Source organism: Schistocerca nitens, chromosome 1 (assembly GCF_023898315.1).
Source record: "Schistocerca nitens isolate TAMUIC-IGC-003100 chromosome 1, iqSchNite1.1, whole genome shotgun sequence".
Classification (NCBI taxonomy): domain Eukaryota; kingdom Metazoa; phylum Arthropoda; class Insecta; order Orthoptera; family Acrididae; genus Schistocerca; species Schistocerca nitens.
Window position 1 is genome coordinate 555380045 of NC_064614.1, and position 144179 is coordinate 555524223.

General features: G+C 44.5%; 1 non-coding gene across 1 annotated transcript; it reads right to left on the reverse strand.

Moving 5' to 3' along the window:
* Positions 1-124995: 124995 nt before the first annotated feature.
* Positions 124996-125070, reverse strand: Trnat-cgu (transfer RNA threonine (anticodon CGU)). The gene has a single exon. It is a non-coding gene; the product is annotated as a tRNA-Thr (tRNA).
* Between the last annotated feature and the right edge of the window lie 19109 nt (positions 125071-144179).

Sequence of the window (144179 nt, forward strand, 5' to 3'; positions counted from 1 at the left end):
ACTCATAAGTGCTGCGAGGCCACGTTCATTTATTTCATCACTTTTGACTGCTGTTAGTGCATACTTGTACCGGCAGTTTGACTCAAAACATCTCATCCAGGTTTTGTCTTCCCTTGGCTTTGCAGCATCTTATGCGGAAGCTGCCCTATTGGAAGTGTCTTCAATCCTTCAGCTTGACAACGGAAGACAACGAAGTGACGCATTTTGCCAATTTGTGTTTGATAATGCAGATTTCAATGTAAACCCCCTAGATGGAACTGGTACTTTTCATGCAATGGGAGGTATAATGTGTGTTACTCCTCATTATGCATTGCTTCCTCAGAAAAATATTAAAAAGTTGAGTCATCGTCCCTCAGCTCAACTTGTTAGTGAAGCCGGAAAAAATGACATACACACATTCCACAGAACACAAGTTGGAGGGCTGAAGGCTATAAAAATTGTAGATTTGGACATAATTGCTCCTGCAAAAGGTGAGATCGTCATCTCAACAGCGGAAATTACGTGGTTATATTGTAAATGGTCTCAGAATGCAGTTGTTTCAGGATGGAATGGTTACATGGAGACAATTTATTTTGTGTGCGTGTCTCTTAATGGTGTATTTTTATATTTATAGTTTTGCAAATACCAGGGCTGAGGTGGCCCATAGTGAACTTCAGGTAGTGATGTAAGAATCACAATAGTTGGGTGCCCAGCAATCCTCATGTTGCGTACAGAGAAATTGAATACCTGAAAGTGAGGTGGTAAGTTCCAACATATAACATAATGTATAATGTATTTATACTACACAAACAGAAACTGAAAAAATAGTGTACAAAAATAAGGTATCTTGCCACTATACTCAAAATTTGAAAAATTGGTATTTTTTGAGGCGCTGTAGCGCCTTAGATATTGGGAGTAGAAAAAATGGCAAGAATCAAATTTGTAGAGAATTTCGTGCTCTTTAAAATAGAAACTAGACGTTAAAGCGATAGGAGCAAAAAAACTGAGATATTTTGAAAAAACTGAAAAAAGGCCGAAATTTTCCAGGTTTTTTGACTGCAGAAAGTTTTCCCAAGCGAAATTTGGTTGGCAAAACTCGGTTTTCTAATCTTTCCAACCATATGAACGAGTTGAAAAAATACTCTCTTCTACCCCACTTTTTGCAAGGTATATCTGCTATTTGACTGGACTACTAAGCGCGGAAAGCGCGCACGATTCATGCAGAAGTTGATTTAGCTGGTCAGTCAGCAGTCCAGGTGTGCAGTGGTTAGTGCTATAATCGCGTCATCAAAGCTGGCTAGGGCGACAAATGTATCTACCCGAAGCATGCAGTTACCTGTATTTTTCCAACCACCTGCAACCTCTATTTTTATCGTCAATCTAAGACTTGTAATTATTTTGCCTTGGTAGTTTTATTAATATAAAATAAACGTTTTAGGTACCCTGTCTGACATGGCTACAAAGGAGAAGCAAAGAAAAAGGAAAGACAATAATCGCCATCTTAAAGCTAAAAGAACCAGACTTCCGCGTTTATTCGAAACTTAAATGGTCTTCTGATCTTTCTTATTCGCCAAGAAACATTGTCTCAAAGCAAGAAATCAGATTTGGAAAAACATTTGACATCTTAACAGGTGTAATTTAGTGCTAAAAATGCTGTTGGTGATGCAAGGAAGAAAGCAGTTGAGAAACTTCAAAAGAGTCAAGTAAAATCAAGTTCTACATTTAATGACTGAATGCAGTCTTCCAGCATGGTTAATACGGCAAATATTGTGCTTAACAGACTCCTATGACAGAAAAACCATATACAGATGGCGAATATATATTTTATAAATGCATCCGAACTGCTGTTTCGGAATTACCAGAACAAATCAGATATCCTAAAAAAAATTAAAGAGTTACCGTTGTCAACTAAAACAGTGAAAGAATAGACATTTTGAGTTTTCCAATACTCCCAACCAGCAAGTAGAAGATCTGAAATTGGATTCAGGTTTATTCAAAACAGTTGAAAAGTCTTGCGACATACATATACACACAGCAAATTTCGCTTTTTGTATAATTTATTTCCTCTTTTAGGTTTGTTAACGCTCAAAGATAAGCATGTGGAGAGGGTATAGCAAATGCTGAAATCTAGTACTTTAATAAACATAATTTTCAACTCAATAAAACTAGCTCAGCTTCAACGGACAGGGCGAAAAACATGACCAGCTTAAGAAACGGGTTTGTTGCTATTTAAAAACAAAAGATGAATCACGAGATACTTTCCATTGCATCATTCCTTACGAAGGGCTTTGTGAGCAGGCTTTACCAAAAGAAATTTGCGAAATTATGGAATTGGTGATCAAGATTGTCACCTCAGCTATAGCTAAATCTCTTAATTATCGCCAGTTTAAGGATTTTTTATTTGAAATAGAGAGTGAATACGGTACGCAGCGACGACGTACGTTGATTATCTAGAGAACACGTTATGTAATATTGCGCTTCGTTATTAACAGAAACACACATTTGTTCTTGAGAATGGTGTTGATTATTCAGAACTAACGTATTATCAGTAAAAGCAAAAAATTTATTACATTGTGGATGTTACGTTTAATCTACGGTAAATCAGCTTAATCGTAAACTACCGGGGAAAAGAAACATTTTTTCTTTGTTAGAAGTACATATCTCTTTGGTCATTTCATTCAAAAACAAAATATATCTTTCTTCTCGTGCTTTCGAAAGAAAAACTTTGATTAGATTTCTAAGTTCGTTGAATCATCGCCAAGAAAATAATTCTGATACTGACATTTGCTATTTCAAAACAGCACTTAAATGCGAGGGAAACTTTTCTCAACAGATTTCAGAATTTCAGAAACCGCAAAAGCGACGTTAACCTTTGTTAAAAAAACCTATTGGTCCTATTGTAACGGAACTAAATTTTTCTCCCTTTAATATCAACATTGGAAATATTGTAACGCACTTGCTGGATTTAAGAAAAATGTGGAGGTCGAAATCTGAACGTTTTTGTGCTGATATAAAAAAATCGGAGAAAAACTAATGTTAGCGTAGTTCTTAGCGCAAGAGGCCTCCCTTGAAAGATCTACAGAAGACAGAAGGAAGATACGTTGATATGGCACACATAGAACAATATTCCTGACTCGTGAAGAGACCATTGTTTGCTGTTGTTTTTTTATTCGCGTCTACGTGCGAACAATAATTTTCAAGCAAGAACCTCATCAAGTGAATTTAGAAATCGACTTACTGACGAGAACGTGGAGCCGTGCCTAAAATTAAAAACAACCACATACATACATGACTTACCAAATTTTCCATTGGACATGCAAGGTCATTGTTCACATTAGTGTTTGTCATTGTCATGATTCAGTTTCATGGATACGTTACAGTTATTAGGTATGATATCAAGTTGTATTCAACGTGTCTATAGTTTAACTAAGTCTGAAAACTGTAAGTGAAGTTTATTAAGTTTTATTTTAGGTAATGTTGTGGAAAGAGAGAAGGTGTAGTGTTGACTAGTGAGAAAGGTCTGTTGAGATGGTTTGAATACATGGAGATGATGAGATGATGAACGAAAGAAGGTAGACAAAACAAATATACAAGACGAGGATGGAAAAGTTGGATGGTGTCGGCCTCAGCGAACGAAACTCAGCCAGATTACGGACGTTTTTAGCAATGGTCAGCTTAGAAGTGTGCTAATTGATGTACCTACCTACACAGTTAATTTTTAAAAATTGAATCGTTGTACTTTCAAATATCTAATCAGTTTGCCGACCACTACCCCAAGCGGCTACCTAGCTCACAAAAATATAGTACTGTTAGCAGTACTGTTACTGTTTAATCACAGAGGATGTGAGAGTTCAAGTACTGCACGTTTCAAAAATCTATGGTCAATCTACATGAGTAAGGAAGTACATTAGTAGCCAATAGTCTCAATCGTAAACGGAGATTCGATTGAGAGAGACTGTAAGTCGCAAATGAATTTGATACCTGCTCTTGAAGATTTTCTGGAAGTATTAGCTGACCAAGGATAAACTGAAAACCAATAAACGCATCAGGTTCTGGGAAAGTACTTCCATAATCGGACTTTATTTTATAATATCTGTGGAACCATCGCTTGTCTAGGTCGCACAGAGAAATCTGCTGTATCAACTTAATTTTCTGGGAACAATAACTGAAATTTTAATAATGGAATATTTAATTCTGTGAATATTGTAAGGAATGCTATGGTTCCACGTGAAATGCCACAAAACGTGAGTAAATACAGTGCCTGAAAATTGCTGTTTTAAAGTAAATTGCATTCATGTAATATTATGATGCCAACGGAGCTTACAATGAGGCCACTGCCTTTGTCAATTAATCTCCGTGAGTTCTCTGTGTTCGTCTCTGTTCTTTGAAATTTAATGACAACAATTTTCAGTATGTTTCGTCCAGAGATGAAATGTCCAGTAATGTTGATCTTCTAGTGCAATGCAGCCGCATTACTGTAGAGCGGAATTCGGTACTCATGCAAATTGACCACAGATTTTTGAAACGTGCAGTATTTGAACTCTCACATTCACTGTGATGAAACAGTAACAGAAATTATTCATTTTTGTACGTCACGATTTAAGTTTTTAAGCACCTTTATTGTAACGTCAAAAACAAGCATATGAACAATAGACACCAACTGGAACTAAATATTACTCGAAATACAAGAATGTAAAAGAGTAGTCAAATATCTCTATGAACTTAATATACCTTACACAAGACAAAAAAAAAAAAAAGGCTGAGATATTGTAAATGCAACAAATTTACATTATAACACTTCCGATTGCTGCAAACGTCTTCCGAACGTTTTAATTTTGATATAACTTAAGGAATGCAACACGAATATTTAAAGGCTTCTTCTCAGGTTTTAAACCGCTACTAAATTCAATGCTTGAAATAATCGTGGTTAGGTCAACGGATAAGGTGGTGTCGGTAAAACTAGGCATTCCTGATTTCTGTCTTCTCTCTCTCTCTCTCTCTCTCTCTCTCTCTCTCTCTGTGTGTGTGTGTGTGTGTCAGATAGAAGCCTACTGTATTATTCTTCATAAGATTCTACGCCAAATGTAAAACTAAAAGGACGGAAAGAATAAGACAGAATAGGAAGAAAGAAAGTTAGCTTTTGGTTTAGATCTTAGAAAAAGAACGTATATAATCGTAAAAACTTCATATTTTCTGAACATTAACCGTAGAGTAAGTGGGCTGTTCCCGTGGCTGAGCGTAAATAGTCCACTGCTGTTGTACCGATTCTGTTCTCGGGATCTGTTAGACGGCTTGTGTAGTTTCCTGTTGCGTGGCTGGTCTCGAATTTTGTTTTATGGTCTCACAGCATTGGTGGCTTGTACCTCCGATGACGGCCTGTGGTGGTGATGGTGGTGGTGGCATATTGTCAATAGGGATGGGAAACAAGAGCCCATGTGTCGAGGCGCTCGAGAACTCTCATTTCTCTTAAAGCGTGCCTCATGAGACAATAACTTTGTGTGGAATGTCGAGTGGCATTCAGCATTTTTTTTTCTCTTGGAGGTCATTTCTTGCTCTCACTTACATCATGTCGAGCTGTCACTGTTGCAGTAACAAGGCTGCCAACATTTTCTGCCAACTAGCAGTAGTTAAATTTCAGCAGAGCCGTACATCTATTCCTGATTTCCGAGATGCAATCCCCACCACAACTCGAGACAGACTGTCTTCTAACCACTTTGAACGTTATTGGGATGGTTGCTTCCGTGACTTACGGAATCACAACAGCATTGTGTACCACCACGGCCTGGACTCTGTCGCAGCACATAAGTACAATGAGCTGGCTGTAAAGCATACATTGCGCCCTGCTAAGCAGAAATAGCTCGCTATGTTCGTTCATGAGATCCAAGTGCCGTAGGCAACGACCCTCAGGTTGGTGCTCTGTTTGTTGACTTTCGGAAGGATTTCGATATAAATCCACAAAGTACCAGCTTACTGAGTATCGGACCTGGTTAGTGGCTTATTCAGGACTTTCTAGCTGACAGCACTCAACATGATGTTCTCAACCGGGCGAAATCGTCAGATGTAATTTCTCCCCCCCCCCCCCCCCCCCCATGAACCATGGACCTTGCCGTTGGTGGGGAGGCTTGCGTGCCTCAGCGATACAGATGGCCGTACCGTAGGTACAACCACAACGGAGGGGTATCTGTTGAGAGGCCAGACAAACATATGGTTCCTGAAGAGGGGCAGCAGCCTTTTCAGTAGTTGCAGGGGCAACAGTCTGGATGATTGACTGATCTGGCCTTGTAACATTAACCAAAACGGCCTTGCTGTGCTGGTACTGCGAACGGATGAAAGCAAGGGGAAACTACAGCCGTAATTTTTCCCGAGGACATGCAGCTTTACTGTATGATTAAATGATGATGGCGACCTCTTGGGTAAAATATTCCGGAGGTAAAATAGTCCCCCATTCGGATCTCCGGGCGGGGACTACTCAGGAGAACGTCGTTATCAGGAGAAAGAAAACAGGCGTTCTACGGATCGGAGCGTGGAATGTCAGATCCCTTAATCGGGCAGGTAGGTTAGAAAATTTAAAAAGGGAAATGGATAGGTTAAAGTTATATATAATGGGAATTAGTGAAGTTCGGTGGCAGGAGGAACAAGACTTTTGGTCTGGTGATTACAGGGTTATAAATACAAAATCAAATAGGGGTAATGCAGGAGTAGGTTTTTCAGGGTTATAAATACAAAATCAAATAGGGGTAATGCAGGAGTAGGTTTAATAATGAATAAAAAAATAGGAGTGCGGGTTAGCTACTACAAACAGCATAGTGAACGCTTTATTGTGGCCAAGATAGACACAAAGCCCATGCCTACTACAGTAGTACAAGTTTATATGCCAACTAGCTCTGCAGATGATGAAGAAATAGATGAAATGTATGACAAGATAAAAGAAATTATTCAGGTAGTGAAGGGAGACAAAAATTTAATAGTCATGGGTGACTGGAATTCGTCAGTAGGAAAAGGGAGAGAAGGAAACATAGTAGGTGAATATGGATTTGGGGGAAGAAATGAATGAGGAAGCCGCCTTGTAGAATTTTGCACAGAGCATAACTTAATCATAGCTAACACTTGGTTCAAGAATCATAAAAGAAGGTTGTATACCTGGAAGAATCCTGGAGATACTAAAAGGTATCAGATAGATTATATAATGGTAAGACAGAGATTTAGGAACCAGGTTTTAAATTGTAAGACATTTCCATGGGCAGATGTGGATTCGGACCACAATCTATTGGTTATGAACTGTAGATTGAAACTAAAGAACCTGCAAAAAGGTGGGAATTTAAGGAGATGGGACCTGGATAAACTGAAAGAACCAGAGGTTGTAGAGAGTTTCAGGGCGAGCATAAGGGAACAATTGACAGGAATGGGGGAAAGAAATACAGTAGAAGAAGAATGGGTAGCTCTGAGGGATAAAGTAGTGAAGGCAGCAGAGGATCAAGTAGGTAAAAAGACGAGGAGAGCCAGTCAAAAAAAAAAAATGGTTCAAATGGCTCTGAGCACTATGGGACTCAACTGCTGAGGTCATTAGTCCCCTAGAACTTAGAACTAGTTAAACCTAACTAACCTAAGGACATCACAAACATCCATGCCCGAGGCAGGATTCGTACCTGCGACCGTAGCGGTCTTGCGGTTCCAGACTGCAGCGCCTTTAACCGCACGGCCACTTCGGCCGGCGAGAGCCAGTCATGACAAAACTCTACCATCGAGTGAGCAAGATGTATGAGACAGGAGAAATACCCTCAGACTTCAAGAAGAATATAATAATTCCAATCCCAAAGAAAGCAGGTGTTGACAGATGTGAAAATTACCGAACTATCAGTTTAATAAGTCACAGCTGCAAAATACTAACGCGAATTCTTTACAGACGAATGGAAAAACTGGTAGAAGCGGACCTCGGGGAAGATCAGTTTGGATTCCGTAGAAATGTTGGAACACGTGAGGCAATACTAACCTTACGACTTCTCTTAGAAGAAAGATTAAGAAAAGGCAAACCTACGTTTCTAGGATTTGTAGACTTAGAGAAAGCTTTTGACAACGATAACTGGAATACTCTCTTTCAAATTCTGAAGGTGGCAGGGGTAAAATACAGGGAGCGAAAGGCTATTTACAATTTGTACAGAAACCAGATGGCAGTTATAAGAGTCGAGGGACATGAAAGGGAAGCAGTGGTTGGGAAAGGAGTGAGACAGGGTTGTAGCCTCTCCCCGATGTTATTCAATCTGTATATTGAGCAAGCAGTAAATGAAACAAAAGAAAAATTCGGAGTAGGTATTAAAATTCATGGAGAAGAAATAAAAACTTTGAGGTTCGCCGATGACATTGTAATTCTGTCAGAGACAGCATTGGACTTGGAAGAGCAGTTGAACGGAATGGGCAGTGTCTTGAAAGGAGGATATAAGATGAACATCAACAAAAGCAAAACGAGGATAATGGAATGTAGTCAAATTAAATCGGGTGATGCTGAGGGGATTAGATTAGGAAATGAGACACTTAAAGTAGTAAAGGAGTTTTGCCATTTAGGGAGTAAAATAACTGATGATGGTCGAAGTAGAGAGGATATAAAATGTAGACTGGCAATGGCAAGGAAATCGTTTCTGAAGAAGAGAAATTTGTTAACATCGAGTATAGATTTAAGTGTCAGGAAGTCGTTTCTGGAAGTATTTGTATGGAGTGTAGCCATGTATGGAAGTGAAACATGGACGATAACCAGTTTGGACAAGAAGAGAATAGAAGCTTTCGAAATGTGGTGCTACAGAAGAATGCTGAAGATAAGGTGGGTAGATCACGTAACTAATGAGGAGGTATTGAATAGGATTGGGGAGAAGAGAAGTTTGTGGCACAACTTGACTAGAAGACGGGTTCGGTTGGTAGGACATGTTTTGAGGCATCAAGGGATCACAAATTTAGCATTGGAGGGCAGCGTGGAGGGTAAAAATCGTAGAGGGAGACCAAGAGATGAATACACTAAGCAGATTCAGAAGGATGTAGGTTGCAGTAGGTACTGGGAGATGATGGAGCTTGCACAGGATAGAGAAGCATGGAGAGCTGCATCAAACCAGTCTCAGGACTGAAGACCACAACAACAACAACAACAAGTAATTTCTGGAGTACCCCAAGGAAGTGTCGCAGGACCTTTACAGTTTGAAATATATAAGGTGAACGAGACACCAGCGACAAACTGTCGGAGGTGGTAGTTGGACCAATACAAGAAAGAAATGTCTAGTAAATATGGGATCTAAAATTCACGAGCTAAGTGCTATCTTCCATACTGTAAAACACATCTCTTCTACTGGAAGCTCCATGCTTTCCATATTTTAGGAGGAGATAGTACGGACCAAACCAAGAAGTAAAGTCCAGTAAACAGCGGCTCTAAAATGTGCACCTTAATAGGTATGAGCACATATTTAGTGGCAGAGATACGTTTAAGATCAGCGAAGATGAACACGTGCCCATAGCTCTTAAGATAAACATTTTCAAGGCCATGTTTACTGAACACATCTTTTTTTCTTGTTTTGGTCTATACTACCACCCCTGAAAGTTCCACAGAGGAATTTTGGTTCATTCTGTGTATAGACTAAATGATCTAGTGCAGTGGTCATCGAACTTCTTCGTTCAAGAGCCAATACTAATATTTAGGGGTGGCACCCCTGATCGCATATGTTCCGATCTTATTGTTAATTGATAACCTACATAAATTAGTACATTATGAGCTCCCAGCAGGCGAACCATAGTAAGACTGCGGAAAGTTAAAATACTGCGGCACTCGGAACACTTCGTGTCGAATGTTCTGCTTCAGATTGCTGCCACCCTCAGTCACACCAGAGATGAGACACAGTAATTGCCTGAGGAAGTGTTGTTAAGTTGTCGGTGTGAACGGGTGGCAAATTAATTAATAACAATAATTACACTTGTATTTAAATGCATTGTGAAATATGAGACACGATCACAAATATTTACTACATCTTTAGATGTAATTTCTCTTTTGCTCGTTGTGTTGTATTAGAACAGCCTTAATTTAATTTCATATTCCTTGCTACAAATATGTACTGCATTCGACTCCATGTTACTTCTGTTCGAAAATTGTACCACAACAGTTGATCGGTACGGCTCGTGTAAGCCCGTGAGTTGTCAGTACCGGTACTGGAAGGCTATGTAGGTAGTACAAAAAGAAAGGAGATGGCTCTATAGACTTACGCTCTTCGTTGTTTTGAAGCTTGAATGGGTGGGGTCTACCGCAATCTTAAGTACCCCGAAACATCACCAGATTACCGTTTACGATTGCTTCTTGTTCATTAATTCTATCCTGTGCCTGCAACAACTGTTTTAAATACTATGAATTATAGTGCTTGTGTGAATAACATAGTGTCAGGGTGGTAATTTCGAGCGTCTTTCTGCTCTTGAATTCGTATTAGCCGTAGTACTACGGCACATTTGGCATCATCAGTGTAACTTGTTTTTGTTGATGCATTTCGAATAGCCATCAAGAGAAGGATGTGATGTGAAAAGTTTGCTTTCGTAATGTATTTTATTCCACTTTTCCTATATTTGTATCGATAGCGAATGAAGCTGGAACTTCGAAACCAATGCTTGTTTGATTACTATTACTGCTTCTTGTTAGTCACATTTTTAGTTTTCAACTCTTATGCACAACATTTTTAATATTCACGTTTGCAAAGAACTTATCTACCTGTTTTCTGTTCGGCAATGAGTAAAGTAGCAAGGCATGCTGGCGTAACCTGTGCATGTCAACAAAGTAAACGATTATTGAAATGTCAAAGAAACAGAACTGAATAGAGGTATACTTTCATGTAGAGTAGTGTTATTATTTTATTAGATTGTCATTGCATTACTTTCACTGTAGTTTACACATCTTCTCACTCTGAAATCTTACCTATGACCAATAATAGCAATTTACGGGGTTAAAAAAGATACAATTTTTTAAATATCCTCCAGCACTGTGAAATGCTATAAACGTGATTAAACGTGATAAGTCTCAAACTCCGTAAAATGAATATTTTGCTTTAACATGTATGTAAGTAATTTTTTTAGTAATGGTTGCCTAATTTGTGTAAAATGTAGGCCTACCTTTCCAACAGTGGGCTGTTTGTTTCTTTTCCTGGAATATTTAACTCTGCTAGTTTTTCGGGAATAACGGAACATAGCACACGTGGAATGTACATCTAATTTGATCATCTGCTTGATTTTACTTTTGAATTACGTTCTGAGGTTTTCAAAGTATATAAGCCTGTACTATGCTTTGTGATATACCACTAGTCAGTTTCTTAGTTTCGCGTTCACTGTATCATTTGCACGATAAATCGTAATGCTGTGGAACGAGACATTATATATTACCATGTTTTTTTTAATTAAAGACAAACATGTGTTAGTAATTACTACCCACCACCATTTATACATTACTCTAGTAGATAATATTCTGGAGTTATCAAAGAGAAACATTTCAGTATATTTTCAAATTTTACTTTGCTGTCTGTCAGGCATGTTATATCAGTGGGTAAGTGATCAAAACTTTTGGTTACAGCATCGTGAACCCCTGTTTGTGCTGCAGACAACCATCTTAATACGACGTAATGTTTGTCATTTTTTCTTTTGGTATTGATATTATGTACAACATTTACCTGTTGAAATGTAGTGCATTATTTACAACAAACTTCATGAGGGAGTAACTACACTGTGAAACGGATAGATTGCTTCTCGCATGCTGATCAGCAGGCACGCGCGACGAAAAGAGTGCTCACATTAGTTTTCAGCCAAAGCCTTTTTCAGAAAGGAAGCAAAGCACTCATACACATTCACACAATCACACACATGACCGCTGACTCCGATTGTTGTAGCCAGATTTTTTTTAAGGGGGAGGAAATGTGAGCAATGACTAATTATCGGCGGGAGGAATTTGCGACATGAGATGCCGCCCAAGCAATCAGCGGGCTACGTAGCTGTGTGTTCTGCCATGACGAGATCGCTGATACCGTGTGGCTCGGATTTCGGAGCGTTTGCGATTTGGAAGGCAGCGAAAAACACAGGAAAGGAGAGAAAGAACGGACACTGACTACAGTACTGCAAATCTAAAGTCAAACGCCAGAGGCGGCCGCGGTGGCCAAGCGGTTCTAGGCCCTTCAGTCCGGAACTGCACGACTGCTACGGTCGCAGGTTCGAATCCTGCCTCGGGCGTGGATGTGTGTGATGTCCTTAGGTTAGTTAGGTTTAAGTAGTTCTAAGTTCTCGGGGACTGATGACCTCAGATGTTAAGTCCCATAGTGCTCAGAGCCATTTGAACCATTTTCAAACGCCAGATATAAAACTACTACTACGAAAGTAAACAGTACAACCATAATTGATGGATACAAAAGAAAATATTGCTTGAACGGGTCCACTTACGAATGAAATATGATTCTTTTAAACTTTAGACTACAACTGGTTTGATTAGTACAACCGTAAACAACGCAGACTGGCACTTTTGATGAAACAACTACGTCTCTACACAATGAAAACACCCAGCACGGCCGAAAATGGGCACGGGGACGTCAGAGTGACGTCACGGGGAAGTGTCAGCGCGGTGAACCACGGAAATATGAATGCTGTGAACCTAATGTCTTGGGGTACTTAAGATGGCAGACATCGGCTTCAATTTTGTGACAACTACCCTTTTTTTTTTTTTTTGTACTCCCATGTGCAATACAAACATGTGTTCACAGAATCGACAGCTCATTTGATTCACACAATGTAGAACAAATAAGTGACTGTTATATGAAGTGCCTTTTCAGTCTGTGAAATAGCACTGTCTGAAACAAATGGATCGGGTTACGGGCTCTTTTGTACTGGACTTATGCTTCCTAAAAATGGCGAGAGAGAGAAGATTAGAGAAGATTTGGGTTTAACGCCCTGGAGCCGAAGAGATCATTTGATATGAAGCACAAGCTCTCGTAAGACAGTGGTCGGAAAGGAAATAGGTAATATCCTTGTCAAAGTTGTCATTTCGGGTATGATTAATTTTGGGGAACCAAGGCACACATCAGTCTCAATAGCTCTAACCAAATGCTTCTTCGCTCGATTCTTGTGAAAGGCCATTGGCAACACGATTCTACAGTTTTGCATATACGAGGGCGGTTCAGAAAGTAACCTCCGATTGGTCACAGTGCAGGTTGTGGGGGGAGTAGCGACGCCATCTGTGCGTTCACGCACTCAACAGGTCAGTCGGCATCAAGCCGTGGTCGAGTGAACGTCGTACCTGCGCTAGTTTAGTTTTTGTGGCAGTTTGAAATGTGTGCTGCAATAGAAAACCCCGCCAAATGTGAAGTGCGTGCTGTCATAAGGTTTTTTACAGCCAAAGGATATTCTGCAGCAGCTATTCATCGTGAGCTTTGTGCCGTGTACGGACCAAGAGTTATGAGTGAAGGAGTTGTCCGTGAATGGGTACGTTTATTTAAAAGTGGACGAGAAAACGTTCATGATGAAGAGAGGAGTGGTAGACCATCGTTGGTGACTGACGAACTCGTTCAGACAGTTGATGCAAAAGTTCGTGAAAATCGACGTTTCTCAATGTCGGAGTTGTCTACTGGTTTTCCACAGATTTCTAAGACTCTCTTGTACGAGATAGTGACAGCAAGATTGGGTTACCGTAAGTTCTGTGCACGATGGGTGCCCAAAATTCTTACCGACCACCACAAAACTCAAAGAATGGCCTCTGCATTAGACTTTCTGTCACGTTATGAGGACGAAGGAGAACCATTGTTAAACAGAATCGTGACCGGTGACGAAACCTGGATTAAGTACGTGAACCCTGAGACAAAAGAACAATCAAAGATGTGGGCACATTCAAATTCGCCTACCAAACCAAGAAAAGCCTCGCAAGATTTTTCTGCCAGAAAACTGATGGCAACGGTGTTTTGGGATGCCAAAGGGGTGTTGTTGGTTGAATTCATGGAACGTGGTACGACCATTAATCAAGACGTGTACTGTGAAACAATAAAAAAGTTACGACGGGCTATACAGAACAAACGCCGTGGTATGCTGACTTCCGGTATCGTTTTTTTGCACGATAACGCCCGTCCTCACTCTGCTCGCAGAACAACGGCCCTTCTTGAGTCCTTCAAGTGGGACGTTATCAACCATCCACCTTACAGCCCAGACCTGGCGCCAAGTGATTATCACCTCTTCATGCATTTGAGGAAATGGCTCGGGTCACAGCGGTTTGATGACGACGAAGAGCCCAAAGATGCGGTCACAGGCTGGCTCCAGGCACAAGCGGGTGATTTTTATGCAGAAGGAATTTCAAAGCTTGTGAAGAGATACGATAAGTGTCTCAATCGCTATGGAGACTATGTAGAAAAATAGTGCAAAGATGTAGTTGTAAGATGTATATATTAAAATATTTTTATTTAACTTGGTGTATTTTTTTAAATCAACCGGAGGTTACTTTCTGAACGGCCCTCGTAAATACAGAAGTACGTGTATTAACAATGCATGAGTGACTTCCTCTGTGGGACTGACTGACATCCCAAAGAACTGGCCCAGGTTTTTACCCGCGCCCGATCTTGCGGACAACTCAGAACGCATTTGTTTTAGGATTCCTCCTGCGCCACCCGTGAAACAGCAGACATCTACTCGCATTCCAAAATGTTAACGAATGATTACAATAGGCACTTTCAATGACCGATTGTTGTTGACGAGCTTAGCGCTACTTCCCGGCCTGTCTGTATACACACCTGCAGCCTTCTACACGGCATACATGTGAAAGGCGTAAGTCATACAATGACAAGTACCACTTTGCCCACGAGTAGCCATGATGAACAAAGCATACATTATATTCGCCAATTTTGCATTCTGGTTGTTGCTTTGCTGGGTCCAGGAGACACTGAGATAAAATTTTGTATGGGTCAGGAAGAAAGAAAGTCCCTCTTATCTGTTTTGCCTCCCTTTTTAAGTAGTGGGCGTATCGATGCAGTTTTCTAATCATTCGGAATTTCATGGTTTGCCAAATGTTTTGCATGATCAGTGTAATTTCTTTTAAGGTTAATGACCCAGCTGATTTCAAGAGTTCTGCAACAATTCCGTCTTCAGCAATGCTTTATTATTTTTCAACTTATAATTTGTCTGGCGATTTCCCCTTCATTTGAAGCTTGTAAACCTGGATTAGTTTTAAGGGAATTTATGATGGAAAGCTTTCTTTAGACACTGGGCAATTTACAAGTTGTTCTTGGTATTTGCAAAGTTCTGCACTTTTACTGGTAGTTAAATGCGAGTTGTCTATTTTCCTTTTTGAAGCATCTCATTTGTTAATATTCCATGTTTTGAATGCCTTGTGTAGAGATTTGACTTCTTGTTCACTATCTACATTCCACCAACGGTGTTTTTTTCCGCATTTCTGGGTACTTTTGACAATCTTATGTGAATTTTTCCCAGTTTTGCACCTGTGTTTTGTCTAGTTCGTTTGGTAGTAGCAGTGATTGAATTTACTAGTATAAAGTTTAGGAATTACTGACATCCTTTTGCTGAATTTTTCAGGCTTGTTTCACTCCGGTTTAGGTGGTGGTTTGTGTCAGTCATCAACTTATGATGTGGATACGAGACTGCGATATGATTCATTTGGAATTCACAAATGTTCTTGTTGTATGATCGCCATGATTTTCGTTTTCAGGCTTTTTTCTTAAGACTGGTTGACATATTTTTGAGTCTGGAATTTCTACACTATTCTGCCGCTCTTTCAATTTTTATTAGTCGATTTATGCGCAGGAAAGTTGCCAGTCGGTATCTTGAACCTCCTTTCTTTCCCTAACTGTGCATTAAAACTGACCATTACAATCTTCAAGTTATTTTATGAAGTTTTAGAGATTGTATTTTCTGCCACCTCCAATGATTTATTTGTTGTTTCCGGGTTTGTTTTATTTTCTTGGTTTATCGGCACACGCACATTAATAGCTCTCTATATCTTATTTGCACATTTATAGGTAACTGTCGTTAATCTGTTGTCCACAGGCTATACTTTCATTACAGAATTAAAAATGTTTTTTGGAGTGCGAATGCAACCGCCAGATGGGGTGTATTTTTAAGCGTTAATTATTATTTTTAAGCATTAATTATTATTATTTCTAACATCCATTGTGTTCTCATCTAGCAGTCTTGTTTCTTGCATTGCTAAATTTTTAACTTTTAGTTCTTTAAGTGTTCATCGTAAATTGTAGGTCTTTCCTGGATGTAGGAGTAAGTTAATGTTGATTGTGGCAAAGATACTTTTAATTTTTGGATTAAGTTGGCCATATGACTCCCAGTTTTCTTATACAGAGAATTTGTTACCTTCTGAGGTCATTCTGTGATTACTAATACGTTCCATTGTTGCACTTGGAATTACAGGGCTGAGTTTGTAAGGAAACTCAGTGATTAAATTGGGAGGAGTGAGTTTAAGAATAAAACAATAATAATAATAATGATAATAATAACGTGAATGCATAAGAATTACATTTCAAATCAGTAATAATAAGCAGGGAATGAGGAAAGTGACATTTTTAGCCCATTGTTCGGGAGCATTGAAGCAATCGCCTAGAATGATTCGGAGAAGAAGGAGAATTCAGATTGTGATGGCTGCACTTCGCAGAAACCCAAAATCCTTTTGTCAACGTCAATAGCGCTACATTGCACTAATTTTAATAATAATTACTAGTAAATATGCTTAGGTGTTCCTGCAGACTACAGAACGAGTGGGGTCAAGAAAATAGCCTTGAGCTTGGTAAACAAATCTTCCTCCTTCTTGCTTTCGAACCAGGCTCAAAATATACGATTTGTTGCTAACTGTCAACATTTTTCACACAAAGAAAAAAGGTAGAGTCTGTGACGAGGTCCTTGACCGAGGTACTGCCCTGTCTGTTGGTAGAGCACAGGCTTTCTTCACCGCGGCGCAATGGAAGCGGGGGGGGGGGGGGGGGGGGGGATGGCGGGCCCATCGCTCCGGTAGCCTTTTACCTTTTACCCCCGGGGCTCTACTGATAGCTGGCTGACTGAACCTGGGGCCGTTCTGGAGGGACTAAAACGAGGAAGTTCTCACACAAGCCCGTGAAAAAAATCAGAATGACGCAATGAATGAATGCAGTTGCTTTCAAACGAATGCAAGTTCCCAACAACAAATTCCTGGAGAGAGTATATACACTCCGTGACGTCAGTGAAATTACCCACAAATTTTATCACTGGTATAACTGGGGCTCACAAACATCATGCGTACTCCGAAATGCACACTTTTAGACTAAAAGTATCATTGTAGCTGAATTCACAATCTCAAGGTCCAATCAACATGTTATTGCTGGAGTTTCCGACACATTTCCTAATTTTTACCTTGTTGAATATTTCAAGTCTGTGGAGACGCGATGTCTAGGGGGCCGCACAATCGCAACAACCTTCGGGTTAAATGATTTATATTTTTAACTGATTCGACTGTGGGTTCTTGGTGAAAGACTGTATATTGTATTAACTACGTGAAACTCTTTTTAGTGTTGTTTCACAAACTTCATTAATACTGTACGGCCTAGGTTTTGCGTTATAAGCCCGTTTTGTAGTACGTAACTGGTCCTAAAGATGAGAACCAAGCAAAGATAATCGTATAATTTTTTTAAACTATCGATTCTTGGCTTAATCTATAAAAATTATCTCTGTTAACAATTCTGACAAAATTAGATATATATATTTACAAAATTCATTAGGACAGCATTTACAATAAGTATGACCAAACATACAATACACAGGATTGGAATTTTGTTATGTGATTGAAGGAATCAAGGTTGTTATTCTATGTAGGAACTGGAATATTGTCTAAAAGGGGTGATTAGTTGAAATGAGTTCGTTCATTCAGTAATAAGTGTGGAGATACACACATCTGTTTATTTAATTTCAAATTTTCACTTACTTATATGTGGTAGTCATTCAAAACGAGACACATGTAAAAAAATCAAGCAAATTGTTTATTATTTCAAAAGTAATCGCTATAACTCTTAATACATCTGTCCCACTGAGAGTCAAGACAATCAATGCCTTCGTGGATAAATGTTTGCTGCTGCCGACAGACCCCATGATTGTGTGCGCAGGCGTGGACCTCTTCGACTGAAGCAACTAGAGGGTCACGAATGTCTTTCTTCAGGGCTTCATAAATATGGAAATCGCATACGAAGAGATCAGAAGTGTATGGAGGACGTATATGCGCTTCCCAGCGAAACTTCTGCAACTTAGGCGAAACAGCCTTGGCAACATGTATACTTTATTAACTGTAAATGCTATTGATGCACATGCCATCTGAATTTAAATCTGATTTTCATGATTTCAAGGACTAATATATTATTCCAGCGTTAGAGTTTAATGAGCTGTCGACGTCGAAGATATTAGAGACGCACTAACTCTGGCTGGGCCGGGATGGGGAAGAATGTCGACCGTATAGTTGCTGAAGGAAAGATTCAGGCATATCCTCCTTTGACTTTGGAAAACGATGAAAAATTTGAATCAGGATGACTTGACGGTAATTCGAAACTTGATGTTCCGTAATAAGACTCTAGTAAACTAACCACTGAGCCACCTCTCTCAGCTTATAACAACAGGGATAAATGCAATTAATGTCCGAGGACTTCACCTCACAGAACACAATTTTCAAAGCGATACTACAAAAGTCAACGACTAACATCGTTATGTTTGTAGTGGGTCGTTTCACGCCCAGGATGAAACATGTTTTCGGTTTCTCCATGTTCACAATTTATGACGGCGGCTGGTCTAGCAATGATCATCTCTCCGCTTCTTGCGCCGCTGTCACCCATCACGTTTACATGCAACGTAACTTGCGGAAGACCAGAATTGAATTTCTGAAACGTATTTTCCCTGTCCTGTGTATGTGTGAAGCCAGAACCTATTTGTTCAGCACGATCAAATATCTGTTTCGCGAGTGTTATGTTAGTTTATACGAATGATGCGTGGTAGTGAGGTGTTCTGATATCGTCAGCCCGATGAATTGAGGTTATCATTACTTTCGTAATATTTTTAATAAGACTGAATACGATTTCTTTGTGTCAGCGCACTATTATGGAGGCGAAAGGGGAGATTGTTTAAGAAAAGACGTTTAAAAATCTTATCTTCGCTAGTTAAAGCACAGAAAACTATTTTGTTTCAACCACCTAGCTGGCACATATTATGGGGGAAAAATGCATACCGGTAACTGGTCTTCGACTTTCCGGCGCTTGCTGATGGCTAGAGAACTTCCAAATGCATAAAGACACATTCTTTATGCTGTACATAGAATTAGCGAATATTTTGTCACCAGACATTGATTGTATAGAATGCCTTTGTTAGCCTGTTACGCATGGTACATGGATGTTGCTAAATAGTACGACTAATATTTTGCTAATTCAGTAAACGTATGAGCATTCGTGTATGTATCTATATCTCAAGAACAAAAAAAGTTCTCTCCTTCTCATTTGTCAACAAAATTACTTCGTCCATATTATAAAATATTTTAAAATTCTTTAGTTATCTGACAACGCAATCTCGACTGGAATGAAGTAGACCTTTCAAACGAATCCGAAAGCTATTGTGAAAGGTGAAATTCAGCTACCAGTACTGTATTTCCAGAATGATGTTGGAGTGTTTACATGTCTGTCCAGAAGTGGAAGTGCGAAATTACTTTACAGGTGTGAGAGCCACTTCTTAGGGCCCCGCCCTACACACACATCAGTTTATCTGCCAACCGACCGACCGATCAATTTCGTGGCAGCCTGCACACGTCCCGACCGACTGCACTCAGCGCCACACTGCTGTATTTTGTTTAAGTTCATTGAGTTTTTGTTCTACCACATCCCGCTTCGTTTTACGCAGAAACAAAATGCCTTCGCTGTTTTAGAGATAACAAGGCCAAAATTTTTAAAAAAGTGGGGAAACCTGTGGACAAAGAAGTGACTAATGCAAGGAAAGAAATTCTGTTACTTAAGCATCTGGGAACTGATGATTTTCGCACTTAACTAAGAGTGGATGAATCCTGCATTTAGGAGCTGCCGAATATCATCAAACCGTTCTTAAAGAGAGAGGCTGTAGGCTGCGAGGAGACGCTGTTGCTGCATTACGATTTCTAGCCAAAGGCGGAAGTTAAAGTGAACCTCAGATTCAGTGCTGTTGTATCCCCCCAATTATTAACTAAAATGATTGCTAAACGCTTCAGCGTGATTTATAGTTAACTGAGGAAATGCATCATGGTAAATCACAATAAATGAAACAAAAGATGTCATTAATTTATTTATGTATGTAGCATAAAAGATGACCTGTAAGTTTAAGAAACTCATTTCAGACTCGGGTAAGAAAGACTACACATTGTGGTGATTTACATCATGTAATAAATACAACGGATACATAATAAATGAAGCATTTACCAACTATAGAACTATAAAAAGCCCACACTTTCCTCTTTGTGGTAGAGGGCTTGGATATGGGCTGGACTTTTTTTTAAACGTGTAATAATGAAGCAAGTATATTTTACGGATTAACATTCATTGAACGTCGATATTTCGGTTTTTAGATTTCATTCCCTATAAGTATCGGAATGGGGGAAAGAACTACAGTAGAAGAAGAATGGGTAGCTTTGAGGGATGAAGTAGCGAAGGCAGCAGAGGATCAAGTAGGTAAAAAGACGAGGGCTAGTAGAAATCCTTGGGTAACAGAAGAAATATTGAATTTAATTGATGAAAGGAGAAAATATAAAAATGCAGAAAATGAAGCAGGCAAAAAGGAATACAAACGTCTCAAAAATGAGATCGACAGGAAGTGCAAAATGGCTAAGCAGGGATGGCTAGAGGACAAATGTAAGGATTTAGAGGCCTATCTCACTAGGGGTAAGATAGATACTGCCTACAGGAAAATTAAAGAGACCTTTGGAGAGAAGAGAACGACTTGTATGAATATCAAGAGCTCAGATGGAAACCCAGTTCTAAGCAAAGAAGGGAAAGCAGAAAGGTGGAAGGAGTATATAGAGGGTCTACACAAGGGCGATGTACTTGAGGACAATATTATGGAAATGGAAGAGGATGTAGATGAAGATGAAATGGGAGATATGATACTGCGTGAAGAGTTTGACAGAGCACTGAAAGACCTGAGTCGAAACAAGGCCCCCGGAGTAGACAACATTCCATTGGAACTACTGACGGCCTTGGGAGAGCCAGTCCTGACAAAACTCTACCATCTGGTGAGCAAGATGTATGAAACAGGCGAAATACCCTCAGACTTCAAGAAGAGTATAATAATTCCAATCCCAAAGAAAGCAGGTTGACAGATGTGAAAATTACCGAACTATCAGTTTAATAAGTCACAGCTGCAAAATACTAACACGAATTCTTTACAGACGAATGGAAAAACTAGTAGAAGCCAACCTCGGGGAAGATCAGTTTGGATTCCGTAGAAATATTGGAACACGTGAGGCAATACTGATCTTGCGACTTATCTTAGAGGAAACCTACGTTTCTAGCATTTGTAGACTTAGAGAAAGCTTTTGACAATGTTGACTGGAATACTCTCTTTCAAATTCTAAAGGTGGCAGGGGTAAGTTACAGGGAGCGGAAAGCTATTTACAATTTGTACAGAAACCAGATGGCAGTTATAAAAGTCGAGGGACATGAAAGGGAAGCAGTGGTTGGGAAGGGAGTAAGACAGGGTTGTAGCCTCTCCCCGATGTTGTTCAATCTGTATATTGAGCAAGCAGTAAAAGAAACAAAAGAAAAATTCGGAGTAGGTATTAAAATTCATGGAGAAGAAATAAAAACTTTGAGGTTCGCCGATGACATTGTAATTCTGTCAGAGACAGCAAAGGACTTGGAAGAGCAGTTGAATGGAATGGAGAGTGTCTTGAAAGGAGGATATAAGATGAACATCAACAAAAGCAAAACAAGGATAATGGAATGTAGTCGAATTAAGTCGGGTGATGCTGAGGGAATTAGATTAGGAAATGAGACACTTAAAGTAGTAAAGGAGTTTTGCTATTTGGGGAGTAAAATAACTGATGATGGTCGAAGTAGAGAGGATATAAAATGTAGACTGGCAATGGCAAGGAAAGCGTTTCTGAAGAAGAGAAATTTGTTAACATTGAGTGTAGATTTAAGTGTCAGGAAATCATTTCTGAAAGTATTTGTATGGAGTGTATCCATGTATGGAAGTGAAACATGGACGATAAATCGTTTGGACAAGAAGAGAATAGAAGCTTTCGAAATGTGGTGCTACAGAAGAATGCTGAAGATTAGATGGGTAGATCACATAACTAATGAGGAAGTATTGAATAGGATTGGGGAGAAGAGGAGTTTGTGGCACAACTTGACCAGAAGAAGGGATCGGTTGGTAGGACATGTTCTGAGGCATCAAGGGATCACAAATTTAGTATTGGAGGGCAGTGTGGAGGGTAAAAATCGTAGAGGGAGACCAAGAGATGAATACACTAAGCAGATTCAGAAGGATGTAGGTCGCAGTAGGTACTGGGAGATGAAAAAGCTTGCACAAGATAGAGTAGCAAGGAGAGCAGCATCAAACCAGTCTCAGGACTGAAGACCACAACAACAACAACAAGTATCGGAAATAAAACCTAAAAACAGAAATACCTAAGGCCGACGGACATTTATTCTCTCAATATTTCAAACCATTATGGATTCGTTAAAGAATGAAAAAAAGTGCTTTATTTCTTGCATTTGTATTGCTACACTCCTCGCAGGACCAGTCCGACAAATTTCTGCAGTCTTCAAATTGCTCTATACACTCTGTCCTTTACCCTTTATTTGGCAAATGGTGGAAATAAAAACTAAAAAAATTTTTCAGTGCTTATATGTATTTATTATGCTTAAAGAAATACAATTCAATAAGTTTTAGAAATTTTTTACAAAAATTAAGAAAATTGTGAAATGTTGCTTACAAGCAACATTGCCAGCAATAGACCACATTTATACATATTATAGAAAAAAAGTGTTTGCCAATAACCTCAAGCAAAAGGTTTCCTGTACGTGAATAATTTAATTTATAAACACATTTATGCATTCCTGCTGCGTAATATAACTGTTTCATTTTCCCTTCTAGTTCTTCTTGCAATGGAATTTTTAGAAACAGTTCCTCTTTGGAACGAAGCACAATACTAGATTTCATTTTGAACACATAACTGTAGAAAATCCAGATGGGCAATAACGACAACGACCTTTGGGACCGTATACAGGCCAATGCTCCATATTATCAAATCGGACATCTTGTGTAACAGGCGGAGCTGTTGGCTTCCTGCTCTTCTTTTGTGGTGGTGTTGTGTCTATTCAGGGCCTTCCTACTTTCCTTTTCCCTGAAAACATCAAAGCATTGGCAATATCTGCCCTGAATGACTTCAGTGAGGTCTTCTTGTCCAGAGATTCTCTTCGAAATATCAGCCAGGCATTTACAACACTCAGATCTAGCATAAATCCAAACAATCTCATGTACCAACACCTAGTTTTCATTGGTACTCTGTAGAGCTCCGTCAGCATACCAGCAAGATCAACTCCTCCCATATGTTTGTTGTACTGGCGTACAATACTGGGACAGGTCACATGAATTCTTCTTTTTTCATTGCTGTCCCATCATTTTACTGTTGAGAGTGGTTGGACACCACAAAATGAACTTGCAAGTGTCACGATTTTATTGTTTTGAATATCTGCCGTAAGCATATGTAATATACTAATAGCACATGTCCCAACTATGGGCAATGTTGCTCACAGGCAACATAAAAGTTTTATACTATTTATGTAATTCAAAACAATATTAGATTGAAATATTTCTGCTGTAAACTCACCTCTGAGTATTTCGTGAAGAAAATCTGCTAAGATTACTGCCAATTTATTGAAATCTTTCAGAACCAGAACAAGACACCCCTGTTGCTCACACGAGGAGATCTCTGTAACACCACTGCACAAACTGCCGTCTCTTGTGGAAAACATTGAACTATTACAACAACTAGCATTCGCAGTGTGTAAAGGAACGTTGCCTGGAGGCAACAATGCCAGTAAAAGGCACTGGGAAGTGTTTGTTGTCCCATAAGGCCAACGTAAATTTGATATTGCTTCAGAGCAACACTGCCAAATAAAGGGTTAAAATCTCGTCCGCCTCGCACCTCATCATGTGTATAGAACAGCATTTAACACTGTGGGCAGTGACAAAAGACTATCTTCTGTCGGGCAGTTGACACGACAAGGCACAATTTGTTGGAAGGTATGGTAATGGGGGGTGGGGGGGAGGGGAGGTGTGTCGGCTGTCTGGTGTCGGGTGGTCCTACCTGCCCGACATCCCTACAAGGTAAGTTCGTTGGTCGGCCTGTCGGTCGGTCAGAATGGCTATACGCGTCCAAATTGTCGGTCGGTTGGTGCGCGTGTAGGGCCTTTAAACGTTGCCAACATCAGTCCATTAGTCACAGTTGGCCGTCTTGGTACTGTTTGCTGTGTAGGGAGAGAGGCTCGAGATTGGTGAAGCAGGGAGCGCTGTGCCACGACCGCTGGCAGCCGATGGAAGGCGTCAGTCGACCGCGCGGCCGAAGAATAACTGTAAGAGATGTCTGCGGTCTCAGAGTTCGAAACGGACGAAGACGAGGAGTTTGAAAGCGAGGACGAGGCGTCGCCCTGCGAACGCTGCTGCCTGCCACCTAACTACTTCCACCACGGTGAGTCCCTTCACCAGTGTCTGCTAGCAGAAACTGTCAACTGAAACGAAATTTTAACTTACGGTGCCAGATGCAACGTCGTAGATTTTCGTTTATACCAGTGAAACAGAACACGAGCAAATGTACCAAGCACGCTATTATCCAGGCTAATAACGATTTGAGTCTGCGCGGATAAACGAAAATACACATGTTTTTACCGGAAACTGCAATTTACTATATTTTCGAAACATTGTGTGTCGCGTTTAAAACCTGACTCACTCCTTACGCATGACTCGCTGGAAACAGACAACTTGCTTACGTAATTACACTTAACACACGCTGCATTTCGTATCACTCGTCTTCAATTCACTGTCGCATATTTCTGGCGACGGTTCTCATTTTTCAGAGTGTCAAAGTCCATATAGTCAAACGCATTTTATCCTAAGCCTCGTCTTCGATTTGTTCCTTTACCGAACACAGTTTGTTCGATCCAATTATGACAATATATTTGGCTTCCTTTTTTTTTTATTACTTACTTTCAATGATTACCGAACAACGCACGTATAATCCGAAAATCGGGTAGTTCGCATCCCAGAAATAGAAATCTTGCTGTCCTTGACATACTCCCTTAAAGGTCTAGCTTGGAACACCATTAAAAAAAGTCGAATGTTGCTGGTAGTGGCAACACTGTCTTACCACATATTTGTCAAAGAATTAAGAGTGCGCAATTGGAAGTCTGCAAATCATTTTTATTACCGTATTTGTACCCACTCTTACACTGGATTTGCCTTTTACAAACCATGTACATTCCGTAACATATGAAACTTTTTTTTTTTTCTTACAACTTTGGTCGAATTTTCCGTTTCGGTAGTACAGGGGAGTGACAAATGCTACATGCGATCACATAAGTAGCATATATCTAAAATAATCACCACATTACATAATGGCGAAGCAAATATAGCAAATCTCGCCGGTACCTGGACAGTGGTGAAATATACGCTAGGAAACTAAAAAAGATGTTTATAGCAGACCCAACAATTAAAAATTTCTAATTTCATTCCTCTAGATCCACACTTTCTGGTGCTTTACATAACATTTTTCAGGATTTTCAAGCATTTTATCTTAGACACGTATTTTTTTTTTTTTTTTGGAACTGGTACTGAACTTGCATTAGTGAAGGTTCTGATAACAAGCCCGACATCGCGTTTATGAGGGTGTTCTGGAGCTTACTCTAATTGTAGGGCAATATGGAATTTATTTTCTTCACATAAATTACCACATAACATTGAGCCAGTTAGTTCATTAGCTCACGTGCCTGATGTCTAATACTGCACAGTCAATGTTTAGAAGCAAAAAAACAGCGCAGGGTTAGCACACTGGTATCGCATTCAGGAGGGCGGCGGTTCAAAACCGCGTCCGGCCATCCTGATGTAGGTTTTCCATGATTTTCCTAAATCGCTTGAAGCATATTCTGGGATGGTTCCTTCGAAAGGGCACGGCTGCCTTCCTTCTCCACCCTTCCCTAACCCAAGCTTGTGCTCCGTCTCTAATGACCTCGTTGTCGACGGGACGTAAAATGCTCTCTTCCTCCTCAACAGCATAAACGAACGTTCGGAAATAGTGTCGACGCGATCAGATATAATCCATTGCTTTGATTGCTTTGAGAGAGCGACGAACTGTACCAAATTTCAGATACAGAAAGCTATTTCCCTGCTATCTTTTGAGGCACTACTTACGTAAACACCTCTAAATAGGTAGAGGGGTTCGCTTGCTTATATGTTAATCTACTGAGACCCTAACCGGTTCGCGGTACAGAACTGAGGAATCCCATTAGCAACGTGAAAATAAAACAGTATGGATAGTTCGACTAACATTGAGAGCAACTTGACCAACCACATTACCGACTTTCGTCGTGTGTCATTTGCTTAGATTCCGCGTGTACTTTGGCGCAAAAACGGCAAAAACCTAACTGAATCCATTCGTACACAAACGTCTTTCTTTGCAAAAATAAGACATTGTCTTAAATACTGAATCGGGACAGTATATGTTTTGCATGTACAAATATATTAAAGACAAGTCTAATACTTTAAAAGATTAAAACATTTCAGCAAAAAGTATGTTTCTTCAGTCCTTGATTACATTTTGTTAACCAGCTGGCAAGTTGATAATCTGTTTTCATAATAGCATTGTAGCTACGGAGAAGCCGTGTCTACTAGAACGATACCCGTAGTCGTGTTAATTAAACGAAGCGCTGTCATGTCACTGAGATCTTCTGATATCTTGGGACTGAACCTTCAGTCAAAGTCGTAGTTTGTCCGTACTAAAAGTACTTTTCAACGCAAGTATTTGTAATTTACATGGGTTAAAATAGCCATGATTACATTTGCACTACTACTCGCTAATATTCTGACGATTACACACAGTGTGTTGTTAAGTAAAGACATGTGGTTTTGACGCTTATTTCACTGTCAAAAAATGGCTCTGAGCACTATGGTCATCAGTCCCCTAGAACTTTGAACTACTTAAACCTAACTAACCTAAGGACATCACACAACACCCAGTCATCACGAGGCAGAGAAAATCCCTATCCCCGCCGGGAATCGAACCCGGGAACCCTGGCGTGTGAAGCGAGAACGCTACCGCACGACCACGAGCTGCGGACTATTTCACTGTCCGCCTTTAAAAACGTTATCAGTGAAATAGATAATTCAGCACTACTGAAATCCCAAACGTTGAGTAAGTCAAACGCCGGCATTATGGAATGTGCAAAATTATGCACATAGAAAAGTCGGTAAAAGGTGTATGAAGGCTGACTGTAAAAGGTATTTACAATTCAAAGCTGTACCATCTGGGTCCATGCATGTATGCATTAGTTAGTTCCACCGCTCAAAACACTTCGGTATGTTATTTTTCGTGAGGCTGCTAATGAGTTCGGTAGCTTCTCTTCTTACGGAGTACAAGAACCCGTCTATAAGAAACGAATGGACCACTGCTACTGAATTGACCGATTTTGACTTTCAACATTTAATGTGAAAATTTGTAGGTAAAAATGAATATTCAATAAATGAATAACGTGTATTTCAGAGTTTCATTTCGGTATATTCACTGCAGCATACGGCACGCGCGGCTAACAATAATACGGCACTTCGGAGAGACTTTTTGAACACCCAGTAGTATCCAAATATTTCGTCAGTGCTTAGTTTACTTCTCGATAAACTCACTGTGGTCTGTTTACAATTCTTGCGTTTGAGGTAACACGTCAGAGGCACCATCGGAACAGTGTACGTCCAGTGTCGGCTCTAAATATCCATTCACTCATAGAAAAACATTTAAATTTTAGTAGCTAGGTTATACGAAAGAGACGATTACTTAACGAGCCGCACACTAATCTCATAATGCAGTATCAAGTAGAGTATATAGGAATACCATTTGTATGAAACGCGCAGTTGGCTGTAAGTACCGTTTTACACTCGGCATAGGCAAAATTCTATGTCACATCGGGGCAGTCGCAAACGGATGAATATCAAAAAGATTGGAAAGGTTGAAAATATTAAAGGGAAATTTATACATTCATTTCTTTGTCTTCCGTTATAAGAGGCGATAGAAAAGTTTCCGTCTGAGGGTATTGCTAACAGTGTACATGCAATGTAGTTTCTGTTTTAGGGCGCAAGAAACAACTGGGGTCCGACGCGCTCAAGTCGAAACCAGAGAACATGAACACAGAGAGGAGTTAAACGAATATACGTCAGTCCTAATGGACAGAATAGGAGACAGGTAAAAACAGGCACGTGGAAAAAGGGCTATAAAAATCATACAGAAATAGAGGTCCAAAACCAAAAATTTAATGGCCTTCGCCATATTGCGGGCCGACAGCCCGCGCGTTATGCGCTAAAACGGCTGATAAATCAGACGGCAAACACAAGCTGGAACGCAAATTGTTAAAAAAAGGGCATTCTAGCAGGAAGTGGCGGACAGTCAAATTTTGGCCGCAATGTGTACAAAGTGGTGGGGTAGTGCCACTTAGCAAATGACGATGGCCATGGAGAGCTGCATCAAACCAGTCTCAGGACTGAAGACCACAACAACAACAACAACAATACGCAGCCGAGTTAAAATAATCTCCCGGCGGGAGCATGGAGTAAATATCTCTGGAGTGAGCATTCACACGCGCAGAACAGATTTTGTGTTGACAACATACATTGCCGGCCTGGTCACGTGTTCTCGGGACGTCGTGTATTTGTCCTTATAGCGCCCTGTATATTTAGAATGTCACTACATCCCTAGTACAGACGGATTCTTTTCGTACGTGTCGTGGATTATTTATATATGTTGCGCAGACATTTTAACAGTATCCATTTGATACCGGGAATAAACCAGCTACGTAACTCTTAAGGGCAAGTGATACTACATCCTGCTTCTTTGCGATAGGTGTCACAGTTCAGATGCACTCGATTTTTGGCAGTTTTCGGTATGATACGGCACCTTATAGTATTACAGAGCCTGACGTACATTTTTGCAGTGATAGTCTTGCAAAACGACTTGACAGTACGCTAGTACTTTTGAAGTGTCCGAAAAACACCGAATTTGCCACACATTAGCGATTATATCCCTGCTAATTCGTCCTTTTTTCTGCTATTTCTGCGTATTTATTCTCTCGTTTTTGCGACCTAAAGCACAATTTTTCTTACTGGAGACACTTTGAAGTATTTATTTAACACATTTTACGTGCTTGCTCCCAGTTTATTAAATAAATAGTAGCAGACTGAGTAATCTATATACATAATCGACAAGTCACTGATAAATGCATGGAGGATAATATTTGCTGAAACAACTAACCATTCCCTTTCCTGTTCCACTAGCAAATTTACGACAGGAAGCGACTGTTTGTAAGCTTCCGGACGAGCCGTAATATCTATTATACAGTCATAAAATCGTACAAAAATAGGTCTACAGCATCAAGTCTTAATCGTAGTGCGTCTCGAAGATTTTAAACATATACAGTGTCTCTTACTAATATGAGAACTACAATTAGCGCTACATGGTATGTACCCATGAAGTTACTATCCCTTCTTTCACATATTTTTCTTTGCATCCTTAGCAACAATAGTAATTCACCATCGCTATTACACTATCAACAAACAGTGAAACACAACAAAAACTCTTGATATTATAAACTTCAAACGCTGCAGAAAGCACACACGCACAGCGAAATCCCGAAAACACGTGACAATCCTGGTTTACTGTTGACAACGTGCGCAGAACGCAATGCTCACTCCAGAGATATTTGCTCTATGGGCGGGAGGGCCGAGTGGAGGTCGTCCAAGGCGCTGGGAGAGGCTTAATAAGCTGAAGCTTATTCCCGTGAAGGGAGGACCATTGGCGATGCCGAAGGGACACCACCACCGTGTAGTGAGACTCCGTTGCGGTCATATAAACACACATACGTGCAAGGTATTAGTGTGGTATTTCTTTCCTACGTGCCTGAGGTAAATGCAGGAACGCGAACTATCGAGACGTTTGTATCAGTTCGTCAAAAAGGAGATCTACATGTTGCTGTTTTTTTTTCCCCTTATGCCAAAGGACAAACACCTGTAGACATGCATAGGACAGAGAAGAATGAGCATGAAGCAGCATGTCTGATGAAAACCATCGTCCGCGAAAACTGCGACAAAGGGTGCACTGTTCAATAATAACGCACGCCCCCATACCGCAAATGTAGTAACGCAGTCGTTACGCCAACTCAACTGGGAGACACTAGAGATGCCTCAATACTGACGACAATTTTACTTGTTTGGCATATCGATTCTGGACTGTACGGCCTCCGAACGGTAACCTTTTGATGGCCCCCTTAGTTATTTACGTTTCAAATTATTTCTAATAAATATCTTTTTTATATATACTTAAGTTATATAAACTGTCTTTAGTATTTCATTAATTGTAGCTAGCCGATGTCTTTGTGTAGTAGATATTTAAGAAACTGAGGGATCCTTGTAACAGTAGTAGCAATAGCGAAAACATTTTTGGAATTTCGGCCATCTGTCCCGTTGCGCGTCCGACATTCTTGAATCAGTGTAACTATTATCGTTGATACGTTTGAGTGGCTACTAACAAGCATTTTCGTACACTCTTTGACATAAAACTTGACCGGCGGCCGGCCGCTTCAGAGGCTAAGTCCGCGCCGATCGCGACATGGGACAAAAAAACTGGCCAACTCGCTAATTCTCTAAGTCCGGTTATCTGCACAATCTGGCAACACTGTAGACTGCGGCACTTCCTGGAGGAAAACTTGTCCCATGATAGAGGAACTCTAGGCTGATTACGCCTGTGGTCTAGCGGTAGCGTGCGTTGTTTCTGTTCATAATGGCAGTGGATCGAGAGCAGCTGACATAAAAAATTTTTATAGCCTCTTCTGTCTGAATGCTGAAGACGTGAATGTAATGGTATCGCAGATTCAATCTATTTCGCTTTGTGACACACCGATATCAAAATTTTATCCAGTAACGATTTTGCGGCAGATTTCCTGCAGACTGTCCTCCTCTGGACGCCGTATGCGGCAAAGCTCCGGGATCCATTTGCTGGCTACTGGCAGCGGCCGTGGCGACAGCAGCGGCGCTGCACTCCCCCGTTCTTTATCGAAAGCGCCTGCTACCGCTCATCGCTTTTGATGATTTAAAACGCTTTATTATTAAATGTTGCTCCACAGAAAATTTCTACAATTTCCATTCACGCTCAAAAGCAACGGAGACAGACGCCCTGATTAGTAGGCGGGTATTATATTACATTAATCGGCAAGAGCTGAGTATGGCCCGAAATTAATTTTATAGACTGGGACGAAATTAAACCACCTCACTACATTCGATGAATTTATAAATGCTTCATACCTCGTTTCTTTTCCTTTCAAACTCAATTATTTGTGCAACTTTTGGTCAATGTTTGGATGTTTTCGTCAAGCCAGAGTGAGCGTCTGTGGTGTAAAGTGTATTACAGTTCTTGTTTCATTCCTTATGGTAAGTCTATGCGATAAACTGTGTGAATACCTTGCAATGCATGCTCTGTAGCAGTGCAGGAACACTGCACATTTGGAGTTCCATGTATGGGTTCATGAAGTATTTATTGTTGATCGGAAGTGATAGTTAAGGTCATCAGATTTAAACCAGAAAAATTTGTCGTTTTGAAGGTTTCAGAGAACGGAAAGGAATTGCTAACGCCGGTGTTAGAAAACGTCTACAGTTAAATGCTATTGCAAAAATTTAGAAGAAGGGAACTAATTAATGAACATGTGCACTTCATAAACAACCTTCTGACATGTTAGACCTATATGACGAACAAAGCTCAAATTTATATCGTTGACAGTCGGTTTGAATCTTTTCAGGGTCTATTTTACAGTGAAGCACCTTGGAATTTGCAAAGCAGAAATCCATGATATTAACTTAATTTACTAAGTCGAAATCGGACGAAGATTGATGTTTAAAGGCATTCTTCAGATTTCGCATAAGAAATTTTTACTAGCACTTTGCAACTCCATTAATTAAAATGGAAAATAAAAGGTTGTAGTCAGCGGCTTCTACCGTGATTCGAACTGCTATGTCTTATAGTACAAGCACTGCAACGCACAAGGGAACCTCTGAGCTAACGACACACTGGCGGCCAGAGGCGGAATATAGTCACTGCGATTTTGCCTGAGCCTCAAAACGCAACCTTAAACACACGAACAGAGGAGGTGGAGATTACTGTTTTAACGTCCCGCCGACAACGATGTCATTAGAGACGGAGCACAAGCTCGGATTAGGGAAGGATGGGGAAGGAAATCGGCCGTGCCCTTCCTAAGGAACCATCCCGGCATTTGCCTGAAGCGATTTAGGGAAATCATTGAAAACCTAAATCAGGATGGCCGGGCGCGGGATTGCACCGTCGTCCTCCCGAATGCACACACAAACAGGTGTTACTTATGTGAAGAACGCCGTTCTTGGAGTCCTGAAATTAAATATACTTTCTAATTGTGTCATCTTGCAGTGGATTATATCGTACGAGTCTTCGATGTGGAAAACGAATGTCAAGTGAATTTAGCGAGGTAACGCCGTCGTCCTCCCGAATGCACACACAAACAGGTGTTACTTATGTGAAGAACGCCGTTCTTGGAGTCCTGAAATTAAATATACTTTCTAATTGTGTCATCTTGCAGTGGATTATATCGTACGAGTCTTCGATGTGGAAAACGAATGTCAAGTGAATTTAGCGAGGTAACGCCGACCTACACCCGGAAGTAAATGCACTATCAGAGTGTTGACAAATACTTGCTACGACGCTGCCATTTCTAGGCTCTCTGACGAGGCAGCTCTTCAGCGAAATGCTTGCCGTGATTCTCCGATACGGTTCTTCAGACTGGAGACGCGCGCGCACGTTTGGTTTTTATGCGGCGTTCTCCCCTGATGGTTTCTGACGTCGCCTTGTGGGCGATGTATACATATGAGACATTCAATTATCATTAATCCAGAATGATACAAGTTTCAGCTTCCGGCATGGAAGAAGGCTGTTGACGCCGACATTATATCATTTCAACGTAGGGAAAGCAAAACGGATCATTCAATGTTTCTCATTCAACATAAAGCATGTGAGATAATTTTCCGTAACGTTCATAATCATCTAAAAATACAAACGAAGTAAAAATACACCGGAAGCTTATTCGAATTGAATATAACGCTTTGCACCTCGATGTCGAATTTGTCCACTTGCAATCTTTTGCAGCACACACATAGAATGTCATGATTACCACGAGAATGAAGAAATATGTTGGTAAGGATGGAAGCAAGAAGAGACGCAGTCAACAAATATTCTATTCCTCATGGCATTCATTTCATTTGACACGTAAGAAGAGGTAAAGCTGGAATTTACTTTCGTTAACACGAAAGATATGCCGCACATATTGATAACGAGGAAGTCTGCGTCTTCATACGTTTCCTCCTTGAAATCTGTATGCTCTATTATATACTAAGTAGCCCGATCATTGTTTCAGTAATGTTACCCTCTTGTTTGACCCCGTAACGATGAACAGATTCCAAATGCATGTCTCCCTTCCTGGGTTGTTTTTTGTGTTTTATTGCTTGGAATTCCTGAAGCAGACCACTGTGCCTTCCCCCCTCGTTGGTTAGGTCTCAAAACTAAACCGCTTTGTATCCAATGGCATAATTTATTCAGACAGCATCAGCATAAGACTATCAAACAAAGCCTTCCATTTACAGTTGCAGCACTCTAACCAGCACTGACCAAAGTGTAATCCACGGTCATGGTCCTAAATTACCAGCTGTCTGCTACTGTGGCAAAGTCCGTACTACACTTTCGATTCCGCAGCACCATTTTATCTGGTAACACTGTGTAGTTGCACAGTTGTGCTACCAGGTCTGTCCTCACACTGTCAACTTTATGTATCTTACTTCTCCTGTAGCGTAGATCACGAGGAGCCGAAGTAAATGAGTGTATTCTGCATGACGTAACATTCAGTATTCCCTTCTTTCATAGCCACTCTTCATGTGCATCGATACCAAATAGTAATGCGAAAACTCTTGCGCTTGAGAGAATGACAATAACAATCGTAACAAGAACAAGCAAATAATGAATGATGTTTATTCCAACGCAGAACGAGAATGGCTTTAAATATAAAAATCTGTATCTATATCTATATCCATATCTATTGATCTTTGAGTTGGCACAATGCAAATATATTCTCAGCATTTAGTTACTGAATTTAGTTCTGGATGTTTGCAGAGAAAAGGAAAAGTCGGTACTTCTCGCTAGTGTAATATAATGTGAACCAGCAACTACCCTTTCCTTAGAACACGACTCAAGCAGGTCCTCAAGTAGGTAGCAAGGCACTGCTGCATTCTGTTCCCTGACATTGCTCTGATGACGGTTAATGCAGATAGTTCCGATTATGAAATACAAAACGTATTGCAGGTTGGTTCCTAGGATAGTAACATTAAATTTGCGTTGTAGACGGCACATGAACGTGACGACTATCCATATTACTCATCAATATAAAAAGACAATATTTTGGGAATTTAGCAGGATTACTCAAAATGAATTCTGAAATTGGGTGACTGACTGCACAGGTGCTAAACGTCGTCAAGAGTATACGATGTCCTAATCGCATTAGGAATATGAAGATCGTCTTCGACAGCTCGCAACTTTCACATTGCTATCTCCGCCCTACTCCAGACAGCCCTCGGTGGAGTTGCACTACGTTGCCGATGTTATGGAAGGCCTTCAAACCGACAACAGACCACATATTGAAAAATACAAGCGAATTCTCTTGTAGCGTAAGCTTATTGTAACTAATCTAAAAATTATTGGAGAGGAACATTGCCCTATTCAAAAAAAGTAAAATGTTACACACTGTTGACGTCAAACGGACATTATCTATGTCCTGTCTTGTGTCCTACTCATCTATAATATCAAGTGTACTATGAAAATGATTATATATAATGGATGATAGGGTAATGCATTGATACCAGATGGTGGGGGCCGGCCGGTGTGGCCGTGCGGTTCTAGGCGCTTCAGTCTGGAACCGCGTGACCGCTACGGTCGCAGGTTCGAATCCTGCCTCGGGCATGGATGTGAGTGATGTCCTTAGGTTAGTTAGGTTTAAGTAGTTCTAAGTTCTAGGGGACTGATGACCTTAGAAGTTAAGTCCCATAGTGCTCAGAGCCATTTGAACCATTTGAACTATTTAACACAAAATGACATTAAACATTAAAGTTATTCACGAGCAGCTAGTTGAGAATATGTATGAACATTAAATGACATGACGAACTGAAATAATATGACGAAGAGTTCAGCGCTCACTGGGAATAGAGCCCCACACATATCGTTGTTGACTACACACAAAGAGACGTCAGCTACCGAATTTTTCTCCACCAGCTGCTCAGAATAGCATCTTGAACTTACAGTCATCTCGCAAATAGTTCTGTGTCTCACTGGGAGTTAAAAACGTCAGATATCGTTAGTGTTGACAACGAATGAAAATACATTAAAAATCAAAATTATTATCCACCAGCAGATAGGTGTTCTCATGATAGAGATTGATAATACATAATTAAATCTTTAGTGCCGGGCCAGGATTCGATCCCATTCACGCGTAATATGTGAAGGTGTTGAGGAATCTGCAGTTTTGAACAAACAACAAATTGTAGCCCAGCTGTATTGCCACGAAGGGATCAAATTCCGCGTTAAGGGCGGTCTGAGTTGCATTCCCAGTTTGGAACCAATTTTATCGACATACAGAAGCTCAAATAAAAGATGGAATAAGTGTCCTGTGACCATACATAGCGTTTGTGTCGTCACTTGAAATAAATAACTAGTATAAGAAAGGTTACTGGTGATAGAGTTTCTACATGTCGCCACTCCAGACTTTGAGGTTCAACCTACCGTCTACTTGGTAAAGAAGGAATATCATCTTTAATGTGAATTTTCAGACCACGCAGCCATTATATCTCCTTCACTTGGTGTAGCCAGGAGAGAATGGAATCTGTCTCTCCCTATCTAAAATCATTGACGGAAGTGTGAATCGAACCCAGACCATAGGTATAACAACCTACCATCCGTCCAACAGACCACGAAATCCTCTTCTCTGCGAGTCATTTTTCTATCGTAACGCAGTTGCGCCACACTGGATGAGAATTCTGACACACAGGCTCCCTGTAGTAATTTGCAGCATGTTCAGTAAATTCATTTACTTGGTTGACCGAATCACCATGAACTAGCTGCCTCGGCTACCCAGTACATACATTCGACTATTTTGTAATCACAGAAATAAAATCACGTAACTGCCACCTACACACAACTGCCAACAGTGTAGGATGCAGAAGTTTAAATAGGAAGTGTTCCTTTCCACTTGAGCTATTCTATTGCGCTATCTGTTACTAGAAAACGTCGTTCAGTCCAAAAGAAAAGCTGTAACTGTTTGTCTCTCAGAAGTCAAGACCTGGCCATATGCATAATCTCACAGTGCTGTGGAATCCAAAAGTTCTGGAGGAATAGTTGCCGAGCTCTGGAGCTGCTGTAGCTACGTGTCAGCTTGTAGCATAGATAAGATGTCGCGAGTTCGAATACATTCAGTGCTACATTTTTTAAAACGCAATTCTGCTCTCTGCTGAAGGTATCAATCTAATGGAACTTTGAACATAATTCCCTTCACTTCTCAACCCAAAGTAGTCGCATGTGGAAAAAGGGCTAACTACTGTGACATTTTGTTCTATTCAGGTTTAATAGACAGCAGGCAGCAGATGCATCTCGAAGATGTGCAGGGAGAGCGCATCGTGCCATAATATGTCAGAAAAGTATTTTCTACATTAGCCGTCGTGTGGTAGTGATATTTTATTCTTCTTCAAACTTTGTTTGACAGCTTTAACTCAGAACAAGTTTTCTACATGCATGTAATCAATAAACTGCATGTGCATTGTCAGACTGTCATAGGTAACATCAGAGAATTCGCATATATCGTTGATGATTAATTTCTCTCTCGTGTTTACTATTGTTTTAACAACACTAAAGGAAACCTTACGAAAATTGTGCACTGTATTATAAGAAATGAAATAAAACTAACCATGATAACCTTACGACGAAAGTATCTGTACACAAGCATGCCTCTATCGACACGAATTAGTAAAATACTACTCACTTAGATTTTTATTGGGTCTGTGTTTAATTGGTATGCTGTGTCATACTCAAGAGGTATGCAAATGTGGCATTTCATAAATATAGTTACGTATTCCTAGAAACCCAAAATTCGCTTGTCAGCAGCGGAAAGAGGCCTTACCTGTTGTGCAGCATTGTAAGTTTTTCAACATTGCACTATGAGCTGAAAGCATTTTCTTGCGATTTCCTTATTTATGTTTGATCTGACTGCTTGTAGCTCTTTCACAGAAGGGATAAAAACGTTACAGTCAGTGAGACTGGAACTGCGAACCGCAACAGACGCTTTTTCACAGGTCAGCACGTTACCACAGAGCTGGCGAGGAGGTATGGGTCTTAGCTTCCTATTACGAGGGCAATAGTAACTAGAACTCGTAAACCGCTATTTGAAGGTCGAGATTAGTTGCGGTTTCCACCTGCAACGACTTTCCTGGGCTGAAAAACGTAAATTTTCAATCTTTTGTTACCCTTCAAGCGATAATAACTCCGATTATTCAATGGAAATGACAGGTAAAATCAAGTGAACTTTGAGGCTTAATTCCGTGCACACCAGGAAGTAACTCGTCGATCACAGAGTTGCCAAACATACGTTGCCTTGTTGCCAAATCTCAGTTACAGTACCAGCAGGAAGAAGACGAACCGATGTGATCCTACAGCGGTCTGGGAAGTGACCATAGCTGGTGTCTCCAAGTCGCGGCTGCTACGGCCTGGAATACGTAATGCGTCTGATTCGCTTTCTGTAACTAGGTTTAGGGACTGGAGCGTAGTTACTAATAATACTCAGAACTGACTGCAAACTGAGCATCATAAATCAGTAACTCTCATTGTTGTTTTTATATTTCTTTCGTAAGTGTACTCAAATCTAAGAAAGTCATTCACAGGCGTTTTCGTGCCTCGCCGATAGTCGAGCACAACATACAAATAAAAATAAAAAAGAATGTGTGTGTGTGTGTGTGTGTGTGTGTGTGTGTGTGTGTGTGTGTGTGTGTGTGTGAGAGAGAGAGAGAGAGATAAATAAAAAGCAATGAGAGAGAGTGTAAAAAATTGTTGTAAAGAAATTGAATCATGGTATTTAAAGAAATCTTTCATTAAAATGACACGTTCCACATCATTATGAAATGTCGTATTCATGATCTATGGAACAAGAGTTAATCTAATGTAATCTAATCTAATCTAATCACATCATATTGATGATTAGCCATGAAGAGTCATGAATTACCGAAATTTTGGCCAATACCAGTAACCAAATCTAAACTTGAAAATAAAAGACGACAATTTTTGTAATAAACCGTGACTCCTATCAAGACCCTTTCGTCCCTGTTATCTAACCACGAAAGATGTCTGATATACCTCCATTCTGAAGTAACAAAGTGTGCATGCATTTAAAGATGAAGTGCATGATGTGAAGTTCTGTGACGGAGATACGAACCCAACACGTAATCCGATTGTTAACTAAGAAAAATCAAATGTTACGCATCGGTTTTTCTTACGAGCCGCTAGGTGTCTGAATCTAAAATAAGGATACAAACTTTTGTGCCTAAGCGACAATCGAACTGCACACCTACCGTGCATCCACGAATATAGCTTAAGTATCAGTTGCTTACTCATGAACAGTAAGATGTGTGCGTGTTTGACCAGAAATAACGACACCTGTTGCGATTGTTGGAAACACATGAACAGACATTGAAATTGCGCGTTAATTTTCACTAGCAGGTGGGTGTGCACTTGATAAAGCTAGAAATGAAATTATGAATATTTTTGTACTGGATCAGGTTTCAGACCCACATACTTACCTTTGGAGGAGACCTAGAGAAGATTGCAGTCTTGGGAAAAGGAACGAAATGACTGAACTATACTGTTCCGAGAGATTCAGATCCTCGAAAGAGGAGATACGAATTCGAATCACAGTCCAGCACCAAATTTTTAAACGTCTCTAGTTCAATCAAGTACAAGTAAAATAAGAGCCCTGTCCCTTTAAATGGCTATCGGTTCATCAAATAAAATAAAATTTTCTAATGTAAGTAAGCTTACTGGCGACTGTATTTCTGTTTACCATGACTTCCGCTGTGTCATTTCCCAACGTAAACCGGCTCTGCCCAGTTGGTAATGAAGGAACGTGATGTTTAATGCGGATTCTGGATTATAACGTCTTTCTCTTGAGGTTACCAGAGGTAAAATAAATCTGTTTGTGCCTCTTAAAAGTAAATGCCTGAACCCACGCATTGCACCTGTGATAGCTCGTTCCACCATACCATTGTGGCCACATTACCCAGCCCCAAGAGTGTGCTGTAACGAATGATGTGCTTAGCTTACAAAATTAGTCACGGTGGAAAAAATGCGAGTCTATTAAATGGTCAAGTAGAAGCAAGCTTCTGACGCAGAGATTATGCTATTCTCACGTCAGCAGGATGTAAAGACTCTTCTAGGCATCATAGGCTGGATGTGAAGCCATTTTGATTTTTCACAAATTCAGCAAATTTCTTAGTTCGAGAAAATCCACTGTGAAGTGTGAAGTTGCCGGATAATTCGATTATTACTGTTATTATTACTATCATTTTATTCATACCGCTGCTGGAACACGACCGTAGTCTTCAGGTAAACCACGAGACCAGCTAATATGGAGTCTGGCGACCGAAAGCACTTATCGACAAAATTTTTATCGCCCCTTTCCTCTCGGTGCTGAAGCTATGAGTGTAATTCAAGCGAATCTACAATATCATATTAGCTGGTCTCGCGTTTTACCTCAAGACTACGGTCGTAGTCAAGAGTAATGTACTAAGACTGGAGTCAAGACTTCCTCTGGGAAGTGCCGCAGTCTATATGTTGCCAGATCGAGCATATTGGCAGACATAGAATTCTGCGAGGAGCACGACTGTATTGTCCACCTTGCGTGAACGACTCGGCGGTCAATTTTTTGGTCTGAGACTGTATCTACAACACATATTGCACGCTGAAGACCCAGAAGAATTAAAAAAAAAAGTAGTTTATGAGAGCAACGTTAACCATAGCGTTCGAAGTATTCATAGTATTGTATACGTGTGTGTAAACGCCTTCCAATGACCACTCAAGAAAGACAAGGATACACAGTCTAGCTCCAATATTATAAATACGCCTCAGTTTGTGGATGAACTCAGACTTAGGTTGATAATAATTGTGAAAATTTAGCAGCACTGTACCCATTGGTGTTAAACTCGTTTTCAACCAATGATTCCCACAGCTACAGGGATACTACTTGTGATACCTCTTAGACAAAATACTTAAGCAGTGTTATCAGACGAAAAGATCAACCTGACAGAAACTGTGGGAAGTTTGTTTTACAACCTTTGTACCTGGATATTCAGCTTTCTCCTATTTGAGATATCTGTGAACGTTGCTGCTTAAGACGATTTAAGCAGAAACTAAATTCCCTCAGCTTCGACAATGTTTAAAGAAATCGTCTTATTGGCACTAAATCGTGGTTTGTGAATTGTTTACCGGCCGTACTCTGCCGTATTTTGCCGGTTGGAAGGCCAAAGCTTACTGACAAATTTCACACAGAAATTACTGTTACAGTGTACTTATGGAGCCAAATGAGTGAATTGCGTATTTTCCGGTGAGAAAGAGCACTGGCAAACAGTCTTCGCTACATTAGGCTATTTCAACTGGTGTCACTCTGAGCTAGAATTTATGGTCAGCGACTAAGTACAAGGTCAACGTTTCGGATGCGAGTTTTGCGACTGTGAAATACTTTCCTACTTATAGAAGCGAATATTAAATTTGAACTAATATTGCGAAAATTTTGTACTTGGACAGCTTAGAATGAAAATACTTCTGTTTATTTCAAAGGGAAACAATAGATTTTCTAAAACACTGTCTGTCATACACAACTTGAAACAGGTCATGTCGACCAAATCATGTGGAAGAACTAACAGCAACGTATATCGGAAGGCAGTAAGATCTCTTGCCTTTTGGTTTGTCAGTACTCGGTAGCCATTTCTAGGCGAAAGTAAATGAAGAAAGGCAGTGCGTTTTTGTTACCAAGTAACGTCTTCGTCAATTACTTTAGTATTAAAGTAATCTACGAGTAATTGCTGGTGTTTGATATTAACATGAAAAGGATTCCGTAGACAGGGAAAGAACCTGTTCTTGGGAAACTACATCTATAGTGACCAAAAGGCATTAAATGATGTTCAAACACTTGTGTTACTGCAGCGGTATGAATAAAATGACATTATTAATAACAGTAATAATCGAATTATCCGGCAACTTCACACTTCACAGTGGATTTTCTCGAACTAAGAAATTTGCTGAATTTGTGAAAAATCAAAATGGCTTCACATCCAGCCTATGATGCCTAGAAGAGTCTTTACATCCTGCTGACGTGAGAATAGCATAATCTCTGCGTCAGAAGCTTGCTTCTACTTGACCATTTAATAGACTCGCATTTTTTCCACCGTGACTAATTTTGTAAGCTAAGCACATCATTCGTTACAGCACCCTCTTGGGGCTGGGTAATGTGGCCACAATGGTATGGTGGAACGAGCTATCACAGGTGCAATGCGTGGGTTCAGGCATTTACTTTTAAGAGGCACAAACAGATTTATTTTACCTCTGGTAACCTCAAGAGAAAGACGTTATAATCCAGAATCCGCATTAAACATCACGTTCCTTCATTACCAACTGGGCAGAGCCGGTTTACGTTGGGAAATGACACAGCGGAAGTCATGGTAAACAGAAATACAGTCGCCAGTAAGCTTACTTACATTAGAAAATTTTATTTTATTTGATGAACCGATAGCCATTTAAAGGGACAGGGCTCTTATTTTACTTGTACTTGATTGAACTAGAGACGTTTAAAAATTTGGTGCTGGACTGTGATTCGAATTCGTATCTCCTCTTTCGAGGATCTGAATCTCTCGGAACAGTATAGTTCAGTCATTTCGTTCCTTTTCCCAAGACTGCAATCTTCTCTAGGTCTCCTCCAAAGGTAAGTATGTGGGTCTGAAACCTGATCCAGTACAAAAATATTCATAATTTCATTTCTAGCTTTATCAAGTGCACACCCACCTGCTAGTGAAAATTAACGCGCAATTTCAATGTCTGTTCATGTGTTTCCAACAATCGCAACAGGTGTCGTTATTTCTGGTCAAACACGCACACATCTTACTGTTCATGAGTAAGCAACTGATACTTAAGCTATATTCGTGGATGCACGGTAGGTGTGCAGTTCGATTGTCGCTTAGGCACAAAAGTTTGTATCCTTATTTTAGATTCAGACACCTAGCGGCTCGTAAGAAAAACCGATGCGTAACATTTGATTTTTCTTAGTTAACAATCGGATTACGTGTTGGGTTCGTATCTCCGTCACAGAACTTCACATCATGCACTTCATCTTTAAATGCATGCACACTTTGTTACTTCAGAATGGAGGTATATCAGACATCTTTCGTGGTTAGATAACAGGGACGAAAGGGTCTTGATAGGAGTCACGGTTTATTACAAAAATTGTCGTCTTTTATTTTCAAGTTTAGATTTGGTTACTGGTATTGGCCAAAATTTCGGTAATTCATGACTCTTCATGGCTAATCATCAATATGATGTGATTAGATTAGATTAGATTACATTAGATTAACTCTTGTTCCATAGATCATGAATACGACATTTCATAATGATGTGGAACGTGTCATTTTAATGAAAGATTTCTTTAAATACCATGATTCAATTTCTTTACAACAATTTTTTACACTCTCTCTCATTGCTTTTTATTTATCTCTCTCTCTCTCTCTCTCTCTCTCTCTCTCTCTCTCTCTCACACACACACACACACACACACACACACACACACACACACACACACACACACACACACACACACACACATTCTTTTTTATTTTTATTTGTATGTTGTGCTCGACTATCGGCGAGGCACGAAAACGCCTGTGAATGACTTTCTTAGATTTGAGTACACTTACGAAAGAAATATAAAAACAACAATGAGAGTTACTGATTTATGATGCTCAGTTTGCAGTCAGTTCTGAGTATTATTAGTAACTACGCTCCAGTCCCTAAACCTAGTTACAGAAAGCGAATCAGACGCATTACGTATTCCAGGCCGTAGCAGCCGCGACTTGGAGACACCAGCTATGGTCACTTCCCAGACCGCTGTAGGATCACATCGGTTCGTCTTCTTCCTGCTGGTACTGTAACTGAGATTTGGCAACAAGGCAACGTATGTTTGGCAACTCTGTGATCGACGAGTTACTTCCTGGTGTGCACGGAATTAAGCCTCAAAGTTCACTTGATTTTACCTGTCATTTCCATTGAATAATCGGAGTTATTATCGCTTGAAGGGTAACAAAAGATTGAAAATTTACGTTTTTCAGCCCAGGAAAGTCGTTGCAGGTGGAAACCGCAACTAATCTCGACCTTCAAATAGCGGTTTACGAGTTCTAGTTACTATTGCCCTCGTAATAGGAAGCTAAGACCCATACCTCCTCGCCAGCTCTGTGGTAACGTGCTGACCTGTGAAAAAGCGTCTGTTGCGGTTCGCAGTTCCAGTCTCACTGACTGTAACGTTTTTATCCCTTCTGTGAAAGAGCTACAAGCAGTCAGATCAAACATAAATAAGGAAATCGCAAGAAAATGCTTTCAGCTCATAGTGCAATGTTGAAAAACTTACAATGCTGCACAACAGGTAAGGCCTCTTTCCGCTGCTGACAAGCGAATTTTGGGTTTCTAGGAATACGTAACTATATTTATGAAATGCCACATTTGCATACCTCTTGAGTATGACACAGCATACCAATTAAACACAGACCCAATAAAAATCTAAGTGAGTAGTATTTTACTAATTCGTGTCGATAGAGGCATGCTTGTGTACAGATACTTTCGTCGTAAGGTTATCATGGTTAGTTTTATTTCATTTCTTATAATACAGTGCACAATTTTCGTAAGGTTTCCTTTAGTGTTGTTAAAACAATAGTAAACACGAGAGAGAAATTAATCATCAACGATATATGCGAATTCTCTGATGTTACCTATGACAGTCTGACAATGCACATGCAGTTTATTGATTACATGCATGTAGAAAACTTGTTCTGAGTTAAAGCTGTCAAACAAAGTTTGAAGAAGAATAAAATATCACTACCACACGACGGCTAATGTAGAAAATACTTTTCTGACATATTATGGCACGATGCGCTCTCCCTGCACATCTTCGAGATGCATCTGCTGCCTGCTGTCTATTAAACCTGAATAGAACAAAATGTCACAGTAGTTAGCCCTTTTTCCACATGCGACTACTTTGGGTTGAGAAGTGAAGGGAATTATGTTCAAAGTTCCATTAGATTGATACCTTCAGCAGAGAGCAGAATTGCGTTTTAAAAAATGTAGCACTGAATGTATTCGAACTCGCGACATCTTATCTATGCTACAAGCTGACACGTAGCTACAGCAGCTCCAGAGCTCGGCAACTATTCCTCCAGAACTTTTGGATTCCACAGCACTGTGAGATTATGCATATGGCCAGGTCTTGACTTCTGAGAGACAAACAGTTACAGCTTTTCTTTTGGACTGAACGACGTTTTCTAGTAACAGATAGCGCAATAGAATAGCTCAAGTGGAAAGGAACACTTCCTATTTAAACTTCTGCATCCTACACTGTTGGCAGTTGTGTGTAGGTGGCAGTTACGTGATTTTATTTCTGTGATTACAAAATAGTCGAATGTATGTACTGGGTAGCCGAGGCAGCTAGTTCATGGTGATTCGGTCAACCAAGTAAATGAATTTACTGAACATGCTGCAAATTACTACAGGGAGCCTGTGTGTCAGAATTCTCATCCAGTGTGGCGCAACTGCGTTACGATAGAAAAATGACTCGCAGAGAAGAGGATTTCGTGGTCTGTTGGACGGATGGTAGGTTGTTATACCTATGGTCTGGGTTCGATTCACACTTCCGTCAATGATTTTAGATAGGGAGAGACAGATTCCATTCTCTCCTGGCTACACCAAGTGAAGGAGATATAATGGCTGCGTGGTCTGAAAATTCACATTAAAGATGATATTCCTTCTTTACCAAGTAGACGGTAGGTTGAACCTCAAAGTCTGGAGTGGCGACATGTAGAAACTCTATCACCAGTAACCTTTCTTATACTAGTTATTTATTTCAAGTGACGACACAAACGCTATGTATGGTCACAGGACACTTATTCCATCTTTTATTTGAGCTTCTGTATGTCGATAAAATTGGTTCCAAACTGGGAATGCAACTCAGACCGCCCTTAACGCGGAATTTGATCCCTTCGTGGCAATACAGCTGGGCTACAATTTGTTGTTTGTTCAAAACTGCAGATTCCTCAACACCTTCACATATTACGCGTGAATGGGATCGAATCCTGGCCCGGCACTAAAGATTTAATTATGTATTATCAATCTCTATCATGAGAACACCTATCTGCTGGTGGATAATAATTTTGATTTTTAATGTATTTTCATTCGTTGTCAACACTAACGATATCTGACGTTTTTAACTCCCAGTGAGACACAGAACTATTTGCGAGATGACTGTAAGTTCAAGATGCTATTCTGAGCAGCTGGTGGAGAAAAATTCGGTAGCTGACGTCTCTTTGTGTGTAGTCAACAACGATATGTGTGGGGCTCTATTCCCAGTGAGCGCTGAACTCTTCGTCATATTATTTCAGTTCGTCATGTCATTTAATGTTCATACATATTCTCAACTAGCTGCTCGTGAATAACTTTAATGTTTAATGTCATTTTGTGTTAAATAGTTCAAATGGTTCAAATGGCTCTGAGCACTATGGGACTTAACTTCTAAGGTCATCAGTCCCCTAGAACTTAGAACTACTTAAACCTAACTAACCTAAGGACATCACTCACATCCATGCCCGAGGCAGGATTCGAACCTGCGACCGTAGCGGTCACGCGGTTCCAGACTGAAGCGCCTAGAACCGCACGGCCACACCGGCCGGCCCCCACCATCTGGTATCAATGCATTACCCTATCATCCATTATATATAATCATTTTCATAGTACACTTGATATTATAGATGAGTAGGACACAAGACAGGACATAGATAATGTCCGTTTGACGTCAACAGTGTGTAACATTTTACTTTTTTTGAATAGGACAATGTTCCTCTCCAATAATTTTTAGATTAGTTACAATAAGCTTACGCTGCAAGAGAATTCGCTTGTATTTTTCAATATGTGGTCTGTTGTCGGTTTGAAGGCCTTCCATAACATCGGCAACGTAGTGCAACTCCACCGAGGGCTGTCTGGAGTAGGGCGGAGATAGCAATGTGAAAGTTGCGAGCTGTCGAAGACGATCTTCATATTCCTAATGCGATTAGGACATCGTATACTCTTGACGACGTTTAGCACCTGTGCAGTCAGTCACCCAATTTCAGAATTCATTTTGAGTAATCCTGCTAAATTCCCAAAATATTGTCTTTTTATATTGATGAGTAATATGGATAGTCGTCACGTTCATGTGCCGTCTACAACGCAAATTTAATGTTACTATCCTAGGAACCAACCTGCAATACGTTTTGTATTTCATAATCGGAACTATCTGCATTAACCGTCATCAGAGCAATGTCAGGGAACAGAATGCAGCAGTGCCTTGCTACCTACTTGAGGACCTGCTTGAGTCGTGTTCTAAGGAAAGGGTAGTTGCTGGTTCACATTATATTACACTAGCGAGAAGTACCGACTTTTCCTTTTCTCTGCAAACATCCAGAACTAAATTCAGTAACTAAATGCTGAGAATATATTTGCATTGTGCCAACTCAAAGATCAATAGATATGGATATAGATATAGATACAGATTTTTATATTTAAAGCCATTCTCGTTCTGCGTTGGAATAAACATCATTCATTATTTGCTTGTTCTTGTTACGATTGTTATTGTCATTCTCTCAAGCGCAAGAGTTTTCGCATTACTATTTGGTATCGATGCACATGAAGAGTGGCTATGAAAGAAGGGAATACTGAATGTTACGTCATGCAGAATACACTCATTTACTTCGGCTCCTCGTGATCTACGCTACAGGAGAAGTAAGATACATAAAGTTGACAGTGTGAGGACAGACCTGGTAGCACAACTGTGCAACTACACAGTGTTACCAGATAAAATGGTGCTGCGGAATCGAAAGTGTAGTACGGACTTTGCCACAGTAGCAGACAGCTGGTAATTTAGGACCATGACCGTGGATTACACTTTGGTCAGTGCTGGTTAGAGTGCTGCAACTGTAAATGGAAGGCTTTGTTTGATAGTCTTATGCTGATGCTGTCTGAATAAATTATGCCATTGGATACAAAGCGGTTTAGTTTTGAGACCTAACCAACGAGGGGGGAAGGCACAGTGGTCTGCTTCAGGAATTCCAAGCAATAAAACACAAAAAACAACCCAGGAAGGGAGACATGCATTTGGAATCTGTTCATCGTTACGGGGTCAAACAAGAGGGTAACATTACTGAAACAATGATCGGGCTACTTAGTATATAATAGAGCATACAGATTTCAAGGAGGAAACGTATGAAGACGCAGACTTCCTCGTTATCAATATGTGCGGCATATCTTTCGTGTTAACGAAAGTAAATTCCAGCTTTACCTCTTCTTACGTGTCAAATGAAATGAATGCCATGAGGAATAGAATATTTGTTGACTGCGTCTCTTCTTGCTTCCATCCTTACCAACATATTTCTTCATTCTCGTGGTAATCATGACATTCTATGTGTGTGCTGCAAAAGATTGCAAGTGGACAAATTCGACATCGAGGTGCAAAGCGTTATATTCAATTCGAATAAGCTTCCGGTGTATTTTTACTTCGTTTGTATTTTTAGATGATTATGAACGTTACGGAAAATTATCTCACATGCTTTATGTTGAATGAGAAACATTGAATGATCCGTTTTGCTTTCCCTACGTTGAAATGATATAATGTCGGCGTCAACAGCCTTCTTCCATGCCGGAAGCTGAAACTTGTATCATTCTGGATTAATGATAATTGAATGTCTCATATGTATACATCGCCCACAAGGCGACGTCAGAAACCATCAGGGGAGAACGCCGCATAAAAACCAAACGTGCGCGCGCGTCTCCACTCTGAAGAACCGTATCGGAGAATCACGGCAAGCATTTCGCTGAAGAGCTGCCTCGTCAGAGAGCCTAGAAATGGCAGCGTCGTAGCAAGTATTTGTCAACACTCTGATAGTGCATTTACTTCCGGGTGTAGGTCGGCGTTACCTCGCTAAATTCACTTGACATTCGTTTTCCACATCGAAGACTCGTACGATATAATCCACTGCAAGATGACACAATTAGAAAGTATATTTAATTTCAGGACTCCAAGAACGGCGTTCTTCACATAAGTAACACCTGTTTGTGTGTGCATTCGGGAGGACGACGGTGCAATCCCGCGCCCGGCCATCCTGATTTAGGTTTTCAATGATTTCCCTAAATCGCTTCAGGCAAATGCCGGGATGGTTCCTTAGGAAGGGCACGGCCGATTTCCTTCCCCATCCTTCCCTAATCCGAGCTTGTGCTCCGTCTCTAATGACATCGTTGTCGGCGGGACGTTAAAACAGTAATCTCCACCTCCTCTGTTCGTGTGTTTAAGGTTGCGTTTTGAGGCTCAGGCAAAATCGCAGTGACTATATTCCGCCTCTGGCCGCCAGTGTGTCGTTAGCTCAGAGGTTCCCTTGTGCGTTGCAGTGCTTGTACTATAAGACATAGCAGTTCGAATCACGGTAGAAGCCGCTGACTACAACCTTTTATTTTCCATTTTAATTAATGGAGTTGCAAAGTGCTAGTAAAAATTTCTTATGCGAAATCTGAAGAATGCCTTTAAACATCAATCTTCGTCCGATTTCGACTTAGTAAATTAAGTTAATATCATGGATTTCTGCTTTGCAAATTCCAAGGTGCTTCACTGTAAAATAGACCCTGAAAAGATTCAAACCGACTGTCAACGATATAAATTTGAGCTTTGTTCGTCATATAGGTCTAACATGTCAGAAGGTTGTTTATGAAGTGCACATGTTCATTAATATAGTTCCCTTCTTCTAAATTTTTGCAATAGCATTTAACTGTAGACGTTTTCTAACACCGGCGTTAGCAATTCCTTTCCGTTCTCTGAAACCTTCAAAACGACAAATTTTTCTGGTTTAAATCTGATGACCTTAACTATCACTTCCGATCAACAATAAATACTTCATGAACCCATACATGGAACTCCAAATGTGCAGTGTTCCTGCACTGCTACAGAGCATGCATTGCAAGGTATTCACACAGTTTATCGCATAGACTTACCATAAGGAATGAAACAAGAACTGTAATACACTTTACACCACAGACGCTCACTCTGGCTTGACGAAAACATCCAAACATTGACCAAAAGTTGCACAAATAATTGAGTTTGAAAGGAAAAGAAACGAGGTATGAAGCATTTATAAATTCATCGAATGTAGTGAGGTGGTTTAATTTCGTCCCAGTCTATAAAATTAATTTCGGGCCATACTCAGCTCTTGCCGATTAATGTAATATAATACCCGCCTACTAATCAGGGCGTCTGTCTCCGTTGCTTTTGAGCGTGAATGGAAATTGTAGAAATTTTCTGTGGAGCAACATTTAATAATAAAGCGTTTTAAATCATCAAAAGCGATGAGCGGTAGCAGGCGCTTTCGATAAAGAACGGGGGAGTGCAGCGCCGCTGCTGTCGCCACGGCCGCTGCCAGTAGCCAGCAAATGGATCCCGGAGCTTTGCCGCATACGGCGTCCAGAGGAGGACAGTCTGCAGGAAATCTGCCGCAAAATCGTTACTGGATAAAATTTTGATATCGGTGTGTCACAAAGCGAAATAGATTGAATCTGCGATACCATTACATTCACGTCTTCAGCATTCAGACAGAAGAGGCTATAAAAATTTTTTATGTCAGCTGCTCTCGATCCACTGCCATTATGAACAGAAACAACGCACGCTACCGCTAGACCACAGGCGTAATCAGCCTAGAGTTCCTCTATCATGGGACAAGTTTTCCTCCAGGAAGTGCCGCAGTCTACAGTGTTGCCAGATTGTGCAGATAACCGGACTTAGAGAATTAGCGAGTTGGCCAGTTTTTTTGTCCCATGTCGCGATCGGCGCGGACTTAGCCTCTGAAGCGGCCGGCCGCCGGTCAAGTTTTATGTCAAAGAGTGTACATTTTTCAGAAGTTTTCATCGTGTCTTAACGATGAAAGTGAAGTGGTACTGTTGTGATTTCGTATTAGTATCTTCGTTCAATTGCTTTAATTCCTGAATGTATTCTTCAGTTGGTATGACATTATCGTCAATAAGTTTGTAGAGTAGTAAAAACGCCTTACCGTAAACTGTCCAACCTTTCTTTTTTGCTTAAGCTATACGAGAACGATTGAGAACATTAACAGAAAGTGAACCGGATCGTGAAGAGCGTTTAGCATCTCAGCGTTCTAGAATTGTATCATCTCGATCTCTAGAGACTTCTTGCGAACGCGAATCACTTTTGAATGCTAATAGACGCCCTGACGCTGCGTTTCTGTCCTTACGAGATTAACGTAGAACGTGAACGTTTGTAGAGTGCAGGCCGATCTAGCCACGCTACAGCTGAATTCATGAAGAACTTGAGGTTCGATTATACTCTGATCGTAGGTGCCATGAGATTCCCCCATCTGTAGAGACGACTCCCGAATGGTAACTGCGTTGGCCAATGACCCTACCCGTCGCGAAATCTCACTTTTCCTGATGGGAATCAGGAAAGAGAAGTAAGTTTTTCTGCTGACAATTAGCATAGCGGTTGATTTTTAGCAAATATGTTCCTGGTATTTCATAGTTTAAATATTTGTATCTGTGCTTAAAACCACATCAATTCTTTCCCGTTGCGCCCTTTTGACAGCTTCACCTGCAGTTCTTTTGTCTTTTTCTTACCGATAATAAGCATCAGGAGTTTTCAAAATTCATGCTGGTTCGAGATCCACGCAGCAAAAAGCTAGTTAGAGCTAAGAATTAAAACACTGTAGAGAGTATTCAATATATTGAATGTATTGGACGATCTCCTATAGATGCAAAGGAAGGCGCGTTTTCAGGAACCAATATATAAATAAGCAATGCGCTAGAAACTGGTTTAGTAAGATTAAACTACAAAAACAACAGTACAGTGTTCATATATCGAAATAATGGAAAGTCAAACGATTTCAATACTGACAGACCATCTACGATGTGAAAATACAGCAGTCTCATAATGCCAATTTTATTTTCGCGTTTACGCCACTAACAGCAAAGATGATATCTGTGGTTTAATTTTTTTGCTGGAAGTACACCGATATCATAAGAATCTTTCTGGACAATGTTTACACGGCATAGTATGCTGTAGGTTTCTGATTCTGAAAAGGACGCTGTTTCAGAAGGAAAATGACTGGGAAATAGTGGTTTGTTGCTTTAATTTTGGACATTAGTGTTATTACTTTGCTAAAATTCTGTGGGCTTGCGTATATCTTAGTAGTGGTAGAATCCGTAGAAAGCATAAAAAGTCGTAGGCGATTCACTCGTGTATCAGAGATAGCAGGCTGCTGGGGTGGTATGGTGGGTCTGCAGAGATCTCGCAAAGACTGGGAACGGTAACCCCACATCATCTGAGGGTGACGGGCGGTGGATTTCGGAACTGTTTGGGCGTGGTGTGGAGTTTTCTGAAGTTAGTTGTAGAGAATTTGCATGCCATTCCCGCCATTTGAGGATTCACTTGTATTGACGTAAGTGATGTTAGTATACGTTAGTTTGTCCAAAATTTTTCTTTGGACACAGGGTACCGCAACTGCCAATAAGAGAACCGCAGCACCAGTAACAGAAATTCCTCCACGACCGGTTTCGGTATTTCACAACGGAACAACAGGAGCTGCTCCTGTCAGCTGGAATGCCCGATTCCACAAAAAACTTTAGTGTGTACTTCCTCGTTGGCGTAATCTTGCGACAGAGGAGTCTGAAGAACAGTGTCTTACGTCAGGAACTTCCAGTGGGCCTTCTATTGCAACTGTAGTGTAGACGAGTATATTGAATAAGATAATGGATTGAGGATTTTGGGAGTTTTTTGTTTTTGTAGACTGAAAATTTATTTTTCCTTTGTTTTATAAACGCTGTGAATGGAATTATAAGTAAGGAACTAACAACCTTACGTAGTTGTGCCCTTCATATCACTTTAGAGCAAAAAACTTCGGGACTGGATTAATAAACAACAAAAAAGTTACGGTGGTTTTAATGCTTCAGCTTTTCTCAAGGTTCCACCTCCCCATCCACGTGAGTGTAACTCACAGAAGGTTCATAAAACCATGGGAAACTGAGAGAAAAGTCCTTTTGCTTGAACGTCGGTTATATTGTCAAAGTGTTGACTTTCATACAAATTTCTGCATTTCTGTCGTTCTGTGATAAGTTGGCATTGATTTCATAGTGTCTTTACTCTTCACGATTTTTTTCGAGAAAATAGTTTCCCTTGGTTGCATTTCAATCTAGTCGCGGCAGGAGCCCACACGTAATTATTTTTGTTCGGAAGTGAAGGTGTGCGGGACAGACTTTGCACACACTTTTCTGTTCTTCAAAACATTCTGGTTAATATCTTGCACATTCGATGGAGAGACGTTGCGTTGCGATTTGTAACACAACGTTGGTACACTACGGCCGCGTCTCCGCTACTTCAATTCTGTCTGCTTGCGATTTGTAACACAACGTTGGTACACTACGGCCGCGTCTCCGCTACTTCAACTGTGTCTGCTTGCAACTGTCTGATCGAATGTACACTTACTGTTTGCATTTATAAATCCCAACTTTCACGTAGTAATTACAATTGACGGGTCTTTTACATCAGTAATAAAATTTCTGGTCTTTCCTGCAGGTGGTGGGTCAGGGATTTTCTCTGCCTCGTGATGACTGGGTGTTGTGTGATGTCCTTAGGTTTGTTAGGTTTAAGTAGTTCTAAGTTCTATGGGACTGATGACCTTAGAAGTTAAGTCCCATAGTGCTCAGAGCCATTTGAACCTTCACCCAGTTCAGAACTCTTTTTGGACCTGCTCGTCTGTTGAAAATTTAATTCCTCTTTTATGCCTTCAGGGAGGTGAAGAGATGATCCGAAGGTGCCAAGCCAGGGGAATGGTTCCAAATGTGACATGGCGCACGTTGGTGCCTAAGGTTGTGTGAGTACATCCTTGACGCAACTGGACACTACAGCGTGCGTTTACTTACTACCGTGGTCCTGCGATGTTCGTTCTGGTCAGGGGTCTCCCTCTGCAACTCAGTGTTGCCAATTCTCAAACACAAACAATCCGTTACGGTCACAACAGTACACTACTTTCTCAACATGCTTCATATACAGTAACTGGTGTAGCACGTTGTTTGGTTTTTGGGTGGCATTATACAGGGTGTCACCTAACGTTACCGCTGGATATATTTCGTAAACCACATCAAATACTGACGAATCGATTCCACAGACCGAACGTGAGGAGAGGGGCTAGTGTAATTGGTTAATACAAACCATAAAAAAGTGCACGGAAGTATGTTTAACACAAACCTATGTTTTTTAAATGGAACCCCGTTAGTTTTGTTAGCACATCTGAACATATAAACAAATTCGTAATCAGTGCCGTTTGTTGCATTGTAAAATGTTAATTACATCCGGAGATATTGTAACCTAAAGTTGACGCTTGAGTACCACTCCTCCGCTGTTCGATCGTGTGTATCGGATAGCACCGAATTACGTAGGGATCCGAAGGGAACGGTGATGGACCTTAGGTACAGAAAAGACAGGAACAGCACATTACGTCCACATGCTAACACCTTTTTATTGGTCTTTTTCACTGACGCACATGTACATTACCATGAGGGGTAAGGTACACGTACACACGTGGTTTCCGTTTTCAATTACGGAGTGGAATAGTGTGTCGCGACGTGTCATGCCAATAGATGTTCAATGTGGTGGCCATCATTTGCTGCAGTACATCTGGTGTAATGTCGCCGCAGGCTGCCACAATACGTTGTTTCATATCCTCTGGGGGTCGTAGGCACATCACGGTACACATTCTCCTTTAACGTACCCCACAGAAAGAAGTCCAGAGGTGCAAGATCAGGAGAACGGGCTGGCCAATTTATGCTTCCTCCACGTCCTAAGAAACGCCCGTCGAACGTGTACCTCACCCCTCATGGTAATGTACAAGTGCGTCAGTGAAAAAGATCAATAAGAAGGTGTTAGCATGTGGACGTAATGTGCTGTTCCTGTCTCTTCTGTACCTAAGGTCCATCACCGTTCCCTTTGGATCCCTACGTAATTCGGTGCTATCCGATACACACGATCGAACAGTGGAGGAGTGGTACTCAAGCGTCAACTTCAGGTTACAATATCTCCGGATGTAATTAACATTTTACAATGCAACAAACGGCACTGATCACGTATTTGTTTATATGTTCAGATGTGCTAACAAAAATAACGGGATTCCATTTAAAAAAACATAGGTTTGTGTTAAAAACATACTTCCGTGCATTTTTTTATGGTTTGTATTAACCAATTACACTAGCCCCTCTCCTCACGTTCGGTCTGTGGAATCGATTCGTCAGTAGTTGATGTGGTTTACGAAATACATCCAGCGGTAATGTCAGGTGACTCACCCTGTATATGTTGGAGCTGTTGATTATGTCAGTGACGGTGGTGTGTGTTGCTACAGTGTCGGCGGGCCTCGGGCGGGAGCCCCAGCTCATTACGTGCCCCAGCTGCCGCTCCGTCATCACCACAAGGATGCACCGCACCACCACCAAACGCACGTGGGTCATCGCCGCCGCGCTCCTGCCTGTCGGGTGAGTCAGCGGCCGCGGGCTACTTCCACACCAGCCACAAAGAGATGATGTGGATTTGCTACACACCTGGTGTCTCGTTCGCACCCTAATGAGCGTCACCGATTCAACTCTTGCATATACGGTACGAGGAAGCCCTCGGCAGCGAGTTGGCGCTGAAACGGTCCGATGCTAATCGCTGCGTGGTAACCACGAGGTGGAGGCTACTTTGCCGCTAATGGGAGATGGGCTCTCGAGGATGTCATTTGAATAGCGAGAGCAGAATGGTCAAATCTCTAAGAGGACAGTTCACCTACCTGAGAGGCTTTACGGCGTAAAATAATGATTGGAAGAATTATAATCAACTGCATCCTGTGTACCACAAATTACGTGTTACTGATTTAATTTGATGTGGGAATGCATTACACGCTAGGTGCCTAATTGCCTTCACCGCCCTGAGTGAAGTGCATAATTGTGTTCATTTTGACCAACCAGGAATCTTCCAAAAATACTACCTGCTCATAGGTCGTAGATCCATTGTCTTGAGGCGGTAATGAACTATTAGCGAGAACTGACGTTAGGTAAATGACTCGTTCGTTAACTATTTACGGATTCAACTTGTATTTATTAGAGCAGAACACAAGAAACTGCAAGTTAAGAACTTTATCCACTGTCTTTTGAACAAGTCTCGCGTTATTAATATATTTACAGTCTGTACCTTGCGACGCCAGTAACTGATGCCACAGATTATTAAAATGTTACAGTCCATTATTCTTGCACAAAATTAAGATTTGTTCTGCTGGAGAAGACAACCACATCTGCCCACCACGACTGCTTCCTCCTGATCTGATTAGGCACCACCACAACTTCGCTTGGGAGCCGGGTCTAGGCAGAACACCCGAAGGGGTTAGTCTGTTTGTTTAGCTTTCGTTTTAGTTTTGGATGTAATTCTAACTTTCTAAGCAAGTACGCGATAGCTTGCTATTTAGAGATAACTATTCCACAACATTAAGCAAGTTTAATGTACAGTTATTAAAATATTAGTGATGGAAAGTTAGCATGTTAGTGCGCAGCTTCCGAACGTATCGGCCAGTCACGCTGATAGACTAAAATTCTGGCGGTCTTTCCCACAAGAAAGATACCATCTGCTAAAGGTACTTCACACCGGTGATTACGTCATACGGATACTGCTGCAACCTCTACTGCTCTGAGGAAAGAATCTTGCAGCTAGATGCCACTAAAGGGAAAAGAATGGCAACGGCTAGTATGTTGTTGAAATTTAGAGTTAGTCGCATAAGATAATATGAGGATGCAAATCAGGTTTGCTTTACATAAACGCTGTAACGATCGTGAGCGTTAGTTACCTTTCAGATTGGACATGGTGAGTTGACGTTAGTCAGGAATGCCTTTCAGGCGACGAAGATGCCATTATCACTTCCACTGACCCCAAACCACCGCCATTCGCGTCTTCCATGGTGTCAAGTGAGATCTTATTGGAAGGCAGGGGGGAGGTATCTTGGGTTTTCAGACCTACACCTGGAGTTACGGTCTGAGGTGCGATTTCGTATGACTGCAGCAGCACTCTCGTGGCCATCCAAGCTTCCTGACTGCAAATTTGTACGTGAGTCTGGCAATTCGACCCGTTGTGCTGCTATTCATGAACAGCATTCCAGAGGGTGCTTCCCAGGAGGATAACGCTCGCTCACATGTCGCTGTTGTAACCAAACATGCTCTACAGCTTGTCGACACGTTCCCTTAGTTTGCTCGATCACCAGATCTCCCTCCAATGGACGTCATCTCTTGATAGTGGTGAAACACCAGCAGTCTCTAAGTGATCACGAGCTCAATTAAACTCAAAGAAGTACGGCTCCCCCCCCCCCCCTGCGGGTTCGGGGGTAAGAATAGGCCCGCGGTATTCCTGCCTGTCGTAAGAGGCGACTAAAAGGAGTCTCAAATGTTTCGGCCTTAACGTGATGGTCCCCTCTCGGGTTTGACCTCCATCTTTCTAAATTATTCCGAAGAGCGAGCCAATTGGGGAAGGGCGCCTTACATGGTGCACTGTATCCGTCGTGCAATTAGACCTTTAGCCGGCTTTCTCGACGTTGCAATGGTGTCCCGCTCGTTTTCGATCTCTTGGGCGATTACCACGCTGCACTCTGCAGTGTTTCTTTTAACTGCGACGACGACCTTGGACAGTTTTGCACCTAAGATCCAGCACGGTAGCCAGTCCGTTGTGGTGGGGCCGCCATGTACCCTCTTGGTTGTAGCCCCCTGACAACACAGGGATCGCTCTACTGATGCCTGCGCCGTTAACTCCCCACGTATGCCAAGGAGTAGATGCCCATCTCCTTGGGGCATCAGGACTCCCGGCAATGGCCGTCCTGCCAGGTGGCTATTGCTGCGGCTGGGTGGCGCCCGTGGGAGGGCCCTTGGTCGGAGTAGGTGGCATCAGGGCGGATGACCCGCAATGAAGCGTGGTACATCATCTCTCGCTGGTGGGCCTCCACCAGCAGTCTCTAAGCGATCGAGGTCTAACCTCAACGGGAAGAAATTTGATCAGAGATCGTTTCCCTCCCTAGCTACTCCATGGGAGGAGCGTCTTGCTAAAGAAGGCAGTGGAGAATATTCACCCCGGTACCTCGTGTGTACGTGGGTTGATGGAGAATCGTTCATGTCAACCAAGCCCCAGTTTTTTGTGGAGCATTTAGAGGACAAGTTCGGGGAGGTGGAGGGCTTGTCCAAAATGCGCTCTGGGTCGGTTCTCATCAAAACAGCATCCTCTGCCCAGTCACGGAGGTTGCTCACTTGTGACAAGTTGGGTGATGTTTCCGTCACCATCACTCCCCATAAAAGTTTAAACATGGTCCAGGGTATTATATTCCACAGGGATCTTCTCCTGCAGTCCGACGATGAACTACGCGCCAACCTAGAACGACGATGTGTTCACTTCGTCCGGCGCGTCCATCGGGGTCCGAGGGATAACCAGGTAGCCACCGGTGCCTTCATCTTGGCCTTTGAGGGTGATGTCTTACCCGAAAAAGGTTAAGGTGATGGTTTACCGTTGTGATGTGAAGCCGTATATCCCTCCTCCGATGCGGTGTTTTAAATGCTGGAAGTTCGGGCACATGTCATCTCGGTGTACTTCCAGCATCACGTGTCGGGATTGTGGACGTCCTTCGCATCCTGATACTCCATGTGCCCCGCCTCCTATCTGTGTTAACTGCGGAGAACACCATTCCCCCTGCTCGCCGGACTGTAGGATCTTCCAGAAAGAACGGAAGATAATGGAATATAAAACCCTGGACCGCCTGACGTACTCTGAGGCTCGGCGGAAATATGAGAGGCTCCATCCTGTGCCAATGACGTCAACGTACGCCACTGCTGCTACGACGGTTCTTCCATCTCCTGTGTCGTCCCATACGGTTGGTTCTATGATTGGTCAGCATCCAAAACCCCCCTTGCTTGTGGGGGGCACTTCACACCCTGTTGCTCCTGCTCCATCTTCTCCAAGAGCAACACCCTCAAAACTATCGGGGACATCAGCTCCCCCTTCCCAGCCGGAGAAGCGTAAGACTTCTTCGGCTACTCTCGCCAGGAAGGGATCCCTTGGGGACCTCCCTTCGTAAGTCCCGACCAGTGGAAAAGCGGACGCCCGCAAGGGCTTGAAACAACCGCCAGTCCCTGGTCGTCGGGCCTCGCGGTCGTCGTCTGTCCCTGAGACTGACCCAGTGAAGCCCATGAAGCCCATGAAGCCTGAACCACCGAAGGCACAGCGCGACAAGCTGAAAAAGAAGAAAGTCCCCAAGACCAACGATGTTGCGGTGGCACCCATCCCACCGCTTCCTACAAGCTCTGCTTCTGAAGACGAGGTGGAGATTCTGGCGTCCGCTGAGGACCTCGCTCTTGCCGGTCCCTCGGACGCAATGGATGGCATTTGCACGGGTGCTCCATTGGAGGCAGCAGGTGACCCAGCGGCGTAATCTGCCTTCCCAGTCCCGTCACGCCTTTCCCAGCCATGGACAACACCATCCTCCAGTGGAACTGCAGCGGTTTCTTCCACCATCTAGCTGAGCTCCGCCAACTTATCAGCCTTCACCCTTTCTTTTGCATTGCTCTCCAGGAAACTTGGTTTCCAGCAATGCGAACCCCCGCCCTCCGTGGCTATCGGGGTTATTATAAGAACCGAGCAGCTTATGAAAGGGTGTCTGGTGGCGTCTGCATATATGTCCTTCACACTCTGCACAGCGAGTCTGTCCCTCTCCAGACGCCTTTAGAGGCTGTCGCTGTACGCGTGTGGACGCCACAGGCTGTTACCGTCTGCAGTCTTTACATTCCACCGGATGGTGATGTCTCGCAGCATGTCCTGGCTGCACTGGTCGCCCAATTGCCGCCACCTTTCTTGCTATTGGGCGACTTCAACGCCCATAACCCTCTGTGGGGTGGGTCAGTGGCAACAGGTCGAGGCGCCATCGTTGAGCATTTATTGTCGCAGCTCGATCTCTCGCTGTTAAACGATGGTGCCTTCACACACTTCAGTGTGGCGCATGGCACCTACTCCGCCATTGACCTTTCCATCTGTAGCCATAGCCTCTTACCGTCTGTCCAATGGAGTGTGCATGACGACCTGTGTGGTAGTGACCACTTTCCGATCTTTTTGTCACTACCACAGCGCCACTCTTCTGGGCGCCCTAGCAGATGGGCTATGAATAAGGCTGACTGGGACTTCTTCTCCTCCACTGCCGCTTTTGAGCCTCTCTACTGATGACATTGATGCGGTGGTTCAATCGGTCACTACCGGCATCGTTACTGCCGCCGAATCTGCCATTCCCCGTTCTTCTGGGTCCCCTCGGCGGAAGGCTGTGCCTTGGTGGTCGTCTGAGATCGCTGAAGCGATTCAAGATCGCCGGCGGGCGCTCCAGCGTCACAAGCGACATCCCTCCATAGACCACCTTATCGCCTTCAAACGGCTGCGTGCGCGGGCCCGCCTCCTTATCCGCCAAGGCAAGGAGGAGTGCTGGGAGCGGTATGTGTCCACCATTGGCCTCCATGTCGCTCCATCGCAGGTCTGGGCCAAGATTCGACGCGTCTACGGCTATCGGCCACCTGTCAGCGTCCCTGCGCTCTCACTGAATGGAGCGGTTTGTACTGTCTCCGACGTCATTGCAAATCGCTTAGCAGAGCATTTTGCTATGAGTTCCGCTTCTGCGAATTACCCCCAGGCCTTCCGCTCCATTAAAGAGCGGATGGAACGTCGGAGCCTTTCGTTTCGCACCAACCACCTAGAATCTTACAATGCTCCATTTAGTGAGTGGGAATTTCGCAGTGCCCTAGCTGCTTGCCCTGATACCGCTCCTGGGCCAGATGGCATCCACTGTCAGATGCTGAAACACCTTTCAGTGGACTGCCAGCGGCGCCTTCTCGATCTTTACAACCGTCTTTGGGTCGAGGGGGAGTTTCCGTCGCAATGGCGGGAAGTCATTGTCATCCCCGTTTTGAAACCTGGAAAGAACCCTCTGGAGGTGGACAGCTACCGTCCCATTAGCCTCACCAACGTTCTTTGCAAGTTGCTTCAACGGATGGTGAGCCGGCGCTTGAATTGGGTACTGGAGTCTCGGGGCCTTCTGGCTCCGTCTCAGGGTGGGTTCCGTCAAGGCCGCTCCGCCACCGACAATCTGGTGAGCCTGGAGTCGGCCATCCGTGCTGCCTTTGCCCGCCGTCAGCACCTGGTCGCTGTCTTTTTCGACATGCGGAAGGTGTACGATACGACATGGCGTCATCACATCCTTTCTACGCTTCATCGATGGGGTCTTCGGGGTCCTCTGCCGATTTTTATCCGCAATTTTCTGTCGTGTCGTACCTTCCGCGTGCAAGTCGCGGCCTCGTATAGTTCCTCCCACGTCCAGGAGAACGGTGTGCCACAGGGTTCTGTTTTAAGTGTCTGTCTGTTTTTAATAGCCATTAACGGGCTTGCTGCGGCCGTGGGAAATTCTGTCTCTGCTTCCCTGTATGCTGACGACTTCTGCCTTTACTACAGCTCTACTGGCATTGCAGCTGTTGAACGTCAGCTACAGGGCGCTATCCGTAAGGCGCAGTGTTGGGCTGTAGCGCATGGGTTTCAGTTTTCGGCAGCCAAGACCCGCGTTATGCATTTCTGCCGGCGCCGAACAGTTCATCCTGAGCCGCGGCTTTATCTTGCCGACGAACTGCTTGCTGTGGTGGAGACCCACAGGTTTTTGGGGGTGGTTTTCGATGCCCGGTTGACTTGGCTGCCTCATATCCGGCAGCTCAAACAGGCGTGTTGGCGGCATCTCAATGCACTGCGATGTTTGAGCCACACCCGCTGGGGCGCCAACCGCTCTACCCTGTTACGGCTCTACCAGGCGTTAATCCAGTCCCGCCTGGATTATGGGAGCCTGGCTTATGGCTCAGCATCCCCATCTGCGTTACGGGTGCTGGACCCAATTCTCCACAGCGGGATACGCCTTGCCACTGGTGCTTTCCGCACCAGCCCTGTGGACAGCGTACTAGTGGAGGCAGGTGTACCTCCACTGCGGTTCCGACGCCAACGTTTGCTGGCCGCTTATGCTGCCCATGTTCTAAGCTCGCCCGGGCATCCTAACTATCGTCTCCTGTTCCCACGACCGGTCGTCCGTCTGCCAGAACGTCGGCCCCGCTCTGGTTGTACAATAGCGGTCCGCGTCAAAGAGCTTCTCTCTGGGCTTCAGGTTTTCACTGTTCCACCTCCTTTCCGGGCTACTTTGCATACACCCCCATGGTGTTTTCGTCGCCCTTGCCTTCGGCTCGACTTGGCACAGTGCCCGAAGGACTCAGTCCCTCCAGAGGCCTTCCGCCGCCGCTTTCATTCCATCCTGGCCACGTATCAGGGCTCTGGCATTGTTTACACCGACGGCTCGATGGTTGCTGGTCGAGTCGGTTATGCGCTCACTCTAGGGGACCATTCCGAACAACGTTCCTTGCCGGCTGGCTGCAGCGTTTACACTGCGGAGCTGGTCGCCATCTTTCGAGCCCTAGAGTATATCCGCTCCTGCTCAGGTGAGTCCTTCGTTATCTGTAGCGATTCCCTGAGCAGTTTACGAGCTCTCGACCAGTGTTTTCCTCGTTCCCGTCTGGTGATGGCTATCCATGAGTCCCTGCATACTCTTGCGCGTTGCGGCCGCTCTGCGGTCTTCGTGTGGACCCCAGGCCATGTTGGGATCCCCGGGAATGAGAATGTTGACCGTCTGGCGAAAGAGGCCACGAGGACGTCATCTCTTGATGTTGGCCTCCCAGAGACTGATTTGCGGGCAGTCTTCTGCCGCAAAATTTTGGCGCTATGGGCCGATGAATGGCGCGAACTGACGACGCGCAATAAACTCCGTGCTGTGAAGGAGACGACGGCTGTGTGGCGGTCATCCCTGTGAGCCACTCGCAGGGACTCAGTAGTTCTTTGCCGGCTCCGCATTGGCCACTCCCGACTGACACACGGTTACTTACTGCGCCTGGAAGACCCTCCTCTATGTCGCTGTGGGGCGGCTTTGACGGTGGCCCACATTTTGATGGCCTGCCCCCTTTTAGCTGTGGTCAGGCAGACATTTAGGCTGCCTGATACGCTCCCTGCCCTTTTAACGGACGACTCCGCAATGGCTGACTTAGTTTTACGTTTTATTCGGGCAGGGGGCTTTTATCATTTAATCTGAGTGTTTCTATTTTCTGTTATTGTTTTGTGTTGATTCTGGCCTTTGGCCTATGCTTTTAAACTGATTTTTTAACGTGTTTCTAAGTGGTTGGCTTTTCCTTTTTTTATTTCTATGGTCGGCCAACCACCGTCACACTCTGTGTGGTTTTAGTTCGTTTTGTCTTGTCTTTGTCTCAGTTTCTCTTGTTTTGTATCGTCTGTGTTCTATTCTGTTCCTCGTTTTTATTATCTGTGGGTGTTCTTTGTCTTTGGAAAAAGGGACCGATGACCGTAGCAGTCTGGTCCCTTTGATCCCCCAACCCAACCAAGTACGGCTCCAAATCGTTACCCTCCCTGGACACACCATGGGAGGAACGTCAGGCTAAGGATGGCAGTGGATCTTATTCGCCCTGGTACCTTGTATGTTTGAGAGCTGACGGAATCTTTCATGATGATGAAACCTCAGTTTGTAGTTGAGCATTTAGAGAACCAGTTGGGGAGGTGGAGGGCTTCTCCAAAATGAGATGTCAGTCTTGATCAAAACAGCATCCTCTGCCCAGTCACGGAGTTACTCGCTTGTGACAAGCTGGGGGATGTTTCTGTAACCATCATGCCCATTTGAGCTTAAATATGGTCCAGGGTATCATATTGCACAGAGACCTTCTTTCGCAGTACGAAGATGAGCTGAATGCCAATTTAAAGTGGCGAGATGTACATTTCGTCCAGCGTGTCAACTGGGGTCCAAAGGATAATCAGGTTGCTACTGGTGCCTTCGTCTTGGCCTTTGAAGGTGCTACATTGCCCGAGAAGGTCAAGGTAATCGTCTAGAGGTGTGATGTAAAGCCCTGTATCCTTACCCTGATGTGGTGCTTTAAGTGCTGGAAGTTCAGCCATATGTCTTTCTGCAGTACTTCCAGCGTCACATGCCGAGATTGTGGACGCCCATCACATCCCAATACTCCATGTGCCCTGCCTCCCATCTGTGTCAACTGCGGAGAGCACCATTCACCTTGCTCGCCTGACTGCAGGATTCTCCAGAAAGAAAGGAAACTCGTGGATAACCATAGAACGATGATTTAAATGGGGGTTGAACAGACTAAAGCCAGTCATACCGCAGGGTCACCACCCGTCACCGACAAGGAGGGGGGCGACATCCATGAACGACAGGGCAGAATCCGGTTGTGAAGTCGGGGATGGGACCTCTGGTGAAACCAGAGGCTCTTTGTCCCGGGACTTATGTTTCTTCTTCTTTTCTGTTTGAGATCGAGGAGGGCTGTGTGGCATAAAGGAGCCAGCTGCAGCAAGATCTGGAACAGAAAGAGATCGGGCGACCTAGGGGCAGACAGACTGCGGTTCTCGCGGTCGTCGCATCGCAGCAGACCTTTGGCCTGGAAGGTGCCGGGAAGGGGTATCCCGGGAGGGGCACCCTTGACCGGCAGACGCCGAAGGAGTGGGACACTTCTCCGGCTGTGGAGGGGGAGCAGCGCCCAGAGGAGGTGGTGTGGGAGCTGCAGGGGAGTGGCGGAGGAGAGGGGCCTGGGACTGGGGTAAGGAAGGGGTGAAGATGTAACTAAAGCATAACTAGACGTCATGGACACAGGGTGAAGACGTTTTTACTTCTTACAATCCTCTGTGTAGGTTAAACGATCAAGAGATTTATACTCCTGTATCTTTTCCTTCTTATATACTGGGCAATCTGGTGAACGTGGAGAATGATTGCCATGACAATTAACACACACAGGAGGGGGAACACAGGTACGCCCCTCATGGAGTGGACGTCCACAGTCACCAGAGAGAGGGGCCTGCGAACCGTGGGAAGACACTTGTCCAAAACGCAAGCACTTGAAACACCTCATAGGATGTGGAATGTATGGCTTCACATCACATCGATAAACCATAATCTTAACTTTCTCAGGGAGGGTATCCCCTTCATACACCAGGATAAAGGCACCAGTATCAATGCGATTGTCCTTAGTACCCTTCTGACCACGCCGAACAAAGTGAAAACCACGCTGTCTGAGATTGTCCCAAAGTTCCTCATCAATTCGAAGGATGAGGTCCCTGTGAAAAATCACACCTTGAACCATATTTAGGGACTGGTGGGGGGGGGGTAATGGACACAGGAATTGTGCCAAGATGGGTACAGGCACGAAGGACTGCAGACTGAGCAGCTGAAGCAGTTTTGATCAGCAACGAACCCGACCGCACCTTGCTCAGGGAGTCCATTTGTCCTCAATGTGTTCTATAAAGAATAAAGGTTTGGTATTGGTGAAAGTATCCCATCAGTCCTGGTGCAAACCAGATAGCGGGGGAAAGGCTTTGCCCCTAGCCGATGGACCTGACCCTCTTCCAAGGGGACAGCCATAGAAGGGAAGGCCGAAGGGGCAGGAGAAGCAGCACTAGAAGAATCAGTTCCATGCAGAGAGACTGTGCAGAAGAACGGCCAGAGTTCTGGATCCATATGCATTTCATTTGCATAGCGTCCGCCCTGATACCACCCACTCCGATCAGGGGCTCTCCTCACAGGCGCCACCCAGCCACAGCAAGGGTCATCTGGCATGGCGGCCATTTCCAGGAGTTCCAATGCTCCAGGATGACGAGCAACCACTCCAATGCTTGCATGAGGACGTCACAGCTCAGGTATCAGAAGTGTGATCCCTGTGTGTTCAGGGGGCTCGACCAAAAGGGTACATAGCGACCCTCCCACATGGGCTGGCTACCGTGCTGGCTATGCACCCTAGCTTCAAACAACGACATCAAAGAAAAGGTGGAATGACCTAGGAAGGCACACATCAGAGACACAAGGTAAGGTGCACTTCCCCAAATGGCTCACACTACAATGAGAAATTTAGTAATGGAGGTCAAACCCCAGAGGGGGACCAGGGAGTGCCAAAAGGAGGTGATTATGCAACAAAGCTAAATTGCAAAACCAACATAACCAGGAGGATAGCGGGTGCCAACATAAGCAAGGACACCAAGAGAGGGAGAGGAGAGGGTGAGGGGTAAGGAGGAAGTAGAGGAAAGGAGGGGAAGGGGAAGGGAATGCAGCCCTGGAAAGAAGGAAGGCTGCAATAGCTTGGGGCCCCGTGCTAGACACGCACGTATCCACAAAAAGAGTTGTGGACCCCCTGGGGGGAATCTTCCATTGGCTTGCGTAACGGACCAAACTGAAGAGCACGGCATATTTGTAATTCTGTATATCCAGTCTGTTTAAAAACATTCTTCAAATGATCAATTTCTTCTTTCAAATGTTCCTCGTCAGAAATGCCGTAAGGTCTTTTTACCAGAGTCCGCAAACCTCCACTGCGTTGGTGTGGTGGATGACAGCTGGTCACATGAAGATAGTTGTCAGTATGAGTACGCTCCCGATACACACTGTGTCCAAACGTCCCATCATCCTTTCTTTGAACTAAAACATCAAGAAACGTAAGTTTACCATCACTTTCAATTTCCATTGTAAATTAAATACTCGGAAGTAGACAATTAAAATGAGCTAAAAAGCGATTCAAAGCATCAATTCCATGTGGCCAAACCATAAAAATGTCATCAACGTATCTCAAAAAACACTTTGGTTTAAGACACGAAGTTTTGAGTACCATGTCCTCAAAGTCTTCAACAAAAAGTTTGGCGACTATGGGGGGAGTGGACTCCCCATAGCCACTCCGTCAGTTTGCTCAAAATATACATGTGCACGAACACAGCGTGAAGACTATTTTCAAACCAACAAAGAAAATCGAAGAGTGTCTTAGATCGGCAAAGGAGAAGAGGGAAGATGGCGGCCAGCTGGTCCGCCGAAATATTGTCTAGACGACGACATGATCCGGCTGTAAACCCTTGAAGAATATCAGCGTTTCTTCTTTCTTGAAGCTATTCGCGTGCTTTTTTTATTTCTATAGCCTCTCTGAACAAGCTGGTGTGATTGTGCTTCTCTACAGCCAGAACTTCCGTGTCGGCGAATTTTACTACGTGGTCGGATCACACAGTGCGTGCTCTGCCACGGCCGATTTTTCACCTGCCCCAACCTGCAGTGTCGCCTATGTTCTGTGATCCTGGTGCTGATTGGTCGTCCAGTCATTCCGACAAACTTTCCCGCATGTGCATGGTATGCGGTATATTCCCGGCATTGCAAGTGGGTCCCTCTATTCCTTTGCCGATCTAAGACACTCTTCGATCTTCTTTGTCGGTTTGAAAATCGTCTTCACGCCGTGTTAGCGCGTTATACGGCCCATTCGGTCTCACCCTGGGAATGTACGCAGAAAGGCCGTAACTGACATTTCATTTTCTGATCTGTCGCTTTGCCGAGTGTTTGGCTCTGTTACACTCCAGAATTGAAATCCCTTATTTCGTGTTACTCTGCAGCTTGTGGGGTTGTACAGGAATCTCATTTTACTGATGATCACTCACCGACCCTCTGTGGCTTCCGTGTTTTCTGTCGAAATCGGGTCGGACCCCTGTGGGCTTCTGGTGGCGTTTGTACGTTGGTCCGTACAGACATTGCTAGTCCGTGGATTACTCTTCAAACTACACTGGAAGCGGTTGCTATTAGTCCACCTGGACTCTGAGGTCACGGTTTGCAATCTGTATCTCCCTCCTGACAGCACTCGTACACCTGCTGCCTTAACTGCCCTTCTTCAGCAACTTCATCCTCCCTTCCTCCTTCTCAGGGATTTTAATGCTCATCATCCCTTGTGGGGCAGTGCATTTCCATCCAAACGAGGTCTTCTCTTAGATCAGTTTATTACAGACCACGACTTGTGCCTTCTTAATGATGGCTCCCCTACTCATTTCAGTGCCGGTCATGGTACCTTTTCTGCCATTGATCTTTCTCTTTCTTCTCCCTCTCTCCTCCCTTCACTACACTGGTCGCCACACGACGACCTTTGTGATAGTGACCATTTTCTGTTGATTCTCTCTCTCTCTCTCTCTCTCTCTCTCTCTCTCTCTCTCTCTCTCTCTCTCTCTCCCTCTCTCTCTCCCTCTCCCTCTCCCTTCCCACTCCCTGATGGACAGGTTACCTCGTTGGTCCTTCCAACGCGCCGAATGACCTCTGTACACTGCACAGGTCGTGTTTTCTCCCTCTTTGCCAGGTTGCATTCATGACGTCCTACGTGACGTGTCTGACGAGATTGTTCACGCTGATAGCCTTGCTGTACCGCGCTCATCTGGACCATTTCGTCGCCGGCAAGTTCTGTGCTGGAGTACGGCTATTGCCATTGCCATCCATGATCGCAGTCGAGCTTTGCAACACCTTAAGAGGCTACCATCCGTTATTTAATCAAACAGTGCAAACGGATATGTTGGGAACGCATTGTTTCTTCCCTCGGTTCTACTGTCCCTATGTCACAGGTATGGGCTACATTTCGCTCTCTCCAAGGTTGCCATCGGCAATCCACCCTCCCAGGCCTTCGTCTCCCAGATGGCCTTTGTACGGACCTGTTGATTCTTGTGGAACATCTTGCAACCCATTTTGCAATGGCATCAGCATCAGCCTCATATCTGGCTGCTTTCCTTCACCGGAAACAGCGGGCCGAAGCTTCCACCTTACCTTTTACCTCTTGTCAGTCAGAATCTTAAAACTAACCTTTTACTGAATGGGAATTTCTTTCCGCACTTTCTTCTTCTTATGATATGGCCACTGGCCCAGACACCATTCATAACCAACTGCTTCAACATCTCAGTGCTCCACAACGGCAACATCCCCCCCCCCCCCCCCCCCAGGAGGTCCACAACTCTTTTGTGGATATGTGCGTAGCGAACACGGGACCCCGAGCTAATGTGGCCCTCCTTCTTTTCCGGGCTGCGTAGCTTCCTTTTCCGCATCCTTCCCCATCCCCCATCTTCGCCCCCCCTCACCTCCGCCTCTTTCCTTCCCTTTCTCCCCCTCTGGGAGTATGTTTTGTTCCTACGTCCAGAGACAGAGGCTCGAAAATGTAAAACAGACTCTCTTCTTCGCCTTCTCTGCTGGAAAGTCTTTGTCCTTCTCTTTTCATTACCTCTTTCTTTACCCTCTTCTCCACTGCGGCGTTTGAGACCTCTCTTCTTTCCTTTCTCTTTCTTTGCTTTTCCCTTTCTCTTTTATCCTCCCTGTGTGTGTCTGAAGGCCGACCCACGCATTCCCATGCGTAGCCGGCGACAGGGTAACGCGTAATTCCCCACCCCGGGTAGACAGGTAGGACACGTACGTACCCCCTGGTAATGGCCAGGCTCAGGGAGGGGTTATTTACCCGAGCTGATACCTTCCGAAAGTGCCAATTGGTACCTCTGTCCGTTTCTTGGGAGGTGTGACCTGATGTGTGAACAATCACCTAAGGCGGGAGTGCCCTCAGAGAGGGCCCCCACTAGGAAGGAGCGCGCCATCAGAGACGCCGGTAATCATGGGGATACTTCCGCAATGGTTTCCTCATAATCTACTATGTCTGATCACAAGCATAAGTTCAAGGAGTCTCAGCCACAGACAGTTCTCCCATCATTGCCACAGTTCCTTGTTGTTTCTCGGTCTGACTGAGGTCAAGACATCTCCACGGCAACCCTTTCATTATTCAGAAAGGTGTCGACGCAATTGCAGCTCCTGTAAAGTTCCAACCCGTACTGTCTTCTTGACATTCGACAGAGTTCAACTCCCATCAAACATAAAAGCAGGCTATGAGATAATTTCCGTTCGCCCTTACATCCCAAACCCTACGCATTGCTATCGGTGTCAGCGGTTCAATCATACCAGCCAGTCCTGTTCCAATCCGGCCAAATTCGTTACGTATGGCAAGGATGCCCATGAGGGTGCTTGTCCACCTCCATCCCCTCGTTGCATCAACTGCATGGGTGACCACGCTGCTTTCTCTAGAGATTGCCCCATTTTTAAAGACGAACGGCTCATTCAGGAAATCAGAGTGAAGGAAAATGTGTCGACCTTTGCTGCTCGAAAGCTATTCGCCAGTCGAAAGCCCACTGTGCCTCACACAGGCAAATACAGCACTGTCCTTGCCTCTCCTCGGCCAACAAAGGAGGCAGCAACTCAGACTTGTGATCTCACCTTTAGTGCCACGGTCGTCAGATCGGCCAGCGCAAAGATCGCCCGTTCAACCTCCCCACTCTCACCTGCTCACTCTATGGTTCACCCTTTCTTGGGTTCTGCTAAATCTCGAGCCCCAAAATCAGAGACCCGGACTTTCAAAAAAGAGCCTACCTATGAATATTTTTTTACGTACCCCAACTTCACAACCATCAGTTCCTCCTTCATCTCAATGTTCTGTTTCCAAAAACGCTAATAAGAAACCCAGTTCCTCTCCTTCTCAGTCACAGCGTGTCTCATCTACAGCACCGCCTGGCGTAACCGCCCTCGGCCGACTTAAGTGTCGCTGAGGCGCACTGCTGGTGGCCGTTCAACCGGCCGATCGCTGGTTGCAGGAGCTGCTCCCGAACAACCGATGGATCAGGATCTTCTGCCTTCGGCTGAATGCCGTTCCACGCTGTCGGTCGCAAGCTCTGAGTAGTCGTTGAGTTGAGGGCAACCTTGGTCACATTCTTCCATTTTCTGTCCACCTTATGTCCATTATCCATTGGAATATCCGCGGCATTCGAGTCAGTCGGGATGAATTGTCGATCCTTTTACGATCCTACTCGCCGGTCATCTTCTGTCTTCAGGAAACAAAGCTGCGTCCCCACGACCACTTTGTTTTCCCCCATTTTCATTCAGTCCGATTTGATCTCCCCTCTGTTGAAGGCATTCCAGCACATTGAGGACTCATGATTCTTCTCCATGATACTCTCCATTATCACCCAATCCCCTTAAACACTTCCTTCCAAGCTGTCACTGTCCGTCTTTCCCTTTCTGGATACACCTTCTCTCTTTGTACTGTCTACATTCCATCGTCCACATCAATGGCAAGAGCTGATCTCCTTCATCTCCTTGGTCAGCTTCCGCCCCCCTATTTGCTGGCTGGGGACTTCAACGCCCACCACCCGCTTGGGGGATCTCCGCGTCCTTGTCCGCGTGGCTCACTATTGATAGACGTCTTCCACCAAGCGGATCTTGTTTGCCTCAACACTGGGGACCCTACGTTTTTGTCTGCCTCCGTGACAAATTTCTCTCATTTGGACCTTTCGGTGGGTATTGTTCCGCTAGCTCGGCGCTTCGAATGGTTCGCTCTTGCTGATACACACTAGAGTGACCACTTTCCATGTGTCCTTCGATTGCAGCCACAACTGCCATATATGCGCTCGAGACGCTTGAAGTTTGCCCAAGCCGACTGGACACTTTTTTCGTCTCTAGCGACATTCGATGACCGTCACTTTCCTAGCGTCGACGATGAAGTCACTCGTATTACAGAAGTTATTCTTACAGCCGCGGAACGTTCAATACCTCGCACCTCCGAATTGCCCCCCCCCCCCCCCCCCCGTTTCTTGGTGGAACGAGGCGTGCCGTGACGCAATACGTGAGCGACGACGTGCTCTTCGCGTTTTCAGACACCATCCTACTTTGGCCAACTGTACCCGCTATAAGCAGTTCCGTGCGGGATGCCGTCGCGTCATCCGCGATAGCAAGAGGGCAAGCTGGGACTTCTGTACTAGCTCATTTAACACCTTCACTCCCTCCTCGGAAGTTTGGAGTCGGATTCGGCGGTTATCTGGAGAGCCTAGTTTCTCCCCAGTCTCTGGGCTCACTGTCGCGCATGAAAAATTAGTAGACCCCGTCCCAATTTCTAACTCGTTGGGTCAACACTTTGCTGAGATTTCGAGCTCTTCCAATTACACGCCAGCGCTTCTCACGAAGAAAAGTGCCGCGGAAGTGCAACCTCTTGCCTTCTCTCAAAATCGCGAAAGCTACAATACTGTTTTCTCCATGCGGGAACTCAAACATGCACTCTCATCTTCTCGCTCTTCCGCCCCAGGACCGGATGGTATCCACATCCAAATGTTGCTGCATTTATCGTACCATAGTCTGCGTTACCTCCTTCGCCTTTATAATCGAATTTGGACAGACAGTATTTTTCCCAGACGATGGCGGGAAGCTATCGTCGTTCCTGTTCCGAAACCTGGAAAGGACAAACTTCTCCCCTCTAGCTATCGGCCCATTTCTCTCACGAGTAGTGTCTTTAAGGTTTTGGAGCCTATGGTGAATTGCCGTTTAGCCTGGTGGCTGGAGTCCCGCAGTCTAACACCTGCCCAATGCGGTTTCCGAAAGGATCGTCCTGCAGTTGACCATCTTATTGCTCTCTCCACTTATATCATGAACAATTTTCTCCGGAAACCCCAAACAGTAGCGATATTTTTTGTCTGGAGAGAGCATACGATACCTGTTGGAGGACAGGCATTCTCCGCACACTGTTCTCTTGGGGCTTTCGAGGTCTGCTGCCCCTTTTTCTTCGTGAATTTATGGTAGAGCGCACACTTAAAGTTCAGGTGAACACTACTCTCTCCCATACCTTCTCCCAAGAAAACAGGGTACCCCATGGTTCTGTGCTAAGTGTTGTATTGTTTGCCATTGCCATAAATCCAATTATGGATTGTCTCCTTCCTGATGTCTCGGGCTCCCTCTCTGTGGACGATTTTGCGATCTACTACAGCTCTCAACGGACCAGCCTTCTTGAAAGACCTCTTCAAGGATGTCTCGATCGCCTCTACTCTTGGAGCATCGAAACCGGCTTCCGCTTTTCTCCCAGTAAGACCGTTTGTATTAATTTTTGGCGTCGTACGAAGTTTCTCCCGCCTTCCTTACATCTATGACCTGTCAACCTTCGTTTGCGGACGTCGCTAAATTCTTGGGTCTTATGTTTGACAGAAAACTGTGCTGGTCCTCCCACGTTTCCTATCTTTCGGCACGCTGTCTGCAATCCCTCAACACCCTCCGTGTCCTGAATGGCACCTCCTGGGGAGTGGACCGAGTGGTCTTCTCCGCCTATCGAGCGCCTTACTGCGCTCGAAATTGGACTATGGCAGCATAGTTCACTCCTCTGCACGACCGTCTATTCTTCGGCGTCTCGACTCTATTCACCACCGTGGATTACGTTTAGTGTCTGGAGCTTTTTACACCAGCCCTGTGGAAAGCATTTATGCTGATACTGCTAAACCTCCGCTGTCCAATGGGCGAGCTGTCCTGAGTCGTTATGCTAGCCATCTGTCTTCCATGCCTGCAAATCCGGCCCATGACGTTTTTTTCGACGCCTCCTTGGATTTAGGGTATGCTGGCCGCCTTTCCTCCCTACTACCACCAGGAGTCCGCTTCTGTCAACTGCTCCATTCTCGTTCCTTCCACTTTCCTAAAAATTTCTTGACAACTTTGGGTACAGCACTGCCTTGGCTCCGGCCCCGGACCTGCCTGCTCTGTGACGTTTGTCAGTTTCCCAAGGATGGTACCCCTTCTCTCGTTTATCGTCGGGCATTTGCTGCTCTCTGCGCACGAATGAAAGATGCCACATTTATTTACACTGATGGCTCAAAAACATCGTTTGGTGTTGGGAGTGCCTATATTGTTGGCGACACCCCAAATAGATTTCGGCTTCCCGCCCAGTGTTCGGTTTATACTGCGGAGCTTTATGCTGTTCTCCAGGCTGTCCAATACATCCGTCGCCATCAGCGAATATAGTATGTTATCTGCTCGGGCACTCTCAGCTCTCCTCAGTCTCCAATCTCTCTACCCTGTCCACCCTCTGGTCCACCGGATTCAGGACTGCCTCCACTTGCTCCACTTTGGGGGCGTCTCTGTGGCGTTCCTCTGGATCCCAGGACACGTTGGTATCTGTGGAAATGAGGCGGCTGATATAGCGGCCAAGGCTGCAGTCACTCTTCTTCGACCAGCTATTCGCATGACTCCCTTCGCCAATCTACGAAATGTTTCATGTCATCGTGTTGCTCTTTTATGGCATGCACATTGGTCAACACTTCCCAATAATAAATTGCGGGATGTTAAAGCTCTTCCCTGTGCTTCGTCGTCGGGAGGAGGTAAATTTAACTAGACTCCGGATAGGGCACTGTCATTTTAGCCATCGATATCTTTTAAGCGGCGATCCTCCCCCACTCTGCCCCCACTGCTCTCAACTGTGGACAGTGAGACACCTTTTACTTGAGTGCCCCTTTTTTACTCCATTACGCGCCCGTCTACGGCTGTCTCCTGATATATCTTCCATCTCAGCAGATGACACGCGATCAGCCGATCGCGTTCTCGAGTTCATTAGTGCCAGCGTGATGACGTCAGTCATTTGAAGCTCTTTTTGGGGACAACCAACCCCCTTCTATAGTGTTTTTTAAGATTTTTCTTCTGTTTTTGGTTTCCCTACTTTTTTGAGTTTTGCTCCCATTGCTGCTGATTTCCAGTTTCGTTTTTTTAGCTTTTTCCTAAGTCACAGACCGGGCGCTCATGACCATAGCAGTTTTGCGCACTAAAACCATAACAAAAAAGGCAATATCTTCTCTGGGCGTTTAACCATATCTGGCTCCAGGGTGACTTCCCTTCTCAGTGGAGAGATAGCAGGGATAGCATTGTGGTTCCTGTCCTTAAGCCTGGTAAGAACCACATATTTGTTGACAGCTATCGGCCAATTAGTCTGACCAATGTTGTTTGCAAGTTACTTGAATGGATGGTAGCCCGTCGGCTCAATTGGGTCCTCGAATCTCGGGATCTATTGTCCCCTTACCAGTGTGGCTTCCGAGAGGGATGGTCTCCGATCGATCAATCGATCATTTACTTCACTTGGAATCTGCAGTTGGGCAGGATTTTCCCCAGCGCCACCATTTGGTTGCAGTATTTTTTGACCTTCGCAAGGCCTATGACACGGGCTGGCGCCATCACATCTTACTTACATTTCATCAGTGGGCTCTTCGGGGCCCACTACCGATTTTTATCCGCCAGTTCCTGTTCCATCAGTCATTCAGAGTTCGGGTTGGTACTGTTTTTAGTTCTTCATGGACGCAGGACACGGGCATTCCACAGGGTTCTTTCTTGAGTGTATTTCTTTTCCTCATTGCTATTGATGGACTTGTGGCCTCTGTCGGTCCTTTGGTCGCCCCTGCCCTGTATGTGGATGATTTCTGTATTTGGGTTAGATCCTCTTCGATGGCCTCTGCAGAGCGACAGCTCCAGGGAGCTATATGGCATGCCTCTGCATCGACCCTCTAACATGGGTTTGTTCTCTCCTTTAAAATCGCGGGTGGTCCACTTCTGTCGGCGTACTACGATCCACCCTGATCCAGAGCTCTATCTCTCGATGCACAACGATAGCCTGTGGTCCCACAGTTTCGTTTCGTGGGTCTTCTTTTCGACAACAAGCTCACTTGGCTGCCCCATATCAGACTTCTGAGGTAGGATGTTTCCGTGAAGTCAGTGTCCTTCGCTTCCTTGCCCACTCCTCCTGGGGTATGGACCACTCCCTCCTTCTGTCTTTATCATGCTTTAGTTCTATCTCGCTTGGACTATGATTGCAATGTTTATGGTTCGGCTGCTCCTTCCACACTGCACGTGCTGGATCCAGTCCACCATCATGGTATCCGTTTGGCCACCGGTGCCTTCCCTACTAGCCCTGGTTGAAGCTGGGATCCCCCCTCTTTCTGTTCGGCGGTCCCAGCTTCTGGTGTCTTATGCACTCGCTATCCGTTCCTCTCCCACTCATCCTTCCCCACAGGGGGTCCACAACTCTTTTGTGGATACGTGCGTGGCGAGCACGGGGCCCCGAGCTATTGCAGCCTTCTTTCTCTTCCGGGCTGCATTTCATTTCCTTTCCCTTCCCCTCCCCTCCTTTCCCCTCCATGCTCCTTTCCCCTCGCCTTCTCCTCTCCCTCTATTGGTGTCCTTGATTATGTTGGCCCCGCTGTCCTCCTGGATCTGTTGGTTTTCTACTCCGGATTTGTTGCGTAATCATCTCCTCCTTTTGGCATTCCTTGGTCCCCCTCTGGGGTTTGACCTCCATTTCAAAATTTTTCTTCCGTAGTGTGAGCCATTTGGGGAAGAGCACCTTACCTAGTGTCTCCGACGTGCGCCCTCCTAGTACATTCCACCTTTTCTTTCACATCGTTGTCTGATGCTAGGGTGCATAGCCAGCACGGTAGCCAGCCCGTGTGGTGGGGTCGCTATGTACCCTTTTGGTTGAGCCCCGTGAACACACAGGGATCACACTTCTGATACCTGAGCTGTGACCTCCTCATGCATGCCTTCGAGTGGTTGCTCGTCATCCTGGAGCATCGGAACTCCCGGCAATGGCCGCCGTGCCAGACGGCCCTTGCTGTGGCTGGGTGGCGCCCGTGAGGAGAGCCCCTGATCGGAGTGGGTGGTATCAGGGCGGACGCTATGCAGATGAAATGCATACGGGTCCAAAACTCTGGCCGTTCTTCTGCGGCCGTCTCTCTGTGTGGTACTGATTCCTCAAGTGCTGCTTCTCTTGCCCCTTCGGCCTTCCCTTCCATGGCTACCCCCTGGGAAGAGGGTCAGGCCCGTCGTCTAGGGGCAAAACCTTTCCCCCGTTATCTAGTTTGCACCAGGACTGATGGAGATACTTTCACCAGTGTCAAACCTTTATTCTTTGTGGAACACATTGAAGACAAGTTCGGCGAAGTGGACTCCCTGAGCAAGATGCGGTCGGGTTCGTTGCTGATAAAAACCGCTTCAGCTGCCCAATCTGTGGCCCTTCGTGCCTGTACCCATCTTGGCACAATTCCTGTGTCCATTACCCCTCACCAGTCTCTAAATATGGTACAAGGTGTGATTTTTCACCGGGACCTCATCCTTCAAACTGATGAGGAACTTCGGGACAATCTCGGACGGCGGGGTGTTCACTTTGTTCGGCGTGTTCAGAAGGGTCCTAAAGATAATCGTATTGATACTGGTGCCTTTATCCTGGCCTTTGAAGGGGATACCCTTCCTGATAGTTAAGATTATGGTCTATCGCTGTGATGTGAAGCCGTACATCCCACCTCCTATGCGGTGTTTCAAGTGCTTGCGTTTTGGCCACATGTCTTCTCGCTGTTCCCAGGACCCTCTCTGTGGTGACTGTGGACGTCCACTCCATGAGGGGAGTCCCTGTGTTCCCCCTCCTGTATGTGTAAATTGTCATGGTAGTCATTCTCCACGTTCACCAGATTGCCCAGTATATAAGAAAGAAAAAAAGATACAGGAGTATAAGTCCCTCGATCGTTTAAGCTACACAGAGGCCCGTAAGAAATATGCACGACTGCACTCTGTGTCCATGACATCTAGTTACGCGTTGGTTACATCTTCACCCCCTTCTTCCCCCTTCCTTACCCCCATCCCGGACCCCTCTCCTCCCCCCCTCCCCTGCGGCTCCCACACCTTCTCCTCTGGGCGCTGCTCCCCCTCCCCAGCCGGAGAAGTGTCCCACTCCTTCGGCGTCTGCCGGTCAAGGGCGCCTCTCCCGGGATGCCCCTTCCCGGCACCTTCCAGGTCAAAGGTCTGCTGCCGCGCGGGGACCGCGAGAGCCGCGGTCTGTCGGCCCCCAGGTCGCCCGGTCTCTTTCTGTTCCTGATCTTGCTGCAGCTGGCTCCTTTATGCCACACAGCCCTCCTCGATCTCAGCCTGAAAAGAAGAAGAAACATAAGTCCCGGGACAAAGAGCCTCTGGTGTCACCGGAGGTCCCTTCCCCGACTTCACAACCGGATTCTGACCTGTCGTTCATGGATGTCGCCCCCTCCTTGTCGGTGACGGGTGGGGACCCGGCGGTATGACTGGATTTAGCGTGTTCAGCCCCCATTTAAACCATCGTTCTGTGGTTCTCCAATGGAATTGTAATGGCTACTATCGCCACCTTCCGGAATTGAAATCCCTTCTTTCGTCCTACTCTGCAGCTTGTGTGGTTCTCCAGGAATCTCATTTTACTGATGCTCACTCACCGACCCTCCGTGGGTTCCGTGTTTTCTGTCGAAATCGGGTCGGACCCTTGCGGGCTTCTGGTGGCGTTTGTACGTTGGTCCGTACAGGCATTGCTAGCACGTGGATTCCTCTCCAAACTACATTGGAAGCGGTTGCTGTTAGGGTCCACTTAGACTCTGCAGTCACAGTTTGCAATCTTTATCTCCCTCCTGCCAGGACTCTTACACCTGCTGCCTTAACCACCCTTCTTCAGCAACTTCCTCCTCCCTTCCTCCTCCCTTCCTCCTCCTTGGGGGGTTTTAATGCTCATCGTCCTTTCTGGGGCAGTGCATTTCCCTCTCGACGAGGTCTTGTTATAGACCAATTTATTGCAGACCACGACCTGTGCCTTCTTAATGATGGCTCCCCTACTCATTTCAGTGCCGGTCATGGTACCTTTTCTGCCATTGATCTTTCTCTTTCTTCTACCTCTCCTCCCTTCATTACAATGGTCGCCACACGACGACCTTTGTGATAGTGACCATTTCCCGTTGATTATCACGCTCCCTTCCCGCTCCCCGATGGACAGGTTACCTCGTTGGTCTTTCCACCGCGCCGATTGGCCTCTATACACTGCACAGGTCGAGTTTTCTCCCTTTTTGTCGGGTTGTATTGATGACGTCCTACGTGACGTGTCTGACGCGATAGTTCGCGCTGCTAAGCTTGCTGTTCCGCGCTCATCTGGACCATTTCGTCGCCGGCAAGTCTCGTGGTGGAGTACTGCCATTGCCATCCGTGATCGCCGTCGAGCTTTGCAACACTTTAAGAGGCACCCATCCGTAGCCAGCCTTACTACCTTTAAACGCCTTCGCGCCAACGCCCGTTATTTAATCAAACAGAGCAAGCGGATATGTTCGGAAAGATTCGTTTCTTGGTTCCACTGTCCCTCTGTCACGGGTATGGGCTACACTTCGCTCTCTCCAAGGTTGCCATCGGCAGTCCACCCTCCCAGGCCTTCACCTCCCAGATGGCATTTGTACGGACCCATTAGTTCTTGTAGAACATCTTGCGACTCATTTTGCAGTGGCATCAGCGTCAGCCTCCTATCCAGCTGCTTTCCTTCATCAAAAACAGCAGGCTGAAGCTCTCACCTTATGTTTCACCACTTGTGAGTCAGAATCTTACAACGAACCTTTTACTGAATGGGAATTTCTTTCTGCTCTGTCTTCTTCTCATGATACGGCCCCTGGCCCAGATTCCATTCATAACCAACTGCTTCAACATCTCAGTGCTCCACAACGGCAACATCTTCTTCGGGTGTTTAACCGTCTCTGGCTCCAGGGTGACTTCCCTTCTCAGTGGAGGGATAGCATTGTGGTTCCTGTCCTTAATCCTGGTAAGAACCCGCTTTCGAGAGGGACGATCTCCAATCGATCATTTACTTCGCTTGGAATCCGCAGTTCGGCAGGCTTTTTCCCAGCGCCGCCATTTGGTTGCAGTGTTTTTTGACCTTTGCAAGGCCTACGACACGGCCTGGCGCCATCACATCTTACCAGCCCTTCATCAGTGGGGTCTTCGGGGCCCACTCCCGATTTTTATCCGCCAGTTCCTGATCCATCGGTCATTCAGAGTTCGAGTTGGTACTGCTTTTAGTTCTCCACGGACCCAGGAGACGGGCATCCCACAGGGTTCTGTCTTGAGTGTCCTTCTTTTCCTCATTGCTATCGATGGACTTGTGGCCTCTGTCGGTCCCTTGGTCGCCCCTGCCCTGTATGTGGATGATTTCTGCATTTGGGTTAGCTCCTCCTCGATGGCATCTGCAGAACGGCAGCTCCAGGTGGCTATACGGCGTGCCTCTGCATGGACCCTCTCACACGGGTTTCAATTCTCTCCTTTAAAATCGCGGGTGGTCCACTTCTGTCGCCGTACTACGGTCCACCCTGATCCAGAGCTCTATCTCGCTGCACAACGATTGCCTGTGGTTCCACAGTTTCGTTTCGTGGGTCTTCTTTTCGACAACAAGCTCACTTGGCTGCCCCATATCAGACTCCTGAAGGTAGGATGTTTCCGTAAACTCAATGTCCTTCGCTTCCTTGCCCACTCCTCTTGGGGTGCGGACCGTTCCCTCCTCCTCCGTCTTTATCGCGCTCTAGTTCTGTCTCGTTTGGACTATGGTTGTCAAGTTTATGGTTCAGCTGCTCCTTCCACACTGCACGTGCTGGATCCAGTCCACCATCGTGGTATCCGTTTGGCCACTGGTGCCTTCCCTACTAGCCCTGTTGATAGTCTCCTGGTTGAAGCTGGGATCCCCCCCCCCCCTTTCTGTTCGGCGGTCCCAGCTTCTGGTGTCTTATGCCCTCACTATCCGTTCTTCTCCCACTCATCCTTCCTATTCTATCCTGTTCCCAGACCATGGACGTCGCCCACCCGACTCCCGCCCTCGGGCGGGTTTACCGGTTGGGCTGCGCCTTGCGTCTCTTTACCGTGATTTTCATCTTCCTTCTTTGTCCTGTCTTCCTCGCTCCCTCCCCTCCACCCCTCCTTGGTTAGTTCCTCGGCCTCGAATTCGGATGGATCTCCGCCGCGGTCCGAAAGATTCCATCCCCCTGGTGGTGTTCCGTTCCTTTTTCCGCCAAATTTTATGGGAGTTTCGGGATGCTGTTGTTTTTTACACTGACGGCTCTAAATCTGCTGATCATGTTGGGTATGCCTTCACGTCCTCTGTTGGAACGGAAAATCATCTGCTGCCACCTACACGTGGGGTGTTTACTGCGGAATTGATGGCAATTTCCCGGGCCCTTACCTTTATTACACAATCCCAACGCAACCGCGTTTTGTTATGTACGGACTCGATGAGTGGCCTTCTTGCTATTGATCGGTGTTTCTCGCGCCATCCCTTGGTCTCTGCCATCCATGACCATCTCGCTGATATTCACCGTGCTGCTTGTTCCATTGACTTCCTATGGGTCCCTGGCCATGTGGGTATCCCAGGTAATAAGCTCGCTGATCGTTTGGCTGGGGGAGCAGTCACTTACCCCCCGTTTTCTGTAACCCCTCCTGCAGCGGATTTATGGCTTCACATCAAATCCCACTTCGCACAGTCATGGGCCAATTCTTGGGAGGCTACTCCCCTGTGTAATAAACTTCGTGCGATTAAGGTGACACCAGGACCGTTGCGTTCTTCCTTTCGCCTCTCCTGAAAGGACTCGACCACACTGTGTCATCTCGGCATTGGCCATACCAGGCTGACCCATGGTTTTCTTTTGCGTGATGAGCCACCCCCACTTTGTGGTTGTGGAGCCTTCCAGTCAGTAGCCTGCATTTTGGTTGAATGCCCCCTTCTTTTGGCTCTGCGTGCTAAGAACAGATTCCCCCACACTTTACCTTTGATGTTGGCTGACGGTTCCTGGATGGTCGACCTGTTTCTCCGTTTCCTCCGGGAAAGTGGTTTTTATTCTCAGTTTTAAGGTTTTTAATCTCTCTCTAGTGTTGGGGCAGGGCGGTGAGTGTTGTGGTATCTCCCACTGGAAGCCGTGTTTGGAGATTCCCGACTCTCCTCCCTGGCCGAGATTCCCTTTTCTTCCCCTTTTACTGTTTTTATCATTTTTTTAAGGACTGGTTAGTCTCCTTTTCCCATATGCACTTCTACATTCTAGCGGTTGCACCTTTTAAGTCGCAGGTGGTCTTGCCTCTGCTGCTTCAGAGGTGGGATATTTCCTGCCTCTAGCGTAGCGTTGGGTTTGCTCTCTTGCTGACTTACCTCATTTTGTTTTTACCATTGACAACATGACTGCCGTTTTACATTTTTTAGCCTTTTCCCTTTTATCGTTCTAACTTTTCTGAGATTTCACACTATCGGAATGGACCACATTTGAAACAAGGGACTGATGACCTTGCTGTTTGGTCCCTTCAACACCAACCAACCAATAGAGGATACTTTTGAAGCTGTTGCTTATTTACCCTTTGCGGGGAGTATATCATCCAAAATTTCAAGAATTTTAAGAAAATACACTAGAAGTGTTTCTACGCCGATGACCAAGACTAGAGCCGTTCTTGACTCAGTTAAAGATAATTTGGGCTTGAGGGAGCCCGGGGTTTTTGAAATTCCGTGTCACTGCGTGGAGAAATATATTGGTCAAACTATTCGAACTATTCAGGACCAGTGTGTGGAACATCATTGGCACACTCGGTTGTTCCAGCCTGAGAAGTCAGCAGTGCCGGAATACTTCCTTAACGAAGGACGCAGGATGATGTATGACAAGACACAATTGATCTCTCCTGCTTCTCGCTATTGGGAATGTGTTCTTAAAGAATCCATTGAAATGAGATTATCAAGTAATATTATTAACATGGATAAAGGTTTTCCTCTAAGTACGATATGGAACCCGATTTTGTCCGACATTAAACAACGACGGTCTTCTTTTCGATCATTGGATTCTTTCAACTAGTGCTGTTGCTATTTATCGTTTCTGCCGTCTTCTCCCACCGGCGCGCTGAGTGTCTACTTGCCGCCAGGAGGCGCTGCCAATCATCTCGCGCACGCGCAGTGCTCTGTCCGTGGTGTATAAAGGCTTCCGCCGTTGTGGCTGGAATCCAGTTCCGGCGAGGCAGTGCACGAGCATTAACTCACCTGAAGATGGTGGTCAGCTGGTCCACCGAAATATTGTCTGGACGATGACATGATCCGGCTGCAAACCCGTGAAGAACATCAGCAGTTATTATGCCGGGAAAGCGTACAAAATCACATCAAGAAAGAAAACAGTCTTAAGGAAAAAGAGTCCTGGCTTCCCGTGCTGCAGCGAACGACCGCCGCGGATAGCAAGAGGAGAACCGTAACGGAAATGACCGTGGAGAAGACCTCGGACGTTCGCGCGCCAGGTACATAGTGTCTGCGGCCGCGATCTCGGCTCCAGTTCACCACCAGCAATGGCGGGTGGAGCTTTGACAATGCCAGCCACTCGTTCTGGCGAAACATAAATAAAATCATCAGAAGAACGTCGGCCGAAGAAGCGGAGACAGAAGCCAATAGGCAGTTTGCCACCATAACTAATCGTTTCTTCACCGTTGGTAAGCAGAGAGTTAATTTCTAAGCGCTGAGTAAAAAAAAAGTAGTTTGAAAATTCAATCCTTTTTGAGATACGATTTCTTAAGCAAAATGGCGATTGCACCTAGTGTATAGCTCGGTGGTCATATTTTGAAACTGCACACTAAAATAAATCTTGTCAGACATCGAAGCACTGCTATATCATTCCTAATAATGCTTGTTGGGAACGGAATCTTAACATTTCTAGGTTCTTAGAGGAATTTGTTCTCTCTACTGGTCGTACTTCGAGCAGCCGAAGACTAAATGATTGATGTCCTCCGCATCTGAACTGTTGCAGTTACACGTGTGAGCTGTAGACGAAATTGATCAGAAGGAAAAATGTAGGTATTGCAGAAATAGCTCCGCGCTGTAAAGATATGTTCTGAAACCGCGGTAAGCTGGGTGTACAGGATCATGTCCAGCTACAATATTATCCTTTATTTACCGATTATCTCCGTTCTTCTTCCCACCGGAACATTCCTTCCCGTTTAACTTGACGTAACGAGTCAGGGAAAGGTAACTGGATATCTAAGGAGGCTAAGGCACCAAGACAGCTCTTAGAATCAAAAGCAATCGCAATCCTTTCGTCATTCTGTGTCTCAGAACACTTAATGGCCGTCATGACTCCTAACGCTTTAGCCGTCTGAGACAAAGAAAGCTTACACTGTTCTAAGTGACCCGTGAGATAGCACACCCGACAGTACCTTCTGAAGCGTTTTCTGAGGGATCTGTATAAATATGGAAAGCTTCGCTCCATTCTGCACAGAGATGTTGTTGTTGTTGTTGTCTTCAGTCCTGAGACTGGTTTGATGCAGCTCTCCACGCTACTCTATCCTGCGCAAGCTTCTTCATCTCCTACCTACTGCAACCTACATCCTTCTGAATCTGCTTGGTGTATTCATGTCTTGGTCTCCCTCTACGATTTTTACCCTCCACGCTGCCCTCCAATACTAAATTTGTGATCCATTGATGCCTCAGAACATGTCCTACCAACAGATCCCTTCTTCTAGTCAAGTTGTGCCACAAACTTCTCTTCTCCCCAATCCAATTCAACACCTCATTAGTTATGTGATCTACCCATCTAATCTTCAGCATTCTTCTGTAGCACCACATTTCGAAAGGTTCTATTCTCTTCTTGTCCAAACTATTTATCGTCCACGTTTCACTTCCATACATGGCTACACTCCATACAAATACTTTCAGAAACGACTTCCTGACACGTAAATCTATACTCGATGTTAACAAATTTCTCATCTTCATAAACGCTTTCCTTCCCATTGCCAGTCTACATTTTATATCCTCTCTATTTCGACCATCATCAGTTATTTTGCTCCCCAAATAGCTAAACTCCTTTACTTCTCTAAGTGTCTCATTTCCTAATCTAATATCCTCAACATCACCCGACTGAATTCGATTACATTCTATTATCCTCGTTTTGCTTTTGTTAATGTTCATCTTATATCCTCCCTTCACGACACCATCCATTCCGTTCATCTGCTCTTCCAAGTCCTTTGCTGTCTGACAGAATCACAATGTCATCGGCGAACCTCAAAGTTTTTATGTCTTCTCCATGGATTTTAATACCTACTCCGAATTTTTCTTTTGTTCCCTTCACTGCTTGCTCAATATACAGACTGAATAACATCGGGGAGAGGCTAGAACCCTGTCTCACTCCCTTCCCAACCACTGCTTCCCTTTCATGCCCCTCGACTCTTATAACTGCCATCTGGTTTCTGTACAAATTGTAAATAGCCTTTCGCTCCCTGTATTTTACCCCTGCCACCTTCAGAATTTGAAAGAGAGTATTCCAGTCAATATTGTCAAAAGCTTTCTCCAAGTCTACAAATTCTAGAAACGTAGGTTTGCCTTCCCTTAATCACGTGTTCCAACATGTCTACGGAATCCAAACTGATCTTCTCCAAGGTCGGCTTCTACCAGTTTTCCATCCGTCTGTAAGGAATTCGCGTTAGTATTTTGCAGCTGTGACTTATTAAACTGATAGTTCGGTAATTTTAATATCTGTCAACACCTGCTTTCTTTGGTATTGGAATTATTATATTCTTGAAGTCTGAGGGTATTTCGCCTGTCTCATCATCATGCTCACCAGATGGTAGTTTTGTCAGGACTGGCTCTCCCGAGGCCGTCAGTAGTTCTAATGGAATGGTGTCTACTCCTGGGGCCTTGTTTCGAGTTAGGTCTTTCAGTGCTCTGTCAAACTCTTCACGCAGTATCATATCTCCCAATTCAGCTTCATCTACCTTCTCTTCCATTTCCATAATATTCTCCTCAAGTACATCGCCCCTGTATAGACCCTCTATATACCCCTTCCACCTTTTGCTTTCCCTCCTTTGCTTAGAACTGGGTTTCCATCTGAGTTCTTGATATTCATGCAAGTGGTTCTTTTCTCCAAAGGTCTCTTTAATTTTCCTGTAGGCAGTATCTATCTTACCCCTCATGAGATAAGCCTCTACATCCTTATATTTATCCAGACGACCTATGGATTCCAAACCAACAACCTTCTTCCTAGTCTCTATGACCAACTATATCCTCACCCACAATTACTTCTCCTTTGAAGGCATTACCTAAAAGCAAATCCGCTGTAAGGCTATGGGCACCCACATGGCACCATCCTATGCTAACCTGTTCATGGGCCATGTAGAGGAATCATCCTGAAAACCTAGAATCCTAAACCCCTCACCTGGCTCAGATTCATTGATTACATCTTTGCTATCTAGATTGAAGGTGAAGACACCTTATTCACATTCCCCCAGAACCTCAACTTCTCCCCCATTTTCTTCACCTGGTCCTTCTCAACCCAACAAGCCACCATCCTAGATGTTGACCTCCACCTCAGAGATGGCTACATCAGTACCTCCATTCATATCTAACCTACCAACCATGGGCAATATTTCCACTTCGACAGCTGCCACCTGTTCCATACCAAGAAGCCCCTTCTGTACAGCCTAGCCACCAGTGGTCATCGCATCTGCAGTGACGATCAGTCCTTCTCTAAATATACTGAGGGTCTCACTGAAGCCTTCACTGACGGTAATTATCCTCCCATCCTTGTCCAAAAACAAATTACTCATGCCTTATCTTTCCAGTCTCATGTCACCTCCTGAAGTCCCACAGAGGAGCATTCCTGTCTTAACTCAGTACCATCTGGGACTGGAGCAACTGAATTACATTCTCCACCAGGGTTTCGATTACCTCTCATTGTGACCTGAAATGAGAAATGTCCTACCCACTATCATTCCCACCCCTCCTACCATGCTATTCTGCCATCCACCAAACCTTCACAATATACTTGTCCATCCTTACACAACCTCTGCTCCCAATGCCTTACATCATGGCTCATATCCCTGTAATAGACCTAGATGCAAGACCTGTCCCATACATCCTCCTACCACCACCTACTCCAGTCCGGTCACTAACATCACCTATCCCATCAAAGGCAGGGCTACCTGCGAAACTAGTCATGTGATTTACAAGCTAAGCTGCGACCACTGTGCTGCATTCTGTCCAAGCTTTTCTGAATTGCGCAGGTGGAAACTTTCCCTGCAATACATTCTACATTCCCATAACCCTCCTGGCCTCAACCTTCGCTAGTCACTGTCCTAACCCATCCAGCCCCCTCCCTGTTCAGATTCCAGCACTACACAGCCGTCATTTCACTGCCACACCCAGTCTGTTAATTTCTTTTTATTTCTCTCCTTTCCACTACTTACCACCTCTGCACTCTCTCTCTCCTGTCCCTGTCTAAGCTGCAACACTTCACTGACCGCCACTCCCACGATACTCTCTCTCCCCTCCCCTCCCCACTCCAGCCTTATCCTTATCCCCACCCAGTCACCACTCCCATCATACACTTGTGCTGCTGCTTACAGTGTAGTTTCAGCCCTCTAAGACTGCAGACGTTTGTGAAAATTGCGCTTTTGTGTGTGTGTGTGTGTGTGTGTGTGTGTGTGTGTGTGTGTGTGTGTGTGTGTGGCTTTAATGGTCGGAAGCTATGATTGTGTGAATCTTCTTATTTTGCCTATATTGACTCAGCATCTCCGCTATATGGTGAGTTATTCTTATCAACATATTTATACAACTCAAACCGCTGTTGATGATGACGATGATATGTTGTTGTTGATGATCATGATGTTGATGATATACATAACTTCTCTTGGAAAAATTGTTTTTTGGTATTTTGTTGTTTTTTACTTAATTAAATACAGTTAATGGCAAGAACGAAATAATGTTTAAACTTTCACTACTCTGCGTTTCACGTTTTTGTGCAAGTGGAATTTTCATTCTGTTTATTTTTTCGGACAAATACAAAAGATCCTTAATACATGTGTTTGTTAACAAATTAACTTCCGGGCTGAAAATCATCCCACACAACAGCTTACGCTTATTATACACTTATTTGTTGAATGTTTGCTTGTAGTCACATATTTGCTTTCGGCACTTTCCCAGATAATGGATCTGGCGTGGGAGGCCAGGAAAGCAGATTCCTTCGCAGTACACAACCAGCTCCAAACACAAACTGCAATTTTTGAAAATAATCGAATTGACTAGACTAAGAATGAGGTGCTGATAACCGTAAGGGCCAAAAGCGTACTGTATTCGAAGCCACGTTTGATACAGCTTTATGTGAATGTCGATGTATATGTACGATGTAGGCCTACAGATAAACTTGACCCACCGAAAAATCAACAGATGTCAGAAGCACGAATAAATTCTACGGTCTCACAATCGACAAGGTTGTCCTTCACGGTTCTCAGCACTTCTAACATATTACTGTATGATAAAATCCAAAACTTAATACACTGTATCTCATTCAGATTCCCACGAAATAGGTTTTTCTATGATAGTACGTATAACACATACTGATGTCCGACCTAATTTTACTACAAAGTGAGTGAATTGTCATATCTGAGGAATGTGCTACTTTCTAGCGGGATTTATGCCAAGTGAACTGGGATAAGTCTGCTGCAGTGTGATACCATCTGCTGGCATTGATGTAAACTCGTAGATGAGCAGTAAGGGCTAGCTGTGCACACCGTGAACGTTGTTTATCAAAGCTGTATGTATTTGGCCCATAAGACAATAACATAACGCCAGTTGCACGTGCGAGAAGCTCCTTAAACTGTGCACAGCTGAAGGTGTGCTCGTGACCCTGACATTACGTTTAACAATTGTTAAGCATTCAATTCGCTGTAATCTCAGAAATCTTTATATTATGTTCATAAAGCATTAACTACTGTATACCCGTAAGACCGTAACAATGAGAAGGCTTTTCTGTTAAATTCAGAAGCATCCGACCCACCTTACATTTCAAGACGGTGGGTTACTCTGTATTGTTAATGAAATAAATAAATAAATTAATAAATAATTAGGTTTAATAGCATTTGAAGAAAAATAACCAATAAATCAGCAAGGTGTCAAAAGTTACGGTGTTAAAGTGCTCTAGTACTCTTGTACAATAGCCGCCACTGGTTACGCTGAATCTCATTTGAAAGACTGATAATGAACTCGCTATAGTATTACGTAATGGAGGGCAATAAAAGCTGTGAGTAGAAAAAAAAAGGTGATGAGATTATTGTATGCCTAAATATTGAAACAAATATCGTTTGTGTTGATCAGAACCTAGAAGCATGCGCTTGAGTTGTTACTGCAGAATACTTCTGATAACTGTAACAGTATACAGATCCTCTCTAGGAAAATTCTATTTGAGAAATCTAGACGCATTAGTGAGGTGTCTGTCACACAAGAAGAAACGGTGGGTAGTTTGTGGAAATTTCAATGTAGATTTCTTAAGACGCGTACAGAAAAAATGAACTAGTTATTTTTTCGGTGCTTCAATCTAATTCACTCGTAAATTTTCAGTTCATGTACAGCAAAACAGTAAGATACTGTCAACATTTTTATTGACAGTGCTAAGGATGAAACTACTAAATTTTACCCAATTGTTAGTGGCTTATCTGATCATGGTGCACAATTAATGGAAATAAACAGTATGGCACCTTACATCACCGAGGCAGATTCGTACAAAGCAGTGAGGTTTATTAATGAGAACGGGATACAATGTTTTATGAGTGTCAATATTTGAAAGTTGCTTTTCCTAAAGCATCCATAAGATCCATTAAAAAAACTAACCAGTGGAAAACTAACGGAATTAAAATCTCATGTAAGAGGAAAAGGGGAAATTTCTGTAAAGGCCTGAGTAAGTCAAGATATAACGTTACTTGCGTACTACAGAAAATATTGTAGTGATTTAAGGCAAATCATTAAAATGTCCAGAAGTATGCATGTTTTGACAGAAATAATGGAGATAATAAGATTAAAACTATATGGGGCATTGTCAAACGGGAGACAGGCAGTCAATGTACAAGATTCCATAACAATTAAACTAAATGACATTGTTGTGACTGATAATATGCAAGTTACAAGTACTTTTAACAATCACTTTATAAATGTAGCATGAAATATAGGATTACATGATTCAGATTAAGAAGCAAGAGGAATATATCAAAAATGTAATTCCACTAAACCATAAGCAACTAGAAGTAGCACAAAATCCTTCACTATAATTAAAGCAATTACAAAAATTCTAAAAACCAAATTCTCGTGTAGGGATCGTGGAATTTTAAACGGAATTCTGAAAAGTAGTTCCAGCGTCATAGGCAATATATCACTGGTACTGGGAATTTTTCCAGGCATATTAAGATATGCAGTTGTTAAATCACTTCATACGAAGCGTGAGAAGACAGACATAAACAACTTTCACCAGATTTCCTTACTGACATCTTTTTCGAAAATATTGGAAAAAGAAATATACTCAAGAGTAGATGCACACTTAGAGCGAATAATTTACTCAGAATACCACAGCTTGGATTGCAGAATGGTTGTCTGACTGAGAATCTTGTTTACACTTCAACTTGTCAAATAGTTCAAGCTTAAATACTACTGTACCGCCAGTTGGTATTTTATGTTTCGTGATTTTTCCAAGGTGTTTGTGTAGATCATGATGCTGTTTTAGAAAAACTCTAGTTTTATGAAATTGATGGCTTTATGCACAGCTGGTTTGAATCATATTTGACAGACTGCAAAAGGTGTACTGTGTAATTCAGACAATGTCGGAAACGTAGAAAATTTTAGTGACTGAAGATAAATTGCAAAACGAGTCCCATAGAGTTTAATCTTGTCCCCCTCCTGTTCCTTCACTTAACAAGCAAAATTGGTATCCTTTGCAGACGATACTAGTGTTAAAATAAATCATATCAGTGAGAAAGGAGCAGAAGATTTAGTAAATTATATTTTTCAAAGAATTAAATGATTTTCTGAAAACTGGATCTCCCAAAATTTTGAAAAAGTGCTACATCCAGTTCTGTATAATAAGCAGCAAGATCAGCAACTGATGTAACACGTGAGCAGGAGTGGGTAATTAGGGTAGAATTCTTCAAATTTTTGGGTGCACATATTAATGAAAACTTGTGTTGGCTGAAGCATATTACTGAGCTTATTAAACAAATAAGTTCAGATACTTTAGCCGATCGTATTCTTGGAAACAAATGTATCAACATACTAACATACTGAGCAAAATTTCACTCTATAATGTCGTGTGGAATAATTTTCTGGGGTAATTCATCAATTAGAAACTATTGATAGCACAAAAGCGAGCAGTAAGAATAAAGTGTGGTGTTCACCAATGGATGTCATGTATGTACCGCTTCAAGGAACTAGACATTTTAACTGCACCGTCACATTATACATTTTCACTAATAAAATTCTTCATAAATAATCCATCACAGCTTGAGAAGAACAGTGATGTATGTAACCAGAACACCAGAAGGAACACAGACATACATAAGCTATTGTGAAAGCTGAGAGTGGCTCAGATAGGAGATAAATATGAAGCAGCAAAAATTTTTATTTACCCAATAACATATCATGGTTGACAGGTAGCGAAGCAAGTTTTAAAATTAATTTAAAACTATTTCTCCTGGACAACTCCTATGAAATTGACGAATTTCTGCTTAAAAACTGGCTCCATTGCTGGTTCAGGGGTTACAATAGGCCTGCGGTATTCCTACCTGTTTTAAGAGGCGACTAAAAGGAGTCTCAAACGTTTCGGCCTATATGTGATAGCCCCTCTCGGGTTTGACCTCCATATTTCCAAATTCTTCTGAAGAGCGAGCCAGTTGGGGAAGGGCGCCTTACATGGTGCATTGTGTCCATCGTGCATTGAGACCTTTAGCCAGCTTTTTCGTCATCGCATTGTCGTCCCGCTCGTTCTCCATCTCTTGGGCAAGGATACATTCCTGGGCGCGATTTCCACCATGCACTGTGCAGTGTTGCTTTTTGCGGAGACGACGACCATGAACTTCCTTGCACTTAATATCCAGCACGGTAGCCATTCGGTTGTGATGGGGCCGCCATGTACCTTGTTAGTTGTAGCCCCCTGACAACACAGGGGTCACTCTGCTGATGCCTGCGCCATTAACTCACCATGTATGCCAAGGGGTAGGTGCCTATCTCCCTGGGGCATCGGAACTCCTGGAAATGGCCATCCTGCCAGGTGGCCCTCGCTGAGGCTGGGTGGTGCCCGTGGGGAGGGCCCTTGGTTGGAGTGGGTGGCATCTGGCAGATGACCTGCAATGAAGTGTGGTACATCATCTCTTGTTGGTGGCCAACTGCCAGCAGTCTCTAAACGTTCTAGGGTCAATTCATCGCTCAGAAATACGATCCCAAATCGTTCCCCTCCCTGGCCACACCGTGGGAGGAGCGTAAGGCTCAGGATGGCAGTGACACTTACTCACCCCAGTACCTAATTTGTACGAGAGCTGATGTGGAGTCTTTCATGTCAACGAAGCCTCAAGTCTTCGTAGAGCATTTAGAGGACAAGTTTAGGGAGGTGGAGGGCTTGTCCAAAATGCGCTCTGGGTCAGTATTGATAAAAACGCCATCCTCTGCCCAGTCACGAAGGTTACTTGCTTGTGACAAGTTGGAGGATGTTTGTTACCATCACACCCCATAAGAGATTAAATATGGGTCAGGGTATTATTTTCCTTAGGGACCTTCTTTTGCAGTCTGATGACGAGCTGCGCGCCAGTTTAGAGCGTTGAGGTGTTCATTTCGTCTGGCGCATACATCAGGGTCTGAAGGATAATCAGATTGCTACCAGTGCCTTCATCTTTGCCTTCTAGGGTGACATATTACCAGAGAAGGTGAAGGTGATGGTCTACCGCTGTGATGTCAAGCCCCTATATCCTTCCCCCGATGCGGTGCTTTAAGTGCTGGAAGTTCAGCCATATGTCTTCCCACTGTTCTTCGAGCCACACATAGAGATTGCAGACGCCCATCACATCCCAATACTCAATGTGCCCCCTTCCCATCTGTGTCAACTGCGGAGAGCATCGTTCACCTTGCTCGCCAGACTGCTGGATCTTACAGAAAGCGGAAAATCATGGAATATAAGACCCTGGATCGACTGACCTATACGGAGTCTAAGAGGAAATATGAAAGACTCCATCCTGTGCGAATGACTTCCTCACATGCCGCCCCTACAACTGTGATAGCCCCTTCAGTTCAGCGAATTCGTCAGCTCACAGAGCTGTAAAACTCAACATGCCCCCTTGCCCATGGGGGTCACTACTGTTGCTCTTGCGCCACCTACCTCGGGAGCAACCCCCCCCCCCCACCCTCCAACCATGGGGGATGTCCCACAAGTGGGAAGAATGACCTCCGGTAGTGGCATAAGTGCACACAAGCAGCTGGTCGTAGGGCTTCACGATCCTTCTCCATCCTGGAGACTGAATCAGTGAAGCCCTCGCAGCCAGTGAAAGCCAAGAAGCAGCGAGAAAAGTCCAAGAAGAAGACCTTTTAAGACGAAGGAACCCCACCACAACCTACAAGCTTTGCATCTGAGGGTGAGGTAGAGATTCTGGCGTCCGCTGAGGACCTAGATCTCGCTGGACTCTGACACAATGGATGTCACTCGCACAGGTACTCAATTGGTATCAGCAGGTGACCTAGCAGCGTAATCTGCCTCCTCAGTCCCTTCAGGCCTCTCTCGCCCATTGACAATGTCAGCCTCCAATGGAACTGCAGCGGTTTTTTCCACCATATTACTGAGCTCCAACAACTTCTCAGCCTTCACCCTTTCCTCTGCATTGCTCTTCAGGAAACTTGGTTTCTGGCGATGCGAACCCCCGCCCTCCGTGGCTATCGGGGTTATTATAAGAACCGGGCAGCTTATGAGAGGGTATCTGGTGGCGTCTGCATCTACGTCCTTCACTCTCTTTACAGCGAGTCTGTCCGTCTAAAAACACCTTTAGAGGCTGTCGTTGTTAGGGTGTGGACGCCTCAGGCTGTTACTGTTTGCATTCTCTCTCTTCCATCAGATGGTGATGTCCCGCAGCATGTCCTGGCTTCAACGCCCATAACCCACTGTGGGGTGGATCAGTGGCAACAGGCCAAGGCAGCATTGTTCAACAAGTATTGGTACAGCTCGACTTTTCCCTTTTAAATAATGTCTTCACACATTTCAGTGTGTCACATGGCACGTACTCAGCCATCGACCTTTCGATCTGCAGCCCAAGCTTATTACCATCTGTCCAATGGAGTGTGCACGACGACTTGCGCGGTAGTGACCACTTTCCAATCTTTGTCACTGCCCCAGCGTCATTCTCCTGGGCGCCCCTGCAGATGGGCTATGAATAAGGCTGACTGGGACTTGTTCACCTCCGTTGCCACTATCGAGCATCTTTTTAATGACGCCATTGATGCTGTGGTTCACTCGGTCACCACTGGCATCATTACGGCCGCAGAATCTGCCATTCCCTGTTCTTCTGTGTCCCCTCAGGTGGAGGACTGTGCCTTGGTGGTCGCCCAAGATCGCTGAGGCGATTGAAGATCGCAGGCGGGCACTCCAGTGTCACAAGCAGCATCTCTCATTGGCACACCTCATCGCCTGTAAACAGCTCCGTGCAAGAGCCCGCCGTCTCATTTGCCAATGCAAGCAGGAGTGCTGAGAAAGGTACGTCTCCACCATTGGCCTCCGTACCTCTCCATCGCAGGTTTGGGCCAAGATTAGGCGACTCTATTGCTATCGGACCCCCATTAGTATACCTGTGCTTTCACTGAATGGAGCAGTCAGTATAGACTCAGACACAATTGCAAACTGCTTAGCGGAGCATTTTGCTCAGAGTTCCGCTTCTGCAAATTACCCACTGGCCTTCTGGTCCCTGAAAGAGCGGTTGGGACGTTGGAGCCTTTCATTTCACACACGCCACCCAGAATCGTACAATGCTCCATTCAGTGAGTGGGAATTCCAAAGTGCCCTAGCCGCTTGCCCTGATACGGCTCCCAGGCCAGATTGTATCCTCTGTCAGATGCTCAAACACCTTTCAGTGGACTGCCAGCGCCGCCTCCTAGACCTTTTCAACCGTATCTGGGTAGAGGGTGAGTTGCCTTCGCAATGGCGGGAAAGCATCGTAATACCAGTGTTGAAACCTGCCAAGAACCCACTGGAGGTGGACAGCTACTGCCCCATCAGCCTCACCAACGTTCTTTGCAAGTTGCTCGAATGCATGGTGAGCCAGAGGTTGAGTTGACTACTTGAGTCTCAGGGCCTTCTGGCTCCATCTCAGGGTGGTTCACGTAAGGGCTGCTCTGCCGCCGATAATATGGTGCGCTTGGAGTCTAGCACCCTTACAGCCTTTGCCCGCCGTCGCCATCTGGTCGCCATCTTTTTTGACATGCGGAAGGCATACAATACGACATGGTGACATCACATCCTCTCTACACTTCATGGTTGGGGTGTGCGGGGTCCACTCTCGATTTTCATACAAAATTTTCTGTCGCGGCCTCCCATAGTTCCTCCTGAGTTCAGGAGAATGGGGTACCGCAATGATCTGTCTTAAGTGTCTGCTTCTTTTTGATTGCAATTAATGGGCTCGTTGCAGAGGTGGGAATGTCTGTCTCAGCTTCCTTGTATGCTGATGACTTCTGCCTATACTACAGCTCCAATGGCATTGCAGCTGCTGAACAGCAGCTGCAGGGCGCTATTTGAAAGGCGCAGTCTTGGGCTGTAGCACATGGCTTCCAGTTTTTGGCTGCCAAGACCTGCGTTATGTATTTCTGCCAGCGACACACTGTTCACTCTGAGCCACGGCTTTAACTTGACGGCGAACGTCTTGCTGGGGTGGAGGTGCATCGGATTTTGGGATTGATTTTTTGATACCCAGTTGACTTGGTTGCCTCATATTTGGCATCTTAAACAGACGTGCTGGTGGCATCTTAACGCTCTCTGTTGCTTGACTCACACCAGCTGAGGTGCCGATCGGTCTACCCTTCATCTGTACCAGGCGTTAATCCAGTCCTGTCTAGATTATAAGAGCCTGGCTGACGGTTCAGCATCCCCTTCGACATTGCAGTTACTGGACCCCATCCTTCACAGTGGGATCAGACTCTCCACTGGAGCTTACTGGACATGCCATGTCAACAGCATACTTCTGGAGGCAGCTGTCCCTCCATTGTGGTTCTGGAGCCAACGAGTACTGGCCGCTTATGCTACACAGGTTTGTAGCTTGCCCGGACATCCCAATTATAGTCTCCTGTTCCCTCAGTGAGGTATCCATCTTCCGGAACGGCGGCCCCGGTCAGGGTGTATGATTGCGGTTCGCGTCAGAGCTCTTCTCTCTGCGCTCGAGGTTTTCCGTCTTCCACCCCTTCTCTAGGCCCCTTTGCGTATACCCCAGTGGTGTGCGCCCCGCACATGCCTTCAGCTCGATTTGGCACAGGACCCGAAGGACTCAGTCCCTCCTGAGGCCCTCCACCGCCGCTTTCTTTCAATCCTTGCCTCGTTTCAGGGCTCTGACATTGTCTATAATGATGGTTCGATGGTTGCTGGTCGTTTCGGTTATGCTCTTACTGTAGGTGGTCATTATGAACAACACTCATTGCCGGCTGGCTGCAGTGTTTTCACTGTGCCGAGCTGGTCGCTATCTCTCGCGCCCTAGAGTATATCCGCTCCTTCTCAGGCGAGTCCTTCGTTATCTGTAGTGACTCCCTGAGCGGTTTACGAACTATCGTCCAGTGTTTCCCTCGCTCTCGTCTGGTGATGGCTATCCAGGGGTCCCTCCATACTCTTGCGGCCGCTTTGTGGTAGACCCCGGGTCATGTCGGCATCCCGGGAAATGAACGTGTTGACACGCTGGCCAAACAGGCTGTCAGTGCAGCACCCTTGGGGACTGGCCTTTCGGATAGTGACCTCAGGTCAGTTTTGCAGCAGAAGATACTTCGCACCTCGAGTGAAGAATGGCGCGCATTTCCTTCACTCGACAAACTTCGGGCCATCAAGGAGGCTACTCCTTGCGGGTCTCTCACAAGGACTCTGTTGTCCTCTGCCGGCTATGCATTGGCCACACCTCGATGACGCACAGCTATTTATTGCACCGCGAGAACCCACCTTTATGTCGCTACGGGTCAGTTTTGACTGTGGTCCACATCTTGTTGGACTGCCCGCTTTTAACTCCGCTCAGGTAGACGTTTGCGATGCCTGATACGCTTCCTGCACTTTTATCAGATGACGTCGTGATGGTAGATTTAGTTTTGAGTTTTATTCGTGCAGGGGTTTTTTATCGCTTGATCTAAGTGTTTTCTTTTTTTGTGTTGAGTTTGGCCTTTGGCCTACGATTTTAGACTGAGGTTTTTTGTGCCTGCCTTCCTTGCTGGTTGGCTTTTCCTTTTTTTTTTTGGTCGGCCAACCACTGTCACACTCGGTGTGATTTTAATTCCTTTTGTCTGCTCTCTCTGTGACTTTCTTGTCCTGTGTCGTCTCTCGCCTGTCCACTGTTTGTTCTTTTTCCTTGTGGGTGTTTAAAGTTCATGGAAAAAGGGACCAATGGCCCTAGTAGTCTGGTCCCTTCAATCCCACAAACCAGCCTTAAAAACTGGTTGCCATTAAGAAAATGTGTAGTTGCATGAATAGGACTAAACCAATAACGTTTTCAGTAATGTTAACATTAATTATATATATAATTTCCTGTGAATTGACTCGTTTCACATCAGTTCGATAAAAGAATCGTTTGAATGTTATATGGAGCATGTAACTAACTAAATGTAGAGAGGAGCATATTTTTGTAATTTCCTACAGTAGTTGCAATTCGTGTTTGTGACGTCCACTGCGGTGATACCAAGTCTCGTCTCCCGCAGGTGCTGCTGGCTGCCGTTCTACTGCGGCTGGTACTGCATGCTGCGCCACTACTGCCCCCTATGCGGCACCATGATCGGCTTCGCGCCGCGCACCCGCGCCGGCTACCGCAAGGACTCCTGATTGCCCTGGAGACGCCTCGTTGCCCGGTCAGCCTCGGCCTACTCTGCCGACTCTTCCTGCGCTCCGCCGTCGCGCTTCCCAGACACAAGCATCGACCCACGCAATGTCAAATTTTGTACCTTTTTTGTGTACTGTTATGTAGCGTATTACGATTAAAAACAAAACCAACCTATCTGCAGCTTCTACCATATTAAGTGAAATGTAAATTGTAGAACAATCTTTGGTTCCTACGTTGTTTCATAACACTACGTCCACAAACACATTTTCCTTTCAGTTAATAAGCGAGTATTTCCTCTTTTGGGCGTACCTTCTGGACAGCATTATATCATCTGCCGATATTTCGGCTGTTAATCCTATAGCCAGCTTCAGGGCGAGTCGTTGACTGAATTAAAACCATTTGGCGCAGTGATGTAAGAGTAACGTGTAGTAAAATGCGCATGCGACACAGATAAGTAAGCACAACAGCGCCAATCATAGGAAAATATTACACATCTAAAAGCCAAATGTCAGTCGCAGAGCGAGCAAATTCGCATTGCTTACTAATTACGTGGTTAGTTGCCATCGCGAATTGCAGGAGTTGCAATGACAGGCAAGTGAAGACTTGAAACAATAATTCCTCTTAGAACACATACGTGAAATGTGTAGTTGCCTTCAATTGTCGAGTTTGAAATCCTCGCCTCGGTTAAGCAGGTTGTCTGCCAATTGCTTCCACACCTTCCCTAACCACTGAATCCCAATAGGATGAGGCTGTGACGAGTGTGCTGACTTCCACGTAATCTGTGGAACGGCCAGTGGAAATAAAATGTCCAGCCGCTGAATATTTTTGGTTGGCTGTAGAGCGCGGGTTTGTCAGTGGTGTTCCACATGCCGTTCTTGTGCAGAGCACCTTACTTCCACGGCAGATCACTCTGTCGAGCGGTTTTAAATGAGTCCCGTTGAAGGTGGCTATAGTTCTGACAGCACAAAACTCGGGGAACGAAATTTCGATGTCCCGGATGCACACCCTGAAAGACGGGGAATATTCTATCCGCTGAGAAGACTTCAAGAAACACGTAAGTGATTACTGAAAGCAAAAAGTAAAGTTGTTTAATCCAGCATGAGAACTGTACCACGGGCTTTAATGTAGCAATTGCACCTGCATGGCTGCAGAAACTAAGATTCCCACACTTAGTAAAGTATTTCGCTAATCGACGTTCTTTAAAGTGAAAGATTTTCTCACTGTAGGTGTTTCCCTTTGAGAGATTACAAGACGCCACTGGGGTTATGGTTACACTTCACTAAATAAGCCTCTGATACGCGCAAATTATCTCCTCTCGATATGGAAATCACCTCACTACTACTGAAATGTACGGTAATGAAGTAAGCGCAAGGAAATTGAAGGGAGGGATGCTCCTGACATACGAACTGTAGCTGTGAGTCTTAAAGAAATTAGCAATTATGAGAACAGCATTGGGGACAGATGTACACAAGAATGAAACAGGAATTCAGAAACATTTACTGGCAGTTTAGCTGAATGTAGATTATCACTGGGCAAAAACAAGTAAACAAAACCGACTTAGAAGAAATGAGTGCACAAAGTGAGTTAATGGAAATTAGTGCGTTGTGGCTTATAAAAGAACAGGTTACTCAGGTTACAAAGCTTCGTGGACAGTCCAACTGAATTTAACCTCGAGGTCACTCTGTTCGTGATGATTGCATCGGTTTGATAAGTGTGGAGGATGAGCGTGCGAGAAAATCCAATAACAAAAATCATGGCCAAGAGGCCAAGGACACAGCGGACGACCAACACCAAGTGAGATCAAAGAGCTCCTATTCTCTCACGACTGTTGATCGCTGGCCATATTGCAGCATAACATGCAAAAGTTACACTCCTGGAAATGGAAAAAACACGTTGACACCGGTGTGTCAGACCCACCATACTTGCTCCGGACACTGCGAGAGGGCTGTACAAGCAATGATCACACGCACGGCACAGCGGACACACCAGGAACCGCGGTGTTGGCCGTCGAATGGCGCTAGCTGCGCAGCATTTGTGCACCGCCGCCGTCAGTGTCAGCCAGTTTGCCGTGGCATACGGAGCTCCATCGCAGTCTTTAACACTGGTAGCATGCCGCGACAGCGTGGACGTGAACCGTATGTGCAGTTGACGGACTTTGAGCGAGGGCGTATAGTGGGCATGCGGGAGGCCGGGTGGACGTACCGCCGAATTGCTCAACACGTGGGGCGTGAGGTCTCCACAGTACATCGATGTTGTCGCCAGTGGTCGGCGGAAGGTGCACGTGCCCGTCGACCTGGGACCGGACCGCAGCGACGCACGGATGCACGCCAAGACCGTAGGATCCTACGCAGTGCCGTAGGGTACCGCACCGCCACTTCCCAGCAAATTAGGGACACTGTTGCTCCTGGGGTATCGGCGAGGACCATTCGCAACCGTCTCCATGAAGCTGGGCTACGGTCCCGCACACCGTTAGGCCGTCTTCCGCTCACGCCCCAACATCGTGCAGCCCGCCTCCAGTGGTGTCGCGACATGCGTGAATGGAGACGTGTCGTCCTCAGCAATGAGAGTCGCTTCTGCCTTGGTGCCAATGATGGTCGTATGCGTTTTTGGCGCCGTGCAGGTGAGCGCCACAATCAGGACTGCATACGACCGAGGCACACAGGGCCAACACCCGGCATCATGGTGTGGGGAGCGATCTCCTACACTGGCCGTACACCACTGGTGATCGTCGAGGGGACACTGAATAGTGCACGGTACATCCTAACCGTAATGGAACCCATCGTTCTACCATTCCTAGACCGGCAAGGGAACTTGCTGTTCCAACAGGACAATGCACGTCCGCATGTATCCCGTGCCACCCAACGTGCTCTAGAAGGTGTAAGTCAACTACCTTGGCCAGCAAGATCTCCGGATCTGTCCCCCATTGAGCATGTTTGGGACTGGATGAAGCGTCGTCTCACGCGGTCTGCACGTCCAGCACGAACGCTGGTCCAACTGAGGCGCCAGGTGGAAATGGCATGGCAAGCCGTTCCACAGGACTACATCCAGCATCTCTACGATCGTCTCCATGGGAGAATAGCAGCCTGCATTGCTGCGAAAGATGGATATACACTGTACTAGTGCCGACATTGTGCATGCTCTGTTGCCTGTGTCTATGTGCCTGTGGTTCTGTCAGTGTGATCATGTGATGACCCCAGGAATGTGTCAATAAAGTTTCCCCTTCCTGGGACAATGAATTCACGGTGTTCTTATTTCAATTTCCAGGAGTATATATGGTGCCGAGGTGGGATGACGTGGCAGCGGGTGATGGTGGCTAAGTACGGGTCGCATCGGTATTTGCCCTCTCGTGTCTTCTCATCAAATGTCTTAGACGGTTTAGACCTAATGTCACTGAGGAAGACCTCGTCACTTTTGTCTCTAAAGACGACTGCGTCCTAATGTCTTCAAAAACTTATGCTCTTCACGTCGGCCCTCGCTATACCACCAAAACTGCTGGTAAGTCAGTCTGAATTGACGTTTCATGCTCTGCCAACGCTAAATCTCATTCCAAAAAGCGTCTTCTCATTACGAAAAATAGTCTGATCTTTTTCGGGAAGTTGAGAGATGTATTACAACTAGGAATGAGTAACCTCAGCAGTCATTACATATGCCCCTTGAGAATTAAGCTCTACATTATGTATACGCTACATTGCTCAGAGCAAAATGTGACTGTCATGTTACATTTTTTGTTTCTCATACATCTTCACAATTAGAATGAATCACGAGGCTCCTTAAAGCCTGAAGCGTTTTATGACACGTCACCTGCCAGCGAAATGGTTACAACACTTCAGATTTAATTACGTCATGTCTAAATATCCATCCAACCGCACAAACAATAGTTCACGGTGCATATTACAGCGAACGCTAGCAACTTTGGTTCAGTAATGCCCTCAGGGACTCAGTATTCGTTTACTGGGTACGGGCTTGGCGACCCAATGGTTTTTGAGCTAGAGACTTGTAAGTGCCGCCAGTTCTCTGTCTGCATAAGTTATGGACTTGATTCAGCGACCACAATGCGGCGTAGCCGTGGAACATTGTGTTTCACAAGGAACGGGTATCTTTGCTTGACTGTACGGATCACGAAGGTAGTTAAAACCTCTAATAGAAAAACCTCAGTTTCAAGGTGTGCTGTGAGCTGAGATGCATGGCGGTTGAAGTGGAGCAGTCGGTAGAGAGCAGCTCCTCCTATTGGGCCTAAGTAGGCAAGTGGACCTCTGTCTAGGTGAACTTTTATTCCCCTAGCTGCTCGTGGGATGGAAATGGACCCTTCGAAATTTTCTCTTCCTCCCAGCGGAAAGGGTAGGCCACTAGTGAATACCTGCACCCAACCTAACAAGAGGGTGAGTTTAGTCATTCCTAAAGACTCAAGAGTTCTTCTGTTAATAGTAACAGAATGCATGCTGCTGGTCAGAATGAGTTTGATTGTGAAAGGCAAAGAGGGCAGCTTCAGGAAGGTATCGCCTTTTATATCAAACAGGTACAGAGGGTATCGCAGGGACACTGAAGTCACTCAAGAGATTGCGTATTGGAACACTGCTGGTTGGAACGCTAGTACCCAACAAGCGACAAACCTCCAGAAAGCTAAATACCTCCGGAATATGCCGTAGAAATGCAGCTCTCACGTATACTTCGTAAGTGTTCAGCCAAAGGTTACGATACGATGGAAAAATTAATGCAACGCATTAAAATGGAATCTGTGTATGATGCGGATGAAATCGGCGATGTTGCAGTAGTATGAGATGATGATAGTGCAAACAATTCAGATGTGTCTAACCTGCAATGTAACTTAATGATAGTCAAAAATTTGTGCCAGGCCTGGAGGCGTGTTCATGAACCTATTGGTTAATGCTACAGAAAAGCCGGATGGTAGCCAAACTGGCACAAATTTTGCAATTCAATATGATAGTCATACTTTTATTTCTAAATTCCCTAAAGATACAGCCTTCTAATTTCATCCAGTAATTACTATACTTTTTGTATTTAATTTTCTAGTTAAACATTCGTAATTACGGTTTAACACTAGCTTTCCAGTGCCAGGAAGAGGTGACAAAGTAATTTTTCGCGCAATAATAAAAACTATAATATCTAAGGATAGCTGTTAGCTACATTGAGAGACCATCTTCTTATACACTGAAGCGCCAAAGAAACTGGTAAAAGCATGCGCATTCAAATACAGAGATATGTAAACAGGCAGAACCCGGCCCTGCGGTCGGCAACGCCTATATAAGACAAGTGTCTGGGGCAGTTGTTAGATCGGTTACTGCTTTTACAACGATAGACAATAAAGATGTAAGTTGGTTTGAACGTGGTGTCATAGTCGGCGCACAGGCGATGGCACATGATGTCCGAGATAGCGATGAACTGGGGATTTTCCGGTGCGACCATTTCACGAGTGTACCATGAATATCAGGAATGCTGCAGCAACGAACACACGGACACACGGAGGGAAGTGGGAAGTTAACGGAAATAGAGCTCGCTAAACTCCATAATGTATCTGATAGTGAGGATGATCGGAGAATGTGTTAATATTTTCCAGGTAGGTAAAACATACAGTCGCAGATAAGTCTGATAGTTCAGTGAGATAATGAGGCAGTTGTTAGTCTCTAAGGCAATGGTGGAGTTAAGAGGAAGGATTCGTGAATAAATAATTGTATTTAAGGAGACCAAGTAGGCACATTGTAAATAATTTATTAGGAAGGTTACAACAGATTAGTTTCGCAGTGTGCAGAAATGATTTGAAAATGACGAAAGCAAAATGAAAGTTAATGAAATGATGATGGAGAACATTGAGCTCGTAAGAAAACTGATAATCCAAGGTAATATCTGCTACAAATTAAACAACAGGATGTTTTGCAATTGAAAATCAGTTCTTTAGATGACGCATGATTTACGTTAACACATCGGGGCTGTCATTCCCATGACTGTTATTAAATTTAGTTCCAAAATCTTACATTCACTAAATCTGTTCAAAATTTCTTACTATGGAGTAAGAAACATAGAAGTTCAAACTTTTGGATCAGGAGTTCAGCACCAAATCAGTGTATGAAATGCATAGCGTTGTAATTTCTTCGGGATTATGACACTTAAATTACAAATAGCACGGACGCAATAATTGTATAGCCTATATCCCTTTCGCTGAGGGATCTTCCAGTCGCGTACGCCGTTTGTAGTCATCCTGTGTGACATCTTTTGCGTCGGCCGCCAGTTGACTCTGTGGCTAATAGTGAAAGCTGTGAGGAATACAAGAATATTGGTAAAACAGTTCACCGATTGTCCCAAACATATCGTTTATTAATGGTGTAACACAGTTTTTTCCGAAGTTTATTGGCTGGAAGCAGTTTGGGGTTGGAAACTTAGTATTAGAACCGTACACTATGGGCCAAGGCAATAACGAAATCGTCGTACCGTCTCAGCGCTGAGTGTTCATACATCTACGGAACAGATTTTCCCCGCGAAAATCTGATAGTAAACGTCCTAACAGGACCAGTGAGTCGCTGTTCTGAACTGCACCTACATAAAACTACCAAATCGTAATTCGTTAAATTGGCCTTAAACGAACAAATAATCTGTTGCATGAATCTTTGATTTAAGATCATGAGGAAACATACATAAATCAGTCTCAGCTTAAGTACCCTCTTTTAAAAAAGTGATTACGGAAGTAAAGAGGATAATTACGTACATTCTTGCAGGTCAAATAAAAGGAATCGCCCGAGAGCGTCAACATAGTTTGACGCCTGAAAATTACATACGCTTACTATGAAATGGAATAATAAGGCAATCAGGACAAGTAGTTTCTACACAAAGGAAGCTCATGTTAGGTTCAGTGGCTGAACGAAGGGGATATGAAAATTATAGCAACTGATATGTAGTAAACATGTAGTGACAGTAAATGATTAGTGAAGTAACAGAACAGTGATTTATTCAGTTACGTCCCTGTGTTAGTTTTAGTTTATGCACAAACATCGATGCAATTTGGTTGAAATCAGCCGACAAAGTGCTTGACAGCCTCTGCGGGAAAATTAACACAGCTGAACGCAAAGTATTATTTAATTTACGCAAGGAAGTACACCTTCAATGTTTGTCGCTATACCCCCTATCACTTAAAACCAAATTCTGATATACTTCATGATGCAGTCTGTCATCACAAATTAGAATCTGGTTACCGAATAATCCATGTATCCTGGGAATAGGTTCCTACACATAGTGTCAAATATCACTTCCAATGTCAGGGACGTAACTAGAAAATACGAGAAAGTTCTTGAAGGACAAGAGGTTAGTTGCAGCAGGAGTTAGTGCATTGTACTTCTGTTTTTTCACCTAGGGAGGACAGAGTAATCATCAGATGAACAAATAAAATAACAGAAGTAGGAGTGGATACGAAAGGGTGAAACACGGAGTTTGTATCTGCGAAAAAAAAAATTCTGCGAATGACTTATCTTTCTCTTCTTGTTGATCTTCTGCTATTGCAGCAATCAAAGTAGACGAACTCTAAAAACATTGATATGTATTTACGTGACTAACTTTTTAGCTGAGAATGGGAATATAATGTGCGGGTAGAGCATGTGTTGCAAACAGTAAGTCTAAATTTAATTACTATATGGATACGCTGGGAGAAAATACTAACATTAGACGAGCTGTGACAGTTACTGACGTTGGAGAAAAAGGCAAAGTAGAATAATACGCACTACGAACTCTGCTATTCAACATTTGATATTTGACTCTGTTTCCTATAAAGAGTTTTGTAAAACGTTACGTAGATATACTTCCATCAGTTGTTTTCCAAGAAAGCCATCCCTAGAAATTATTTTTTCTGTAAACATGGAAATAAGAGGTACTCAGTTTCGACGAGGACTGAAAATACGAGTGTAACTTGGCAACGATCTATCTCCCTTCAGAAAAAAGTCAGTGAAACATTTCTAATTTTATTTAATGATTGAGATACCTAGAGAACAGTTTTTGTAATCTTTGGGAGACACACTGACAGGTAAGTTAAGCTCTTTCCATACCACAGAGCATACGACCTTAACTTGATTATTGTGTCAAAGGTCAAAGTGAAGAAGCTAAAGATGCAATCAAGCTGCGAGTTGCAAGTCCACATTTGGAATGTTTGTGTGAAGCCAGTGTCACTGGTGAACATGTAGTGTAAAGGGAAGTTGGTAACGTTAGAAAACTTGAAGAAAAAAAAAGGGGGGGGCATGTTACATTACCGCTAAAACAAAGCAAAGTTTAGTACGTCACATGTTATTCAAACGAAGTCGTAATTTATAGGTTGTGCATTAGTTGACTTCATTGACCCGTAATGATAGTTCCATATCAAATTGATTATAAAAATATCCTGTTTTTATACATTACTGCAATCTCAAATCCCACTAAGATTTGGTAATCTGGGATTAATAAAACCTAAGAAATGACCTGCCTCTTAAGATTCCTAGGAATTCCAGATAGTCGTATCTCGCAAAGGATGAGAATAGAGTATACATTTACATAATGTACGTCCTTTCCCCCTCCTGAAATATTCTGTTACCCTTCATTTCCATTGCTAACGTAAAAAAAAAAATTAACATAAAATGACAATGTGATATATAGGAGTTGCGATAGGGTAATTTACCGCTCTTTCACTTTCAATACACTACACAAAAAGAGACCAGTCATAATTTGTCTGCCATTTGCAGCTGCCAACACTGAATTATAAATTTACGGGATAACTTTGTCAGTGTTTATTTGTCAATGTTCCTCGTTTTATTGATACGGAATACCAATACTATTTACCGAAATTGTCTCCCTTTTGCGAGTGCCTTTTAAGGTTTCTTGAGTTGTTGTGGTGGTGGTGGTGTTCAGTCCTGAGACAGGTTTAATGCAGCTCTCCATGCTACTCTGTCCTGTGCAAGCTTCTTCATCTCCCAGTACCTACTGCAACCTACATCCTTCTGAATCTGTTTAGTGTATTCATCTCTTGGTCTCCCTCTACGATTTTTACCCTCCACGCTGCCCTCCAATACTAAACTGGTGATCTCTTGATGCCTCAGAGTATGTCCTACCAACCGGTCCCTTCTTCTAGTCAAGTTGTGCCACAAACTTCTCTTGTCCCCAATCCTATTCAATACATCCTCATTAGTTATATGATCTACCCATCGAATCTTCAGCATTCTTCTGTAGCAACACATTTCGAAAGTTTCTATTCTTTTCTTGTCCAAACTACCGTCCATGTTTCACTTCCATACATGGCTAAGTTCCATACAAATACTTTCAGAAACGACTTCCTGACACTTAAATCTATACTCGATGTTAACAAATTTCTCTCCAGAGACACTTTCCTTGCCATTGCCAGTCTACATTTTATATCCTCTCTACTTCAACCATCATCATTTTACACTTCCTGTCGATCTCATTTTTGAGATGTTTGTATTCCTTTTTGCCTGCTTCTTTTACTGCATTTTTATATTTTCTCCTTTCATCAATTAAATTCAATATTTCCTCTGTTGCCCAAGGATTTCTACTAGCCCTCGGCTTTTTACCTCCTAGATCCTCTGCTGCCTTTACTACTTCATCTCTCAAAGCTACCCATTCTTCTTCTACTGTATTTCTTTCCCCCATTCCTTTCAATTCTTCCCTTGTGCTGTCCCTGAAACTCTGTACACCCTCTGGTTTAGTCAGTTTATCCAGGTCCCATCTCCTTAAATTACCACGTTTTTGCTGTTTCTTCAGTTTTAATCTACAGTTCATAACCAATAGATTGTGGTCAGAGTCCACAATTGCCCGTGGAAATTTCTTACAATTTAAAACCTGGTTCCTATATCTCTGTCGTGCCATTATATAATCTATCTGAAACCTGTCAGTATCTCCAGGCTTCTTCCATGTATAGAACCTTCTTTTATGATTCTTGAACCAAGTGTTAGCTATGATTAAGTTGTGCCAGGCAGCTTCCTCTTTCATTTCTTAGCCCCAATGCATATTCACCTACTACGTTTCCTTCTCTCCCGCTTCCTATTACCGAATTCCAGTCACCCATGACAATTAAATTTTCGTCTCCTTTCACTATCTGAATAATTTCTTTTATTTCATCATACATTTCTTCAATTTCTTCGTCATCTGCAGAGCTATTTGGCATATAAACATGTACTACTGTAGCAGGCGTGGGCTTCGTTTCTATCTTGGCCACAATAATGCGTTCACTAAGCTGTTTGTAGTAGCTTACCCGCACTCCTATTTTTTTTTATTCATTATTAAACCTACTCCTGCATTACCCCTATTGGATTTTGTATTTATAACCCTGTATTCACCTGACCAAAAGTCTTGTTCCTCCTGCCACCGAACTTCACTAATTCCCACTACATGTAACTTTAACCTATCCATTTCCCTTTTTAAATTTTCTAACCTACCTGCTCGATTAAGGGATCTGACATTCCACGCTCCGATCTGTAGAATGCCAGTTTTCTTTCTTCTGAAAACGACGTCCTCCTGAGTAGTCCCCGCCCGGAGATCCGAATGGGGGACTATTTTACCTCCGGAATATTTTACCCAAGAGGACGCCATCATCATTTAACCGTACAGAAGAGCTGCATGCCCTCGAGAAAAATTAGGGTTGTAGTTTCCTTTTGCTTTCAGCCGTTCGCAGTAACAGCACAGCACAGCAAGGCCGTTTTTGTTAGTGTTACAAGGCCAGATCAGTCAATCATCCAGACTGTTGCGCCTGCAACTACAGAAAAGACTGCTGCCCCTCTTCAGAAACCACACGTTTGTCTGGCCTCTCAACAGATACCTCTCCGTTGTGGTTGCACCTACTGTACGGCTATCTGTATCGCTGAGGCACGCAAGCCTCCCCACCAACGGCAAGGTCCATGGTTCTGGGGGATGGGGGGTGGGGGGGTTTGTTGAGTAAGTGCCTTAAATCTACGCATTTCCACCTATTTGCACAACTGGAGGCTAACCATTAAACGCAGATTTCATTTCACCGGCTTTCAAATCCAGCTTCTATCCTCTCCTGAATTAAGTTTTTGACGTAGACACAGTTAAAAGTTATTTTTGTAATATGCACTGAAGCTCCCAAGAAAGTGGTACAGGCATGTATATTCAAATAGTTATGTAAACAGGCAGAATATGACGCTGCGGTCAGCAACGCCTACATAAGACAAGTGTCTGGCGCAGTTGTTACATCGGTTACTGCTGTTACTGTGTCAGGTTATCAAGATTTAAGTGAGTTTGAACGTGGTTCTATAATCGGCGCACGAGCGATGGGACGCTGCAGCATCTCTGGGGTAGCGATGAAGTGGAGACTTCCCCGTACAACCATTTCACGAGTGTACCGTGAATAACGGGAATCCGGTAAATTATCAAAGCTCCGACGTCGCTGCTACCGGAAAAATGTCCTACAACAACGTGACAGAAGTGCAACCCTTCCGCAAATTGCTGTAGATTTCTATGCTGGGCCATCAAGTGTTAGCGTGCGAAGTATTCAACGAAACATTTTTATGGGTTTTCCGAGGTGAAGGTCTACTCGTGTACCCCTGTTGACCGCACGATACAATGCTTTACGCCTCGCCTGGGCCCGTCACCGACATTGTGCTGATGAGGACTGGAGGCATATTACCTGGTGGGACGAGTCTCTTATCAAATAGTACCGAGCGCATTGACGTGTACGCGTATGGAGACAACCTCGTGGATCCATGGATCCTGTCAGCAGGGGACTGTTCAAGCAGATGGAGGCTTTGTAATGGTGTGGGGCGTGTGCACTTGGAGTGATACGGGTCCTTGATACGTCTCGATACGACTTTGACAAGTGACACGTACGTAAGCATCATGTTTGATCACCTGCATGCATTCATGTCCATTGTGCATTCCTACGGATTTGAGCAATTCCAGGAGGACAATGCGACATCTCACAAGTGCATAATTGCTATAGAGTGGCTCGAGGAACACTCTTATGAGTTGAAACACTTCGGCTGGCCCCCAAACTCCCCGGACATGAACATTATTGAGCATATCTGGGATGCCTTGCAACGTGCTGTTCAGAAGAGATCTCCACCCCCTCCGCCCCGCCCCCCTCGTACACTTACGGATTTATGGACATCCCTGCAAGATTGATGGCGTCATTTCCCTCCAGCGCTACTTCAGTTATTAGTCGAATCCATGGCACATCGTGTTGCGGCACTTCTGCTTGCTCGCGGGGCGCCTACACGATATTAGACAGGTGTACCAGTTTCTTTGGATCTCCAGTGCAGTATCAGTGAAAAGTAGGAAGAATTTCTTTATCTTCATCACACTTGGGATACACGATGAACCAAAACATTATCACCACCATCACATAGCGTATTGGGCCGTCTTTGGAACATTATGCGGTTGATAGTGGCATTGGCTCGACATGTCTGTAGTAAGTTCAAATGGTTCAAATGGCTCTGAGCACTATGGGACTCAACTGCTGAGGTTATTAGTCCCCTAGAACTTAGAACTAGTTAAACCTAACTAACCTAAGGACATCACAAACATCCATGCCCGAGGCAGGATTCGAACCTGCGACCGTAGCGGTCTTGCGGTTCCAGACTGCAGCGCCTTTAACCGCACGGCCACTTCGGCCGGCCTGTCTGTAGTAAGTTTCCGGAGGTATGTGGCAGCAGATGTCTACGCACAGGTCATACAGTTCTTGTAATTCAGGCACCCTTTAGCACCCCAGATGTGTTTCATCGAGTTCGTTTCGTGCGAATTTTATGGCCAACACATAGTAACTTCAGTGTCGTGCTTGTTACATTACTGTAGAACTATTCTTGCCTTAACACTGACAGTTACACTGCTGGAAGATGCCATAGGCATCAGAGATCCAGGTGGTCCCCAATAACGCACAAATAATCCACAGCTGACTCGGTGCCTTGGATTACTGACACAGGTCTCACGGAAGTACAGGTGAATATCACCCACAGCAGAATACTGTCAGCACCATCCTACGTCCGTGGGCAGGTCCTGTTTCGAGCTGCCGTTTGCGTGAATAACGGCGTATAAGAACACGACCGAAGATATGGTGTAACAAGAAACGTGATTCATCCGACCAAGCGACGTATTTCCGTTGGCCCTCCCGATGAAACCGTGCCAATTGTAAGCGTAATTTACGACGGCGTTGGATGAACGCGGAGACATGTAGGGTTCGTCTGCTGCGGAGCCCCATGTCCAAACCGTGCGAGGTAAAAAATGTGCTCCAAAATAATGGTGTACCCTGTCGTTGGATCGCCATTCGATCTGATTTTCAGACCGGGCAAGCCTCCAATCTCCACCATCTGTAATGAAGCGTGGGCGTCCTTGACGCCTACTCGTGGTTTCACCGTCCTTCAACTCTTTCCATAGGTGCAGAAGGCAATAGTACGCGAACACCCGACTAGCTTCCCCGTTTCTGAAATGCACATTTCCTGACAGCTCTTTGTCAAAGTCTCTTAGGTCTGCGCATTTCCCAATTGCGGCTCATACCATAGCTAGAATGATCTCCGTTCGTCTCTGCTCCGCTGATATGATTTACTTGCCGCGTCACCAGGCGGGATTCAATCTCTTGGTGGGCAGAGGTGATAAAGTTTCGGTTAGCGGTGTGTATCAGCAAAGTAGTATACATATGGAACATAAAACTGGCAAATAAGCACATTCTGGCGAAACTGGTTTTGCTTTCAATCATCTAAAAAAAAAAAAAAAAAGAAAAAAAATCCCAGTTCTGTCGCGTTACCTATGCAGAAGAGTAATGTTACTTTTCTATGAACAATGACGACGCAGTTTAAAAATTGTTATTAGCTATCCCATTGACGGTTAGCCAGATGTTGCTTTACTCATTCGTAAAACTTCAGCAGTAGGAGTAACACACCATTTCTACCCCATATCCGAAACGACAAAGATAAGAACTATCTTAAAATCCATAAGCTCACAAATAACAATTTAAGGTATACGCCAAATCGGTTCGTGAACGGTACCGATGTGTTCCAAAAAGCGGCGCTCGAAATAAGATTTTTCAGGGGATCATATGTCGGGTTCTATTGGTCAGAGATCAAGGGCAAGTGTTTCGGATAGCCGTTGATCTAGTTATCATTTGTATACATATCGGAAGAACGGCCGTTCTGTAGCTATCCTATAGTAGGGACAAATCAGCAAATCGGTTGGTTCTTTTGCTTTATGCGTGGTCTAGGGTGAATATTAGGCGGGTTATAAAAACAGCGTTTGTTCATAGGCGGTTCGTGACAACCCTGAAAATGCATTATATTCGGGTATGAAAAGTAGAAATTGTGGGGATGGACACTCATATAATTCCTATTCAAGGCTAATTTTTTACGGTATATTCTTAGAATGATATTCTTCAAGAACTTCGAAACTCTTCAATATTAGAATCCGTTACCGAGATCCAGAGGCTCAAAGTTAAAGTACTTACGAAAGTAAAATACGTGAATAATATCCGTTCTGAGGAGTAAATGTTATTTTAACTGACTTAGTGAGCAGGTGGCCAAAGTTCGAGATTCATGACAAGGGTTCTCAGGTCATCAAACTACGTTTTTTAGTTAGTATTTTTAATCAAAATAACTATGGCGGGTTTCTCAATGCAATGGACACTCCACGCCTATTCAAAACGTCCAAGGTGGTACTGCAGTGACAGAACACGATCTTCATCATCTTCATCATCAGTTATCTGCTATATTAGCAGGTCCTTTGCCTCTCCATTTTCTGCGATCCATTGCTTCCTTCTTAAGGCTGCTGTATGTTGTATCGTCCATCATGTCATCCAGTATCTGGAATCTCTTCCTTCCACGCTTCCTTTTCCCTTCTACATAATCTTCTAAAACTGTTTTTATCAGTCCGTCATTCTTTCTTAATATATGCCCAATCCAATTTCTTCTTCTTCTCTTTATTACATCTAGTAACTGTCTTTTCTCTCCCACTCTTCTCAATACCTCGTCATTTTTTACTCTGTCCATCCAACTTGTTCTTTCCATCCTCCACCATGTCCAGATCTCAAAAGCCTCCAGCCTTTCTATGTCTTTCTTCCTCATAGTACATGTTTCAGCGCCATACAGAACACTCCACACAAGACATTTTATGAATCTCTTCCAGAGTTCTCTGTCCAGACCGCTGCAGAAAATTCTCCTTTTCTTAACACGATCTTAACAAACCTGGAAAGAACTTAGGGTACTACAAAAAAAACTATGTACTACGGGAAAGAATGCAAATTCAGTAAAATATTTTTAATAATATTTTACTCTTTTAAGATACAAATCATAAGTCGGACGTTTTCGGCGAACTGCTATGGAGGAGCAAATTATCAAGAAAAAATGTGTAGCAAACGATTTTGTTTTAACGTTATATTACGCGTTCTTACTTGTTGTTCAAGTGTCAAGGTATATAAATGTGTCGAACTATATAAATAAACTGTCTAAACTTTACTGACCTATATAATTCGTTTTGTATAAGCAGCAGAACTTGCTGTACCAGGGCAAGCAAGGGAAGCAGCTGGAAAATGCTCCTGTTGGAGCACAGCACAGGCGAATGTGTTTCTTTTCAAAATATTCTGACAGAAAAGTGGGGAACCAGCTGCCTCATTCCGCCTTCCTAACCACCAAAATTCTTGCACGCGTATTTACTCCCCCCCCCCCCTCCCTTTTGTGCTGAAAGAGTGTAGTAGAGAGGCAGGCAGCAACGGTGGAACAGAGAGGAGACATTGTCAGTGGAAGCCAAAGAGATAGGAGGTATTGATGATCAGAGACAGTGGCAGTAAAAGAGAGAGAGAGGTGAAAAATGAAATGAAATGGTCGTATGGCCGGGAGTTCCCAGGCGGGAAGTTCGGCCGCCAGGTGCAAGTCTTATTGAGTGCGACGCCACATTGGGCGACTTGCGCGTCGACAATGGGGATGAAATGATGATGAGGACAGCACAACACCCAGTCCCTGAGGGGAGAAAATCTCCGTCCCCAGTCGGGAATCGAACCCGGGCCCACTTGCGTGGCAGTCCAACGCGCCCACCGTTCAGCTATTTTGTTCGTTGCATTTGTTCGGTGCGGATGTCCCATGACACCTGTTCAAGTTTAGTGTCGAGCCATTGACTCAGTTTATTTATTTTTATTATTATTTTTTTATTATTACAGAGGGCAGCTAACCCTCTTATCGAACACGCTGAGCTACCGTGCCGGCATCTATTGGGGCAGACAGACAGACAGACAGACAGACAGATGGATGGAGATAAAAGATCGCGCGCGCGAGCGATAGAGGGAGGGAGGGAGGGAGGGAGGGAGGGAGCGAGCGAGTGGGATGGAGGGAGGGAGCGAGTGGAAGAGCGCGAATGTGTTCGCATGACAAAGTTTTTCGCGAGGAAGGCGGAATGAGGACTGAGGCAGCTGATTCCCCATTTTACAGTCAGTGATCTGAAGAGGAACATTCCACTTCTTTGTGCTCAGACAGTATTTTTTCGCTGGTATTAGTCATGATCGACAAAAAAGTATATCGAAAAATTACGTTGTTGTGATCGGAGATTAATTGGAATTACTCATCACACTATATGTGACAGTATCGAACAAAAATTAGTTATAGTAATAAATTTTTGGGTATATTGCGCTCCAATAAAGAGAGTATCAGGAGTTAACACATCTTATTAGCGAAAATACAGTTCTAGACAGTGCGGAATAATCACTGAGTAGCTGTCCGTCCCCGGTAGCTGAGTGGTCAACGCGACATAATGTTAATCGTAAGGGTCCGGGTTCGATTCCCGGCTGGGTCGGAGATTTTCTCCACTCAGGGACTGGGCGTTGTGTTTTCCTAATCATCATCGACGTGCAGCTCGCCGAAGTGGCGTCAAATCGAAAGACTTGCACCAGGCAAACTGTCTACCAGACGGAAGGCCCTAGTCACACGACATTTACGGTTTTACTCAGTAGCTGTTTCTTCGTATGACAGTATTGTGAACTGTTTCAGTCTGTCATCGACATGTTATTCTGTAGGTGCTTAGTTGTAAATAAGACATTGACTAGCTTACCGTCACACAGCACCTTTCTTAATCTTCTGTAACGTACGGAGTCACTGATTTCAAAATTAACTATTTCAGAAACTAAGATCGACAGATGAATGCAACAAAAGGTATGTTTATTGTGACCGCTGGAGTTTCGAAATAGTTCGAAAACCCGCTAACAAATGGTGCTGTACATCTAGTACAGTATCAGTTCTCCGCAAAAACTATTTGCAACCACATAACAACATTTTCTAAATGTTCACCACTCGCAATACGGAGGAGACGCAAACGAATAATGAAATTTGCCATCACATCTTGCAGTGTCTCAACGGAACTGATCGCTCTGAGATGCGGTGCACTATTTATTGGCACTATGTATTTAGATTATGGCGCCATCTGTTTCCGAACTATTTCGAAATTTCTTATAAAACTGTTACAGCTTTCACAATGAACATAACTGTTCGTTGCACTCGTCTATCGATCTCTTGTTTTCGTGCTATTTAATTTCCTAATCAGGGACTCCTTCGCTGGATACCATGCAGTACACAATACACACCTGAAATCTAATCACTTTAAGAGCTACAAATTACTAAGGTGGTCCCATCTGGTTGATGATTTGCAGTTTTAACATTCACGGTTATGATAAGCGTCCCGTGTCTGAATTTCTTGATACGGAAAAAAAATCACCTAAATAATTTAGTTCATACTACAAAGCAACTGATTTTACTGGTAGAAGATAGTTTCTCAGAACTGTGTCATCGCGTCCGTAATTTTCAGACGCATTGCTCTGTAATATGACTTCGTCCACAGGAAAATTTAGCGAATTTTAAACGGCCTGCCAGATACGACGTACTGTTTTGAGATTATAGTACGAATTTACTGTTGTAAAATTGTGCAGGCTGCAGTCCTAAACCTAGCGAAAGTTCAATAAAATTAGTTTTGCTAATATTTTGTAAATATTTGTGTGTCTGCAACTCACCCAGTCGGAGCTTCCTTACAGATACCGATTCACCGCATCTGTTGCTTGTTACCGTGGAAACAGTCACGAAGGATGGAGCGGAAGGGAGTGGGAAATCAAATTTGTCAATGTTAAGTGACGCAGTTTATGCATATAAGGTAAGAGGTGCATTTAAACGTGCTTCTGTGCAATTTCTCTCCTGGAGAGTCTGTGGTGTCGGGATTCTATTGGTGAGTGATATTTAAACAGAACATTAAGTTACTGACGTTTAGTGAGTTGTATTGACTCCGATGCGAAATGTGAAATTGGGAGCGATTCCTGTGCTATGATATCTCCACACTGACGTTAAGTTTTCTACTCTATAGCGGACACTGATCTTTACTGAACCAGTACCTTTGTAATAGAGTTCTATAACAAGTATCGACGGTTTAGAAAGTGTATCTCTGTCTCCAATAGGCTGAATCCGTTTCTTGATACCTTTAGGAATCTTGCGTGCTACTGTTCCAAGATAAGTAATTCAGAGGTTGGCAAAAAGGCAGAATGATGAGCCGGGTTTGTAAGACATTATGTTACTAGTATCCTGGGCACTTAATTTTCTGTTTATATTACTGAAATGAATAAAGACTCTTACGTAGCAGCTAGTTGAAATTCAAAGCCCGAGGCTTCCATGTTGGGGAACTGATTTACTTTGAAAATCATTTCCCTGCAAAAAAAAGTGATCAGATTTTTATAATATAAATTTAGTCTTAGGCGCTTCCTGCACACTAAAATAACACATGGACTGATTTCACATGATCGTTAATTCATGCTTCACCATGACTCTTCAGGTTATGTATAAGTTTCCCAAAGACCTTACCGTGCTTATAAAAAATTGTAATAAAATAATATATATTGATCTGCATGAACGAGTAGCAGTTCACATTACTTAAAAGGTAGTGTGCGAAACATACAACCTCGTTTATCTCGCAGAATTGTGATTAGATACTTTCCATTTGTTAAGCGACTTTTTTGAATAGCAGTGGTTTGTAAAGCACTACAGAGAAATCACAGATCAATGTTTAACATATAGAGATGAGGTAGATACAAATTATTTGAACAGGTATATTACCCCCACATGTAATCAAAACATTATATGACCTCAAATTCTGGTATTAATTTTTATTTTTCAGTTTATTTTTTGACCTGCAGGAAATAGTTCAGAAGATCACTCTCATTTACTTTGCTGGCAGCAATATTGTGATGAAGCTCCTTAGTCGCTAGATTAATCTATTAAATGCCCTGTGGCTCTCTGGTGCAAGCTGTTTGATCTGATACATGTCCAGCGGCTCGCAAGCCAATCACTACGCTCTTTTACTGAAGCGGTTACTCATTCGGCCCCAAAAGACTGAGTGGACCACCTGCATACCTTTCCTCCCCAGAAAAGTCTGAAGTGGTTCTCGCAAATCGAACCTGACACATGTTCAAAAGTACTCACCAACACGAAGCTCGAGATGTATGCACAAAAGAAATGAGCCTACAAATACGATATATTTCTCACTTAAGTACTCTTTGATGTACCTTTACTGGACGAACAGGGAAGCTGTGATACCCGTCCGCGTTCGTTGCTTAAAACGCTATTTCATTAAAATTTCGTAAACTTACCTAACGCCAGGTGCGGGGTGTGTGGTCTCATTGTGTTTGAGCTCATAAAATTTAAGATTTGTACAAAAGATGAGTGTCACACCTATTGGATGGTAGGAAGGCCGCGGTCCAAGGCATAATTCTTTGCCTAATGTTTCGTCTTCCAATGCTGGAGACTTCATCAGACTCCGCGATATTAGGAGCGGTCTGATGACGTCATGAACCGACCGTTGCGTAGATACATACAAACACCAGAACATTTAGTAAGTAAGTTTGTTAGATTCTGTAATTGCTTTCTGAGTCATTCAAGCCTCTGATAAAGTCTCCAGCATTGGAAGACGAAACGTAAGACAGAGAATTATGCCTTGGACCAGGGCCTAATGCTCATAAAACAAATACCGGCAGTTAAGCAAAATAGTGAGGTTCTTCATACGGGTATTAGAAAAAATTCCGTTAAATTTCGGTTACACGATGAATCACTCAAATTTTAAAGCCGTCGATTCACGTAAATAAGTGGGGGGTTACAATTACGAACAGCGTAAATTGGACCTATGACATAGAAAGTGATGGGAAGGCAAACTGAGGACTGCGTTTTATTGCCACAATTCTCGGAAGGTGCGAAAAATCTAGTAAGATACTGTCCATACCAATGTTCGTCAACGTTTTTTCCTCAAAGTCTAATACTGACACTGTGGGGCGGCATCCGGGCCACATATATTCATTTGTTACCTACTTAAGATAGTATTATCAGCAGCCTCCAATGGACTTGATAGTCTTATTGTAAGGGCGTGATAAGTTGGTCACCGGCCTCCAAGTACTAATCGTTACATATCAGCACCATTTGGAGTCTATTGTGTCAAATGTGTATTTCAGATCGGTGGCACTGTAATCGCCTGGTGAAGTTTTGTTCTCTTGTCTGTGTGACTGCATGATCGACTAGCCACAATAGCAGCTGTACTTACATTTAAACGCATTATGCACTATGAACATAATCACAAATATTTAGTAAATGTGCTGATATCATTTTTCTTCTAGTCACTGCTCTGTATTACAAGAGCCTTATTAATTTAATATTCCATCCTTCAAATAAATACCATATTTGAAGATGGTCATCGCTGTAATGCGCACTCAAGAATCCATGTACGCTTCTGCCTCAAAATTTATACCGTAGCAGCTGATCTATACGAGTCGTGTACACTGTGAGTTATGATAACTGGAAGATAAGCAATAAAACATTCCCCTCTCACATCCTCTAACCTTGCGATGACTGCGCTGCTTATTCCTCTGACCACGAGGTAAGATGCGAACTTTACTTAGCTCATGAGTGAATTCACAAAGTCAACAAAAATTTAACACATTTTAAAATATTACTGCCTCCGTCAATACTTTTGCTTGTTTATGATAAGGAAAACTTCCCTTCTGAGAAGTTCTTAACGTAAGTTGACGTTTCTCGATTAGGCTGTTAAATGCGATGCATGATACTGTGAAATGCGGGCAGCGCAAATACGTGATTCGGGCAGCAGTTTGACGACCACTGGCCTACACTTGGCTTATCTGTCCTATTCTCGAGTATTCGCGCGTGGTACAATATCCTTCTCAGACAGGAATGCCAGAGGACATGAAAAAGAGTTGGAAGAAATGTGGATCGTTTTGTATTATCGCGAAATAGATGAGATGGGCGCCGGATATGATATGCGAGTTGCTGTGACAAGCCTTGAGACAAATGTATTTTTCGTTACGGTGAGATCTCTTCAGGACATTTCGATCAACATTTTCCTCCTAATGCACAATTCGTTGACTCCCGAAAGAGAAATAACCGTCCTAATAAGGTAATAGGAATCAGATCTCGCCCGAAAGATTCATTTTTTCCACTGGCAATTATAGAGTGGAAGTGTCGAGACATAGTGTGAAGGCGGTTGTGTGTACTGTCTGCCGGAAACTTTAGTGTGGATACCAGAGTAATCACGTAAATCTAGATGTGGAATGCCCATCTAAAAGTGCTCCTCGGATGAATAAATCTTTTTCTTCTTCTGCCACCACCACCACCACCACCACCACCACCACTGTTGCTACTAGTGATAATCATTTTATAGTCGAAGCTCTTTCCTTGGGCACGTTTGCATTGAATATGTAATGAGGAAATGTGGTTCTTCCTTAACACTTTCGCTGCGGCATCGGTGCAGACGCGCAACTCTCAAGTGCGGCGCGGTAACGTGCGAGTGCGGGCCGGCAACGCTCTGAAACGGCAGGTACCGCTCGGAGCCGACGCTCCTAAGCACACCTGAGCTACAGGCTGGCGTCAAGACCTTGTAGGATCATGTTCTATACTGACTTAATGATGACACCTTAGATGCATTACTTCAAATAAGCTTCGACTGTATTGTGGTCATGTTTTAAAGTCTGTTTGCTGTCTGACACCTATAGGGGTTACAGGCGTCATTGAAATGTTCGTGATTTGTTGATAATGTAACAAAAAATAAAATTCAAACAAGCAACAAATCCACTGCATTCAGGAAAAGTTTTGATTCCACGTATATCTCAACGCCATATTTATTACGTTTGCTTTTTATGTATTGTCTAAATGACAATCTTCCCCTCCAAAGAATCATCAATTCATCTATTGATAAATCTCTTCCCGGGTAATACACTTGAGGCATTCTCGTGTTAAAATAATCCAATATAGGTCGTATCTTATATAAATGATCGTCTGATTTCGGTTTCCTGGAATTGGACTTTTTGCAAAATGCAGAGAGCGTAATATGATCAAATACCGGTCACTGCTTAAACTCATCGCTATTCCTCTATTCTCAGACAGCGGTTCTTTCTTCCAGTAGTCTTGTAATAGCGGATATTTAAAGTTACCCATACGTAACGAAACACCCAAGAAAACTAGTAATTCGCCTATACTTAGAGATTTCCATTTACAGTTCCTAGATCCCTCTTTTGTATTTTAGCTCAGCAATATGTTGACTGCGTTATCGTTCGTTTCGTCAACTACAAGTTGCAACACTTCGTCTGTTACCAATAATCTGAAGAAATCTATAGGAGAATTATCAGCAGGATGAATTTGCAAAACTTCTTCCTTCGTAGATGGGTGATACTGCATATTATGTGGTTCTTTATGCCAGGACTCACTTGGATTATCTCCGTGTGACAGGTCGGGCTCTTTTTCGTCGTCGATTTCCACACAATCGTCGTGATCCATATCGTCAGAGCCGGCCGCGGTGGTCTCGCGGTTAAGGCGCTCAGTCCGGAACCGCGCGACTGCTACGGTCGCAGGTTCGAATCCTGCCTTGGGCATGGATGTGTGTGATGTCCTTAGGTTAGTTAGGTTTAAGTAGTTCTAAGTTCTAGGTGACTGATGACCACAGATGTTAAGTCCCATAGTGCTCAGAGCCATATCGTCAGATTCGGAACTGTCACGAAACAGATTCGAAAGCTGTGCTTGCACGCTATCATGACTGCAATTGTTCAGCAGCCTCTAAATGATAATCTCCGTGGTATGCCTCGTCCTCACTACACAGAAAATTACTGTCGTCTAGTACACTAAGTAACTGTTCCTCTGTCAATTTAACACTTCTCCTGCTCCTTTTCACATTGGAAGGTCCGGGTGTCGGTTCATTAGCCGCCATTACGGACAATATACGTTCGATAACTGACTACATAAAACAAAAGCATACACGCTTTGATGCTAGCTTAGACGCTGCAACTAGACTGCGTAATCCGACAGTGAGCGCGGACGCCTATAATCGTCAGCCGCACTGGCTCATGGCTTGTTGTGACGATTATAAGCGTTTCTGAGAAGTTTATCTATCTTCAGTGGGTTTCATTTATTATTTTATCTTATTACATATTGATGATCCCAAACCTGTCTGGTGTTTGCAGCATAGTTGCAATTATTACCTTCCAGTTTGTCATTTTCTCTGTAGCTATCGTACTGGAAGACAATAATCGTAGCTGTGCTGCAAATATCACTCAGATTTGGGAACATCAATATATAATAATAAAATAATAAATGAAACCCACAAAAGATGGTGAAACTTCTCCGAAACATTTTGTTATTGTTGTTGTTGTCGTCGTCGTCGTCGTCATCGTCGTCGTCGTCGTCTTCGTCTTCTTCTTCTTCTTCTTCTTCTTCTTCTGTATATAGACTGGTTTCATGCAGCTCTCCATGCTGCTATATCCTGTGCTAACCTCTTCATCTCCGAGTAACTACTGCAACCTACATCCTTCTGAATCTGTTTAGTGTATTTCACGCCTTGGTCTCCCACTACGATTTTTACTCTCCACACTTCCCTCCAGTACCCTTGATGCCTCAGAACGGGTCCTACCAAGTGATTCCTTCTTCTAGTCAAGCTGTGCCACAAATTACTCTTCTTCCCAATTCTATTCAGTACCTCCTCATTAGTTACGTGATCTGCCCATCTAATCTTCAGCATTCTTCTATAGCACCACATTTCAAAGGCTTCTATTCTATTCGTGTTTGTCGTCCATGTTTCACATCCATACGTGGCTACACTCCATTCAAATACTTTCAGAAAAGACTTCCTGACAATTAAATCAATTAAATCTATACTCAATGTTAGCAAATTACTCTTCTTCAGAAATGCTTTGCGTGCCATCGCCATTCTATATTTTATATGCTCTGTACTTCGACCATCCTCAGTTATTGTTCTGCCCAAGTATCAAAACTCATCTACTACTTTAAGTGCGTCATTTAGTAATATAATTCCCTCACTATCACATAATTTGATTCGACTACATTCCATTATGCTCGTTTTCCTTTTTTTCTGTTCATTTCTTATCCTCCTTTAAAGACACTGTCCATTCCGTTCAACTGTTCTTCCAAATCCTTTGCTGTCTCTGCCAGAATTACAACGTCATCGTCAAACCTCAAGGTTTTTATTTCTTTTCTCTGGATTTTAATTCCTACTCCAAGCCGGCCGTTGTGGCCGAGCGGTTCTAGGCGCTTCAGTCCGGAACTGCGCTGCTGCTACGGTCGGAGGTTCGAATCCTGCCTCGGGCAAGGATGTGTGTGATGTCCTTAGGTTAGTTACGTTTAAGTAGTGAAGGGGACTGACGACCTCAGATGTTAAGTCCCATAGTGCTCAGAGCCATTTGAACCATCCTATTCATAATTTTTCTCTGGTTTCCTTTACTGTTTGTTCAATGCACAGATTGAATGACATCGAGAGATAGGCTACAACCTTGCCTGACTTTCTTCTCAACTATTGCTTCCCTTTCATGCCCCTCGATCCTTATAACTGCCTTCTGGAAAATTTTTGATAAGATCTTATGGGACCAAACTGCTTAGGTCATCGGTCCCTAAGCTTGTACACAACTTTTTTTTTTAAAAAAAAAATCTTTATTTCCAAGTCTTAGTAATTATACAATTTTAACCCACTATCTTATATGATTAGTGTGCTGAAAAAGTGATACAATGGTTACAACGCAGCTAATCTAAGTTATATTTAAGTAACTATTTAGTATGTGAGCTACGGGATAAGTGCTATGGGCAAATTAGTTGAGTTAGTTAATTATATATGAAAACAGGTAACCTAACTATTGACTAGTTACTAATGCCTACAGCGTTACATACTGTATGTGTCAGCTGAAAGTATAAACCTACTTATAGAGCCGTGCTCATTGAGCTAAACCCAATGAGCGTGCCCCTGACAATGGGCAGGGCAAGATGTTGATCGCTGCAGGTTCCTAGAAATAGTACCTTTAAACTAACTTACACTAAGGACGACACACACCCCCATGCCCGAGGGAGGACTCGAACCTCCGACGGGGGAAGCCGCGCGGACCGTGACAAGACGCCTGAGACCGCGCGGCTGCCTTCTGGTTTCTGTATAAATTGTAAATAGCCTTTTGCTCCCTGTATTTTGCCCTTGCCACCTTTAGAATCTGAAAGAGAGTATTCCAGTCAACATTGTCAAAAGCTTTATCTAAGTCTACAAATGCCATAAACGAAGGTTTGCCTTTCCTTAACCTATCTTCTAAGATAAGTCGTAGGGTCAGTAGTGTCTCGCGTGTTCCTACATTTCTACGGAATCCAAAGGTGACCTTTCCCGAGGTCGGCTTCTACCATTTTTTTCCATTCGTCTGTACAGGTTCAAATGGCTCTGAGCACTATGGGACTTAACTGCTGAGGTCATCAGTCCCCTAGAACTTAGAACTACTTAAACCTAACTAACCTAAGGACATCACAAACATCCATGCCCAGGGCAGGATTCGAACCTGCGACCTTAGCGGTCGCGCGGTTCCAGACTGTAGCACCTAGAACCGCTCGGCCACTCCGGCCGGCCGTCTGTACAGAATTCGTGTTACTATGTATGGGTCATAAAACAAGGAAAACGGTGTTTGCTCAAAGGCAACTACGTTTTCCTTGTTGCATGGTACCACTGATGTCTTGGACGTCGCTCCAGTAGAGACTGCTGCCTTTTATAGACAGGTGCGCATGTGGTGTGCCTTCCTGGTGCAGAAGAGCCAGCTGGAAGCGACTGCGCGGCGGATGGCGGGCGAGGAGCGCAAGGCGCGCTGCCTGCTGTGCCAGCAGCTGGTGCCGTACGCGCTGCAGGACACGACACCTCTGCTGCGCCACCTGGTCGACCAGCACCCCGACCTCAGCGTCGCGCCCTTCGAGAGCCGCTGCCAGGTCGACTCCGGCACATGGCAGGTCGGCGCTCCTCTTGCCCTCCTGCGTCAATCCAGCGGTTCTTACTGAGGCCATTTGTGTCACATATTTTGAAACTCGCAAACTCTCTCACCAAAACCTATAGGGTACTTCCGTCAACCTAGAATCTCGAAATACTTATGTGAATATGGTGTCCTTTCGGACATGTTCGAAAGAACAGACACCATTGATGATGACCCGCAGCTGCCTAGAACCAAATTAGAATTATACACTACTGGCCATTAAAATTGCTACACCACGAAGATGATGTGCTACAGACGCGAAATTTAACCGACTGGAAGAAGATGCTGTGATATGCAAATGATTAGCTTTTCATAACAGTCACACAAGGTTGGCGCCGGTGGCGACACCTGCAACGTGCTGACACGAGGAAAGTTTCCAATCGATTCCTCATACACAAACAGCAGTCGACCGGCGTTGCCTGGTGAAACGTTGTTGTGATGCCTCGTGTAAGGAGAAGAAACGCGTAGCACCACGTTTCCGACTTTGATAAAGGTCGGATTGTTGCCTATCGCTATTGCGGTTTATCGTATCGCGACATTGCTGCTCGCATTGGTCGAGATCCAATGACTGTTAGCAGAATATGGAATCGGTGGGTTCAGGAGGGTAATACGGAACGTCGTGTTGGATCCCAATGGCCTCGTATCACTAGCAGTCGAGATGACAGGCATCTTATCCGCATGGCTGTAACGGATCGTGCAGCCACGTCTCGATCCCTAAGTCAACAGATGCGGACGTTTGCAAGACAACAACCATCTGAACTAACAGTTCGACGACGTTTGTAGCAGCATGGACAATCAGCTCGGAGCCCTTGGATGCGGTTACCCTTGACGCTGCATCACAGACAAGAGCGCCTGCGATGGTGTACTCAACGACGAACCTGGGTGCACGAATGGGAAAACGTCATTTTTTCGGATGAATCCAGGTTCTGTTTACAGCATCATGATGGTCGCATCCGTGTTTGGCGACATCGCGGTGAATGCACATTGGAAGCGTGTATTCGTCATCGCCATACTGGCGTATCACCCGGCGTGATGGTATGGGGTGCCATTGGTTACACGTCTCGGTCACCTCTTGTTCGCATTGCCGGCACTTTGAACAGTGGACGTTACATTTCAGATGTATTACAACCCGTGGCATTACCCTTCACTCGATCCCTGCGAAACCCTACATTTCAGCAGGATAATACACGACCGCATGTTGCAGGTCCTGTACAGGCCTTTCTGGACACAGAAAATGTTCCACTGCTGCCCTGACCAGCACATTCTCTAGATCTCTCACCAACTGAAAACTTCTGGTCAATGGTGGCCGAGCAATTGGCTCGTCACAATACGTCAATCACTACTCTTGATGAATTGTGGTATCGTGTTGAAGCTGCATGGGCAGCTCTACCTGTACACGTCATCCAAGCTCTGTTTGACTCAATGCCCAGGAGTATCAAGGTCATTATTACGGCCAGAGGTGGTTGTTCTGGGTACTGATTTCTCAGGATCTGTGCAACCAAATTGCGTGAAAATGTAATCACATGTGAGTTCTAGTGTAATATATTGGTCCAATGAATACCCGTTTATCATCTGCATTTCTTCTTGGTGTAGCAATTTTAATGGCCAGTAGTGTATTAATACCTTCAGCTGCTAACGGGCGTTGATATACATCAACCGGGACAGGTGAAAATGTGTGCCCCGACCGGGATTCGAACCCGGGATTTCCTGCTTACGTGGCAGAAGCTCTATCCATCTGAGCCACCGAGGGCACAGAGGAGAGCGCGACTGCAGGGCCTCCCGCGAGACGCACATTCTCACCTTGTATGTCCACACACTACATTCGTAGTGTCCCACCCCAACACACTCATTACTCGTGGAAGACATTCTTACCAAGTAGATTAGATTAGTACTTGTTGCATAGATCATGAATACGACGCTTCGTAATGATGTGGAATGTGTCAGGTTAATAAAAGGTGTCTATACAAGATATTACATTAGACAAAATATTACATGACACTCAATTTTTTTATTTTTTTTTTATTTTTTTTTTTGTGGAGGTTGGGGAATTGCCCACTTACTATATCCAAAAATTCATCTAATGAGTAGAAGGAGTTGCCATTAAGAAATTTTTTAATTTCCTTTTAAATGCTATATGGCTATCTGTCAGACTTTTGATGCTGTTAGGTAAGTGACCAAAGACTTTAGTGGTAGCATAATTTACCACCTTCTGAGCTAAAGTTAAATTTAACCTTGAGTAGTGAAGATCATCCTTTCTTCTAGTGCTGTAGCCATGTATACTGCTAATACTTCTGAATTCGTTCGGATAGTTAGTAACAAATTTCATAAGTGAATATATATATTGTGAGGCTACAGTGAAGATTTCTAACTCTTTAAATAAGTGGTTGCAGGATGATCTTGGATGAGCTCCAGCAATTATTCTGATTACATGTTTTTGTGCAATGAACACTCTTTTGCTCAATGATGAGTTACCCCAGAATATGATGCCGTAAAAATGCAGAGAATGAAAATAGACGTGGTAAGCTAATTTACTCAGATGTATATCGCCAAAATTTGCAATGACCCTAATAGCATAAGTAGCTGAACTCAAACGTTTCAGCAGATCCTCAGTGTGTTTTTTCCAGTTCAACCACTCATCAATGCATACACCCAGAAATTTTGAATATTCTACCTTAGCTACCGATTTCTGATCGAAGTCTATATTTATTAATGGGGTCATTCCATTTACTGTGTCCCGTAAGAGTTTGGGAAATATGTGTGCCTCCGCACAGAAGGAGGAGGTCATGGCTGGTATTGCCAGAACGATACACTTACATGGATATGGTGTCTGTTCTTTCGGAAATGATATCGATAACAGGCAAAAATCGATCAGATTCTCGATTGTCTGGATGCATAATTCGTAAGGAAGCGTCTGTGTAAGAGTTCTACTCGCTCTTGGCCAATTTCTTTCGTTCGCGAGGGTCATTCTTCGGTAAGGCGTGTGCAGAGATTCAGTGTGTGTGTGTGTGTGTGTGTGTAAGCAACTGCAAGATTTTATGCTTATTTGCATTGTAAAATATCGACTAGACTCGATCATGCTCATATGATACACTGTGAGATGATGCTGATGACCATCCATTGCTGTGAGGAGAGCCCGTTAGAGAATGTTGAGGGTGGTTTGGTTTGCAGGCAGCCAAGTCAACGATCCTGCTGGGCAGCGCTGACGAGGAGATGCAGCAGCGTCAGAAGAGGTACCGCACCACGCGTGAGTGCTCCCAGATATCACACCTCCACGCTTCGGCATAACTGTAGTATTCGAACAACAAGTCTGTTCAAGATGGTGAATAGAGACATCTGTACGCATACGTCTGTAGTCACAACCATCGAACCGCCGTGTTGTAGCTGAGCTTCCCTAGAGGGATGCTGAATACAAATGCTGCAGAGAGTTTACAGTAGTGATGCTTAGTCACCAACAGAAAACGCAAGTATCATCGAAAGCTACGCCTTATTTCCCTTATCAGATCAACACTTCTCCAACAGTTTCACACTCTAAGTGTCTACAAGTTGCCTGTAACGCTATTTGAACACAGGATGTTCGGAAATCCCCTTACAGACTTAAAGGACTTCTAGAGGGGAGTGAGTACATAACATTTTGAACGGGAAACTGTGTCCGGAAACATCATCAAAAGACGCTACAGACCGTCAAAGTTGCACGTTCCGGCGCTTGTAAATGTATTTACATACAGAGGATTTGATGATGATGATGATGATATAAACTTTCTAGGTTGATGGAGACGGATAAATGTATCAATTTGCGGTGAGGTTCTCTGTACCGGAAATGAGCGAGTCGAAAGTAAGCTTCGAAAACCGTTCTGATGCCTCTGACAGTAGAATACATTTACTGGTAATGTTGTTGTTAAGAGTTTAGGATAGCCAACTTTCTGGAAAGTTTGTAACATCATCACGGAATCATCCTGTATACAGGGTGGTCCACTAATCGTGACCGAGCCAAATATCTCTCGAAATAAGCGTCAAACGAAAAAACTACAAAGAACAAAACTTGTCTAGCTTGAAGAGGGAAGCCAGATGGCGCTATGGTTGGCCCACTAGATGGCGCTGCCATGAGTCAAATGGATCTCAAATGCGTCTTTTTTAAAATAGAAATCCCCATTTTTATTACATATTCGTGTAGTACGTAAAGAAATATGAATGTTTTAGTTGGACCACTTTTTTCGCTTTGTGATAGATAGCGCTGTAATATTCACAAACATATGGCTCACAATTTTAGACGAACAGTTGGTAACAGGTAGGTTTTTAAAATTAAAATACAGAACGTAGGTACGTTTGAACATTTTATTTCGGTTGTTCCAATGTGATACATGTACTTTTGTGAACTTAACATTTCTTAGAACGCATGTTGTTGCAACGTGATTACCTGTAAATACCACATTAATGCAATAAATGCTCAAAATGATGTCCGTCAACCTCAATGCATTTGACAGTACGTGTAATGACATTCCTCTCAACAGCGAGTAGTTCGCCTTTCGCCTTCCGTAATGTTCGCACATGCATTGACAATGCGTTGACGCATGTTGTCGGGCGTTGTCGGTGGATCACGATAGCAAATAGCCTTCAGCTTTCCCCACAGAAAGAAATCCGGGGACGTCAGGTACGGTGAACGTGCGGGCCATGGTATGGTGCTTCGACAACCAATCCACCTGTCATGAAATATGCTATTCAATACCGCTTCACCAGCCGGGGTGGCCGAGCGGTTCTAGGCGCTACAGTCTGGAACGGCGCGATCGCTACGGTCGCAGGTTCGAATCCTGCCTCGGGGATGGATGTGTGTGATGTCCTTAGGTTAGTTAGATTTAAGTAGTTCTACGTTATAGGGGACTGATGACCTGATACTCAGAGCCATTTGAACCATTTCCGAACACCTTGTACACTCCTGGAAATTGAAATAAGAACACCGTGAATTCATTGTCCCAGGAAGGGGAAACTTTATTGACACATTCCTGGAGTCAGATAGATCACATGATCACACTGACAGAACCACAGGCACATAGACACAGGCAACAGAGCATGCACAATGTCGGCACTAGTACAGTGTATATCCACCTTTCGCAGCAATGCAGGCTGCTATTCTCCCATGGAGACGATCGTAGAGATGCTGGATGTAGTCCTGTGGAACGGCTTGCCATGCCATTTCCACCTGGCGCCTCAGTTGGACCAGCGTTCGTGCTGGACGTGCAGACCGCGTGAGACGACGCTTCATCCAGTCCCAAACATGCTCAATGGGGGACAGATCCGGAGATCTTGCTGGCCAGGGTAGTTGACTTACACCTTCTAGAGCACGTTGGGTGGCACGGGATACATGCGCACGTGCATTGTCCTGTTGGAACAGCAAGTTCCCTTGCCGGTCTAGGAATGGTAGAACGATGGGTTCGATGACGGTTTGGATGTACCGTGCACTATTCAGTGTCCCCTCGACGATCACCAGTGGTGTACGGCCAGTGTAGGAGATCGCTCCCCACACCATGATGCCGGGTGTTGGCCCTGTGTGCCTCGGTCGTATGCAGTCCTGATTGTGGCGCTCACCTGCACGGCGCCAAACACGCATACGACCATCATTGGCACCAAGGCAGAAGCGACTCTCATCGCTGAAGACGAAACGTCTCCATTCGTCCCTCCATTCACGCCTGTCGCGACACCACTGGAGGCGGGCTGCACGATGTTGGGGCGTGAGCGGAAGACGGCCTAACGGTGTGCGGGACCGTAGCCCAGCTTCATGGAGACGGTTGCGAATGGTCCTCGCCGATACCCCAGGAGCAACAGTGTCCCTAATTTGCTGGGAAGTGGCGGTGCGGTCCCCTACGGCACTGCGTAGGATCCTACGGTCTTGGCGTGCATCCGTGCGTCGCTGCGGTCCGGTCCCAGGTCGACGGGCACGTGCACCTTCCGCCGACCACTGGCGACAACATCGATGTACTGTGGAGACCTCACGCCCCACGTGTTGAGCAATTCGGCGGTACGTCCACCCGGCCTCCCGCATGCCCACTATACGCCCTCGCTCAAAGTCCGTCAACTGCACATACGGTTCACGTCCACGCTGTCGCGGCATGCTACCAGTGTTAAAGACTGCGATGGAGCTCCGTATGCCACGGCAAACTGGCTGACACTGACGGCGGCGGTGCACAAATGCTGCGCAGCTAGCGCCATTCGACGGCCAACACCGCGGGTCCTGGTGTGTCCGCTGTGTCGTGCGTGTGATCATTGCTTGTACAGCCCTCTCGCAGTGTCCGGAGCAAGTATGGTGGGTCTGACACACCGGTGTCAATGTGTTCTTTTTTCCATTTCCAGGAGTGTATTTACGCTCCTCAGAAGTTACATATGACTCCATCAGTAAGTCCTCCACAATCTGCCTTTCGTGGAAGACCATCTGTGCAGCGAGTTGCCGTTTACTGTATGGTGGTATAAGTTCAGAGGTACTGAATTCGGGGAAGGTACGCAATGCCGCCCCTAGACTGAGAGCAGGTAGAGGCACGAGAGCAGTTGGCCGCAGAGTACGCTTGGCAGAGTACCGTCAGCTGTTTCTCAAGAGGGAACCTTCTGGTGAGGTCAGACCAGCGGATGAGGAGATTCACAAAGTCTTTCAAACGTGAAAATCAGTGGGACGGGTAAACACCACACTCTAAAGAATCATTGACTTTTTGCACAACTGGATTCAACGGCTTGACTAACATCTCACGCTTCCAACAATTTGAAGGACAGGCGATTTTCTTTCGGTTGTTTAATGAATACTTTTTTAGCAACGTGACGGTAACTATAATAAAAACCAGCCCTGTGTAACAACACAGTTCAATTTATTCCAGCAGTATGCACACAGGGTTTTCCGTCCAGAAAAAAAAGCTAAAAACTCACTTCTGCAATGTAATATAGAACAGCCTACCTAGAATGGTAGAAATGGTCTGTCTAACAGGGATGCGTGCTTCAGTTACAACACAGACTTACCTTCTGATGCTGCGTACTTGGAATGTCCAGCACCACATTCTCGACATATTACACATACCTGCCCTTACCTATGATGCAGTTGTTCCTGTACTGCACTTCCACGTGTGCACATACTTGAACCTCACATCAATAAAAAACAAGCTGAAAGTTGTCGGTACATCGTTAAAGAAAGCACAGACTAATCAGGTAAAATCAAATATACACACATAAAAAGAAATTTGCATCACCCCGGTTCCTAGAACTTTTGAAGATAGACGTTTACTGTGGATATTGTATCACAGACACAGTCACTTTGAATGTTCAGAGGTGGCACTAAACCCACCCAAAAATGTAAACACCATGCATGAGCAGCGCCTATTAGACGGAGGGGGTCCGACAGCCAATCAGTTCCAGTCATTCCACCAGGAAGGAGGTAAACGGCTCGTGTTGTCTATAGTTCAACAATGCCTACACGGTCAATACCGCGCTTTGATCGCGTCCGCATTGTTACATTGTGCCAGGAAGGGCTCTCAACAAGGGAAGTGTCCAAAGCAATATTGTTCGGACTTGGAGATACAGAGAGACAGGAACTGTCGATGACATGCTTCGCTCAGGCCGCCAAAGGGCTGCTACTGCAGTGGATGACCGCTACCTACGGATTATGGCTCGGAAGAACCCTAACAGCAACGCTGCCATGTTGAATAAGGCTTTTCGTGCAGCCACAGGACGTCGTGTTACGACTCAAACTGAGCGCAGTAGGCTGCATGATGCCCAACTTCACCCCCGACGTCTATGGCGAGGTCCACCTTTGCAACCACGACACCATGCAGCGCGATACAGATGGGCCCAGAAACATGCAGAATGGACTGCTCAGGATTGGCATCACGTTCTCTTCACCGATGAGTGTCGCAATATGCCTTCAACCAGACAATTGTCGGTGACGTGTTTGGAGGCAACACGGTCAGGTTGAACCCCTTAGACACACTGTTCAGCGAGTCCAGCAAGGTGGAGGTTCCCTTCTGTTTTGGGGTGGCATTATGTGGGGCCAACGTACACCGCTGGTAGTAATGGAAGGCGCCATAACGGCTGTACGATACGTGAATGCCATCCTTCGACCGATAGTGCAACCATATCGGCAGCATATTGGTGAGGCATTGGTCTCAAAGGACGACAATTCGCGCCCCCATCGTGCACGTCTTGTGAATGACTTCCACCAGGATAACGATATCGATCGACTAGAGTGGCCAACATGTTCTCCAGACATGAACCCTGTCGAACATGCCTGGGATAGATTGAAAAGGGCTGTTTATGGACGACGTGACCTACCAACCACTCTGAGGGATCTACGCCGAATTGCCGTTAAGGAGTGGGACAATCTGGACCAACAGTGCCTTGATGAACATGTGGCTAGTATGCCACGACGAATACAGGCATGCATAAATGCAAGAGGACGTACTACTGGGTATTAGAGGTACCAGTGTGTACAGCAGTCTGGACCACCACCTCTGAAGTTCTCGCTGTATGGTGGTACAGCATGCAATGTGTGGTTTTCATAAGCAATAAAAAGGACGGAAATGATGTTTATGTTGATCTGTATTGCAATTTTCTGGACAGGTTCCGGAACTCTCGGAACCGAGGTGATGCAAAACTTTTTATGATGTGTGTATTACTGAGGCAGTCTACCCTCCAATTAAAATGGTGAACAGACGTTACAACATTTATGAAAAGTTGACAATAGCGTTCATCAGAATTCAGGACGCTTGCGAAACTGAGACTAATTCCGATTGACGGGACAGTTATGCCATACCCAATTAGCTACTCACACATAACATTCTAGTCTCTTTGTTGCTGTACTATGCTATGCTCGCCTTGGATGTGAATTGCCAGGATGGTTTGGAATCTGTCAGCAGGAACTTGCACGATTTCTCCAAGACACAAACTTCCCTTATTCCACAGTCGCAACCAGACGTCAATCAGAGACAGTCGACAGCAACACTGAGCCACAACACAAGAAGACAATCAGCATCGTCGAGCTTACTGACATTTGGTTGAGTCCGACTCAACGGCCTGAAACATGTCTTTCAATTCCCTTCGGCGACTTGCTTGTCGGTGACCTGCCCTAGTAACTCTGCTGGCTGAACGAGACGTACAGTTTAATCTGGAATCCGAACCGCGTAACGATCCTGGCGAGCCTTCACACCATTGAGAGGTGAGGGCTAGGTTAAAGGCAGACTGAAAATGTCGTGCTCCAACCGGGATTCAACCAGTTGTGGACAAGGCACGCTTTCACTTTAAGGGAGTTAACAGTTCTTGACTTTCAACTTCTTGGACTTTCTACTGCCTAATGCGCATATTGGTTGTTGGAAGGAGGAATTGATGATTGGGTTTAATATTCCGTCGATATCGAGGTCATTAGAGACGGAGTGCAAGCTCGGATTGTGTCAAGGATGGGGAAGAAAATCGACCGTGCCCTTTCAAAGGAACCATCCTGGCATTCGCCTGGAGAGAGTTACGGAAATCATGAAAAACCTAAATATCGATGCCCGGATGTGGGAATGAACTGCCGTCCTTCCGAATGCGAGTCCAATATGCTAACCATTGCTCCACGTCGCTCGATTTGAATACTGGAACTGATGTCACAGATGAAGCTGCGATCGTCGATGTAAATAAAATGGGATCGTAGAGACGGTCACAAAAGCGTGTGTGAATGGCAATTATAAATAAAATAATTTACAGGAACACATATATTTAGCTTTAAGTTGTATCGTTCACTTTCCTTGAGTGAAGTGGGTGACCATGTTAAACATGCAAACTTAATCCCTACGGTGGAAACACAACAAAATCGACACATTACCGGAACATTCACAGTAACGACGTTGCATTCCCCCCTCTCAGCCAACGATAATGACCTTATTTCCAATAATGTGTGTCTCCGTGTCTATTATAATTGGACTCCTTCCTGAGATCAATGAGTAGTTCAACAAACGATTGCAGTATGCTGTCCATACCAAGGTACTGGGGCGGCAAACGACCTGCACAACCACACTGCTTAACAACTACGGGTGTACTGTTTTTTGCTGTACTGTACTGTACTGACCTGTCCTGTCCTGTCCTGTACAACCTACGCAACTCGGAAGCGATTCTCACAGAGGTGATACGATATGTGATGAGACACGTCGCAAAAGAAGTCGTGCAACGTGACGTTTATCGGTGCTTCACTCGTGTTCCCACTGAAAGAGAATACGTGTACAATATGATGCGCGATGTGACTCTCGAAACGAGAATCAACAAGGCACTACGATTCACGTTTCTGTTTCAGTTTCAGTTTCAGTTGCAATCATGATCTCTTCGTTACTGGACGTTTTTGTAGCTTATCGTTGTTAAAAAAAAAAAAAAAAAAAAAAAAAAAAAAAAAAAAAAAAACTGAAAAACAGAAGAAAATATTGGATGCTCCCGTACAATGTAACTGGTACACCTGTCTAATATCGTGTAGGGCGCCCGCGAGTACGCGGAAGTGCCGCAACACGACTTGCCATGGACTCGACTAATATCTGAAGTAGTGCTGGAGCGAATTGACACCGTGAATCCTGCAGGGCTGTCCATAATTCTGTAAGAGTACGAGGGGGTGGCGATCTCTTCTGAACAGCACGTTGCAAGGCATCCGAGATATGCTCAATAAAGTTCATGTCTGGTGAGTTTGGTCGCCAGCGGAAATGTTTAAGCTCAGAAGAGTGTTCCTAGTACCACTCTGTAGCAATTCTAGACTTGTGGGGTGTCACAATGTCCAGCTGGAATTGCCCAAGTCCATCGGAATTCACTATGGACATGAATGGATGCACGTGATCAGACAGTATGCTTACGTACGTGCCACCTGTCAGAATCGTAGCTAGACGTATCAGGTGTCCCATATCACTCCAAATGCACAAGCCCCGCACCATTACAGAGCCTCCACGAGAGTGAACCGTCCCCTGCTGACATGCTAGGTCCTTGGATTCATGAGGCTGTCTCCATACCCGTACACGTCCACCCGCTCGATACAATTTGAAACGAGTCTCGTCCGACCAGGCAACATGTTTCCAGTCATCAACAGCCCAATGCAGGTGTTGACGGGCCCAGGCGAGGCGTAAAGCTTTGTGTCATGCCGTCATCGAGGATACAGGAGTGGGCCTTCGGATTCGAAAGCCCATATCGATTGTGTTTCGTTGAACGATTCGCACGCTAACACTTGTTGATGGTCCAGCATTGAAATATGCAGCAATTAGCGGAAGGGTTGCACTTCCGTCACGTTGAACGATTCTCTTCAGTCGTCGTTGGTCCCATTCTTGCAGGATATTTTCCCGGCAGCAGCGACGTCTGAGATCTGATTCCTGATATGAAACTTCCTGGCAGATTAAAACTGTGTGCCCGACCGAGACTCGAACTCGGGACCTTTGCCTTTCGCGGGCAAGTGCTCTACCAACTGAGCTACCGAAGCACGACTCACGCCCGGTACTCACAGCTTTACTTCTGCCAGTATCTCGTCTCCTACCTTCCAAACTTTACAGAAGCTCTCCTGCGAACCTTGCAGAACTAGCACTCCTGAAAGAAAGGATATAGCGGAGACATGGCTTAGCCACAGCCTGGGGGATGTTTCCAGAATGAGATTTTCACTCTGCAGGCAAAGGTCCCGAGTTCGAGTCTCGGTCGGGCACACAGTTTTAATCTGCCAGGAAGTTTCATATCAGCGCACACTCCGCTGCAGAGTGAAAATCTCATTCTGATTCCTGGTATTCACGGTACACTCATGAAATGGTCGGACGGGAAAATCCCCACTTCATCGCTACCTAGGAGATGCTGTGCTCCATGACTCGTGCGTTGACTGTAACACCACGTTCAAACTCGCTTAAATCCTGATAACCTGCCATTGTAGCAACGGTAACCGATCTAAAACTGCGGCAGACACTTGTCTAATACAGACGGTGTCGACCGCAGCACCGTATTCTGCCTGTATTTGAATACGCATGTCTTTACCAGTTTCTTTGGCGCTGCAGTGTATTAGACATAGTTCGGCTGTGATTTCATATGAGGTATCTCGCAGGAACACAAACTCCACACGTTTGTCCAGATACCTTCAATTTTTGGAGCAACAATGACAGCTACTCTGACAAATCAGAACCCAAGTATTCTACTTGCTGTTTCTCCTATGAGAAGCAAACCTTTGCAGTAATGTAAGCTGGTAAAAGTGTGTGAATGACGTTCAAAATGCGGCCATGAAAAGTTTCTTTTTTTTGTAAGGCAGCATATTACAGTACTTCACTCAATGTGGTAAATAGATAACTAATGGTTACAAATTAATAAATCTAGGAAAGTGTTCCAGCATCCGTTGACTTCCGCAAAGTGTTACACTAGTGCCCAAAATTAAAGCAGCAAACTGCTATTTCCCCCTCCTGTGTCTAATTCAAGATACAATCATACAGACTGTCCACAGATGCCATTACGATCGTGTTCTGCACAGAAGATGGAATTCCGATCAACGGACAACCACGCTAGCAACGACGTCAGGGCACCTATCAAGCGGGATAGTGTTAGGTAGTGTTTGCAGGATAGTCCCACATCCACAATACCTGTGTACGCAGTCGCACACGGTGCAGGATGGCATGAAAGAACACCTACAGACTCTCTGCTGTGGAAGGCAATAGGAAGAATAGAAGCAAGAGAGTCGCAAATTGACGTGGCCGATGGCTTAATGCCAATCGTTCTGTTGTTTCTCTGATTAGGTGACACTTTAGAGAGACCGAAACTGTATCCCGGAGACCAGGACAGGGCCGACCACGTGTGACATTAGAAAGAGTGGGCCGTTATTTGGCATCAAGGGTGCGAAATTACCTTAGTACTGCACTGCAACTAGCATCTTGCCTCCCAGCATCCCCTGGACGTGATGTATCGAGGCAAACGGCGTACAGAATGCTTCAGCGGAGTGACCTGCTGTCTGTTTACCTCTGACGTGTCTTCCCGGAAGGGAACGTCTAGAGTGGAGCCGTCAAATGCCACCTGGACGGTCGAACGGTGGCCAATATTCTTTTCACAGATGAGTTCCAATTTGGTTCAAAATGGTTCAAATAGCTCTGAGCACTATGGGACTTAACATCTATGGTCATCAGTCCCCTACAACTTAGAACTACTTCAACCTAACTAACCTAAGGACATCACACAACACCCAGTCATCACGAGGCAGAGAAAATCCCTGACCCCGCCGGTAATCGAACCCGGGAACCCGGGCGTGGGAAGCGAGAACGCTACCGCACGACCACGAGCTGCGGACTCCAATTTGATCTGGAGAGTGATTCTCGACGGATTGGCATCTGGAGGACATGTAGAACACGATTTCGGGATTCAAACAATGGGAAAGAGACCCATATCGAGGAGGATCCCTGATGGTGTGGGCAAGGATTATGTTCACCTTTCGAGTACCTCTTCATGAAATTGTACGGGTGAATCAGCAAGATTTAACTGCTGTCAGGTTGCGAGGTGCTGTAAGCCCAGACATCGTAATGATGGACAATAATGCTGGACCTCATAGAGCACCGGTGATTGATGTTTTTCGGAAAAGGAAGATATTGCACGCATTCGTAGCCTCTCCGCTCTTCCGATTTTAATCCCATGAAGCATGTCTGGGATGCACTAGGGATATGGGTTGCATCACGTCAGCATCCACCAACCACTCTCCAAGACTTTTCAGCTGCTCTGCATGAAGAATGGGCGTTACTACCTCAACATGAGATTCGTGACATCATTCACAGCATGACTCGTCGTTGTCAGCCCCACATTGTTATCGGAGGTAGTCACACCCCATGGGAGGAACATTTTCGTCTACCGATATGCATGTTGCAGATGATTACGTTCTGTATCCTTCAAGTTCTTGAGTTTTCTGAAGAACAGTTGGATTTGAAGTGAGGTCAGTCACCGTCGATGGTGTAGCGATGGATGGTGAACTCTACTTACAGGCAGACAATGTGTTTGAACAAACAGAAGCAGCTAATCCCGACGTGTCCTTCTCTGCTTCGTCTAGCTGCTCATTCAGAAGTAACACTTATTTAGCTTTCAGATCTCTTTCACACCTGTCACAAAGTTTGCTGAAATCGGAGAGCATGGCCTGAAAAACCATCCAGTCAGCATCATTAGCTGATGCCTCGCGGTGTCTTTTCATGTCCATCTTTGGCTTATATCGGCAGCATATGAAAAAGAGACTCACCAGGTAACTCCTCATAGTGGACGGCAGTGGCCTTCAGTGTGGTATTGTATGGAGCTGGGGACCGAGAAACGACGGAGAGGCTTCGACCCCGCCGTAGCCCTCAGTGGTACACAACCGCACAACAGGCTGCAGCAGTCCACTCACCCCACTGCCGCCCCACACCGAACCTAGGGTTACTGTGCGGTTCGGCCCTCGATATATTTTAGTAACTTTTATGTCATTTCGTCAACTATTTCGCAAAATTTTTTATTTCCACTTTTCAGCAATAAAAGCCGAAGCAAAAATCATTGATAGCACATAATGCGATTGTAGTTGTGTTCAGTGCTTCAGCTTACTAGACTACATATTTTGCCATGCAAACATTACAATAACATATTAAAGAAATGAGTATAAAAAGCGCATTCATTTCATTTCCAGTTCCATGTAAATGTAGTAAGCCATATTATGAAAAAAAAATTAGCGGTGTAGGTTCCACTGCGGGGCTTCTGATTGCTAAGATAGCGACCGCACGGCGTCATGGGCGACTCGCGCAGGTGTAAATAGAATATTGTCAACTTGGATACATCATGCCAAAACCTCATACTGTAAACATTATGAAATCCTGACGCGTGACAGTTTACTTAGAGTGATTACGTCACTTTTTCTTAATTTTAAAATTCTTGCTGTGTGACTGTTGGCAGCACAGAGAAGTTCGAATTTTACTGATTCACAAGGTGTTAGTCTCATTCTTGCTATAAACGTTAGGGTAGTTTCTGGGGCTTGATGCTGGCTTCTAGACCAGCATGAAGAAATTATCTTCCCTCCCAGCCACATTTCGTTACACAAAACCACGTCTGTCTATTTTTAATAACACAAGGAAAATTGCTGCTTCAAATCCCCGCAATCTAACAGGAACCAACATAAGTTAAACTCATACTTCCCCCCCCCCCCCGAAAAATGTGAAGTACTACACAAACCCGGTACGCATTTGTCTACCCACTCTATCAGATGGCATGCTCACCTTTTTCCAGTGGAATGTTAGCCTCGATGGAACGCCGAGTCGTTGATAAAATGAATTCTTTTTTGTTGGTTTCGCTTGTTTTCTCGCTGCACTGACGTGTGAGAGAGCAACTGTCTTTTGACACCTACCATAGTTAGCGTTTTCCCTTGTTCTTCTTATGAGAAGAGCTGTTATTAATGTTTTAGCGACGTGCCTTTCCTCTGCCATTCAATTTACACATTGCAGTATTTGCAATGAATTACCTCTGTAGTTTTGTCAAACACGTCAATTACTACTGTTGATTTTTTTTTTCGAGCAAAAACTGTCACTACCAATTACCAGACTTCAGCACAAAAGCAAATCACAAAACATAAGACTGAATGCATCGGCGATCAGAAACGACTTCCAACATGCAATACACCGCCGAGCAAAGAACACGCTGGACGTAGTTGAATGTCTTACTTCCCTAAGCAGGAAATGAAGTTAGCAATACTCGATACGACATAAGAATTCTAGGTACGAGGGTAATCCCAAAAGTAAGGTCTCCTAGTTTTTTTGTAAATACATAGACCTGTTTATTTCTACAATGGTCTGCATTAGTTAACAGCTTGAACATTTAGCTATTTTTCGACATAATCACCATTTCTGTCGACGCATTTTTGTAGAAGCTGTGGCAGTTTTTGTATGCCCATGTCATACCAGCTCACCGCCATGGTGTTCAGAAAGTTATGAACCTCTTCTTTCACCTCGTCGTCGGAGCTGAATCGCTTTCCGGCCAAATGTTCTTTTAACCTAGGGAACAGGTCAGGACTATAAGGTGGGTGGGTGATTATGTTCCACTGAAACTGTTGCAAGAGAGCAACGGTTTGCCGAGCGACGTGTGGGCGAGCGTTGTCATGGAGAATGTGTACGCCCTTGCTCAACATTCCTCTTCTCCGATTCTGAATTGCCCGTTTGAGTTTTTTCAGAGTCTCACAGTACCTGTCATCGTTAATTGTGGTCCCAGCGATACAGCTCCGACGATGAGGTGAAATAAGAGGTTCATAACTTTCTGAACAGCATGGCGGCGAGCCCGTATGACATGGGCACACAAAAACCGCCACAGCGTCTACAAAAAAGCGTCGACAGAAATGGTGATTATGTCGAAAAATAGCTAAATGTTCAAGAAGTAAACTGATGTAAGCCATTGTAGAAATAAACAGGTCTATGTACTTACAAAAAAGATAGGAGACATTACTTTTGGGATCACCGATATTCGAATTTCATTGCCGTAACTCCTATCAGACATCCGCCGTTAACTTCAAGGGAGGTGATTCCACACAATTTTGACGATTATTTCGTGATTTTGCTTTTGTGAAAAACAGGTGCGTTTGTTTATAAGTGATTTAGAGCACTACACCAAGTACAACATTGACAAGAAAATAGGCATAAATGAAGGATGTGGCGGTAAACTTAAAAAATGTGCGTGCGTTAGGCGCAGTGCTGTGCATCCGAGTGGTGGGTGGGATGCAAGTGGTTGTTGTTGGCGTTGTTTCAGTGGAGATGTGGCGGCCGGGCAAGGCGGCGGTAGCGTGCCCGGCGTGCGGCATGGAGGCGCCTCCCGTGATACGGCGCGCGCGCACCGACCGCTCCAGGACGCCGCTGGGCGCCCTCTGCGCTGTCGGGTCAGTACCCGCCCTGGCCGGCATGCAGCCTAGCTATACAGTGCAGCAACACTACCTTATGCTAAATGTTACTTTATAAAAGTAACTTGCTACAGCTTATAAATACACTGCTGGCCATTAAAATTGCTACACCAAGAAGAAATGCAGATGATAAACGGGTATTCATTGGACAAATATACACTCCTGGAAATGGAAAAAAGAACACATTGATACCGGTGTGTCAGACCCACCATACTTGCTCCGGACACTGCGAGAGGGCTGTACAAGCAATGATCACACGCACGGCACAGCGGACACACCAGGAACCGCGGTGTTGGCCGTCGAATGGCGCTAGCTGCGCAGCATTTGTGCACCGCCGCCGTCAGTGTCAGCCAGTTTGCCGTGGCATACGGAGCTCCATCGCAGTCTTTAACACTGGTAGCATGCCGCGACAGCGTGGACGTGAACCGTATGTGCAGTTGACGGACTTTGAGCGAGGGCGTATAGTGGGCATGCGGGAGGCCGGGTGGACGTACCGCCGAATTGCTCAACACGTGGGGCGTGAGGTCTCCACAGTACATCGATGTTGTCGCCAGTGGTCGGCGGAAGGTGCACGTGCCCGTCGACCTGGGACCGGACCGCAGCGACGCACGGATGCACGCCAAGACCGTAGGATCCTACGCAGTGCCGTAGGGGACCGCACCGCCACTTCCCAGCAAATTAGGGACACTGTTGCTCCTGGGGTATCGGCGAGGACCATTCGCAACCGTCTCCATGAAGCTGGGCTACGGTCCCGCACACCGTTAGGCCGTCTTCCGCTCACGCCCCAACATCGTGCAGCCCGCCTCCAGTGGTGTCGCGACAGGCGTGAATGGAGGGACGAATGGAGACGTGTCGTCTTCAGCGATGAGAGTCGCTTCTGCCTTGGTGCCAATGATGGTCGTATGCGTGTTTGGCGCCGTGCAGGTGAGCGCCACAATCAGGACTGCATACGACCGAGGCACACAGGGCCAACACCCGGCATCATGGTGTGGGGAGCGATCTCCTACACTGGCCGTACACCACTGGTGATCGTCGAGGGGACACTGAATAGTGCACGGTACATCCAAACCGTCATCGAACCCATCGTTCTACCATTCCTAGACCGGCAAGGGAACTTGCTGTTCCAACAGGACAATGCACGTCCGCATGTATCCCGTGCCACCCAACGTGCTCTAGAAGGTGTAAGTCAACTACCCTGGCCAGCAAGATCTCCGGATCTGTCCCCCATTGAGCATGTTTGGGACTGGATGAAGCGTCGTCTCACGCGGCCTGCACGTCCAGCACGAACGCTGGTCCAACTGAGGCGCCAGGTGGAAATGGCATGGCAAGCCGTTCCACAGGACTACATCCAGCATCTCTACGATCGTCTCCATGGGAGAATAGCAGCCTGCATTGCTGCGAAAGGTGGATATACACTGTACTAGTGCCGACATTGTGCATGCTCTGTTGCCTGTGTCTATGTGCCTGTGGTTCTGTCAGTGTGATCATGTGATGTATCTGATCCCAGGAATGTGTCAATAAAGTTTCCCCTTCCTGGGACAATGAATTCACGGTGTTCTTATTTCAATTTCCAGGAGTGTATTATACTAGAACTGACATTTGATTACATTTTCACGAAATTTGGGTGCATAGATCTTGAGAAATCAGCACCCAGAACGACCACCTCTGGCCGTAATAACGGCCTTGATCCGCCTGGGCATTGACTTAAACAGAGCTTGGATGGCGTGTACGGGTACAGCTGCCCATGCAGCTTCAACACGATACCACAGATCATCGAGAGTAGTGACTGGCGTATTGTGGCGAGCCAGTTGCTCGGTCACCATTGACCAGACGTCTTCAATTGATGAGAAATCTGGAGAGTGTGCTGGCCAGGGCAGCAGTCGAACATTTTATGTATCCAGAAAGGCCCGTACAGGACCTGCAACATGCTGTCGTGCATTACCCTGCTGAAATGTAGGATTTCGCAGGGATCGAATGAAGGGTAGAGCCACGGGTCGTAACACATCTGAAATGTAACGTCCACTGTTCAAAGTGCCGTGAATGCGAACAAGAGGTGACCGAGACATGTTGCCAGTGGCACCCCATACCATCACGCAGGGTGATACGCCAGTATGGCGATAGCGAATACACGCTTCCAATGTGCGTTCAATGAGATGTCGCCAAACACGGATGAAACCATCATGATGCTGTAAACACAACCTGGATTCATCCGAAAAAATGACGTGCACCCAGGTTCGTCGTTAAGTACACCATCGCAGGCGCTCCTGTCTGTGATGCAGCGTCAAGGGTAACCGCAGCCATGGTCTCCGAGCTGATAGTCCATCTGCTGCAATCGTCGTCGAACTGTTCGTGCAGATGGTTGTTGTCTTGCAAACGTCCCATCTGTTGACTCAGGGATCGAGACGTGGCTGCACGATCCGTTACAGCCATGCGGATAAGGTGCCTGTCATCTCGACTGCTAGTGATACGCGGCCATTGGGATCCAGAACGGCGTTCCGTATTACCCTCCTGAACCCACCGATTCCATATTCTGCTGACAGTCATTGGATCTCGACCAACGCGAGCAGCAATGTCGCGATACGATAAACCGAAATCGCGAAAGGCTACAATCCGACCTTTATCAAAGTAGGAAACGTGATGGTACGCATTTCTCCTCCTTAAACGAAGCACCGCAACAACGTTTCACCAGGCAACGCCTGTCAACTGCTGTTTGTGTATGAGAAATCGATTGGCAACTTTCCTCATGTTAGCACGTTGTAGGTGTCGTCACCGGCGCCAAGCTTGTGTGAATGCTCTGAAAAGCTAATCATTTGCATATCTCAGCATCTTCTGCCTGTCGGTTAAATTTCACGTCTGTAGCACGTCTTCTTCGTGGTGTAGCAATTTTAATGGCCAGTAGTGTATTTGCAACGCATTTTTGTAACCATCAACTATACTATACAACTTTATTCTTTTCGGTTCTACAACCATCATTTCTGGAAGACTAAACAATAACAACAAAGGAAAACATAATAGGATACATGGACAAAAAGAACGAAAATTCTCAAAATTACACAGCGTGTTACCAAAAGAATGAGCCAATTGCGAGGGTTACCCAAAACGTAATGCCCCGAATTTTTGTTTTTTCATGAGCCGAAAACAATGCTACGAATGTGGAATTTTGCGTACCCATTATTTGAAGCCTCTTGAGTGAGTGCTCCAAGTTTCCGTCACTTCCGACGGTTAGTGCAGCTGCACGACAGTTTCAAAATGGCGTCTGTAGGTGAAGTACGTTACGAGCAACGTGCCCTCATTGAATTTCTCGCTGCAGAAAAACAAAATGTGGGGAATATTCACAAACGCTTGTGCAAAGTCTATGGAGCATCTGCTGTCGATCTCGCTTCCCGTGCACGGGGTCCCGGTTTCGATTCCCGGCGGGGTCAGGGATTTTCCCCTGCCTCGAGATGACTGGGTGTTTGTGTTGTCCTCATCATTTCATCATGATTCATGACAGTGGCGATATTGGACTGAGCAAAGATTGGGAATTTGTACGGGCGCTGATAACCGCGCAGTTGAGCGCCCAAAAAAACAAACATCATCATCATCATCATCTGCTGTCGACAGAAGTACATTTAGTCGGCGGTCACGGAGGGTAAGGACATCAGAAGGCGGTTCGGCGGGGCTCCACGATCTGGAGCGGTCGGAGAGTATCCACGTCTGTTACAGCTGACATGTTGCAGCGAGCTGATGACGTCATTCACGAGGACAGATGCATTACAACTCGGCAGTTGGCGCTGCATCTGTCAATCAGTAAAGGAAGTTGACGCAGTAAAGCACTGGCTTCGCCACCAGGAGGAGGATTGGGCCGACAGGGCACACACGTCCTTGTTTCGCGCTGGAGGGAGGCCATAGAACGGGATGGAGATTACGTGGAAAAATAGGGTGTGTAGGTAAAACACGCTTCTTTCGTGTGTGTAATTCTCATTATGTTTAATAAGGAATTGTTGAAGAAGA